This window comes from Pipra filicauda, unplaced genomic scaffold (genome assembly GCF_003945595.2).
Source record: "Pipra filicauda isolate LSUMZ 115617 unplaced genomic scaffold, ASM394559v2 scaffold53_size3534045_pilon, whole genome shotgun sequence".
Lineage (NCBI taxonomy): Eukaryota > Metazoa > Chordata > Aves > Passeriformes > Pipridae > Pipra > Pipra filicauda.
Genome location: NW_024104687.1, coordinates 3280980 through 3424513, shown reverse-complemented (window position 1 = coordinate 3424513; position 143534 = coordinate 3280980). Strand labels below are relative to the sequence as shown.

The 143534-nt window shown below is 47.4% G+C and overlaps 3 protein-coding genes across 4 annotated transcripts in view; 2 read left to right on the top strand and 1 right to left on the bottom strand.

Annotated features, from left to right (window-relative positions):
• The window catches only part of FAM53B (family with sequence similarity 53 member B), a 47183-nt gene extending 1276 nt beyond the window's left edge, over positions 1-45907 (top strand). The window contains exons 2-5 of the mRNA XM_027726432.2: positions 16539-16771; positions 19883-19934; positions 27800-28524; positions 42133-45907. Of these exons, the coding sequence (XP_027582233.1) occupies positions 16703-16771; positions 19883-19934; positions 27800-28524; positions 42133-42462 (1176 nt within the window). The 5' untranslated portion in view covers positions 16539-16702 and the 3' untranslated portion in view covers positions 42463-45907. The remainder of the gene's footprint in view (positions 1-16538; positions 16772-19882; positions 19935-27799; positions 28525-42132) is intronic.
• A 2373-nt stretch (positions 45908-48280) lies between these two features.
• On the bottom strand, positions 48281-128709 carry LOC113990738 (phospholysine phosphohistidine inorganic pyrophosphate phosphatase). 2 transcript variants are annotated; one of them, XM_027726428.2, is made up of 7 exons: positions 128505-128691; positions 116156-116343; positions 115764-115917; positions 113280-113343; positions 111999-112091; positions 104599-104690; positions 48281-49028 (listed from the first exon to the last, which is right to left on the bottom strand). In XM_027726428.2, exons 1-7 carry the CDS (start codon positions 128618-128620, stop codon positions 48938-48940), a joined length of 798 nt encoding a protein of 265 aa, XP_027582229.1. In that variant the 5' UTR covers positions 128621-128691; the 3' UTR covers positions 48281-48937. The 2 variants fall into 2 exon arrangements, with proteins under 2 accessions (XP_027582229.1, XP_039243133.1); XM_039387199.1 differs by lacking the exon at positions 104599-104690 and having other exon boundaries at positions 128505-128709.
• A 572-nt stretch (positions 128710-129281) lies between these two features.
• NKX1-2 (NK1 homeobox 2) lies at positions 129282-134139 on the top strand. Its single transcript, XM_039387198.1, is given in 7 exon segments — positions 129282-129321; positions 130295-130350; positions 130830-130895; positions 130898-130993; positions 130996-131115; positions 131117-131351; positions 132325-134139. Coding segments are annotated over 7 exon segments (1182 nt in total). The 3' UTR covers positions 132894-134139.
• Positions 134140-143534: the final 9395 nt, after the last annotated feature.

Genomic DNA, 143534 nt, shown 5'->3' with positions numbered 1-143534 from the left:
AAAAACACGGAGTGCTATGAGCATCTCTGTCCCGGGTCAGGTATCTCTGAGCACAGCAGATGCTGCTGAAATCACAAAGCCCAGATTCCCTTGGCCTGCCTCTGACGTGGGCAGAAATGTTTACCAGAGCTTGACTGAGGGCTAGAAAAAGAAATAAAGAAACCCCAAAACAACGTAGATAATGTTTCTAGGGAAAATATTTGGGGTGGGTCATGAAACAGATTAATTAGTGTGATAGTAAAAAACCTGAATTTCAGAGCAGCTTGTTCTGTCCTTACCTGTTGCAGCTCAATGCAGGTTTGAAGAGAGTTTCTGATTTATTTCTTCTTTTCTGAAAGTCCTCGTGAGCCTGAGAATGCTTGCGGTGGTGGGTGTGCTACACCCAGCTCTGGCACGGCCGGGTTCAGGGGTGCAGGATTAGGGCTGTTCACCCCGTGCTGGAGGCACTTTACTGGGAGAAGGATGCAGCCTCCTGGCTTTCACAAGCTGGGGGGGGGAACCCAACCAGAACAACCTGCCATGGAATTGCTTCCTTCCGTCCACTTCAGAGGAGAGGAGGATGCCCCGCCAAGCACGGACGCAGGGAGCACGGCCACGCGTGCTGGTGGTTTTGCAGCTGAATCCCTGTCTCCAGACTTTCTCACTTCCAACTTAAACTCAGAGCAGGGAGGGAAACTTTTGAGACTTCCAGCTCTCTGCAGGGCCAAGGTGTCCAGGAACCACATTGGTTATAGAAAGCAGATGGCCTTTTGCTGCAAATGCAAGACTTAGCATAGAAAATCTGGGCAAATCAGATAATTGATTTGTGTGAGTGAGATCCAGATTTTTGTATATGGAAATCAGGCAGACTGTGGGACAGAGCCAGCACCAATGTAGGCTAATTTTCAGGTATGGATACCTGCATAAATATATGCATATGCATAAATATGCACACATGCAAATAGGTAAGCATATACCAATATAAATCCCCAAATGTGCTTTGGTTAATTATATGCAATTAATATTTTTTCTAGTATCAAATGCTTGCTTTATTTTTACCAAAAGTACAGGTAGAACGAGACATACAGCTTTTTGCCAGAACACCTGTGTTTCTGTGCAGAACAGGCACCATGGGCTGTGTCCTGATGGGATGGGGAGGGGGATGAGTTTTATGCAATTTGTCAATTTATTATTTCTGGTTAAATTCTGATTTCTCAAATGGCAGCTGTGTGCTCTGAGACTGTGCTTCCTTCTTTCTTTCTTATGATATTGCATAGAGTTTTTCTTGATCATTGTTGGGATGGAGGCAGGTTGGTACTTGCCTTGTAAAATCTCAGATGGAAAAGGGGACACCCCAAGTTGAAAGGGTGATTTTGGTTTTGTTCCCTTCCCCCTCCTGTATCACATGTTTTGTCAACTGATGTTGCTGAGAAATATTCCTAATGAACATTAATCTGTGGCAGAGCAGACTTTGGACCAACTTTGGGCTGGGACAGAGCAAGGTGCCAGAGATGCTCGGAGCTTTTTGGAGAGCTCAGGCTGGAGAGGCTGAGTCTCCTTGCCATGTCCCAGGGGAGAGAGAGGGCAAGCAGAGCCTTGGTGTCAGGTCTGCACTCTTTCCTAGAGTGCAAATACCTTCAGAAAGCCAGGCTTTATTCCCGTGGCTATGGGGGACCAGGCTAGCAGAGGAGCTGGGATGTTGCTTCTCTGTAGCTCCTCAAGCAAGTTCTCTTCTTGGCTGACTTTTTCTGCTCCTTTCTCCCCCAAAACGGGGAGGAGGAGGAAGAGGAAGCAAGCCTGCTGACTCGGGGAAACAGAACTAAAAAAAAAAGAAGGTCTGACGAGTGGCAGAGGGCTGCGACTGCCACTCTGTGACTGCCGTCGGTCTCACGTGCCCGCCCGGAGCGGGCGGTGAGGGCTGTGCCCGGCAGCCGCGGCTCGCCTTGCAGGGGTCCCCGCGGGGCTCTGCAAAAACACCACCGAAACAGCAGCTCCTCCAGCACGTCTGCTCCCCGGAGAGCTAAATATAAACTCACCAGCGAAGAGGAGGGAATTTTCCACCGTGCTACTCATCTGTGCCCACTGGGTCATGAAGCCTGGGGAAGCCCCTCTCCCTCTCCTCTGCTCCTTGTTCCCTGCCAACCCAGCACGGCACGGGGTGAGTGCCACCACTCTCTATAGGGATGAGACCTTCCATAAATTCCTTGAAAGCAGTCGGGGCACTGGCAGACCTGAGCCCTGGAGCTCTGGTTCTGCGCACAAGCCTCCCTGCGAGAAGTGGCCGTGCTTTAACTCTGAAAAAGGACTTTTCCAAGGTCATACTCCACACCCACAGTTGCAGCCTGGCTGCCCACGACCCAGCTATTTCTGTAGAGCAGCAATGCAGAACGTGGCTCTGGTACAGTGAACCAGAGAGCAGATCTGTGGACTGTTTTGTTTTTCCAAACTTTTCTGAGTTGGCTCTCTGTAGAGAGACAAAAATTCCCTAACAAGAGCCTGTTTCTAAAACATCACCAGGCTGGTGTGTCTCTGCTAGTACAGGCTGTGGATGTGTGAGTCTTTAGTGATCAACAGGTGAAGTAGGGATTGAAAAGTAAGAAGCGTCATCACGCAGTTAATTTACAACCAGAATTTCTCCTGGCTTCAGGTGGTTGATCCATGAGTTTTGAGGCCTATGGGATTTGATTCGTTGGATGTGTGAGATACCACATGTTACGGATCTGACATATGCTATGTAAGATAAATCAGATTTGATATGTTAGAAGTTTCTTTGAAATGCACAAAGGAGCAAACTGCATTACCCTGAACTGGAGGAGCACCAAGCCCTGTGTGAAGCATGGATGATCCCAACACTGCAGGCTGTGGGTCCCTGCATGGATGGGTGGGAGGTACCAGGTAAATTTGGCTCAGTAATCACTTCATTTGAGTAATATTTCAAGAACTGGTTGAATGAGTGCAAAAACTCTGTTCTGGTGCATTGAGTTTCTATACCTCCCCCCTAAAAATGTACCCAAGGGAGACCTGGTCATGGTTTTTTGCTTTTAGAGGATTAAATATAGCAGCAGCATTGGTGTCACTCCTCTGTAGTCCATTTGAAGCATCCCTTGGGCTACATCATTCCCTATACTTGTGGCTCCTGGCCATAGGTTTTGCTTTCAGCAGCCAGAGCTCAGGGCTTGCACTGTGCGGTAGGTGTGGGACCGTAGTGAAAGAGGAGTTTTACTTTGTGGCTGTTTTGTGCTTATATATCGTTACGTCTCCCAGGGTTTGTAAAAAACGGGATCTGGCAAGCTTTGATCCGGCAGCTGGAAAACCTGCTCTCCCTCTCTCTGCTCAAAACCAGCCCTCGAAAGGAAGGACCAGAAATCCTCTGGATGGCAGAGGAGAAGCGGGGTTTGGGGAGGTGGTGGTACAGAGGATGTGGCTCTCAAGGTGCATCAGCAGCTTGCTTTGGTCTCAGAGGCTGGTCTAGACTGGGGGAGTTGAGAGACACCCCTCACTTTGCTCCTAAATCCAAGGGGATGAGTTAAAGCTTGTTATGCACTTACTTGCATTTAAGAATTTTCTTTTCTTGTGCTTTTTCCTTCCTGTTCCTCTGCCTCAGTTGCCCCAGTTGAACAAGTGCTGCCATCACTATTCTGCACCACTGGGAAATGTTAGGGAAGGAAAATGGCATTAAGGCAGACAATGGGTCTTGCCTGGTCAGGACAGCCTGGCAGCACAGTTAGGCCAGGTGATGGGGGCCATTTCTCATTTCAAGTGATGTGGGAAAGTCACAATAACAGTGAGTTTTGTGTTTCTGGGCTTGCCCTAATCTTACTGAAAACTTTCAGCCTCCTGGCGTGCTGGGAAATAGTTGTCAATGTTATAAAATTACTTCATGTATATATATTATTAACCCTGTTATCATGTGCTTTTTTTTTTTGTCCTGGCTGTTACAAATGGATGTTGTATAATATATTTGAAAGGACAAGTTTTAATACTGTGAACTAGATGGCAAAAAACTACAATTGTGTGCCAAAGCTGAAGAGCTGTTATAATTATGAAGATACAGAAAGCATTAAAAATATCCACATTTGGTTTTGTAGGCTCACTGTTAATTCAGAAAAACAGGTTGCCCAGAGAAGCTGTGGCTACCTCATCCCTGGAACTGTTCAAGGCCAGGCTTGATGGGGCTCTGAGCAACCTGATCTAGTGGAAGGTGTCCCTGCCCTTGGCAGAGGATTGGAACTAGATGATTTTCAAGGTCCCTTCCCACCCAGGCCACTCTATGATTTTATTTTTATTGGAATATCAGTTGTGCTATAAATGAAATGCAATGCAATGGGATGGTACTTCTCAAAGTCAAAGCATCACGACTAATGAAGATTTACAGTTACCTAAAGCTTCATTTAGAAACTCTCACCCACATTTTCAGTTGCACACGGTTTATGTTGTTGGCAGAAATTATTTTTCTCATGGAGGTTTCAGATGTAAGTATTTTAAGCTTAATTTAAAATAAAAAGTCCCAACTCTCCAGTGTGATGAATTGTGCTGTCGATGCCTCCCCCATACCTGTCTTTTGTGTACCCCACAATACATCATAAAGGTGGCAGGTTCAAAAGGATCAATGGGACAAGCTGGGACAAGAGCCAGGCCAGCCTGCAGAGGGGCTGCTCTGTCAGTCCACCCTCCTGATCCTGGCACATCCCACCCTGGTGACCCTGTTAGGACATGGGGCCGCTGGGGACAGGGGGCAGCAGCTCATTCAGGGTGTAGGGCAGTGGGCCAGGAGAGCCCCTCTCCTGGGGACTGCTCTATGTATCACCATTTTTAGTAACTTTCCAAATTAATTCTTGCTGGAACATGGACTCGATGATCTTAAAGTGTTTTCCAACCTGAGTGATTCTATGATTCAGTGTCTTTTAGGAAGTCCACTCAGGGCAGAGATGAAACTGTAGCACTGACTGGGAGCCCTCTGCAATCATCTGCTCTGCTGGTAGTTTATGATGATGATTATTGTCTGTGCTGGTTCAGGAAAAAATTGCACTTTGTCCTTGTTGTGGACCTGCTTAGTCCCAGCTTCTCACCGTGCTGGGAGGTGTCCCAGTGCTGTTCTGCTCCCTCCAAGGGACCTGCCTGGCTTCTCCTGCCCTCTCTGGAGGCAGCCAAGTCGTCCTCAGCAGTTACCACCCCACATTCCCCCACCCTTGTGCTGTACCAGTGTCTTCAAGTCCCTCAGTTACTCTCGGGGTCTGCTCCAGACCTTGGCCGGAGGTGACAGGAGGCTCCAGGTGCCCATAGCAGTTGTGGAGTGCAGAGCATGGAGACAATACTCTCTCTGCTTCTCCTGGAGAGCCCCAGTTTATCCAGCCTGTGGCCGTATCCCTGCATACCTTGGTATTCTACTGCACCATGCAGGAGCCTGGGGACATGCCCCTGCCTTTGAGGTGAGTGGCTTTTAAGCAATTTAGTTTTTTAAAGGTGTATCTTAATGTCTCTGTTACAAACAGCACTGGTTGCTTCTCTTCATTCTGTATTACCAAGTTGTTCTCTCTATTTAGTGTTTTGCTGGTCTTGAGTCACTTCTTACACAGCACTGATTTTCCCGTTTCCTTCCCAAATACTGCCAGAAATACTGCATGGCCTAAGGTGACAGTCTAGTTCCTGCTGCAGCCAGTGTTACCAGTTATTTGCAGGTCTGTTTGAGATCTGCCAGTGACAGAGTTGTCGATAGCTGTCATACACTTGTGTGTGCTTTAATGAGGTCTGTTATACCAGTTCTCCCTTTCACCTGCACAAAGACATCGACTGAGGTGAGAGCTCTTTCCCTGCTGCTGTAAGAGTGGTTCCTGACTCCCTGACCTCCCACTGAAACCGGAGCCTTGCCAGGCTCTAGGTTTCGGGGCCATCACTTTTATCACCCTGGCTTGTGCCAGTCCTCAGGGAACATGGGTGGTGATGGCTCAGAAAACTTTTTGGCACAATCTTATAACAGTTGAAGGTGTAAATTATTTGCTGCTGTTGTTTAAGAGAGATCTATATTTAGTTCTTGCTGTTTAATAACATGCCAGGTTACTCCTGACAAACATGACTGTGTCCTTTTCCTTTCTCCTTAGGACATTTATACTGACCATTTCTCACTTTTCTACATCGTGACTAAAGTTTCCACTGTTCTTTCTATTATTTTCAGTGGCAATTCTTGTTGTCCTTAGTATCTATAAAAAATTCTGTAGGTTGTTTTCTAACAGAACGTGATGTTTAGCTTGCACCCTCATGCATTTTAAGGTGGTGTCAGAATTTTAGGGACCTCACAATGGTTTACAAATTCTAGATTCATTAATTCCTTCACTCATTAGGGTTGCAAGCTGATACATATTTTTTCCATGTGATGAAGGTGGATGTTTTTGCTGCCCTATTTGTCCCAGGCAATCATTCATGTTTGTGCACTGACAAAATACCTGGCACAGTTCCCTTCCTGGTAGCCTGCTGGCAGCTTTGGAGCTGGGATGGGATGCAGCATTTAGGTCAGTTCTCCTCGGGATGCCATTTCAGGAGTGGGCTTTGTGTTTCACACCACGCTGGTGCAGGGGCCAACCTCCTTGTCCTTTGGGCTTCCCCTTTCCACGGCACAGAGAAATCTGTTTCTCCTCCTGATTTTCACCTGTGGGGTGAGAGAAAGAGAGATGTATGGAGACTATCCAGAGATGGAGACTCTTGGGGTGGAAAATGCAGATTTCAAATTTTTTTCCCCTTTACTACTACATGTTCACACTGTCATAAATGAGCTCGAGGAAGGCTGGGCGGGATGATGTTCCTGCCAGCCCAAATAAAACCCAGGGCTGTTTGCGTTTCCACTTACTTTTTTTTTTCTTTAATTTTCCTCGCCTCTGAGACGGGCTGCAAAAATCTGGGCTTTTATGGCTGCCAAGCTACAGTGGAGCTCATCCTGGTCTGCTCCATGCAACTTAGGCATCTCCAGGGGATGAAACATCCCAATGCTGGGAAAATTGTCCTCTGTGGGTGTTACTTCAGTGGCTGGGCAATCACCTGGTGGGGTACCTTGCTTTGAGGCAATGGTACCTTGGGCTCATTTCAGCTGCACTCCAGGCTTGCAGCAGCATGGGGGGAAGCATCTCACTGCCTGGCCCTCGGGGAGCCCCCGATGGAGCCAAACCCACAGAAGGTTTGGGCTCTACGTGCTACTGACACCTCGCAGGAGCTGGGAGTGTGTTACAGCAACAGATTCTGTATTATTCCAGCCTCACAAGCGTCTGCCTTGCGATATTAAAAACACCATCTCAAAGCCAAGTCCAAACTCTCAATGAATGACTCCGTGGAAATGCTGTCGGGCACGTTTCAGTGCTGCTTTGGCTTTGATTTGAACGGGTAAACACGGTGAGTGGGTGTTTGCTTTGACTTCTTCCTCATAGCGAAAGACTTCCTTTGAGGGAAGGCAAAGCCTCCAGTGCTATTCCCCGTCACAGCATTGGACCATTCTGCCTGTGGCATGATTTTGGCGATGCCTTTGCTGCCTGCCTGGGTCCTGTGCTGCCCAGCAGCAGCAGGAACTCCCCAGTTTCCCCAGTATAAGGGATGCCTCGTGCCCAGGGCTCTGCTTAAGAGTATGAAAAATCTTGGCAGAGCCTGGTTTCTCGATCTGGTTGCGGCACAGTCATCCCAGCTGGGATGATGCCCAAGGACCTCCTTGGCTTTTGTGGGCATCTCCCCTTGATTGACCCACACTCTGCTCTGTTTCCCTTGAAGCTTCCCAAAATCACCTCCAGCTTTGGCTGCGCCAGGATTACACATCACAGACAGCCTCTGCTGTGTGGTGGGTGGTCTCTGGAGGAGGCAGGGTGGGTGCAACCCATCCTCTCCTTATCCTGCTGCTTTAGGAAGAGCCCCCCTCTGCTCCTCACACGTTCCCCCATCTCCACCAGAGCCATCAAAACTGGCTCCTTGGCAGCCTGTGCACGTAGGAACCATCTTCTGGTAACAGATTGTTGTGTATTTAATGAACCCGAGGAAAACACGAAATTTGAAGGCTGCGGGGTGATACGAGTTTGCTGTTCAGTCTGCCAAATTCACACTAATTCAGACACCTCGCAGATGTTTGGATCCTCGTTCGTTAAAGAGATTTACGGAAGATGCAGCGCTCAGAAATTTACGGAGAGACGGAGGTGGCAGCGTGGGCAAAGGTTTCTTGGCCCCAGAGGGCTCCTTCCCGCCCTTCAATGTGCCTTCCCCTTGCCAGTGTTGATGGCAACGGGTGGACAAACAACAGGGAAAAGTGCCTTTCGGTCACTAGGAGGATTACTAAGGCTCTGGGTTCGTCTTTCAGGAGCCAAGGAGCTCTTTGAAAGCTATTTCTGAGCTGAGGAATGAACCCCCAGAGACTGGCCAAGGGGCAAAGTACTCTGGTGTAATGCAAACAGTGTAGGGTGTGCAGGTGACAGTGGGCACGTGTGTTACCCTATGTGGGCATGGAGACGGTCCGCTGAAAGCATCTGAAATTCTTAAAATATTGCCTGCCTGCTTTAGGGAGATACTTTCAATTTTTGGAAGGTTCTAAGTGGTCATTTCTCTGTACTGCACATGAGGGTTCTACAGTCTTAGGGTAATTTATCCATAAAGGGGAGCTGGTAGAAGACAATGTAGTCTGCAAATTGACCCATACATCCAGTATTTCCCTGCTTTAAATCCAGATATATCTGTAGGGGCTGTCAGCCTCTACCTATTCTCCAGCTCAGCCTTGAAAAAAGGAGAAATCTGACTTGCAAGCAGCATCCAAATCTGTTCTGACAGTGATGATGGTGTTGTGGTGCTTGGCAAGTGTTCCCCAGTTACACTGCGGGATGTCCCAGATCTGGCTCGTGCTTGATCTGGGTGGTTTTTTGGTGGTCACTGATGAGTAGCAGTGTTAGAGTCAGTACCTACCTCACTTTGCAGCTCAGGGACGTGCTTCTCACAGGGACTCTGAGAGCTCTGGAGCCAGCCAGGAAGCCCAGGCTGGCTGAGAAGCCCCCCCTAACTGAGGGTGGTGAGACCCTGGCACAGGTTGCCCAGAGAAGCTGTGGCTGCTCCATCCCTGGAGGTGCTCAAGGCCGGGCTGGAAGGGAGATTGGAGCAACCTGGACAGTTGGCAGGTGTCCCTGCCCATGGCAGGGGGTTGGAACGAGATGATCTTTAAGGTCCCTTCCAGCCCAAACCATTCAGTGATTCTGACCCTCAGAGCATTATGATCTGGCTGTAAGTAGATGGACATTGTTTCATGGAGGTGGGTGTTCAGATGGGTTTATGTGCTGTTTGAAATTGTTTGTGCTTGAGAAGTGAGTCAGTAAAAGTGTTGTGGTGGGGCTGCTTACCGTCTCTGGCTCAGGCATTTCAGGCTGTATATGGGAAAAGAATATAAGGAAGAAACAAGAATTGTTTTTTTGTGTCTGTTTACTAGAGCAGCGTGCTCTGAGCAGTAATTAAAAGTAAACCTGGACCCTGCTGGCTTGTTCAGCATCCCTAGTTGTTGAGATTAGGCAGCCAAAGCAATTCTCAATTCAGCAATTCCTCAGCTTTTGGGAGCATGGCCAACACTCACAGTGTCTCACAGACCACTGCAAATTCTTGTAATAAATCTCACAATTGAGGTGGGGGGGAGGAACCCACAGAAAGGTGAGATGGTTTGTTGGCCCAGCAGGCTGGATTGCTGCTGCTGCTTCAGCTGCTCTTCTCCAGAGACAACCCTTGGTCCAATATTTCCACTATTCCTTGGAAATATTACTCAAAGTTAGAAGCAGTCCCCTAATAAGCAAATTTGGCAATGATTATAGGTTTGATGAGAAAGTCTCATTTCTGTGGTTGTTGGGACTAAGAGCATCCTGTAGGATGGCCCACATATGCAGGGATATTGGTGGTGTGTGTCCCAAGGCAGCGTGGCTGCAGGACTCCCTGGAGCCAGTCCTGCTGGGTGAGGAGGATGCTGGGCTTCTGGGGCTGAGCTCTTCTGTGTGGTGTCAGTGGTTCTGGGGCATTGTTCCATGGCAGAGTGATGAGCTGGGAATGCACCCTCAAGCTGGAGCAGCTCACCAGCCTATGCTTGTGGCCAGCTAAGGAATGATCCCACTGAAGGTGTGACACTGGTCCTCAACAAAACTCGTGCAGACTGGATGTGCAGCCAAGAGATACTGAAGACCTCACATTAGTGCTTCAAATGTGTCTGGTCTTCTCTTTAACCCCCCCACGTGAGTTTTTGTGCAGTGAACTGGGTCCTGTGTAGTCACTTCATAGAATCATCATAGAATCACGGAATGGCCTGGGTTGAAAGGGACCTTAAAGATCATCTTGTTCCATCCCCTGCCATAGGCAGGGACACCTTCCACTAGCCCAGGTTGCTCCAAACCCCGTCCAACCTGACCTTGGACACTTCCAGGGATGGGGCAGCCACAGCTCCTCTGGGCAATCTGTACCAGGGCCTCACCACCCTCACAGGGAACAATTTTTTCCTCATGTCTAATCTAAACCTACTCTCTTTGAGTTTGAAGCTACTCTGCCTCGTCCTGTCGCTTCCCACCTCTCACTGGTTCCTCTCTGTTGGAGACTGGCTGTCTCCTCACTTGCACCTCTCGCTTGCTGGTTGCTGTTTTGCAATGACTAATTTTGCTTTCTTCTTCTCCTTTTCAGTTGCCAGGGAGGAAAAGGCAAAGTCACTGCCAGCACCATTTCCTTCAACCTAAAGATGCTGAGACAAAGCACCTCTGCCCCTGCCCCGTCCTTTCAGTGCTTCCACTGCTGGTGTGTACGGGAGTTGTTCCCCTGCCACTCCTATTCCCTAAGAGCATGGGGGCAATAAACCTGGTGTGTTTTACTCAACTAGATGGTGTGTAACTTTCCTTAATGGTTCTTATTTCTTTTTGATGAGAGCTTGCCTGCAGATCAGGTCCAACCCAAACTTGTAGGTCTGGCTGTGAGCTCAGACTTCAGGCTCTCCCAAGAGGAGACTGGGGTTGTTTGGATGTGTGGTTTGGGGCTCACCGTGCTGAGGTGTTACACAGGCACTTGGAGCAAGGGATTGGGTTGAAACAATAGATTTTTGTTTGCTCAGTGATTAAGCTATGGTTGCGGGCAGGACCCCGGAATGTGTGTTGTTCCTGGTGGTGAGGGTTAAGCCACGTTGCATGAGGTCCTCCTTGGTGGCTGCACACGGTATTTTTAGTTCCTAACCTGGCCCCTCAGGATGGGTGCTGTCATGGTAGACCTCAGACTCCTTCTGGCTGTGGGTTTTATTAGCATGGCTGTAGATGTTGGCTCTGTCCAGGCTGTCCTGCACTGGCAGGACATGGGAGTTCTGGGCTATGCTGGGGAGAACCTGTATTCCTGTGTGAAGCTGTTGGTCATAAGCAACGAGGTGATGTGGTGCTTGAAGCTGTGCAGACCTCCAGGATGATGCTCACCTCAAACACCACCTGTCACTGCTTTCCCCTTTGCTGTGCCAGACCTTAAAAATGCTACATGTAGGTAAGGCTTTTACTTAGTAATTAGTGCAGAAAGTGTGTCTTTATCTTGTTAGCCCTGGAAAAGTCTAGTCTAGATTTAAGCAGGAGGCAGAGGAAGACATTTCCTCATTCCTTTTCTTTGGCTGGTAATCTCTGATTCCTTTATCTGAGTACTTAGAGCATGTGGCAGCACAAGGCTTTGCCAGGTAGGAATCAGGCAGGAAGGGAGCGCCGTGTGGGACCCGGGGCCTTCTGCACTGGAGCCCTTCTCCTGCCTCTTGGAAGGGTGGTGCTTGCCCTTCCAGCAGCTGGGGAAGATCCTGTGGAGCAGGAGGAGCTGACTGCAGGCTCAGGGCAAGATGGGGCAGGGCTGCAGCCTTTCTGCTCTGAAGGCTGGGAAGCCTGGGGCAGCTTTTTCCTCTTGATGGAATCCCAGGGGGTGATCCTGATACGGCTGCATCCATGGAAGTTTTGTCCCTTGAAAGTCACGTACACTGACTCATGATCCTCCTGTTGACTCGGGACTAGTCCATGGTGCATTTTCGGAGTGTACAGACTTCTTCTTGGGTCCTGAATGGCATTTTTCACATTTATTGGAGGACTTTACCCCATAAATAAACTCATTATTCACTAATGATGTGGGAGATTGCTCAGGCAAGGGGAACAAACTGCCCAGAGCTGAGCCCCCTCAGCCCTGCTACAGAAGGCAAATTGTTGCCTGAGTGAGGATATGAGCCGAGACTTAGCTACATGTAAATGATAGGCTTTGAGGATTTTTCCAAATTCATAATGCAATAAAACAACAAATTGAAGATGTGCTTCTTGGCACTGTCCAAAGCCCTGATGGTGAGACAGACTGTGCAATGAGGAGAGTCAGTGTAGCCCCAAGCCCTTCTAAGAAAGGGAAGGATGGGGAGAGAAGTACGTTTTACAGTTTGGGTAAATATTGCAATGTGATGCTCTGCAGAAAGCCCACAGTTTTCAATTGCAGTCACCACTTCTGGCTATTCCCCCAAATTCTTTGCGGCCCCCTGTAGGGTTTGGAAGGGGATGGTCAGTGCCTGGTCCCCGCAGGGTTCTGTCTGATGGAGTAATCAAGATGTGCAACGGTGTGGGGGAATTTCTGTTTCATTGGTGAGAGTGGGAGGGTGGTTAAGCCTTAGAATTGTGATCAGTGTTGCCCAGAGGGATTAGGTTTGGTCCTTCAGACATGTGGGTCTAAACTGTGTTAAATAAATCACGGTGGCTCCTCACTCAGCCCGTTGTTTTTCTCAGGCACAGCACAGGGAATGGTGCTGGGGCAGGGGGTGGGAAGCAGGGTCCTGTGTGGGTTGTGGCTTCTTCACCGGAGACTTGGAGCAGCATTAAAAATCCATCTGGGGCAGGTGATTTATATTCTGACAGCGATCACACTGTTGTGCTCGCAAGGTGTATCAGTATGCAAAATACAGCTCCAGCTCCTCGTTCCTGTGTGCCCTTCCCACTGTAAACAGGTTTTGTGTCAGTGTGTGTGTCTGGAGATGGATTATGGAGCTCGGTGGGGGTTGAATGTTTTCTGTGTGCAGGGTGGTGATCCCACAGCAAGTGGAAATCTGTGGGATGCTGGACCTCAGTCATCTTCATGAAGAGTTACTGCTGGGGCTCAGATCGTGGAATCAGGGAATTGTTAAGCTTGGAAAAGACCTCCAAGATCATGAAGTCCAACAATTCTCCAGCACTGCCAAGCCAAGCACTAATCCATGTTCCCAAGTGCCACATTGACATGTCTTTTAAATCCCTCCAGGGATGGGGACTCCACCACTGCCCTGGACAGCCTTTTCCAGGGCTGGACAACCGTTTCTGTGAGGAAATTTTTCCTAGAATGTATGGGGATACGTTATTGGTCACTGTTCACGCTCCCTCTAACCATGGCAGTGCATCTGACAGACAGTTTGTTAAATCCTGAGGTCTTTTCCATACAGGTCAGTGTAGCAGGTGAACAGGGCATGGCTGTGACTGGTGCTTGGAATCTGCTGTGGTAACACCAGTTGTGGGATGGGAAGCGGGACCTCCCTGCAGGGAAGGGTTGTTTGTCCCCTGTGAGCAGCTCTAGGGCTGTGCTCCTTGCTTGTGCCTTGTAAGGAGCATGTTTGTTCTCCAGCCTTACCTTCCAAGCCCATGGATGAAAGTTGGATCATCTGAATTACTCTTTTTGCAGTGTAATTTTTTCCCAAGCCCAACACTCCATGACTGTGATACTGTCCAGGAAGCAGCTCTGGGAGAAACTTCTTCCCACCTCTGCAACTGCAAAGACCACACTGGCTTCTGTTTGGTCTGTATTTTGAATGAAAACCCAAGGAAAAAGCAAGGTTTGCTAAAATTTGGGGGCTTCCATGCACTAGTGCTTCTCAGGGGCACTTCATACAGCTTGGGAGATCATGTCAGCTACTGTGGCCGTGGCCCGAGTCTGAACTTAACCTTGACATCAGGATGAAGATAATTCCTTTATCTGATTGCAAGTGAGGAAATACATTTCTTAAAGTAATTAATGGTCCCTGAAGAGTATCTTTTTATTAGCATGTGTGTGTGTGAAAGCGTCCAGTCTATAAATACACAGCAATTTCCTCCTCAACACCAGCAGGACCCATCCCAGCTCTGCAGTTTCTGTCCCGTGGCACTTGTTTGCATCGGGAGGACATGACGGGGCAGGACCACGCTGGGTCAGGAGCCCGGCGAGGCAGGATGGGGAGCCAAAGATCACATTTCATGGAAAGTTTTCCTTTTTGTTGAAGTTCGTCCGTGGGGGTGATTTCAAAACCCAACCAAGCAGTAGTTAAAATTGCTCATACCTGCGAGCGCACCTGGACCCGGCGCTGGGGGTGTGTGTGTGGTGTTGGCTGCCAGCTCGCAGGCAGTTTGCTGTGCTGTGTGTCATTAGGGTTGTGTTAATTGCAGGAGATGCAGTGGGGCAGGGAGAGGGGAGGTGGGAGGTGGTGTGTGCTGCATCCTGGCCAGCTTGGGCAGGAGGCTCTGCCCGTACTTGCCGCTGCTCCTGCCTGCTGGCTGCCGCACGCCTGCGTGTGTGCCCCAGTCTGCTGCAGCAGCACTAACCATCACCTTAGGGAAAGGTAATTATTCCCGGAGAAATCATACCTGGTGAACGAGGAACTGTGCTTAACTGCTTTCACGCTGCTCTGAATGTTTGTTTGATCTTCACTCCCTTTGCTGGTATGGTGCTGGCAATGGCCCTGGTGTCCTCCCAAGCACAGGGGGTCTGGCACTGCAGCCAGCATTCCTAAATCCGTGTCAGGATCAGGGACAGCTAAGACTGTGATAGATAAAAATCACAGAATAGTTTGGGTTGGAAGGGACCTTGAAGACTGCAGGGACATTTTCCATGAGACCTGGTTGCTCCAAGCCCCGTCCAGCCTGGCCTTGGACACTTCCAGGGATGGAGCAGCCACAGCTTCTCTGGGCAACCTGTGCCACGGCCCCACCACCCTCACAGGGAAGAATTTTTTCCCAAAATCCCATCTAACCCTTCCCTCTGGCAGTGGGAAGTCATTCTCCCTCGTCCTGTTCCTCCAGGTCCTTGTCCAAAGTCCTTCTCCAGCTCCCTTTGAGCCACTTTAGGCCATGGAAGGGGCTCTCAGCTCTCCCTGGAGCCTCCTCTTCCTCCAGGATGGACAACTGCAACACTTGTACCCTCTTCACATGAACCCAGGCTATCCATAGTATAAATATGTGAACTGGGCTCACAAATTATGTGTCATTTTGACAGTCTGAAATGTTTTACTTTTTTATTTAACAGTTTTCCTCTGGTCATTGGGTTGCCCAGAGGTTTATGATGAAGTTACCAGTAAATTGTATGTTATTAGCCCACTGATGTTCATAAAAAGCTGGAGACTGCACCAGGTGCCCTTGGGAGCAGTAAATCTTTGGAAAATGTATTGATTCCCAATCTTGGCTTTGCACTCTGAATGAACTTTGTCCTCACAAAAGAATAGAGGGTGATTTTTCTTTACCAGCCAGCTGGCCTTTAAATGAGCTACTCTTGACACCACCACAAGCTCTAATCCGAGTAAACACGGACAGGATGATTTAGGAGCTGGGAAGAGGAGCCATATCAGTTTGGAATGAGGGTTAATACTTAGCAGCACGTTCTCGACTGTTGTCCTTAAATATCACAATTGGCTTTGACTGGATGGTACAGGATCAGTGTTTTATGCCCTTTGGATCAGTGGTGGGTTTGGTTGTTTGCATTAACAGCAAAGCAACAAGCAGCAAAACGGGATTAGAGGAGTGATTTGGGGAAAATGCTGATTTCGATAATCAGATTAGAATTGCAATCTGTCTGCTTTTACACAGCAGTCAGTCTGTCAGAGAGGATGCCAGGAGATGAGGCAGGGCTCTTGGTCAGGGCTGGGCAGTGCTGTATGTGCCTGGCTTTATACTCTGCTTTATAGACACACCCTGTTGTTCAGCCTTTAGCTTTTTCTACCTAGAACTACCTAAGAAACAGATTAAAGATCAAGAGGCATGGTGTGGCTCTTAGGATTTCAGGGCAGGGAGCTCTCTCCTTCCTTGCAGGTTACTCTTTGTCTTATTTTTTCCTTAAAGGGCTCTTCAGAGGTTGGGAATTGGGAAGTAACTGGCGTGGGATGGGGGCATCCAGGGGATTTAACAGCCTTAATGATGATGGAGAGGCTTTTTCTTCTGGATGTCTGCTCCCAGCTGGTGTGATGGCAAGGGCTTCTGTGAGATCAGCTCCAGGGCTTTAATGAGCCCTTCTTTCAAAGTCTTGATGTCTTCAATATAGGGGATATGAATTCCCTTTCTAAATGGAGAATTCAGAGGAAACTTCATTTATTTGGCTGAAATACGTGTGTCCCTTGTGTGCTTCCCACAGCTCCTGCAAGTGCCCATCCCATTAAATGCCTCTGTGCTGATGGGGTGCAGAGGGACACCAACAACGTTTTAAGAGCCTAAAATAAGCACTCCTCAGGACTGACTGCCACCAGTGTGTTTTTTGGGCAGTGCTTGCCCCTTGCCCAGTGCATCCACCCTCCAGGCAAGTCCCTCAAGGCTGTTGCTCTCTCTCTCTGTGTGCAGGGAGTTTTCCACGCTCCGAGGCTGTCCCTGTGCATCCCCCGAGGAGCCGGCGGGGCCCAGCCTTTCCCGGGGGAACATGGACTGAAAGAGGAGCTTTGGCAGACCCCAGCTGCCAGCACCCTTCACCTGGACCCTGATGGACTCTGAGGCAGGACTGCATTACCATGGTGATGATCTTAACCAAAACTCGGGAAAACAAAGGTGCTGACTCCATAACATGCAGGACTGAGCTGGTAAGATTTGTGAATTTTGTGTTCAAAACTATTATACTGCTGAGAACTTTGCTGTAGCTTTATAATAATTTTTTTCTGTGCTGCAGGGCTGGATCTTTAGGTGGTTTGTAGCACTGATTTCTACCGAGCTGCATTAATATCCAAGGAGCAGGTGATTAGTAAATGATTGGAGTGCTGTGACTTTTGCATATGTGGATTTCAATAAGCATGCAGTGGGATAAACAGTAGGAAAAAAACAAATCAATGCTGTGAATAACACAGGTGAGAAGATGCTTCCCCAACAGCGAACAGATGTTCATCATTAATAGGAGGACGAGCAAGTGAGGAGCAGGATTAAGTGGGAGATGGCAAAGGGCAGTGCTGTGGTACTTTTAATTTCACTGGGAGCCTGGAGAGATGCAAATTCAACCACACTGAAGGAGCAGGCAGCAACAGAAACCCAAATGAGGGGCAACAAACAGACTAAAGGATGGGTGAACAAGGCTGTAGGGCTCAACATACCTATGGTGGGGCAAATAGGGGGCAACACCTCTGGAGGCAGGATCAGAGCAAATGGGGGACAGGAGTGGGGCAGGAGGAAGAGGTGCAGGGTGATGGAGAGCCATCTGAGAGAACCCAGAGCAAGGCTGGTTGTGGACACTTGTTCCTCTGTCCTCCTGGAGAGATGGTCATGGTCTGAAAAGAAATTAGACCGAAGGGCAGGGTGCACTGAGAGTCTCAGATAAGGACATGCAGGAACACAGCAGGAAGCATCTGGCAGGATTAGCCATAAATGGGCATTTTGAACCTAAAAGAAATATAAATGCCTCAGTTTGCTGAGGATGACAAACTGTCCAGCTGGGCTCCCCGGGCAGCTAGCACAGTGTGCCGGGGAAGGCAGTCTGTCCTGGCAGTGAACAGCAGAGGAGAAGGTGAGCAAGCCAGGGGCAGTGTTTAATCTTGCCTTAAAAGGGTGAAATTTTGGAAGGCTTTTGATATATTAAAAGAGTATCCTTGTTCTAGTGTTAGCTCCTGCTGGGAAGGCAGCATCTCCTGTGGCTGCTGCTCAGGGTGGTGAGGGGGGAGCATGAGCATCTGATGCTGGTTGTATCCCAGGAGGTGTGTGGGGCAGGGGAACTGGCTGCAGAGAGGCAGATGAGAGTTCCTTCCCTACAAGAAAGGGTGAGTGCTTGTGCTGTCTGATGGCAGACAGCAGAGATGCAGAGCTGTGACACGAAACTCTGCCCTCCCGTGTTTGCCAAGTGCTTCCCGCAGCTCTGGGGCTGGGTCAGTAGTGATAGTCCTGGGTACACAACTGGAGTTGCTGGTTTGCCCAAGCTGTTAAATTGTGGCAGACTAATGCAGGAAGGCTGATCCACCAAAGAAAGCAAGAGTTTTTCTGTTGGCTCTGTGGGCAAGGCCAAAAAGCAAAACTGAAAGGAAATAAATGTCTGAGCAATGGGGCAATAACCCCTGCCAGCAGCCAATGGGCTCATTTGGCTCAGTGCCCAATTTGGTATAAGCACAAAATCCTTACAAAATGGTAATTATACTCAATATGGGACATATGTTGTATTCTTCTCCCTCCTGTATTTGCAGACAGTGGCTGGTCTCTGAGGCTGGCACACAAATGTGCTCTGGCACAGCCACTGCCTTCTCTGGGACTTGTCCCACTTCCATCTTTGCTCCACTTTGGCCACTCTTTGGAGACAGCTGCCTGTCCTCTCTAACCCCTGATTGATTCTACCTGCCACTTCCTAAAGTGGGGCTTGGCAGATAGAGAAATCCTTACTGCACCTAGAAAAGTGGCACATACTCCAAAGAAGGTGACTGACTGTTATTTACCTTCACCACATCTAACACCCCATAGTTGCTTTCTGCCTTCACATCCCTCTATATTCAATATTTACAGCATTCTGTATATGAAGTGGGATCCTTTATTGGATTGCTCTGTACAGACAGGTGCCACCATTTGGTACACTATTATGATGATGATGATGATGATCCTCATCATGCACTGGAGACACTGGCACAGGTTGCCCAGAGAAGCTGTGGCTGCCCCATCCCTGGAAGTGTCCAAGTCCAGGTCAGACGGGGCTTGGAGCAACCTGGGATAGTGGAAGGTGTCCCTGCCCATGGCAGGGGGTTGGAACTAAATGGTCTTTAAGCTCCCTTCCATTCTGTGATTCCATGGTTATGAGAGCAGGCAACGTGTAAAACATGGATCAGGAGAGGAGGTGTGAATGCAGTGGCCTGACGCCAGATAAAACACAATTATGGCAGCGCAGATGAACGTGGAGGCCGTGCTGGTGCTCCCCTCAGATGATGTAAAGCCTCGGTCAGATGGCATGGTGTTGCCAGGATAGACACTTCAGAAGCCAGAATATGGATATTTTTAGGGGTAATAAAAGAACAATTAGTGTGAAAGTGTGTTTTTGCAGGCATAGCTGAAATGGCATGCAGCTGCAGATGACATATTGATTTATTATATGTAAAACCATCCATGCTCATTTTTAGAAGTCTGATGGTGTCTCTTATGCTGTCAAGAGGAAAATTCTTGGGGAAAAAAAAAGAGCGTAAAAAGCAACTGGGATTATTTTGTACCCATATAGTGGCACTTTTCCCTATTTTTAGTGCAAATCAGCACAATCCAAGTGCAGACTCCCCAGAAATGCTGAGGTGAGAGCGCCTTGCCTTAGAAACACATTATATGTTTAAAAAAACTAAATGGCTGCTTTGTACCTAGACAGGGGGGCCTTAATGGGCTTGGATGTGGTTCAGATACCACTGCTGCTGCTTTCTTGCCTAATCCAGAATTACCACTAAGCTGCAGCTCCCACTTTCCGGTGTTTTGGGTCCCGGGAGTGGGGACCTCTCTGCAGCTATTCCCATGGGTAAGGACTAGCTGCAGGACTCATGATCTGCAAGCTCAGGCCTTGACAACGACTCTGCACAGCGTTTAATTAAGTTTGATTTTGTTGAGGGAAGGTGAGTGGGTCTGTCTCCTGGTCCTGTCAAAGCCAGACCGTGGCAGGCTCCCAAGGCTCTCCTCTCTGCTTTGCCGAGGCAGGGAGGTTTCTGGTGCCCAGGTCGAGTCTGCGAGAAGTGAATAGTTTTTCTGGTTGTTTGCAGCACACTCCAAAGATGAGTCAAGGACCTACCCTCTTCTCTTGTGGCGTGATGGGTAAGTAACAGAAACTTCTGTCTGTATTTACTCCACCTCTGCTCCCGCTTCCTCATAGAGATGGGCGGGAAGATGTCCTGACTAGCTGGATGTCTCCAGAAAGCACTGCCCTGCAGACTCTGGGGTGGGCACCCTGTCCCACATAGTGGGAACAGAGGGGCACCCACCCCACCACCCACTGGTGGTGGCCATCACGCCTGTGCCACTCTGCTCCCCAGAGCTGCCCTGTTGCCATTGCTGAGGGAGTTGCTTGCCTCCTTTCCCCTCCCCTTTGATATATTTCCTTATTTTTAGAGTAACTCATACAGAGAGATTATAAACATTTGGGGTCTGAGGTTGCGTTTGAGTACCCAGACCATGACCGTGGCTCTTGAATGTTTGCACGATGCAAGTAATAAATAACACTATTATCACCAAAATGTTCCACCACTTGGCACAAAGTGTTTGGACAGACCTCAAACAGTAAAGGAAAATGACTTACTTTTGCCGTTGGCAGTAACCACGATACAGGATGTTTGATGCCTTTTATGTTGAACTTGCTATCAATTTTTATGCTGAACAGCCACCAAAATTGATGGAGGATTTGTGCCTTGGTTGATGATCCTGAAAACTGATAGTGCCAGAGGATGTGCTGTTAGGTTTAGCTCTTTGGCGTTCGTAGCGGGGAGCCAGACACTGGGCGAAGTCTCAAAACCCAATTAAAATTGTAGGTCAGGTTTGAGCCAAGCTACTTGCTGTGAAAGCCAATGCTTTACAAAGAGGCTGCCCCTTCTCTTCATGGACACAACTCTCATTAGCGTTAATGAGAGCCGGGCACATGCATTGACAGGAGATGTCTCCCAAGCTCTCTGATAGCTCCGGTCAATTGGGGGTGCGGGGGAGATGGAGAGCATTTGGGGTTTTTTTTCAGATGAAAATCACAAGCATCAAAGTCAAGAAAGGGTAGAGACAGCCTGTTCCCTTTCTCCGGCCTGTCAAACATGAATGAGGAACAAAGGACCCAAATCAGATGGTTTTGTCTTGCGCTGTGGCACTGGCAGGCTCTTCAACAGATATGTTGAGTCTCTGCCTAATTGAAAAGCAGTTTGTCTTTAAGAGCTTCTACAAAGCCTTCTGCATCTTCCTGGCACTGTGATGGTCTTCTGTGTCTGCCAAATCATCCTCTTTCTGAGGGAACTGAATGTCACCTCCTTGACCTCAGCTTGCCCTGTAATGGTCTTCACCATGCCAGTCAAGAGGAGCCTGTTTCTCTCCAACATGAAAGGCCATTAGTCGGCTTGAGTTTAATTTCAGGCATCTTTCCTGAGTGTTCTTGATGCCTCCAAACATGAGCCACGATCACAGACTAATCCAGTATCAAAACTTGCTTGATTTCTTAAATAAGCCCCATGGTTATTACAGCACCAAATGCAAAACTGGGGCAATATTTCAGGCCAAAGGGCCAAGTCCCTGTTGGTGGAAAACACTGAGATAAATAAACATAGTGAAGTTTGGACTGGTAGCACAGCCAACGGGAGGCTGAGACCCATAGTCTCATGTAAGATGCTGGGGGTTTGGAGGGAGGTTGGCTGAATTTTCTGGGGTTTTAACCAGAAGAGGCTGAGGATCTTAGAACAGGGTCTTCCTGGTGCGTTTGGGGTGGGGACAGCTTTGGACAGAAAGGCAGCTCATATCTGGTCCTGGTGACCAGGGGGCAGCAGGGCAGAGGGAAGCATATGCTCTGCCAGGGAGGGCATCATCTGAACCCTGGAGTTCCCTTGTAAGGTACTAAACACCACAAGAATTTGAAAAAGGATTATTGGTTGTAATAGAACTCAATGTATTGAGTAAACATTATTAAAGACTTGATATTAGATGATGCAATGTTAGATCCACTTCTCAAGGTGACCTAAATAATCTTTTGATTTTTAAGATTTATGAGAAATAGCCCTGCTGGTGTGATGAAGTAATTACTAAAAAGATTGGGTTATCTTTATATAGTCCTTTGCCTGGAGAAACATTAAAGGTGAAATGCCTAAAGGTATAAATTCAATTATTTCTGTTTTCCCTTCTCCTTGATGGGTCCTTGAAACATCAGGGAGGGTAAGAATTGTCCTTTTTCCCCTTTCATTCCCCAGCTGTCTCCATCACATGTTCACAGTGAATATATTGATGACTCTGCTAGAGAAAGAAGGTGACATATTAGAAAGTTGGGGCATTAGGGTGGGGAGGCCCTGGCACAGGTTGCCCAGAGAAGCTGTGGCTTCCCCATCCCTGGAAGTGTCCAAGGCCAAGTTGGACGGGGCTTGGAGCAACCTGGGCTAGTGGAAGGTGTCCCTGTCTGTGGCAGGGGGTGGAACTGGTTGGTCTTGAAGGTCTCTTCCAACCCAAACCATTCTGCAATTCTACTATTTTTGACTTCCTATAGTGAAATTTTTCTGTCTTTGGGTGAATGACAGAAGAAAATTTACAATATCTTAACAAGGCATTGGCAGCATTGCCTGACTTTTACCTGGCAGATACGTAAGAAGTACTCAACATCCAAGTTGGTAGCACCAGAGGTTGCACTAGTCCAGTCATGTATCACAGAATCACTGACTGGTTTGGGTTGGAAGGGACCTTAAGACCATCTCATTCCATCCCCCCCTGCCACGGGCAGGGACACTTTCCACTAGACCAGGTGTCTCCAAGCCCTGTCCAACCTGGCCTTGTAAGGGAAGCTCAGTGGGCGTGTGCTGACAGCTGTGGCCTCCTGTTTTCTGTGTAAGCAAGAAACTATCTTTGAGGTGAGCTGCAGGCAGGGTTTTATTAAGGCTGTGACAAGGTGCTTGCTCATGCAGTCGTTGTGGCTGCAGGATCAGAGTCCTAGAGTGGCATCACGTGCACAGGCCTGGTTGTAAAAGGGAGGAGGAGGAGGATGGGTTTGAACCCATTGGGGACAGATCCTGAATACATCTGCTGTGAAGTGCTCTTCAAAGTAACCATCATTTCCTTTTTCCCTGGGAGAGCACACTCAGAATTTGTCCTTGCAGGGCACTGTGGCAGAGTGGGGTGGTGGATGAAGCACACAGGTCAGCTTGTCTGTCCTTTGGGACTCTTCTCCACCAGCACCATCTGGCAACACCATCGTTCCAAGTGTGCCAGGGGTTGCAGCCTTGGGTTCACTGTTGCACACCTCTCACCTGGAAGTGTTTTTTCACCCTGCGTGGGTGACAGAAGAAAGCCAAGAAAACAGAAGAAAAGCCAACTCATAGAATCATTAAGGCTGGAAAAGACCTCCAAGATCAAATCCAACCTTTGAACCCCTTCATGGAGATGATGCCCCTTAGTTGCATCCTGAAAGCACTTGCTGGGCTTGCATGTCTCCTATTGCTGAACCAGGCTTTCCTGGAATTTTGGGGTATTTTTTTGGAAAGGCCTTCAGTGCAGAGCAGCATCTTGATGCATGTTCAAGCACAGGCAACCCACAAAGAGAAAAAACCACACAAGGAATTCTGGTGAGGTGTAGCTGGAGCGGGGAGACCTCACCAGAGAATTACATTGAAGAACAGGGCACGTTTTGCCATCGAGGTGGGGAATTTCCCTCCCCCATGTAGGCTGTTGGCATGAGCAACCTGCAGCCCACAGGTGTGTTTATTCTCCAGAGCAGATTTTGGGGCCGTTGTTTTCATTTCCCATTGAAGCACAGTCTGTGCATCATATTTTCCTCTTATTTCTGCACTGGGAAGGCTCTATGGCACTGCCATCAGCTAATTACAGCCATTAAATGTGTTCCACATTTAGAAATTATCTCTTGAACGTAAACAGGGGGCAGTGGAAAATGCAGGCTGCCTTTCCACCGTGCATGGGGATTGTGAGACCAAAATCCAACCTGAACAACATGTGAAAAAAGGGAATTGGATGCACACCTGTGTGGAGAGAAATGTTTGGGTTAAGATCCAAACAGAATTTATCTGCCAAAAAGGATAAGAAAAATTGATTGAAACCCCTAATTGCTTTACAAGTTGCTGTAATAAATTATGTATTAATGTAAATTATTTCACGGGAAAAGAACGTAGAGGAGACTTGAGCAGAAGGATCATGCATTATGTATAAAAAAGAACTGTAAAAATATTATAGCAGCACATTTGTGTCGCTGTAGTTAAAGTTGTGTCAGCGTTTTGGTTTTACACCCTTCTCTGTGGTTATGAGAGTGGTCATTAAAATTTACTTGGTGTCACCAGAGGAGCATTTAAAAAGCCTGGGGCCGTCCTGGAGCTGCAAAGTGCCCGACGTGTCCATGAGCTGCTCCTGCAAAACCTGGAGCTCAGCATTTGGAAGCCTGGCTGCGATGCTCTGAGGATGGATCCTGCTCTCTGTGGGGGCTGTGCAAAGCTCTCGGGGCTGTGTGGAGGACAACACTCATCTCCTTGATTTTGGGATGTGACTCGAGCCCACGAGTGCCTCGTGCCCCGGACCCCTGGCTTCGTTTGTTGCGGTGCAGGTTGCACGAGAGAACAGGTGGATGTTGCTGAGGTGTTAGTGTTTGCTTTTGCAGTTTTAAGTCAAAATCCAGAAGTAAGGTGCTGTTTCATCCAAGGACACTAACAGCCAAGAAGGACCTGTTTAAGCACGGGGGGGGGGAGTCCCTCGAGTCACACTTACACTGTGCTCTGGTTGCCCCGTCATTTTCCAATAGGCAAAGGAGAGTTTCCCAGTGAAACATCTCACTTGCAAATCAAGGGATTCTTATGGTGGGTTTTATCCTGGAACAAATTACTGCCTCAGGGTAAACCAGGCTGAGGTTTGTAATTTAAGAAAATTAATACATGTTTAACTGCAGTAAAATTAATGGCTCCAGTGCAATTATTGTTATCAGTGTGCGCAGGATGGGAATCTTACTCTTAAAAATTTGAGCAGAAAACCAGCTGCTTTTCCTCAGTAAGGCTTTCCAGAGTTCTTTAATTACACCTTCAGCCCTCAGATTACCCAATTTTCAAACTCTTTCAGTGAAACCTGCTTTCTGTTTGCACTGAAACCCCATTTTCTGGAATGTTTGCCACTTTGGGACTGGTCAGTGATGTCCATGGGACTGGGGGGGCCAGGCTGTGCCAGCTCTCATGGTGCAAGGGGAAAAGCAAATTACCCCAAGCTGGTGGCTGGGGATAGTGGTGCTATTACCATTTTCTTTGCAAGGTTTGGAAGATTTATAGCTGTTTGTGCTGAAGCAGGGGTGAAAGAGGAAGGTGTCCCGTATCCTCCTCACCAAGGCCCTTTGTACAGTCTCCGGCCAGAGGATCGTGGCAGCTTGCCATGAAAAATCGGCTTCTATTTCTGTTTCTTTTGTCTGCTGACCTGACCTAAGAAACCTCTCAGCTGGCAGCATAATACAGAGGAAAAATAATAAAGATCTAAACATAGATGAAGTTGTTTAGCACACATTTCTCACTTTTCATTGTGTTTATTAAAATGAGGAGAGCAGCAGTTGAAATGCCATGCGGTTACAGCGGGCAGAGCCAGGCTGTTTGTGGCTGGAGCTGGAGGCAGGGAGAAATGGGAACATTGGCCAAGAGTGGTGTAAGGGGCCTCAAATCTGACCTCCTGACTTGAAACCTTTGTTGAAAGCACTCCCTACCGCTGCATCTTCCCTACCAGGCTGGTACCTGCAGCTGCGGGCTGGGTACGGCTTTGAATTCATCCTTCGGTTGCCCGAGTGGAAATACCCAAAAACCCCCCAAAAATATTGCATGGCTCAGATACGATCATGTGAAACTTGGCAGTGACGGTTGGCTGGCACGGTTGGCCTCTGTTTGCAGCAGCCGACGACAAAAACAGGCACCAGTGAAAGTCTGTTGGGTGATGACTTTTTTCCATTGCAGCAGCCGGCGGGGTTGTCCTACCATGGTTTTCCTGTTGAGCGTCAGTGGTGTATCTGCAGAGAGCCCCGTCCGCCTGAGCAGCTCGTGCAGGGCAGCCCAGCCTTGGCAGTGCTTTGCTTTCTTCTTTTGTTGTCAGCGGGATGTGTGTGGGAATGAGATCATCATCCTTGGATCCTCTCTTTGACATGGTCATTGGTGGGAAGCTGGGGAAGGGGCTGGAGCACCAGGAGCGGCTGAGGGAGCTGGGGGGGCTCAGCCTGGAGAAAAGGAGGCTCAAGGGGGACCTTCTCACTCTCAATAATTAACTGAAATGAAGGTGTAGCCAAGTGGAGGTCGGTCTCATCTCCCAGGTAACAACTGACAGAACAAGAGGAAACACCCTCATGTTGCACCAGGGAAGGTATAGATTGGATATTAGGGAAAACTTCTTCATGGAAAGGGTTGTCCAGGGCATTGGTGGAGTCCTCATCCCTGGAGGGATTTAAAAGCCATGTAGATGTGGCACTTGGGGCCATGGGTTAATGGTGGCCTTGGCAGTGATGGGGGAATGGTTGGGCTAAATGACCTTGGAGAGCTTTTCCAACTTAAACAATTCTGTGTTTCTATGATTCTATTCTATGATTCTATGATTTCTGAATACAGCTGTAACCATGTTTGCAGTCTTCCTCCATGAAGCTGCCTGCAGCCCTATACATCTCAGCCTGCAGACTTTGGAGGTCCAGGTTTCTTGGAGCTTTACCCAGGCACTGCAAAACCCACCTGATGAAAGGAATATCTTTATGCTGACCCTGAAACCATGCAACAGGTCACCACCATCTTTTGCTGTGCTGCATTGAAAGATATTAATAAAGCCAAATTTGCATGAGGAACAAATTCCCCTGTAAATAAGATGAATGAAATAGAGAGGAATAAATAAATAAGTCAATGTAAGAGAGGAATAAAATAAGTGGGTTTTTTTAAATGGTGACCCTATTAAGCAGTTTGTTCCTTTAAATAAATGCTCAGCCTTTTGTTTCTTAGAGAAATGCAAACAATTGGCTGTGCTAGGTACACCTGGGATCTTTAAGGCAACCCCAAAGGGATGCTAAACCCAGGTTGCAGCAGCAGAGTAGGAGAGTGTGGGTAGCCAGTGTCCATAGCACCTTCCTGCTCCATGGGGTAACTGGACAGGGGGCACCTGGGTCAGAGCACCCAGGTGACCAGAGATTTTGAGGAATGAAGGGAAGATGGATGATAAGCCTCAAAACAGGGACCTAAGAACAACATCTTGCATGGCTTCTGTTTGACACTATCTTGGGCTCAGTTTGGGAGAGATGCTCAGAGCCTTAGTGGGGATAAGTTGGTTTCGTTGGAGCAACGCTGTTTTAGCAGTGGATGAGAGCAGGACAGCTCGATGGGTCTTAGGGTGGCTTTTGGTTTCTCGTAGGCTCTGGTGACCTTGTTGGGGTTTCTGTGCTATGCCAGGCAGATAGGCAGATCAGTGCCCAGTGGGACACCCCCCTTTCTATTAGGACCACCCCAACACCTCTCTCGTCTCCTTTCTGGTGTTCTGTCCTCCAGGGTCTATCTTGCCCCAGATTTGTACTCTTCACTTCCAGTTTTTTGTGAGCCTTTCAGGCAGTTATTGGTTGTGGAACCCAGGACAAACCGCCCACATCTGAGACGTGATTTAGCACAGAGACAACCAATGGCCACACCATTTTATACTGCTGAATTCCCCTCAGCCAGTGAAATCTGGAATATCCAAAGCCATGTTTTCATCTTCTTCTAGCAGTTTTGCTCCTGCTGGGATTGTCACTTTGTCTCTCTCTCCACCTACACCGTACAACCTGCTCTGCTGGCAGTTCAGAAAACCATATTCCAAGAGTTAATTAATTTGTACTGGAAAACGTCCCATATGCTACTCTTTTGTTTATGGACATAGAAAAGCGAAACGCAGAATTAATTAACGCTAATGCCTGTGCGTGTGTGTTGTTTGTTTTTTTGTTTTTTTTTTTTTTTTTTTTTTTTTCCTCCTTTCTGAACCAGAAAATGACAGATGGAGAGATCTCAGCAGGAAGTGTCCACTTCAGCTCGAGCAGCCGGGCGCCAGCATCTGGGACTGCTTGTCGGACAAGGGCGAGGAGGGCCCTCGCTGGCCCAGGGAGGGGACCAGCACCTGCTCCGTCACCAACCTGATCAAGGACCTGAGCCTCAGCGACCCCCACGGCAACGCCTCGGCCCCCCCCAGCAAGCGCCAGTGCCGCTCGCTCTCCTTTTCCGACGAGATGTCGGGCTGCGGGACCTCGTGGAGACCCCTGGGCTCGAAGGTGTGGACGCCGGTGGAGAAGCGCCGGTGCTACAGCGGGGGCAGCGTGCAGCGCTACTCCAACGGCTTCGCCACCATGCAGAGGAGCTCCAGCTTCAGCCTGCCCTCGCGGTCCAACCCGCTCTGCGCCGAGCATCCCGCCCTCGGCGGCCGGATGGGGTGCCAGCCCAGGAAAACGGCTGCTGGCGGGCACGGAGGAGAGCGGGTGGACATCCAGAGGTCCCTGTCCTGCTCGCACGACCGCTTCTCCTGCTCGGAGTACGGCCCGCCCTCGGCCAGCAGCACGCCCGCCTCCACGCCGGAGCTGGGCCGCCGTGCCGGGGGGCTCTCCCGGAGCCGCTCCCAGCCCTGCGTCCTCAACGACAAAAAGGTGGGAGTCAAGCGGCGGAGACCAGAGGAGGTCCAGGAGCAACGGCCCTCGCTGGACCTCGCCAAGATGACCCAGGTAAGAGGCGGCGGGGCCGTCCCTGCGAGGGGGCTCGGCGGCGAGGGGACATAAAGAGCTGTTCTCTGCTTTGCTAAAGAGCTTTTAGCATCCTCCAAGGTGGGTCTGTGGCACGCGGAGTAACGCAGGGGTAACAGGGAAAGACATCCTTCTGTCCAAGCAGAATATCCATTCCCTTCCAAATGGACTTCTTTCCTGCATTTCTGTTCTACACTGATTTTTGCACACCGAGTCCACCATGTCGTTGTTTCCTGCTGGCACAGGTTTCAAGCAGGAATATGTTAAACCCCACACTTTTGAGTTCAGGTGAGAGGAGTCCTGGGCCTGCCATGGCGAGATGAAGGCAGCACCCCAAGGCACCGAGCCCTGGCTCCATCAGGAGCTTAATTCTTACTGCTACAGGCTTTACTCGCTCCTAGCCTCTGTAATTTTCCACTCTGGAGATGTTATCATGTTTCATTTTCAGTTCCAAACACAGAGCACAACCTCCCTCTTCAATCTGCCGTGCAGAGCCAGATAACAGATCTGAAGCACAAATCAGGGAGCGTTTTGCTCCTGAGCCTTCTCCCTGCAGGACCAAATGACTGGGCTCTAGTGAGAAACAGAGCAAGAGGCTGCATCAAAGGACAGCATGAGCAACGTTTCCATTTCACACTCATAAGGTTTCTTTTCCTGCAGTTTTATGACTTGACATTTCCCACATAGGTAATTTATAGTCATGAAGCCAGTGATACCACCAGGTCTGTGTGGGATGGAGATGACAGGGGTGTGAAAACCCCAGGGTTCCCACTGTGGGAGCAGGGGCACCCTGGCCACCTCCCGGGGTGAGCTGTCACCTTCTGCTGGCCAGAAAACTTCCCTCATGATTTCAGTTCGATGTGGTTGCCTTCTGTGCTTCATTCCAGAGTCAACTGTGACGGGAGCATCTGCCCTGATGCTTTTTTTTAGGGCCAGCAAAGCCTGTCTGGTGCAAGGCATCCCCTTGTTGTTTGCAGGAAAACTGCTGGGAGCAATTCAGCAGGTGGGATGGAAAAACAGCTGGGAAATACCCAGTGGTTGACATCCACTGCTGTGTGTGCATTTTCTCCTTACAAAAACATGATATTTTATGGTCTTTCAAGAACATGATATTTTACGGTCTTTCAAGAACATGATATTTTATGGTCTTTCGTGCCTGGCAGAGCAGAGGGTGTTTGAAGGAGTGCAGTGGTGTTGGAGCAAGAGATAAGCTTTTCCTACTCCAGAGGAGCTTAGAGGATAAAAAGGGCAAGGGAATCCTGCATTTGGGTCATAGCAGGGGGATAACACAAGGATTGCTCTTGTCTTTTGATAAATCACAGCAACAACATTTAATATGCTAAGCTTATTTTATTAGATAATAAGCTGGATGGGCAGTAAAAACCACTTACAAGTGTTACTGTATTTTACTAGCCACAGGGTGGAATAGCACAACTGTCCCCTCCTAATTCCCTCTGTACAAGAAGGCACATGTCGTTTCACCTCCTTCAAAGTGTTCAAGGCCAGGTTGGACAGGGCTTGGAGCAACCTGGTCTAGTGGAAGCTGTCCCTGCCCATGGCAGCAGGGTGGAATGAGATGATCTTTCATGCCTCTTCCAACCCAAACCATTCTGTGATTCTCTGGTATGGACAGGGGAGAAGGAGAGTGTCCAGACTCTGGCTGGGCACTGACCTTCCCTGCCCTCTGAAGATGATGTGGGGCAAAGCCAGCTTCTCCAGCCCATCAGTCCAGAGGGACAGTTTGCTGGCTAGGAAACAAAGGTCTTGGTCAGGGATATCTTGCAAGTCAGCAGGAGCTTCCCTTTCCCTGCAGTGGATTCTGGGCCCAGGCACACATTTATAATTTGGACAGCCTCTGACATGGGCAGGTGATCCAAGGATGACAAAAATCCAATCACTTGTACGTCCAAAAGCAGCTCAGTCCATGTTCCTGGAAAACCTTCATCTTGAGGAATAGCTGTGTTTTCTCTGGCTGCTGTCCTCCACACTTTGGATATATCAAAATATCCAAAGTGAGAAAGCAATGCCTGAGCACTCAGCGTTGCTCAGCATTGGGGTGGTTCATCCACTGCAAGAAACGACACAAGGAAAGGGTCTGGAAGCTCCACACTGCAAGAGATGAGTGCTGTAGGAACAGGGAAGGGATTGCCTGGAGCAGCATCTCCCCCAGTGTCAGTGGGCACCCCCCTTCCCACCCCCTCCTTTCCTGCTGATCCAGGCTGGGTGGCCGGTGCCGAATGCCCGGCGGTTGCTACAACCAACAACCAACAACAGTGTCACTAAGGAACTCCACCGCTGGGATCCAGTCCAAGCAGGTCCCACGGAGTATTCTCAGTTTCCAGACAGGAAACCCAGCCGGGCTCGGGTGCCCTGGCAGTGGGTGAATCCCCAAGGCATGGATGTGCTGCTGGGTTTGGGGCAGCAGGGCTGGAGCAGAGAGGAAAGAAAGCAAGGCCGGGAGCTGTGCAAGGGCCGGGGTTTTCAGAGCTGTTGGGTTGTGGAAAGCAGCGCTGGCAGGCTGCTCCCCGCGTGGGAGGACTGGCACAGAGGGACGAGCACGATGAGGCAAGTCATGGTGAGCATTCTTGCCTTTGGTGGGGCACGGTCAGAGCCCTCCCCGGCACGGGAATGCCGGGAAAACCAACTAATTCCTCATGCAGGAGACGGGGATAAGTGTGCTCAAGAAAACCCTGCAGTTTTGGGGACCTTCCCAGGCTGCTTTTAATGTGTCCACTCCAGGAGACTGGAAAGTTGGGTGATTTCAGAGAAAGAGCTGAAATAATGGCAAGGTGTCTGCATGGCTGCACATGTGCTCAAATCTGGCTTTGTACGGTGTAGAAATGCCTTGTGTGCAATGGTCTTCAGGATCCAAAGCAAAGGAAAACCAAAATGTCCAGATCATTCTCTTTACAGGTGGGAAACTGAGGCACAGGGCATGCCATGAATTCCCTGCATGCTAAAAGCAGAGCTGGGGATTGAGCCTTGGGGTGCCGGGTGCTGGATCAGCATCTGGCTCTGGCAGGGGATCGGTTAATTTTCTGCTTGTGCTGGTGACCACATGTGTTTATAGGCCTCAAACCCCGTACCATAATCAAAATAAAAATAATTTGACCTGAAAGAAATGTTTTCTTCATACCAGGAGGGATATTTAGGCCAGGCAGGAGGGAAGGGAGCCGCTCCTGGAAGCAATTACATGGCCACATAACTGGGCTAATTAAGAAAGAGACCTAAATGTTAAAGTTAAGCTGGGAGGGAAAATAGTTGGGAAAACATTGCCTTTAATTCCTCAGAATCCTGGTTGTGTCTTTTCTGTCTGCAATTCCCATAGCTCAGAGAGGGGAGGTGAGCCCACATCCCTCCCCTTATTACTTACTCATGTGGCACCAAACCAGGCAGGCTTCAACTTCAGGCAGAAACCAAACCATGGACATGGTTGTCATTGAAATAGCAACAATTTTTAAAAGCCACAGCACCACAGCAATCCTTCTGCTCTTTTTAAATGCATGCCAACACTCTGCTTTGTGCCTCTTTGCTTCTGAACTGGGTATGAACCTGGCAGGTCACACTCAGGTGTGTGTGTGATGGTGATGTGTCATTTAATTATCCCATGTCTGGAGGCAGGTGAGGTGTGAAGAAGCTGGTTTCTCTTTGTCACCCCAATCAAGGAGAGTTTGGGTGTCCGGCCTGCAATCTCTGACCTCCTTAACATGAGGACATCAGCCATCCTCCCATTTCAGTGTAGGGCTTGGGCTTCCTTTCCAATCTCAGCTTTTATTCCCTCTTTCCACATAAAGCACAAGCCCAAAGAGGACAACATCCCACCTCCAAGATCCTGGCAGTTGCCCTGACAGCGTGTTAATTAATCTCCTTACAGCAAGCTCTCCTTCCTAGACACAGTGCTCTCCGTCTCACAGCTCCAGGGACCATGTCTGTACCAGCAGGCTGTGATCAGAAATGTCTGGAATCAGGTTTTTCCACAAGTTGGGAGGTTTCTCAAAGACCTGGCTTTCTTTTCCTGATGTGGGTGCACCTAAAATATACAAGAGATGAGAAATATCGCAAAGGTGATGGGAGGTGGCTTAGACCCCACGTGTTCTTCAGGCTGAGCTGATTTTGACAGGAATGGGTGGTTTCAGCCTTTGCAAGGCACAAGGAAAAGCATCTCAGGGTACTAGGTGATAAAAACAGATTTTCTAAAATAAAAGCAAACTCTGCCTGGGATGCTGTGTGGCAGAGAGACCCCCTCGTGCTTTTCCTCTCCCATGATCCGGTGCAATTCCTCTCCAAAGGGACTTGATATCTCTCACCTCCACATCTGCTACTTTGTGACATCTCCGTGTCAACATTTCCCGGGATCCGGGGTGCCGTGTGCTGAAACGCCTCATGGCAGCGCAAACACTGCCTTTGGTGGCTTGTCTGAGTCATCTCCGGGAAGCCGAGCCATGGGCCGGCCCTGATGTTGGCGTGTGCTGGCTGAGCAGATTGTGTTCCTTCACACAGGCTCCCGGGAGCTGCACGGGAGACACAACATGTCTGTCACACCGGCGGCCTCCCGGAATGGGAGTTTGGAATCGTCCCCGGCTGCGGCGACGCAAGCCCGCGCTACCTCTTCCCCATTCTGCTTCCTGCCTTCTAAAATTTTGATGTGATCGTCACTGAGAGATTTTAATTTGTGTTAACACAGTTCTAAACACAACTATCCTTTATACAGGTGTGCTTTTCAAATGGACCATTTATATTTTTATATATAGAGAGAAATGTATGTATTTAGGGTTCAAGGCCAGGTTGGACAGGGCTTGGAGCAACATGGTCTGGTGGAAGGTGTCCCTGCCTGTGGCAGCAGGTTGGAACTTGATAGATTTGAGATCCCTTCCAAACAAACCATTCTATTTTTCTATGATATATCTATATCTATAAACATAGATATATAGATATAGATATTTGTTCAACCCCAGCCATGTTCCCTCCAACACTAACCCCAAACAGGAGTAGCCCTAGCTGGAAATGGAGGATGGTCTTGTAGTGTTTGAGACTACAACTTTCCATGAAAAGAAAGGCACAAAACATCTCTGTGGAATGTAAAGCATAGCACTGCTGGCAGTAATTGCCAGACGTGGGGAGATATATTGGCTCCTCCCAGCTGTAAGTGCCCTCCTTGGGATCTGTATGCTCGTAGTAAATGAAGATTTAGGGATGGCACTTGTGCCCCATTTCTGATGGCGCTACAAGGTTTTGGCTTCTCTGTGAGCCTTCGAAAGCAGTTGCAATTTGAAGAGCTACACCTTGTAACAAATACTGTACTACTGGTCTTTTCCTCCTGAGTTTTCTCTGTATCTATTTAATTTTCTACAGAGGTTGTACCCATGAACACCAAGAACTCCCAGGCAACTGGCAAAGTACTTCTCCTCTGTGAAGTTCTGTATTATATAATGTCTTATAGTATATAGAACAGAAAGTTGCTTTAGAATAAATAAGGCAATTAAAATACAATATTCCCCTGCATCTCCTTGGGTTATGGAGAGCATCCCATGATTATGAGTTCACCATAAATAGATTCGTCCCTGTGGTGAGCTGTGAGGGATGGATGGGTGGATGGATGGATGGATGGATGGATGGATGGATGGATGGATGGATGAGAGGGTGCTGGCAGCAGTGGACGCCAGCTGAGGACGTGGTGAGGATGAAGCACTGGGTGTGCCTGATAAGGATGAGTTGTAGGGAAGACTTTGTGCCTGACAGACGCCTGTTGTGCGAAGGGCACCGGGTACAATGGGACTATTCACGTTGCTCGCTGGCTGCCGTGGACAGACAGAGCCATTCACAGGGTGACCTCACTGTCCTGCAGGGAACATGTGCCTTCATAGGATGGAGTCGCCAGGAATCACAGGAGCATCCCCCTGAAATGAAGATGTGTGGTACTTGTGATTTTCGGGATTAAAATCAGCTCCAGTCTGGGCTGGAGGTCCAGAGGATCTCCACACACAGTGGAGCGTGTAATGCTCACAATGGTCGGGAGCCTGGCTGGCCACCCCCCTTGTTCTCCTTTCCAAACTAAGGAATAAGGACAGTTTCCATGAGGTTCTGTGCACGAAGGAGCTCATACACTCCCAAAGCTGAGGTCTTGACACTGAGTGGGAAGAAGTTTAAACTTCAGGATGGAAAAAGGGGGCTCTGAGCATCCAGCACTTTCCTTGAGGGGTAAAATTCTCTACATTTTCACCTAAGAAGACTTTTTGTTTAAATCTTGGCACCTTTCAGGCTTGCTGGCAGGGCAGGAGGGGTGACAGTGATCTTGGTCGGCGTCAGCACCCACTTGAGCCGGTGACAAATATTGCCAAATGTAGTGATAGGCGAAAAACTGGAGGTTTTAAATTCCAGACGTATCCCAGGAAATAGTTTGCTATTGATGTAACTTTTGAGACAGATTCCAGCTTCCAAGCCCCAGTGTTTTTTAAATAAACAGGAATGAGAGTCTGCAAAGGTCAGTTTGTGGCCTGGTGGGAAAAAGCCTTCGGTTCAGGATCAAAAGGATCTGACTTGGTTCAGAGGGCAGAGAGGACCTCGAAGGCTGGCTGGTTTTAACTCTGGCCAGACTGTTGCACATGCTACCATCTTTTCATTGCCCTGGTATTTTTTTACTTAAATACACAAGTAGCTGAAAAAACTTAACTCAGTATTGGAAGTTCATAATGATGTTTGCTCCTGGCACAAACTGTTCATGGGTTTGTCCCCTCTCTATTCCTTTGACAAACAGTTCTCCACAGTTACTGAAATATAGCAAATCTTGCCTCAGCTGGTGTCCATTGAGAGAGTGTAGATCAATCTGTACTTGCTGAGGTTGCTGCTGGTGCAAGCCCATGTTGCTGACATAGAACCATAGAACTACGTAATGGTTTGGGGGGGAAGGGACCTTAAAGATCCAGTTCCACGCCCTGCCATGGGCAGGGACACCTTCCACTATCCCAGGTTGCTCCAAGCCCCGTCCAACCTGGCCTTGGACACTTCCAGGGATGGGGCAGCCACAGCTTCTCTGGGCAACCTGTGCCGGGGCCTCCCCACCCTCACAATTTCCACCTAATATCCCATCTAACCCTGCTCTCTGACAGTCTGAAGCCATTCTCCCTTGTCCTGTAGCTCCATGCCCTTGTCAAAAGTCCCTTTCCTGCTCTCTTGTAGCCCATTTAGATACTGCAAGGTGCTCTATGGTCTCTCCCAGTTCCATCCCATTCCATCCCTTGTTCCTGGCTGCATCCCCTGCTCCCACTTCTATCCCACCATGAGTTCCAAGGATGTGGGCTTGGATGTTGCACCGTCTGTTGTTCGCACTCACATGGGAGGACAGGGCTGGGAACACAAACAAAGCTTGACAGTGTCTGTCCCAGTCACAGACAAAACCCAATTGTATCCCAAGGATGCACATCTGATTCACCACATGCTGTTTAACCCTCCAGCCCCCGGGCTCATACACTGCATGACCCCGAAGAACAGCTTTTAGAAATCACTGAGACTCATCCTTGAAGGAGTTGGTGTGCTCCAAAGTGGCATTTTGGCTCAAAAAAGCCAAAAGTAATTTTTCATGTTGGTTTAAAAAAAAAAACAAAACCAAAACCAAAACCCAGCACTCCAGGAGATTTCCAGGCTCGCTGCTCCCTCCCAAAGCTCAGGTGGATGCGGTGGTGGCAGGATTTGCAGATGGTGGTTGGGTTTTTCTCCCCTCAAAGATGCTTCATTGATCACATCTTCTGCCAGAGGATTTTGGAGGCATTCAAAGGCTGGAGCAGGGTGCAAATTTTGGATCCATGGCTAAGCCCAGTGCAGTTGTGGGAACAGCTCCTCTGGGCACAGGGAATTGTGGCTGTGACCTCCCAGGTAGCTGGTGAGTTTGCAGAAAATATATTTTCAAAGCAAAGTTTCAGTAGTGATGATCAGAGCAGTTATTTGGGAACCTCTTGCCTTGCAAAACTCTTATCAAGGTGTCTCAGGAACACAAAGCATTTCAGATTCTAAATAAATAATAATAATAATAATAATAGATAGAAAGAAAGAAAGAAAGAAAGAAAGAAAGAAAGAAAGAAAGATAGATAGATAGATAGATAGATAGATAGACAGATAGACAGATAGATAGATAGATAAATAAATAAGGGCACTTCATTTTTCCTTTCAAGAGAAAAGTGCTCAGAGTCAGCCCAAAGTGGAGACTGTGTCGGAAAAGTGAGGTGTATTTTGGGTCTGCACTGGATTTGCAGGATACCAGGTCCTGAATGAGACAGTGGGTGCAGGTGCCCTGGGAGCATGGACAGGTGCATGACTCCAGATTCCTCACTCCCCTTGCATTTTTAATCCAACCTGACATTGATTTAGTGCCTGGGGAAAAGCAGGCAGCCTCTATCACCTGAAATCAGTCGCTGCAGGCTAAGCCTGCCCTAGGTGTGTTGTGGGAGGCAATGCTGGCACAGGAATTATTTGGGATTAGGTACCCCCCTGCACCTTCTGCCTTGTGTTTGATGTCCCAGGTTTACATACCACAGTACCTCCTTTCCATAAACTCTGGGTTTATAGTCATCTACAACATTATTTCATCCCTTTACTTGCTGATAGTCCTTTTTTGGTGCTGCTGCAACAGTGACATGAAGTTTGGTTATGATTTTGCCATCTCCGGGGGTGAGCCAGGTTCAGGGTCACCGTTGCTCATGCCAGAACCACTCCACTTAAATCCATGGCAGTGCAACAGCATCATCAGCAGAGAATCCTGGGTCTGCTACCACCATCCCACTGGGCTCTCAGCAGCATCAAGTGTGTTGGCATGGGGGCCCTGCACTGCTCCAGGGATGCCCTGCCACAGCCTCTTGGGATGCAGAGGAGAAGGCAGGGAGGCTGTGAAAGGCTGGGAAGGGCAACTTGGAAATAAATGCACAGTGATCACTCATGGGGTTGGCTGAGCAAATGACAACCTGTCTGAGCAAATGGATTTCTCCAGCTCATAGCAAAGGGTTCGGTGTCTGTTAGGGAAAATATTTGTTCTAGGCAGGAAATGAGGATTTCCTCCAATTATTATTGTGAATAGGAATGGGCTGGGAGGCTGCACTGGGACTGAGTCCCCACGTGTGGGATGCTGAGAGATGTTGCACACGGGTGGGACAGTTGAGTCCTGGAGTGTTCCCTGCTCTCTGATTCCATGCGTTTCTGTGCCTGCTGTATTTCTCCAGATTTCTGGGATTCACCTCTCCAATATCTCCCTGGGGCTCTGTAGCACCAGAAGGATTCCTGTTGGTGGATCACATAACAGCTTTTTCTTTTGCACTTCTGGAATCTCCCTGAACATCCTCACTGTCACTGGGGCAGCTACAGATATCCAAAGACAAGATCAAATCCACGAGTAATACCAAATTATCTCCACAGGCTCCAAAGGCAATGTCAATACTAATGACAATACTAAAGCCTCTTTCTTGCTCTTTTTTTTGTTTATTTAATACTGTGGTGTGAAGTGACTTGGTAGGATAGTAGATATTTCAGAGCCTGCTCGTGAAAACTGTTTTTCACACCAAACAGAATAAAAGCAAAATTATCTGCTAAAGCTGCAGACTTTCAGTGCACCAAGTAAGCACTGGTGCCTGTTATTGCAAAATGAGGACTGGACCTGAGTAAATATTGTTCTTTAGTGGATGAGAAGGGAAGAGTTGGGAAGGCAGATATGGAAAACCAGGGCAGGATTGTGGTACCCACCGTGAGCAGGGCAGGGAGCCACCCCCTCTGTACTGGGGCTGCTGCTGCAGGCACATTCTGCAGCACCTCAGCCTGATGAAGGAAGGTGCCTATGAATTACTCAATGCCTCCATAGATAAAATTTAAAAATTAAATAAAATAGTGGATGAGTCTGAGCTCCCTGACGTGGCAACACCACGTATAACCCAGCTCTGCTCTGCACCAGGCACACGGGCTCCGTTTGCTTTTCACACACCCCATCACTGCCTCCTGTGTTTTCCTTCCTCAGGTATTTCAGTCATTTCTTTCCCAACACCTCATCGTTCTGAGGCTCCTTCTGTGGGAGGACAGGGTATGTGTAAGACCCCTGACCTCCTCCCGATGGCAATGTTGATCTTGGAAGCTGCATGTGGCAGCGGTCACTGGTGGTCCTGGGGGGAAGGCAGCTGTGTCTCCCTCTTTTTGGGGAGTCCAAACTGCAGCAAGTGAGGTCCTGGTGAGACCTCTCTGGGGCTTCACTGAGCTCATAATGTGCTTGGTCAGAGCACAGCCCCAGTGCCTGTGCTGCAGGCTGGGCCTGTTGGCAAAACTGCTGAGATGCTTTTTGGTTATAAACAGAGAGAGTTGGTTATTGGAGACTCAAGGGTGAGCCATTCCTGCTGCTACTCCCTCTCCATCTCCCTCCCCTTCCCACTCACTGGGAAACCAGCCTGGGGATGAAGTTAGAGAAGATTCTGGGTGCCTTAAGAGCAGTGGAAAGCACTGAACCTGAGTGATGTGTGTGTGTGTGCATGGCCCGAATCACACCAGCTCCTATTATGAAGTTCTACAGAGCTTCAAAACCAAAAGAAACCCGTTTTCCAGTCTCATTTTCCACTCTCCAGCACCTGATTCTCCTCCTTGGCAGCACAGATGAGCGTTTTCCCTGGCACAAATGCCAGGTAGGATTTACTGTGATGCAAACGACCAAAGCATTTATATATAATGATATAAAGATAACAACGCAGGCTGAAACTGTTTTACAGGAGAAGTTTGCCTCGGAGACTGATTTAAACCTGGGCCAGGCAGAGAATCCCCCAGTGGAGGTGACATTGTTGGCTCGGGAGGGCTGGCAGAGGCACATCATTCCCGCATGGAGCAGCACTGCTCGCCGCCCGCTTCCCCCCTTCCCTTCTGGCACCGGGTTATTTTCAGCTTTCTGAAGCAACTGTAGCCCAGTGAGCTAACAGGAGGTGATGACAGCTTGGGAGGTAGGGCTGGTGGTGCTGACAGCTTGGAGCGTTACACCTTTCCCGGGAAAATTGCGGCAATCACCTGGCAGGGTGGAAGAGAATAAAGGTGTTTTGAGCAATAGCCGTGATCGCCACAGGGATCACAGTCCTGCTGATACTTACTCTGGTAGATCCACCGTGTTTGCAGGGGTTGGTTTCAGGGAAAAGCTCACAGCTGGCTGTTTTACCAAGGGAAGAGTCATATGAAGGAATTTTGCTAGGGATTCCTTCACCTTGCTTGCTGTCAGGGCTGCGGCCACCAGCCCCTCTCCCTGATGGAGGCACGTGTTCAAAGGTAGGGAAAACCTGTGGAAAAGGATGGATATGGGGCGTGAGTCGGCTCCTGCGGCCCTCCCAGATTGTAGCCTTGGTCCCTGCACAGCGTGGAGCATCACGAGACCCTGTGGGATGGAGACATAGCCAGAGTTTGGCCACCAGCATGCGAGAAGGGCTTTGCTCTGGAACACCCTGCAGCTCATTCCAGAGGCCAAGCATTTGTTATTTGTATTTTTAAATGATTTTTCAGGTCCTTGCATTAGAAATATCTCATTTTTTTCCCCTCTCCCTGAGGGACTGCCCAGCATGCTGGATTGCAGCAGCTTTGGGGAGAGTTGGGGGAAGAAAAGCCAGCACCTCAAATGGTCAAAAATGGGTCATTGTGGTTGGCAAAGGGGGTTTGGGTGTGAGTTACATTACAGATGCTCTCTGGGTGAAGTCAGGATGGCCAGAAATCTCCCAAAAGCCACCTGTGTCAGATCCAGGAGGATATCTGGATTCCCATGGTTTCCCTGAGACCAACAGCATTTGAGGTGCCTGCTACCCCTTTCTGTCTGGCAGTGAAGGCCAAGGTTGTGGGGGGGCTCGGAGGGGGCCCAGGGCTGCCTGCCATGGGGAACAAGTGCTGCATTGTGCCACCAAACCTGCTCCTTGGCTGATGTCAGTACAGGGTTTGACTGCCCAGTTTTGCCAGCTCAGCACTTCAGCACGTGCTAAATTCACCCAATAAATAAAAAATGAGTACAGAACTCCCGATGGGCTGAGAACAGACGCCGCATTGACGGTGGTGGCTGATCCACCGCGGCTCCACAGCCAGCTCACGGAATGCTGGCTTGGTGATCGCCATCCTGGGGGGACTCTTCTGACCCAGCTGCTGGGAAGGTAAGGTGAGGGATTCTGTGGCAGCCGGTACCTATAAAAACTTGCTTTCCAAGCTGTCAGACCTGTGTCAGAGGGACCTGCACGTGGCCTTCCTCCACCAGCAGCTGCAGCAGCGCTGGGAGCACCAGGACCATCGGAAGGGGTTTTCCATCCTCTTGCAGGGAAGGCAGAAATAGTACCTGGAGTAACTCAAGGCTTGGGTTGCAGCATGTGCGGATGTGAGCAGGGAAAATGAGGCTGTTGGCTTGATTGTCTTGCCAAAGTCCCATAAAATGCAAAATTTCCCTGAAAGTTGGGTATCTTCATGGCTGTTCTCTGAGACTTGTCCAGGCTTGGAAATACTTTTCCTTTGGATGGGAAGAATGTGCCATGGACCTTTTTAGTTGCTCTCCAGGCTGCAGCCTCCATTATTCATCACTACAGGAATCACTCATCTCCCTCTCAGAAGCACTGTAGAGCATCTCCCATCCTCTCAGGATGCTCTATCCCACCTGGAGCAGCTCGGCATGTCCGCACATGAGTACCAAGCCCTGGGAAGCGACAGAACCAGGAGATGAACTCAGTCAAGAAGGAGAAAAATTAACATTCCTGAAAGTGCCAGAGTTTTGTTTGTCGAAAGGATTTGCACTTCTGAGAGGGCTGTTGACTTTCAGGAGACTTAGGCTTTCCAAGTGCCTAAATCACTGTTGGAAATATGCTTGCAAATTTTTTTAAGTACTTAGAAAATATTTCTCCTATGTCCTCAGGCCTCCTCCAGTGGTAATTACAGAGTTGTCCATTAACCACAACGTGCAAATCTCTGCTTGAAGCTGTTGCATGTTCAGCACCCAGAAGACAGACCTCATGGAGAGGCATGGCTGGGATTTAAAAAAATATGAGAAGGATGCATATTTAGAGGGCAAATGCCTATTTTTTCACACTGGCTTGGGGCTTTCAGGTATTTGAAGGTTTCATAGACTGAAGGCCATGTGAAATGTAGCTTCCCCCAGCTTGGGCACTGGCCAACTCCTCCTGGGGCAGTGGGAACTCAGCATAAGTACCTTGGATTTATTGAGCTGATGTTCATTTATTTTTGGCGAGTTCTGTACTGCCTTAAACGTGCAGCCAGGAGAAGTGTGGGGTGGAGATGGTCGTGTAACTGATCCAGAGCATGCTGGGGGTAGTTTTGATGCCATCACCCATTTCAGGGATAGAAGAGGTGCAGGACCTGCCAAGGATGGGGAGGTGGGGATTTGCAGTGTCTGCTCACCTCCTGGGGACCAGCTGGCTGCGAGTGTTTCTGCTGCCCTTCCTGCTTTCCGTTGGGCTGGGAGGGCTCAGATTTGGGATGGCGCTGGAATGGGGTCGGGAGTACTCTCAGCTCACCTGGTGTAACTTCTATCCCAGCCCAGCTTCACGACTGCACCCGTTCCCTGTCCCCACACCTGACTCAGCTGCCTGTCTCCCCTTGCCTTTGTAGAACCGCCAGACTTTCAACAGCCTTACCTGCCTTAGCGCCGCGGCCGAGGACGGCTCCCAGCGGCCCCCCGGCCCCCCGCCCTGGAGCGCAGCCCCCCGCTCCCCCGAGGTGATGCCGGGCAGGACCCCCGCCTGCACCCCGGTGCCGGAGCCGCCGCGCCCGCAGCCCGAGGACCCCCGGGCCAGCAGGGATGACCTCTCCTGCGAGGAGGAGGAGGAGGGCGGCGGGAAGGAGGAGGACAGGGTGACCTGGCGGAGCAGCGGGACAGGCGCCGAGAGCCTCTTCCAGCTGGACGGCGAGATCGACATCGAGCAGATCGAGAACAACTGAGGAGGGAGCGGGTCCTCTCGCCCCGGTGTCGGGGGGCTGCCAGCAGAGCCCTGGAGGGCTCCTCGCTGTGGTTTGCGGGGTCCTGTCACTGCTCCCCCTCCTGCCAGCTGGAGGGGACAAAGCAGCTTTGCCAAAATTTCATCAGGTATTTAGAGCAATTTGTGTGCATGCGTGTGTAAATCTTGAAATTCTTTGTAACTACTGTAGCCAGAGATCAGCCAAGTCGGAGGAAAGTGCCTGTCCGATAGGAAAACCAGGCACAGGGATTGCCAAAATCTCGCCATTAGCGAGTAAATGGCTTTTCCCAGGACAGGGTTGGAGCTGATGGAGCTGGCCATGCTCCCCTGGGTCCCACCTGTGCTAGTTGAGAAAAGGGATGCACAAGGAGAAACCACCACCCCTGGGGCTGGAAAAAGTGGGGGAAAACCAGAGTATTGAGATTTGCAATCCGAGCACTGGCTGGTGGCTACTGCCGGTGTGGCTGTGGCTCCTTTTCTCCCGCCACATCCCGTGCAGCCCCAGCACCCCCTCTCTCCCCGTGTCCCTGGCAGTGCCGTGAGAAGGAAATCACAAGTGAAGTCTTTTGCTTAAATTTAATAATGGCAAGAGCTGGATTTTTACTGGTTTTTTTTTTTTTTTTAATTTTTTTTTTTTTTAGTTTTCCTGATGAGGAATTAAAGGGACCCCATGCAGGGTGGTGTCCGCAGCAGCACTTGCCGGGTGCTGCCCGGGGATGCTCAAATGCCTTTCTTCCCTATTTTTTTAATTCTCAGCCCCCTCTCTCAACCCTGTTGGGAAACAGCCCCACTCAGGCTTGGTGCCACCCTCGCTTGGGTTCCCATCACCCTGTTGGGACTGGGCTGTTTACCCATTTATCAGCAGCCGTGCCCTCTTTGCTACCCAGGGCACGGCTGCCACCCTCTTTTTTTGGCTTTACTGTGAAGGGCTGTGTGCCCAAGGCATGTCACAGCGGGGTTACTTGACAAAGTCAGCTGGCAAAAGGCTGAAAATCCAGGTAGCAGCACTGAAAGCTTTTCCTCTTCCTGTGCCTTTTTTTAAGCACAGATAAAATGGTGACCATTCTGTTTTTTACAATATGAATTCTCTTTGCTAAAAATAAGCTGTCCACTTGCTAACAGGTTTAGAAGGACATATATTTTTTTTTCTCCCTTTGTTTTTTCTTTTGTTTGTTTGTTTAAAGCTCTAGGGAGTCTGTACGAGTGGCTTACAGCATCCTCTGCAGGTTCCTTCAAGCTCAGGGTTCACTTCCCGAGCTTTGCAAAAGCGAGAAAGGAAAATAATCATGGATACCAACAGCGATTGAAGACATGGCATTTTTAATGGGGTTCAGCACCCCCGTTGGTAGTGCTTTGAGGGTCCATAACTCAGAAAGACTGAGAGCTGCTGGTACAGGTTTCATTCACCATTTCTGGTTGTTAGTGCACTTTTTTCTGCAGTGGTTTGGGATACGTGTGGCATCTCTCACCACAGTGGAACCCATTAGCTGTTATCCCTGTCCTGGCACCCCAGAAGTTTTGCTCCCTCCAGGAAAGCAGGACCAGCCCCAGGTATTTGAGGAGGGGATGACAGGGATGCCTTTTCATTTTGGGGAACCCTCCTGCTCTTTTAAGTGTTGCTTGATGCATCACTTAGAAGAAAATACACCGTGGGTTAATTTTTAGCCCTCCTGTTGTGGAAGACGCTGCTGGTCTCAGACATTTTGGGAGGGTCCAGCCATGCCAGTGTTTTCCCAGGTTGCTGCCCCTCTGTCTGTGCCCCTGCAGGGTCACCCCCACAGCACAGTTCTTGGCTTTGAGTCTTCCTGATGCTCCATCCATCCTTCCCACCACTGACACGTCCCAGTCCTGGGGCACACAGCTCCTGCTGGCCACAGGCACCTCCTCAGCTGGCCAAAAAGGGGCAAAGTCACCCAAATCCGTGTCCGGCTGCTGTCGCAGAGCCCCGGGTGGGCTCTTGCATGTGCATCACTGGGGGAATTCCTAAGGGCTTCTGTTTTCTTTCCAAGGGCTGCTCCTGGTGCCATGCTAACCCTCCAGTGTGGGAAGGTGGCCAATGGACCACGATCCAGCTGTACTGGACGTAGCCGTAGCATTCAGTTTACATACAGCACAACCTGTTTGCCTTACTAAAAACGCTTCTCCAATGAGTCATGGCCTTATACTGGGCACGTTGGCGTAGGCACAGACTACAGTTAGCGACGGTTTTGAGGCCACGGTGGTGTTCTGTTGGGTATTTCTTGTTGGGTTTGTATGATTTCATGTACTTATTCTCAGTTTAAGAAAGCCTTACTTTTTAAATTTCTTTTCTCTCTCTCTCTCTCTCTCTGTAGAGGTAAAACGTTTGTGGATTTATATATATATAAATATATATATAAATAAAGTAATTAAAAAAATATTAAATATAATATAGTATGTGCCTCAGATTCAGGGGACATCCTGTTGATTGTAAAGTCAGAAGTGGCGTTGCTCCCTGGCGTCAGGAGATCCGTCCCCTACGCCTGCAGTGGGAGAGCAGGGCATCCCCCTGGGGGTCCTGCTCTTGGTTTGTAAAGGACTTCACCTATTACACAGATGCTTTGGTAACCCTCCAACTCCTCCCCCGACAAATCCCTGCCGGCTGCCAGAATGTGATGTTAAAGTAATATGCAGACAAAGGAAGTTATTCCTTGCTAGGTAGCTAAAACAGGCTTATTATTGTGAAGAGACCCAATGGCTTGTCCAAGGTGTGACCCGGTCTGGGCAGCCATGGTTTTAGGATGACAGCAAAGCTGTGTCAGCAGCAATCATCCTGAAAAAACAGAATTTTAACACAAAAAGTCTTAGCAGGCACACGGGAGTCTGCTGTGTGTTTGCAGATGTAGCTCTTTGAGCCGGTTCTACGAAAGAGTACATTTAAAAAAACAACAACAACAACAAAAAAAACCAACAAAAAGAAGTGTTTGTAAAATAGATTGTAATTTTTCTACGTTCTAGCATAGCCTGTTTGGCCAATAAAGTCGTGTTTCAAGTGCATTGTTTAAAGCTCCTGGCTGCCCAGGCGAATAGACTGACGTAGGATGTTCTAGGACTGTAGAAGTGCTTTCCGGCGTGTCTGAGTTTGGTGTTTTCAAGAAAGCGAAAAGAAGAGGATGGCCAAATTAAAAAAAAAATAAATAAAAAAAAATTAAAAAAGGATGAGAAGAAAAATAAAAACAAAGCCTTCTGAAGCTATGACCTGTAGTAGCCAAGTCTCGCTGGCAAAATTGCACAAGCGCCGCGGGACGCGCGTGTCCCCGGGGAGGGGCTGCCCGAGGTGCCCCCTGCGCGGGCCGGCGAGGAGGCTGCACATTCCCACCCCCTCCATGACTTGATTGCACTAGAGCAGCTCAATCTCAGGAAATTGCTTGTTACTTTTACTGTGTAAATAAAGCTTCCTGGTTCAATAACCCCCGGCCGGTGTCTCGCCTCTCTGTGATGTGGGGTCGAGGGGTTCGGGGACACCGCTGCCCCTCGGGGACGTGACAGCTGGGTTGTGGCACTGGTTGGAGTCTGATGGGGCAGGAGTCTCCTCCTCTCCTCTCCCAGAGGGGGTCTGGCTGCACCCCCTTGGCCATCTCCATGGGTGCTGGGAGGGGGTGTCCCAAAAATGTGTGTGTGTTGGCAAATCCCCCAGCTGGGACCCTCCATCGGGGTGTCTGTGTTAGAAACAGGAAGGAGTTCCCAGCTGTGGGTTGCACTGGAAAATGGACATTTTGTGATATTCACATGCAGGCAGACATGAAACATCCCACTGTGATGGGGGTTGTCTCCCACTGCTCCCCCAGCCTGACCCTGGCTGTCACTTAGTTGTAACACAGATGAAAATACAATAATGAAATGCTGAAAATATAACAACAAAATGCAAATTTAAGTGCCAAGTAGCACCTTATACTTTGTGTTTAAGGACAGAGATCATGTCCCACTCCTAAACTCAATGTCCCACCCCTAAACTCAGGCAAGGCCAGAGCTGACAGCAGGGCAAGGGCACACAGGAGTGTTAAATAAATACTTGAGGAAACAGGGCGATATCTCCCTTTATAACCAAAAAGGAAAACGGCTGTCCTTCCTCCAGCAAGCAAACAGTATAAAAAGTTTCATGACAGATGGCAGGATGTTTATCTGCCTAAACTTAATCAGATTGAAGTGATAGGCTTAGTATAATAGAACAAAAAAGGAAGAATTAGGGGATAAAAAAGAAATTCTCAGTGATCTGTCACAGCCCGAATGTTCAACCAGGGTTTATGGCATCCTTCCGTGTGTGTGGGTGCTGACAGTACCACATGCTCTGGCTGAACCACTACCCAGAGGATAAAAGATACAAAAACAGACCAAAAAATTGCACTAAGGTCATATTCCCAGATGTAGTTTATTTTATTAGAATTTAATTCCCAGCCCGCTTTCCCCTGCCGTCCCCAAGGGGTGCCCTGCAGCTCAGGGGCCAGCTGGTAGCTCTGAAAAACAAGTGTTCCAACACTCATAGGCTGCTCCGGAAACAAGGAGAATCACTTTGGTGTCCTTCAGCAAGCAGGGTCTTCTTCAGCTGTTGGGACTGCTGGAGCTGGCATTATCATTTACCTCCTGCTTGCAGATGCAGGAAGCAGTGGCTGAATGCAGGCACTGGCCAGCACATTACATATAAATATACATTACACAGAATTACACACCTGACCATGGTCCCATGGGAGGTCTGAAGCAGCTTAAAGCCCAAAAAGTCTTGCCCAGAGCCCAAGAGGGTGCAGAGCTGCTGACATGTTGATTAAAAGGGGACTTTTGCCTCTAAAAGGTGACCTTGCAAACGCTGCCAAGTGTCGGTGAGGGTGGGCAGAGGATGTGATGGAGCAACCCCTAATCTTTAATTCTTTCACCCATTTTGAGCCCCTGTCCCAGCCATGCTCTTGCCACGTGCAGAATGGACGGGTGTTACCACACAGGCTGCAAAACTGTACTGTAAAACTGATGGAGGAGAGAAACTAAAAACCCTGGGGATGTGCTGGAGAGCTGCAGTGCCTGGAAGCAGGAAGCAGCTCCTTTCAGAAACCCTTATTGTGGTTAGAAAAGAAAAGGCAAATCTCGTGGCTGCCCCTGCTCCATGGAGCACCACTTGGCAGCCCTGCACGTGCTGAGAGCTCCTGGCAGCAGGATGGGGCTGAGCTGGAGCTAAACTGATGTGGCAGATTCTTGGCAGGCACGTGGTGCTGGTACAGGATCAGTCCCAGGGGATGTTCAGTGAGTGCAGAGAATCACAGAATGGTTTGGGCTGGAAGAGACCTCAAAGACCATTTTGTTCCACCCCCTGCCATAGGCAGGGATGCCTTCCAGTATTCTAGGTTGCTCCAAGCTCCATCCAACCTGGCCTTGGACACCTCCAGGGATGGGGCAGCCACAGCTTCTCTGGGCAACCTGTGCCAGGGCCTCACCACTCACAGGGAAGAATCTCTTCCCAATATCCAACCTAAACCTACCCTTTTTAAAGCCATTCCCCTTTGTCCTGTTACTCCATGCCCTTGTGAAAAGTCCCTCTCAAGCTGGGCCTGTGTGGAACTCAACACCAACAGCTCCCTGGCACAGGGGAGCCCTTGTCTGCATGTTCAGGATTTTATTGGGAAGAGGTAGGAAACCCACCTTCCCTCCCACACAGCCATGTCTGCTTGCAGATGGAGGGAAGGCAAAGCCCATCAGTCCCATGGCCGCTTCCAGCTTATTCCAGCTAGGAAAAAGCATTTCAGATCCTGTAAACATCCCTGCCAGTGCTGATCCCACTGAACACAAGGACAAATAGGCCAGATCCAAAGGACAGGGTTTATTCCTGACAGGACAGCGCAGTTATTCCCTAATGAGCCACAGCATTACCACATTCCCATGCCTTAACCCATGGCTGTTCCAGACAGGCCAATCCTGGCAGAACCACGTTTACTGGTTTGGATCCAGGGATGTCCCCCCTCCCCAGGGCTTTTGTGCCACCCAAGGCACACACAGGACCCCGCAGAGCCCCCACCAGGGCTTGGTGGCCTCCATCACCCCTCAAGGACATCCTCCATCCCATCTCAGGCACCTCAAAAGGCACAGTACAGACGGGTCAAACAGGTAAGTCTCTTAGTGAGGGCATCCTGGGTCCCTGTTTCGCACCTCCAGGCTGGGTACCCGGTGTGAGTGAAGAGTTAAAGGGGGAACAGCCCCCCCCAAGAATCACCCAGAGGAGGCAGAGGTTCCTCACAGGCACCAAGAGGAGAACATTCAAGACAGCGGGTTTGGTGTTCCCTTGGCTGAGGTCAGTAGATCATTTTAGTACCATTACGTGGAATATTTAGGAAAGCGGGTGCTCACCACCCTGGGCAAGGCTGGGCCTGGGTTTAAGGTGAGGTGGAGGTGGGAGAGGATGAAGCAGTTCCATGGAGAGGCTGCACACAAGGACTCATCTCTGTTCCTGCTGGTTGGTTTTACATCTGCTGGAGGATGATGTCGACTGCTTCAGCCAGGTTGTTCACGTAGGCATCAGGCTTCACGTCGGGGTGGTTTTCGTCTGAAGGTCTGCAAAGGGTACAGAAGGGCACAGCTGAGCAAGGGCAGGCTCCCAAACAGCTCCCATGTCCCTGGCTCTCCTGCTGCTCACACAGCCTAGGGCAGCACCCAGCTGACCCCCGATGGAGCACCCTCAGGTGAGCCTGAGGTTCACATTCCTTCCTCTTCTGTTTTTTTCCCCTTTTCCCCTTCTCTCCCCCACAGCCAGATCTGCCCAGGTAGATCCTATATCCTTGTGCCACTGAGCTGGGCAAAGCTTTGCAAAGCCTCGATTGGAAGAGAATCTCCAATTAGTTAATGAACTAATCCAAATCAATGCACTGCATTTGACATGGCACTTCTTCACTCAGGCAATAGCAGCACCAGACAGGGATCAGTGTAAGGACACTTCACTGCAAGCCTAGGACCTTACAAGACTGCAAATAATTATTCCCCCATGGTTTATCTCTAGAAAGAGGTAAAGAAAAGAAGAACTCGCTTCCAACCTAGAGATATGAAAGATGAAAAGGAAGGTTCTGTCAGGGTTTCATTTTGCAGGACCACCATCTGCTTGTAAACGCAACAGTGGACTTTTGAGACACCACCAGCACAAGGCTGAGACTCACCCTCCACAGTGAGTCACCACCCCAAAGCAGAGAGGCTTGAAGCCATTTTTTGCCAGTGACTTAATTAGCAGTACTGCCCTAACGAGGCGCAGATGCACCACCCCATTTCGCTGATTCAGCAGCATTGCTGGTGGGGAGTGGGGCAGATGTGGGAGGCAGAAATTTTCCAAACCTCGTGGTCCTGTTATGGCTCTTGGGCTGAGAAACCCAACAGCTGCTGAAGAGAAAACTTATGTATTTTGTATGCTTAATGACTTTCCTTTGGGAAAGAGACGAGAGCCTGAATGTCCACCTCCCACCTCTCCCACTCCCCACGAAGGGCAAACCTTTATTTAGCACAGTGTCTCAGTGGGGAAGATGCATTTCCCATCGGATGCAGGGGAGACAGGGAGATGATTATTTACGACGTGCAGAGTTTGGTGAGCACTTGTCTGTACAAGTATCAAACCATTTCTTCAGTCCCAGCACTGAAGCTCCCCAGGGCTATTTCCTTTCTGCTCCTTTTTCAGCCGCGCTCCTCATGTCCAAGCACATGAGCTCCTCACAAAGGCACGGCCTCTTTCAAGAGCCCACGCTGCTCCAGGGTTTACTTGCTGCGAAGTTACAGTATGCAACTAGGAAAAATAATATATTTTTGTATTCTCAGCTGATAGTCAGCTTTCCTTGTGCCACTTGCAAAGCCATGTCCGGCACCAGGATGATGTCTCCATGCGCTGGGGCTGGCTGTCATAAAAGCATCTTATTTAAGGGGTAGGCGCATCTTTAAATATCCCAATTCTGTCTTGTTACAGGGCTAGGGTGCAATGAGAACTGAAATTATGATGGCTTTTAGGTTTTCCTCAACTGAAAAAGAGTTTAGATTGCTGAAGGTAAAGCAAGTTGTAATATACGATGGAAAAAAAACCCTTCAAACATAAAACAAGTAAAAATCCAGTGTGTACCTATCCCTTTGATGGTGATCACTGCTCACCCCTGATTTAACCAAGTGGCTTTTATGAATACAGAAATAACTTTGGGTGTATAGTAAAACATTCACTTCTTGTCACTTATCTTTAATTTGAGTGGAGATCTAAATAGAATAATGAATAAAACTTCTTTCCATTTTACCCCCTGAAAAATGTTTTTCCCTAGCTTATACATTAGGACAAACATTTAAGAACTGCTCAAAATGAATGCTTCTAAAAGAAATTTTCAATTCCACAGCACTCTTTGATCTATTAAAAGGATTTTTGTGATTATTATCTGTGCTGACTACACAGAAATCCATCTGTAACTCAGCTGCTAAATGCCAGCCATCAAGGAAAGGCCCTGTATACACTTGATGTGTCCTGTGAAAGGGGTGTGTGTGGGGTGTGTGTATGTATGTGTGTATATATATATATATAGAGAGAGAGAGAGATAAATATATATGAAATAAGGTATTTTTACCCATTTCCCAAATACCATGGGATCGCAACACACAGACTGGCCAGCCACTAACTCCTGGCTCCACTGAGGTTAATAATAAAACCCACCTTAGCTCAGGGGAGCTCCAAGTTCACCCTGGTGCATTGCCCAAATGCCCTCTGGGACCTCTGGGGTGGACACAGCCTCCATTTCTATCTGCTGCACCCCTGTTATTGATCCAAGCCCCATTCTCTCCCTTCTGCTTCACAGTCCAATACCCTACAGGGTTACAGCTGGGCACCCTACAATTCTCTACTACTGCCCACGCTGCAGACAGACGGCCTTGCTCACAACACAAGGGTTTCAGTCATTTTACTAACACTTTACTGGTGTTATCCAGAAGAAAATGAGAGGAATATGCAGCCCTTATCAAGTAGATGTCTTCCTTAAAGCAGTCAGGGTGCATAGCAGAGCCCGGAAGTGCAGGTGCTCCAGCCAGGACCCTGCTTTCCTCCTGTGACAGCCCTGTCCCCTCACCAGCAATCCCTACCCCTGGGCTAGGAAGTGAGCTTCATTTCAGCCCATTTGGGAGCTCTCCTTTTGAGCCACGTCATATGTCTTAGATTACCTATGTGCTCATCGCCGCTACGTGGGGGGAAACTCAATAAATAAAAACTGTCTGAACTCCGTAGGAAAGCAGAGAGCTGGGATAAACACACTTCCCTGCTCTCTTGCCTTTTCCTGGGGCTGTGAGTGGAGCTTTTCTCCCTGTCAGTGCCACCCCAAGCGCTGTTTCATGTGGTCCCTTCCTTTGTCTCACAGACGCTTTGTAGCTCACGCAAACAGCCCAGCCATGGTTTGTTCCCCCCTCTCGCTCTTTTAAGCATCCGTGGAAAGGAAACTGCAAGCAATAAGCCCCAAACACTAATGCCAAGAAGCAAAGCTCTAAATGTAGCAAAACAGTTCAGGAGCCCAAGTCTGGGTGCCAGAAGTGAGGCAGAAGAGAGAGCTGTGCCATGAAGCCTCCAGGCACACCCAAGATGCTGGAGGATGAGCCCTTCTTCTGCTGTCTAGAGGGAGCAGAGACCATGGCTCTACACCAGCCTCTTCCCTGGGGAATTCGGGCTTTTTCCCAGGAGAAACCCCCAGATGCTGAGAGTTTTAAGATCCCCTGAAGTGAAGCACTGCTCTGGAGGCTCGGCCCTGATGTCCTGGGCATTGCTTTGGTGCATCAGAGCCTCCCTGGACAGGGCCATCAAGTGCAGGTGGAAACTTCAGCCAAGAGCAGATCTTGGTCTCACAGTTCCAGCTTTGCTTCTCTCTCAGTGACAATGACCCTTCGCATTGCCTGGCAGACATCACAACTGCAGGTCACAGGACTGACAGCAGAGGTTATTTTTTAATACTTTTCTCTTTCATCTTCCATAAATAAATAAAAAACCCCATCTAAAAATATCTTTAATTTGCTAGGTCAGTTGAAGAAGTTAGCATTGAGCTAACTTTAGGATAGACTCCTTCCGATTTTTTTTCTCACGTGGGACTCTGGTTGCAGGGAAGAACATAAATCAAAATGACAGAAAATTATATACTGCAGCTGAACATTGAGCTGTCAGCAGTCTTGGCCAGTGCACAAGCTTGCTTGTGAAAAATCAACTACAGCCTTGGGAAACACTCTCTCCAGCAAAGCAGGACTCCTTGGAGCGGCTGAGCACCCCAGCCCGGGTGTGCACACACAAGGAACATTTTCCAGCCTACATTGGCCACGGCACTGTGGAATGTGGCACTGCACTGGTGCATTGCCCCTTGGTGGCCACTTTGCTGGGGTATGAAGGGCTCAGGGAAAGAAGTGGCATAGCACAGGATCCCTCCAAAATCCAGGGTGGTCCTCTTCAGTGCCTATGCAGACACATGATCTGCGCTCAGGGTGATGTTAAAAGAGTATGTCCTTCAAAAGAAAAGCCAAAACCATCCAAAACGACCGGTGCCTCACCACACATGAACGATGTGAAGCATCTTTAACATGATGCAACTCAGACAGGGGTCTTGAGGTTCGGTAGTTACTCATGTCTATCAAGTCCTCAGGAGATGACTAAACATCCTCCTCTCCCAGGGACCATTTATCACTGTCAGGGCTGCAGCAGCTGAGCAGCTCTGAGCCAGACCCCATGCTCATACTAAACTGGTTAGTTCAGATCAATGCTTTGCTCAGAGACATCAAGGAAGCAGCAGGGGGATGCAGGAAACTGGCTCTGCTATTTTAACTCTTTACTTGGTAAGAGAAGCTCCAGCCATCAGGGAAAGTCCAGTGTCAGAACTACTGACTGGCAAAAAGCGATGGATTACTGCTGGTGAAGCACGAAACCAAACCCCACATCACAATGCACTGTGAAAAATCAGCTGCTGCAACAATCAGAAGGTTCACTTACTGTCTGGGTCAGATTTCCACTTGGATAAGCCTGTTCTGACAAGCCAGATTCCCTACCCAGACTCAGCTATCAGGGATGGTCTTGAATTGCCCTAACTTCAGTGTCATTTTCTGCAGTGGTTCACTCAGATGCAGCTGAACATCTGTGAGGGATAAAGGCATCTACGCTGGCCCTCCTGGTCCTTTGCAGGAACTACTGGGGGTCTTGGAAGCAAATGGAGAAAATACAGGGAGAAGAGACAGCGTAAAAAGATGACCCAAAAACCACAGACTTTAATTCTTTTGTTTCCCACACCAGATGGGATTCCAGTTTTAGACTGTGGGTCAAGGCGAGGATTGGATGGTGCTGTCAGACAGTTCTAGTGGCACTTTAATGGGGAACAATTTCTGCAAAGGGGATTGGACCTGAGTGCTGAGGTATCCTGTGAGCTGGGAGCCAACCATCCCACCAGGAGCAAGGAAGGGTTGTCTGAGCTCCAGACCTTCATGTCATGCTGTCCTAGAAAACTTCATGTACCGGTTGGAATTACTTCCTCAGCGCCTCACTTGTGCTCATTTCCAACAAAACATATGGAGGACAAAAAGGAAACAGCTGGATTACTGCATGGACAAAATATTTAACAGATAAAAGTCTGAGTGGAGGTAGCTGACACGGATAGTCATGGCCACAGGGATGGAAACAGCCCCAGAATCCAGGTCAATCCGAGACCTGCTGAAACTTGACTTCAGAGAACGAGAGCAGATGGGGATTGATCGACACATGATCAGTGTCACAGGTTAAAATTAGCTTTGACATAATCCTTTAAAAATTGGGGTGGGTAGGAAAAACACCACACAGGGCCAAAGCAAGGCACCAAAGTTAATTATAAAAAGACAAATGATCTCGCATTCCAGTGCACAGTGCTGCAGTCATTTAGCTGATCCATAACTCTGTGTCCCACGATCACTGACCTTCCCAGCAGCTCCACTTTCTGTCAGCAAACTCCATCCCACAAACTCGCCCTCTGTTTGTACAAGGCACCTCTGTGTCACCATTCAGACTTCCCACTAACTCCCCGATTAACCAGCACACACTCCTGCTCCATACAATGAGATAAAAAAGCCTGAAACCATTTCTCCTGACAGCATATTCTTCAGGGGCTCTTACCATAGCTGTAAAATATGCAAGACAGAGTTTAACAAGGTTTTCTTTAAGAGGAATGCAAACAGACACTGTAACCTTTGCTTGTTGCTTTGGACAGATGCAATAATTAGACTCGGTGCCATGAGTGAAACCCTCTTTTTTTCTTGAAACATGCAATTTAATCAGTTTGGCATTGAAAAACCAGATAAATCACAGTGACTAACAGCTCACTGTTAGATGGGCAGCTGAGGGATGGCTGTGAAACACGTTTCCTGACAGGACAATGAGAGACAAACCTGCACCAAAGCCACCAACAGCACCCAGGGCTGGAGCAGGTCCCAGAACTCCATGGAAGACCATATCTGGATCCTTTTCATGTCACAGACAGATCTCCCTGGGATAGGAAGGGAGGCTTTTGTGGTTAAAAAACTGGATTTTGGAGAGCTACTGTGAGTCAGAGCAGAAGGTCTGGCCTCATAAAGCACCTTCCTTTGCTTTGCTGCTTTCTTTTGGGAAGATTTTTTTGCTTGGAAAGGTGTGCACCACCCACAGAAGCTTCCAACCACAAACCATCAGCCAAAGATGCCTTCTCTGTGGCTGGAGGAAGCACCTAGAGATGACCTTGCCATGCCATCTCCTCCTGCTCAACATGTCTCCAAGCAAAGCAAACCCATGTCAGAGCAAACCAGCATCCTCCACTGCTCCCCTCTTGACTCCCAGAATTGCACACACAGCTAATTGTGTTTAATTGTGCCTAATTCAAATTTAAGCATCCACAAACAGGTAGATATTAACAGTCAAATTGTTTGCTGACACCTGAAGGAAATCTGTGGGCTTGCGACTTAATCATTCCCATTTATGTTAAACTGCTGTAGTTTTAACTGAGCACAATAAACCAGCTGAAGTACAGCACTTCTCCAGGCAATGTATCTCAACATACCGGAAAATAGTGAGATTGAGGGCATATGCATAGATTTCTGCATAGATTACCCAAAGCCAAAATAAAACAAAAATGCTAGAAATCACAGAATCACAGAATGGTTTGGGTTGGAAAGGACCTTAAAGCTCATCTCATTCCACCCCCTGCCATGGACACCTCCCACTATCCCAGGTTGCTCCAAGCCCTGTCCAGCCTGTCCTTGGACAATTCCAGGGATGGAGCAGCCACAGCTTCTCTGGTAACCTGTGCCAGGGCCCCACCACCCTCACAGGGAAGAATTTCTTCCCAATATCCCATCTAACCCTGCCCTCTGGCACTTTGAAGACATTCCCCCTTGTCCTGTCACTCCATGCCTTTTTGAAAAGTCACCCTTCAGCTATCTTGGAGCCTCTTAGGGTACTGGAAGGTTGCCATTCGCCATATCCTTGTTTTTCTGAATTTCAAGGCATTTCCTGGGGTGAACACTTGCACTTTTCAAACATATATGTGTTCAAAATTTAATTTGAAGTGTTGTGGTAATTTGCTTGTTCCTAATCAGTTGGCTGCATGATGATGCTTTAACCAATGAGCTCAGACACACAATTCCTTAGAAGAGGATGCTGAGAGCACTGGTAGGGCTGAAATAGGTGCATGAGGAGTGCTTGGTGTGCCTGCTGCACTTTGCTCTACCAGGTTTTCCAGCAGGTCTTTTTAAATGGGCACTTGCCAAGATCTGGTGCAGGACATCACTCTGGGGAGCCAGGGAGGAGATTGGAAATGGGGATTGTAACCATATATATGAAGTGGTTCAGGGAGAGCAAGTGGGACTTTGACAAAAGTAAAGAAGTTAAAGGATCAGAATTGATCAGAACAGATCACAAGCTGGAGGCTGGCAGTAGCAAACTTCCATGGACATTACATGTAAAGCTTGGGAGAGGGTCAGCACAAGTGTTTTCTGTACTGCTCTTTACAGGCATGACATTTAGTCATGGTGATTGTAAGTTAACCCTTGGATAATCCCAGTTCCTGCCATTTCTGCAGGGTGCAGGGCACCAACCAGTCACGGAACACACAGCGCTGAGGAAGTGGATGACAGCAGCTGTTTTCCTCCACCCATTCCTATTTATTTTCTCTCTCAGGAAACACAGCACATGTGAACACACCAGATTAAGAGCTGTGGACATTAAAAGTCCTGAAATTCTGTGGACAGGATATATAGAGATCCATCCACATACTTGTAAGAAACAGGTATGAAGGAAGGCAGGACGGCAACGGGGAGACGTGATGCTGTCGGGACAGAGGGTACTGCTGGCTAAATGCTCTTATGTGAGTACACTAGAGCATGGGATTTTATTAGTACTGACTTCTTTCCCCTACCTCCAAAATCCCTCATGGAAAAACGCATTGGAAAGTCGAGCTGGTCTGAACAAATATTTAAACAAGCAGAGCACTGGTGTTCCGGCATCTGGGCAGCAATTTTCCTGTCAGAACTGCACAGCTCTCTCATCTTGTAAAGCCAGAGCAGTTCAGCAGGGGCCAGGCATTAAAAGTGTGCATACCAGCGTTACGGTGGAGAAGAGGGAGCAGCACACATGCCTACTCTGGCTTTGGACTGGTTCCCAGCCTGCTTGTCCCGAAACAGCTGCACATGTGTCCTGGGAGAGGATGGTACTCCAGGGAGAGCTGGAACCTGGTGGCCATCAGGATGATGGGATACTCAGCCAGCCCCTTCTGCCACATGGGGATCTGGTTCCTTCTTCTCTGCCTATAATCAAGGTATCGTGTGGCCTCTGAACTGCAACCTGCCATGGTCCCATCCAACCCCGAATCCAAAGGCCAAGCCTTCATCAGCCTCATGGAAACCATTTCCATTTACCTTTTGCAGCGAGGTTGTATGTTGATAACATTTGTGCAACATACTCTGTTAGGCCAACAGAAACAGCTAGAGATAAACATTTGTGAACACAAAATGCTTCTGCCACTGCAGAGGTGCACGCTCACCCCTCAGCTGCTTGAAGTTTTCCCATCATGCCAGCCCAGACCCACAGCATTTTCTGTCCAAAAGCAAAATGCTTTTCCCAGGCTGGTGACATGGACCTCTTTGGGAGCCTCCTCCTCAGGACAGACAAATCCCTCCAAGTGGAAAGGGAAGAGTATACACAGAATCACTTAGGTTGAAAAGGCCTCTAAGGTCATTAACCACTGATGAACCTCAAAGTCCAACTGTTAACCCAGCACTGCCAAGCCCATCACTAACCCATGTCCCCAGCTGCCACATCTACACGTCTTTTTCAATCCCTCCAGGGATGGTGATTCCAGCACTTCCCTGGGCAGGGGAGGCATCATAGATTGGATATTATGAAAAATTTCTTCACTGAAAGGGTTGTCAAGCCCTGTCACAGCTTGAGGCCATTTCCCCTTGTCCTGTCCCTTGTTCCCTGGGAGCAAAGCCTGATCCCCACGTGGCTCCCCCCTCCTGTCAGGGAGTTGCAGAGCCGGAAAGTCTCCCCTGAGCTTTCTTTTCTCCATGCTGAGCCCCCTCAGCTCCCTCAGCTGCTCCTTGTCAGACTCATGCTCCAGACCCTTCACCAGCTTTGCTCCCCTTACTCATCCCATGTTCATCCCATCTTCTTAGATAACAAACCCGGATAGGAAATACCCTCTGGAAGAGATGACTTTTTTTTCCCCAGTCGACTCTATTTAAACCAGATGAGAAACTCGTACCCCAGAGCCAACCCTTGGACAGGCAGAGCTGGGTGTAAAGCACCTAACTTTCAACAAAGTTTAGAAAAATTTAGGTGAGATGAATCCAAGCTCTGGTGTTAGTGCAGCCTGCAAACACATGGAAACGAGCCACAAATGCCAGGCCCTGGTGCACGGGCAGTGACCGCCAGGCTGGACGGGGGTGGACTGGGAGACCAGAAGCTCTGCCTGTACATATGGATGCTCCAAGTCCTGCAGTGCAAGCACAGCACAGCTGTTTCCAATAAAATCAAGCCTCCCTCTCCCCCTCAAAAAGCTAAACGCACATTTGCTTGTTTGCTGAGAAAATCTGAGAACTGCCCCTGCTCTGCCAAACCATCCAGTCTAACAGGGTGTTTGCAAGCACCGTGAGACTCAGCTCTGCCTGCTTGGATTAATTATTGATGACCTGCTCGGCTTTGCCAGATGACCTTACTCAATTCAGTAGAAAACAATTTTAAATGCCCCTGAGAAAGAATTGGGACATAAATATTTTCTTTGTGCATACACACAAACAGATGTGCATCTTAAATGCAACTGATGCATTAGCTATTAATCAGACTTAATATGACACAGGAGTGGGAAAGATTAATTTTAAGGTTTGAATGTGAAGCTCAGGGGTGCTCAGACATCTTACTCTGTTAGTTACATTTAAAGACCTTAACCTAAGAGATTATTTCATTGCTTTCCTTTAATACATTGCTTACAAAATCCCTATGAAATGTGTAAAATGAATGCTGGCTCCTGCGTTTGCAAAGCATCTCATGGAGATTTAAGTCACAAAACTCTGGAAGATGCAGATTCTAGCAAGAAAAAGAGCTTTGCAGATTATAAAAAAAAAAAAAAAGAAGTCTTAATTCAAGATTTCAAATGCTGTTTGGAGAAGTTTGATGTAAAAAGTATTAGGCCAGATTGGCACTGATAATGCAACTCTAGAGACAAGACACTCAAAGTTACAGCATTAAAAGACTGTTTCTCACCAAAGAAGAATTTGAGCTACCCTAAGGAGAATAATATTTGTCTCCAGATGCTGCTCACTAAATCAGCTTTAATTTTAAATGAGAATGAAACTATGAGCTATCTGTGCCACTCCCAGGAAACCCAAGCAGACAGACACACACATGCAGCCAGTTCTCCTTCCAAAGGGCAGGAACAGCCAATTCACGCACGTGTTGGGAACCAGCACCTCCCTGCTCCAAAAAGCCAAAAAAGCACCTACACTGGAAAATTAAGGCATGATTTATATTTTTGTCTGCAAAGTTGCTCAGCCTGGAGAAGGCAACAGCATGGGGTCTGTCTGACTTCCTAGACCAGATAGGAATCTTCTATCCAACCTCGCTACACTCAAGGATGTCAGGAACCCACCTGTTTCTAAACGTGCTCATGCTATAACTGATATCACAAAAGGGAATACATGTTTGGACTAATTCCCAAGAGTTCTGCCTAAGCTTTGAGTCAGTGCATTATTTATGCCCTCTGAAAGGGCTCAGAGACACCTGAGCATGCAGAGCCCACCCAAATAACTTGTGCCTGTTTCTCAGAAACTTCTGCCCATTCTAAAGCAGAAACTTTGCTACAGTTGTTCCAAATTATGGCTTATTTGTCTAAGCCACTCTGTAAATGAGATCTTCATAACCTTCTGTTTGGAAGTTTGCATGCCATGAGTGTCTCCCTACCTTTGCTTCCATGACCACAGTGTCAAGGAGATGAGACTTCAATTGCCTAGGAAATATGTTCACCAATATCTGGAAGTGCTCATGGCCAGGTTGGATAGGGCTTGGAGCAACCTGGTCTAGTGGAAGATGTCCCTGCCCATGGCAGGGGATTGTAATGAGATGAGCTTTAAGGTTTCCTTCCAACCCAAACCATTCTGGGATTCTATGAAGTGATGGAGGTGATGAGCTTTGCTTTTTGCTTTGTTTCAGAGATGAAAAAAACAGGTCTGCTAAGCAGCTGAGCAGGTAATGAAGGAAGCCTTGTGCCATGTGCTTGCAGCCTCTAGGATACTGTATGGGGCTGCTGGGGAGCGAGATCCTAAATCCAAGAGCAAACAATACAATCCCATATGGACCAGCAACAGGCAGCCCACACTGGATCCCTTCTTTTTTTAAAATTAGCCATTCAGGCCTTAGGCTGGGCTACCTCCCTCCAGAGGAATGCAGGATGTCCCTTGCTGATTACATTCACAAAGATGGGAAGCTGTTCAAAGAATGATGACATGCTGCATTTATGGATCGTGCTTCATCCAAGGATCTCAAGATCTTTGGAAGTGTATCAGGAAATGTGCAGCACCACTGCCCTGGAAACATGAGTACTGCAGGGAGGCAGCAGGGATGGCCATGGCGTCTTCCCTCTCCTCCTGGCTCTCTTCCACCTGGTCCTCACACCAGGCAGGATCCGGGAGGGCCGAGGAAAGCCAGCGAGCACATTTTTCAAGGTGTCAAACCACATCTACGCTCGTGCTTAAGAATGGATTACGGAAAGTATGCTAAGCTAACACCGTTAGTGCAAGGATTAAATCCCCAGCACTCCTGGCGCTCAGCCCTCTGCTCGGACATGCAGAGCAGGCCAAGGTTTATACCTACTTCCTTCCAGCTTCAAGCTCCAGCTCCTCAGATGAAGGCTGCTGGCGTGTCCGACGTGCTGTGCGCTCAGTGCAGACCCAGCCCCAACCCCTGGCCCTGCTGAAGCCTTCCATGGGTTTTGTCAAATACCTCGTCCCGGTAAGGCCAACAGAGATTTTGCTCTACATTGTTCAATAAATAATCCCAAATGTAAAACAACTGACTTGGCTTTGAGCAGTAAAGCACTTGGGATGCTTGGTTTCAGTTTGGGGTGTTGCACAGGTAAGGTCTGCGTCCTGTGCTGAACTTGCACATCCTCCAGCATCATTTCCTGCGTTGGTCCCCAGCTGCCACTTTCATAAATACAATGGTTAATAAATAGCATGGTCACCTCCAAACAGCTTTTTAAAATTAGGTTGTCTGGGACTGACTAGATATTTCCCATGGCAGTTTACTGCTGGCTGTTATCACACGTACAAACCACAGTCTGGAACCGCAAAATCATCAGGACACCAACACAACTAGTTTGTACCACACCTGGCATGGTCAGAACAGCACCGGCCACCACTGCTGCCAGCACTTTGCTTTCACACCCTGCCACATTCATCCTCGCAGGGCTAAGATGGTTTCTGAGCCAGTTCTTCATGAGCTCCAAGAATCAGGAGAGCTGGCAGTGCAACATGCCCAGGAGAGCTGGCAGTGAAAGGGGGGCCCAGGGGTACGGACACCTCCATCTCCAGCACAATGTACAATGCCAGGTTTTTTCCATTGCAGGTATTTGAACTCTCCCAAGGGAAAACCTAAAGAATCTCAAGTTCTGTGGCAGAGCACAGAACTGCATTTCTGTACTGGATGGTCCAGCCCTGGAAGTGTTCAAGGCCAGGTTGGACGGGGCTTGGAGCAACCTGGTCTGGTGGAAGGTGTCCCTGCCCATGGCAGGGGGTTGGAACAAGATGATCTTTAAGGTCCTTTCCAACACAAGCCATTCAGTCACTCTATGATTTCTAATGATGGACTCACAGCACCAGTAAGGCTATTTGAGCAGCTCAACTCCCACTGCTGCACCAACTGCTAAGGGATGGCGCTTAGTATTTCTTAGGACCAGACTGAACTTGCAACATTTCTTAACTATTAAATCAATATAAAAGACTCACAGTTTTAAAACAGAGGACGAAAAAACCCAAATAAACAAGAACAGTGGCATGGTAACTGCTTTACCTTCTTGGTATCTCTAGTATTTGCTTTCATCTGAGCATTGTGGTTCAGACCAGTTTCCTCCCTTTGCATCAGCTTCAAGTGAAGACTGATCCTTTGTAGAAAGAACAGCCCATAATACTGGTTCCAGCTGTGAACCAGCTGCTTCTGTAACCCAACCTGGCTTGAAATGAAGTTTATTTACATACCATGCTCAATACCTTTGAGAAAATACACTACTTAAAATACTTCAAAGGCTCACTTTGTACTGGAGGTGGGACAGCCAAGACTGTAGTCTCTGCACATATTGCTAAATTCTTGTAAGGTATTTCAGGGTGGAGATATTTGTCTACGAAGTTAAAAACAACCCAACAATAACCCAGTCTCCTTCAAATTGCATTGAAGGCAGCACAGAGCAACCTGTGGAGGGCTAATCAAACCTCCCTGCTGTTTTTTCTCAGTCTACAATGAGAAGCAGTAGCCTGGAATGCAGGCTTGGGGGGTGTGTGCTATGTAAGGATAATATATATAAACATAATAAAGTTTTAAAACAAACCACCCAAGCCCTTGTGTGGAAAGGACTTCAGCAGATCATAAAGAGAGAGACTTCATCTTCATTAAGTAAAACATTAAAGGAAATGTTCTGACTTACTGCACTATACATTAATGCTCAGCAATGTAAGGAGTTTAATTGCCTGTTGCTTTCCCACCATAAATTACTACCTGCAGCTAATGGCAAACCTTCCTCCAGACCTGTTTATGCACCTCACATCCATTCCATACACTCACATGGATGGAGACAGCAAGGCAGCCTGGAGTTGTCTGAAGTCCATACAAATGGGAATGTCTTGAGAAAGCAATGAACATTTAAGAATGCCACATGTGTTTGGTATAAGCTGTTTGAGCAGCTCATCACATATGCAGTGCTCAGCAGGTTTTATGACTGTATATATCTGAATTTGATAATTAGCCAGTATGGGTTAAAGATGTCCTGCAGTGATCTAATACAACAGTGAGACAGGGCATTTAAACTGACATTTTAAACTGACAGGGGGCAAGTTTAGATTAGATATTGGGAAGAAATCTTTCCCTGTGAGGTTGCTCAGAGTAGCTGTGGCTGCTGCATCCCTGGAAGTGCCCAAGGCCAGGTTGGACAGGGCTTGGAGCAACCTGGGCTAGTGGAAGGTGTCCCTGCCCATGGCAGGGGGTGGAATGAGATGGTCTTTAAGGTCTCTTCCAACCCGAACCATTCTAGGATTCTATGATCTATGACATATCCATTAACCCTCCTGGTTTGCAGCAGAACAAGATCCACGTCCAAATACACGCACAAAAACTTTTCAAGGCGTTTCCTCCAGTCTTCAAACCCCACCTGTGCCTCCCTTCTACAGCCTCTCCTTTCTTATAAAAATGCTTAAAAAAAAATGCCTGAGAAGATATTTGTATGCCCCTAAAATAGCTACTACCTGGTGCCTGCAGGGAGGCACTGGTGGGACCTTGCTTTCATTCACAGGAATCTGAAGTTAAAAACAGGCATGTGGCTGGGGAGAGCAACAGTCTCTGCAGTGCTCTGGTTTTAACTCTAGTTAAAAACAGCCTGGGACATTCTGCAAAATCAGAATTACAAAACATACCTATTGATATCTGCTAGAGGCAACCCACAGACTCTGACTTTGAATGGCACCTGCCTGAGTCCTGGCTCCAGGGAGATCAGTATATGTCTTGTCTCTGGAAGTCAGCCTTTATAAGTAAAATGATGTGTTAGTGATGCTCCAGCCAGGTCTGCTGGAAGACTTTTATCTTCTGCCTAGGACTAAGCACTTTGGAGAAGCTTTCCATCCAGCCTCTGAGCACTTCCAGTTTCTGAAGCTGTCTCTGCCTACATCACCGTAATCTGATTTTACCTCAGTAGCCTCTGCTAGTGGTACCTTGTATCCTATGGCAGTCTTTGACAACATGTCAGCATACTGATGCCAGACGAAGCCTTTTTTTTTTTTTTGCAGCTAACCCAGGAAATACCACTCAGGGAATACTGAAGCTCTGGAAATTTGAAGAAATCAGATAATAAGAAAAAGGGTCTGAAAAATATTTAATTAATATTTATGCAGAGATGCAGAGTAACCGGGGTCCTCAGGTAGTGATCAGCAGATCACAGTAAATCCTGTGGTGAAATCATTCTCTACTGAAAATTACTTGCTGATAAAGACAAGCTTTAAGTCAATGTTAAACCATGCTGCCATTCATACACACGATTTTCCTCATACACAGCTGTTTCCTCCCCAAGAAAGGGCATTTCCTTCCTTCTTTGAGGGGGAAAAACATCATAGCACCACAGAATTTTTTGGGTTGGAAGGAACCTTCAAGGCCACCTAGTTCCATCCCAGATGAAGGAGCAGGTCACTTCAAGGAGAAAGAAAAATTACCCATCAGAGAGAGGCAGACATACAAGGTGACATTTGGACCTCAGTTTAGCTATTCTGCATCTGGGAGATGCTACTTAGATACAAACCCAAAACAACAAGCCAGAATCCCAACCACTTTCCCAAAGGATTAATTAAGGAATCCTCCTCCCAGCCCCCATTCAGAAAGTCTGGCTGGAAACTAAGTAACAGCAACTGTTTACCCCATTAAAGCTCTGCAGTACGAAAGGACAGCCTCCTACAGCTTCCCACAAATTCAGGCAAGATAAACATCTTTGTTATAAACCCAAGAGCCTCTCCAGTTTTATTGAAGGGGCTAGAAAGTGTCAGAGAATGGGAGCTGCTGAATCCAGGCTCTGATTAGCAATTAAGCACTTGGAGAGGGTCAAGGCTCTGGGCAGCAATGCCCTCCCCATTGATGCATATAAAACCTTCTCACATAAATTAACCATCCTGTGATTTTAGTGCTTGGGTATGCCCGTGACAAAGGAGCCCTCGCAGGGCTCTGTGCAGCCACTGGATCCAGCCTCTCCTGCCTGGAAATCTGCAGGGGAAAGTCCAGAGGGCTGTAGACAGACCTGTGCCCCCCATGGGGACAAGCTCTCGGGGTCACCCACACTGCCCCACAGTGCAGGGAGCCTCCTGGATCGGGTATGATCCCTTTGACTTGAACTTCCACAAATTCCACAAATATACTGGTTTTCCAAGGATGGGAGACAGGCAGGGTCTGTGGAGCTCCCCGGCTTCCTGCTCCCCTGATCAACCTGGTCCAGTGGAAGGTGTCCCTGCTCATGGCAGGTGGTTGGAACTGGATTGTCTCCAAGGCCCCTTCCAAGCCAAACCATTCTGTGGCTCCTCGTGCACCACGGGCCGGGGTCCAGCCTCACACAGCCCCGGGGAGCGGCACCCGCCGTGATTTACGCTGGCAGACGGAGGCCAGATCACATCAGGTATTTTCTCCCTGAAAGGTATTACATAAAACCAAAGGCCATTCACGTCAGAGGCCCATCTCCCTAATTAAGGGCCGGGAGGCTCCGTGCTCGGGCTGAGCGTGCGATCAGTGCTCCCGACACAATGTGCCCGCAGAGAGCCTCGCAGAACACGTCTGACGCTGCCGAGGGCTTTGTTTCCCCCCCACACCTCCTTCCCCCAGCGCAAAAAGCTGCAATTGGAAAGCCCTGGTCCTCGGAGGGAGCGCTGGTTTTTATCAGATGGTAACGATGAGTACATCGTGAAATCATTTAATAGTTCTCATTAAATGCCTTGCTGGAGAGCAGCCCTGATTTATGAACACTGTGCTGTGGGTATAAATAAGCTGCACTTTGCTTGTAACACAGCTGGTCAAGAAAATTAATGTTTTGTTTTCCATAACCTTTGTACTCCCCCTTCCTCTGCTACTATGGCAAAGCTCAAGGCGTGTAACTGGATCGTCCTCGGGAAGAGGAGACGCATCCGAAGGGCTTGCAGGGGCTCAGCCCAGCAGTGGAGAGAGAGGCAGGATCCCAAGGGCAGCCCTCGCACTCCAGTTCTCCTGGAACCACTGCCCTTACACGTGGATGTACCTCCCTATTTCAAAGCAAAACCCCAAGTGCTTACAAGCAGACCTGCCTCTCCCGCATTCGTGCTGGAAGTGTTGCTGGAACAGCGTACCCTGGTAAGTTCAGGTCCAAGAAATACTGATATATTTAGCGCCCCTGCATAACCTTCCATACTTAAAAGCCCAGTACTCCTTTTTCTTTTGTGCCCAGGGAACGGGACAAAAGCCACTCAAACCAGATGTACATCCGTCTCCAGAGCAGGGGAAATATGAGACCACTGAGACACAGGACAGTGGCCAGAGACATTTTTTAATGCTTATATTAACCACAGCACCTAATCCTAAGCAAACACTTCATCACTTGCATAGTGTTTTTTGTCAAAAGACCTTTTAGTCCCAGCACAAGGTGTACACTGAGCATGTGACTGAGCACAGGGAAAAACTGCACTTCCAGGGCAGACAGATGTTGAGGAGGCTTAGGAGAGAGTCAGTTTAAACAAGGATAGAGAGAAGGGCTTTGCAATCATATGGTTTGCATCTGGAATTTACAGGCATGATAATTTTATAACCCTCTCCTTACAGTTTTGAAGCAATGCAATATTCTTTGCTGCTGCAGGGACAGGGCTGCAGGAAACATCCTCTTGTGTCTGACAACTTCACGTGACCCTGAGACTGCTCACCGTGTTGTAAAAAAAGGTTGTGGGAAGCTGGCAGAGCAAGTGAGGTGCATATGGGCTCATTTATTTCACGGGCATTAAAACATGGAGTCTTAAAATCAAAGAGTTTCTGCTCACAGCCAGTCTCGTTATATCTCATTCAGAGACACTTCTGGTTTCTTTTATGGTATATATGAGCTTTCCTTCACAGAAGTGACTTCCTAGTGACTTTATGTATTTCTTTTCTGGTTGAAACCAAGAAACCTCTTACTCAACCAACCATTTTTCAAAGGTACATAATGCATGAGGCTGTAAAATCACTGCAAGAAGACAGTCTTAGGCAGGAGGACTCAAAGCACTGAGACAGCCGAGAACAAAACTATGTGAAAATCACCTCAAACTATAGCAGGAAATGTGAGAAAGATTAATCTCTTTTAAGAGCAATATTTTTACATTTCCACAGACATAGCCCCAGCACAGTCACAGCTGTGTGCATTTTCCAGACACTAACTGTGCATGGACTCAGAATCTGCCCAAAACCAAACCTTAGCTATCATCAACCTTAGTTTAGCCACATATTTGGCATTTAAACAAGAAGAAATTAGGAGTTTTTTCCTTGGGAGGCAATACACAGATTTTGGCAACTGCTATTGAGTTTTAAACATTTGAAAGTAATTGCTAATACACAAAGAAGCTGGAATTGAGGGGAATTTTCCCCAGGTTGGAAATCAGTGCTGGCATCCACTCCAACAGCTCTTGAAGTCAGTCAGGCTCAGTCCAACATGTCCTGCCCAGCTGTCAGCACCATCCCCAAAACAAGGATACACACAGACACATTTGAATGTCTGTTTCTCTGAAGATGAAGAAAATTTATATTCCATCATCTTCCTTTAAAATGATGCATAAAGCAGGAAGACAACTTGTTTCACTAGAAAAAATTTATTAGACTAATTTCTAGGGTGCATTTATTCATAAGACAAATTTTTGCTAGGTGATGGATTCAGATGAATCTGACTTAGAGACTCTGGCTCTTCTCTCCCATTAGTTCCTGTCTCTATAATTAATAGGGATTTAATTATTTCTTGGAATATACTTATGCAAAAACATATCAGTTTTGCAGAGGTCATTAACTCCAGGGCTTCTGCTGAGCCACAGTGACTCCATGGTTGATCCTGAGTTGATGCAGGTCCCAATCCAACTTTTCCTGGTATGAACCTTTGTTTCATTTTATTGCTATTTGGGTTTATGAGAGAAGCTGGGAAGGAACAGAGGACGTGAAGAACACTCTTTTGCCTCTGACACTGGCCTGGTGTGTGACCTGAGGTCATCACTTGGCCTTTCTGTGAATTGGTTTCCCCAACTGAAAAGTGAGAATAACAACACTTTTCTCCTTTGTGTGAGCACCTTAAAACTTCATTAGGGAAAAAAAAGATACAAGAGAATGAGGTATTTCCAGTCCCTTCACGATTAGGTGGGGAGAAGATTCAGTGATGGAAGAATCTGTGGCCAAGCCCTAAAGAGGATGGATCAGTCACAAACTGTTTGGAATGATGCCCTGGCCAGCTGGGACCCATAAATGGGTTTTGGTGTTGACTTCAAGAACATCAGAGTTTGACCTATGTCACAGGGCCCAACCTGTAAACCAGAAACAGCAGGATTTCTGTCTTCCCATTCCCTCTCTCCAACACAGATTTGTGTTCTTCAAGGACAGACTGTGTCTTACCTAAACTGTTAAACTCAGTTTTGGTAGGAACCTGGAGGATTATTGAAAGGCAATGAAATAACCCTGCAAGCAACACGACTGGCAATAAGAGGAAGAAGAGTGAGAGAGCAGGAGGGAGAAGTTGTTTGTGAATCAGCACTGAGCCCTTTTGGGCTGGAGCAGCTGTCTGTGGGGCACCTGGTGTGGGCACATTTCAGTGATAAATTTGTTTATAAAGTATGGGATAAATCTTGGCCTCTACCATCTGTGAGCAGCTTCCTTTGACTTGAGTGGGAACTGGTTCCTCACAGGATTTGTCTCTGTGGAATGTCTTGCATGTTTAAAAAAGAGGGAGGAAGAGCCCTCTCAGATAATCATCAGAGAAATGATCTTGGCTTTTCTAACACCAATACCAAGAATACAACTGATAAAACCTCTTAGAGCTGGTCTCTGCCTCGTGATTGCCTTTCTGCCAGCAAAAATTTGAAAACTGGGGTTGGTTGCTTGCGTGCAAGGATGTTCCCTGCACAAAGTTTCTGCTAAATGTATACAAGAAAGCTATGGCCCTGCTTTCCTTCCACTGCACCAAGTCTTGGGCCTGCAAAGCCATACCCATGGAATCACAGCATGGTTAAGGTCAGAGAACACCTCTAAGGTCATCCAGTCCAACCACGAACTGGTTGGACTGGTAGTGCATCCTCCATGCACTAACTGCACAGCTCTCTGCAGCAGTCATGGAAGCCCCACACCAGACACTGGAATCAGAACCCACAGGTTCGTGTTTGACACCCATGTTTAATGATCTCTTTGTGGCCTTTCACAAACCAATTAGTCTGTACTGCAATTTTAAAACGTACAAAGCAGAGCAAAAATACCACCAGAGAGCTGGGCATGATAAGCAGAGCACTGACAAAAGCATGCTTTGAGGATCATCTAAACATGTTCCAAGTCCCCTTTTCCCACCTAGACATTATTTGCATGTGCTCCCAAGGCTCCAACATGCTTTAGAGATGGGTGAAGTATTAGGATTACGATCAGACAAACTGCTCTCCTTCCTTCTGGTTTACCCATTCTGTGCAAACCCCTGGACCAGCAACACATTGGTTACTTCCCCCTGGACAGGGGGATAGGAGCAGCTACTCCTCAGAGCAAGTACTTACAGTCACTGCCCCCAAGGAAGGGAGCTGCTGCCAGGAATTAAAGGTAGCCAGCCGTTCCTTGCTTACTGTAAATATTTTGCAGCCAATAATTACAGCCTGTTTCAATCCTCCGCCCTGGAAAAAGCTTGCTGTTCCCAAGGCAGAGGCAATCCAACTGTCAGTGACTGCTTCTTCCAACACCTCCAGCTTCCCTTTGGAGTCCTTCCGGGGTTCTCCAGCCTCCAAAGGCCCATGACCAACAGGCTGACTGTCCCTGAGGGAGGTGGTGGCTTTGGCTGGCAGAGATGTCCGCCCCATGCTTGAACAGGTCGAGCCACTTCTTGCCCAAACAAGTGAATGACAACAAGCAGCCGCCTCAGAAAGAGTTAAAACAAAGAGTTCTGCTAACACTTAAATGCTACAAATCTTTTCAGTTAAAATAAATTATTCAGGAGATGTCAGCCTCCCGTCAGCACCATCTGAGCTACATTTTTAATAGTTCTGTGCACTGAACACATTCTGTCATAATATCAGTGATACTGAGCTGCGAGACGATGAAGGGGGAAATGCAAAGCACGCTGTGAACATGAAAGACTGAGCTGCTTTCTCTTAATGGCCATGGGACACGTGTCGCCCAAGGCAGAGGAGGGATCAGTGGTGTTGGTTACACTGCAGAGGAGTAAAACAAACAGAAATAATGCACTGACTTCAGGAATTATTGCAGGAGCCTCTTTATTTTCTCTCCAAAGCACTATCCTACCCAATGGATAATTCACCCACCACCTTCCACTGTCTTAGGTCTCACTTACTGTGAATTAATCCACAGTGTGACTCTACCAGATTTTTCCAAACATAAGCTGGAATCAGGATCTAGCCTCAAGGTTGCACGGATATATAACTTAACAAGGAAGAGTCTTCTCCTCCATGTCTGTAGGAATAACAAAAAAAGAAGGGAGCATTTCTCTTTGCCCCAGATGCTAAAATAACCACCTCGCTGACCCCTGTATTCATTTACTTGTCCAGATCACAATCCACCTGGCTAAATGCTTCTACTTCCCATCCTGTTTCAGTCCCAGAAGATGGAAGAGAGGAAAAGGACCAGATTTCCCACAGGGAAGCTGTTTGGGGTAAATAACCCCGAGAGAAGAGCCTCAGGGGAAACTGGCTGTTGAGAAGTGACCTCAAATTTCCACACTTCTTACTTCTGAGTAAGAAAACAAACTTTGCCCCAAGTGCTTTCTGTCTGCAGCTTCACCTGCTTCAGATTTTACCTGAGAGAGAAGGAGACGAGTAACTGCAAGGCTGTTGCAAATCAAAGGATAGAAAAGGGATGGGAATATGGGAGATCCACAGCCTCCTCCAGCAGCATTGTGGGGCACACCAAATCCCAAATTCTGAGGAGCAAACACCACCTGTGTCTTCTCTCTTCCTACAAACAGGAACAGCTCCTGTCGCAAGGGCAGCAGCAGCTCAGTAGGTCTGGTTTGCTCTTAGGTATAACTCAGTAAGGTTAATTAAGGATGTTGTACTAACTGGTGGTTTTCCTGAGACAAACTAAGACCTAAGAGATGACTGGTCAGGCCAGCATATGGAGGATGGAGGAAGAAAGGGCCAAGGTTTGGCAGGGGTTATGGAAAAAAAACGCAGCCTCTTGTTCATCGCTCAGAGGTAACGACGAGCACGAGGCGTGAAAGCCTCTGGGTGCCCACACACACTCCCACTGTTCACCAGCCACCTCCTTGGGACTTGAAGGAATTCTACAAAGCACAAAAATGCTGTGGTCAGCTCTGAGTGGGCTCGATGGCTGAACAGGCTGCAGAGAGAACCCGTACATGCCCAGGCTGGAATGAAGAAAATCCAAACGCAAATATGCCGAAGGATCGCTTACAGAAAGGTCCCCTGGGGAGTGGCAGAAGGAACCTGTACCAACAGGGTGGTTTCTGGGAGTTAGGCATGTGCCCAAGGGAGAACTGAGTGATGCCATTGACCCCAGGGGGTGCAGGAAGGGCACTGAAGCCTGAAGGGAAAACTGAACTGCGAGCTCAGAGGCAACAACGCTCTCAACCACATGAAAAAGAGAATAACAGCCCCCTGCAATAAAGCCAGAACTCCATCAATTTTCCCATTTTGATTTGCACCTGCTCCCTCAGCTGTAAAACAGCTTAACCCTACTGGGTTTCATCTGCCACAGCTTTGTACCTCACAAACTTGGACTCAAGGAGGGTGAGTGGCCCTGTGGTCAGGAACAGTGTGCTTGGTAAAGGCTGATCAGCATCTTGGAGAGATCCAGAATCCAAGAGCAATCCATCATCCAGGCCAGAGCACAGAGGATACAAGTGTGGGCTGAGAGTCAGCTATTGTGTGGATGCACCTACAGAACATTTGGTGGAATAAGGATAACAAGGAAAACAGGAAGCCTGAGGCTGTTTGCCCAAGGACAGTGATTATAACAGTGCCTGTCTTTGCAGCATACAATGGATATTCCTGTTGTCACGTGCCACATGAGGAGGAACATCTGGAGAAATATCTTTCTTTGGATACCTGGGAGGGTGAGAAACCCTCATCCCATCAAGCACCAGGATGGAGAAGCAGAGCAAGGATGAGGATGGGAGGGGGTGGGGAGAGCCAGCTGCCTTTTTTGGGAGTGATGCTGCCTGAGGTATCAGGGAGATCACTTCCCTTCCATGTCTCCCACTCACCCCTTGGAAAAATAGTTATTTGACATTCACAAAATAAATACTGTTCTTTTCCAGAAGTACTGAGTGGTAGATCAGCACCAAGATCTACCACAAAGAATTAATTCTGGGCCTGACCTGGTACTGGTACCTCCAACAGCAGCTGTGCTCTTTTAAATGGAATTTTTGGCAAGGATAAAACTGAGCCCAGGCAATACTGATCTCCTTGGGGAAAGCACATTTCTGGCTGCTCTCTGGAAAGCTGTTCTTTGCCTTGTCATGTTACTGTCCATCCACTCCAGCAGTCCCACTCGTTCCCTGGGAGGCTGAAGACAGTTCTAGGTATCTCCAGAGCTGGTCTGTGTTAACATGGGCAGTGGAGGAAACAAGAAACTCACCCACAGTGCAGCAGCCAGAGGTGCAAAAATGCGGTGACCTTGTGAGTAGTGAAGGCAGGCCCAACCCAGAGCACTTTGTGCTGTTTGGAGCCAATCTGGCAGTGGCTGCATTAAGAATGCACAGACTTGAATGTGGAACATGCGTTTGGTGAGAGTAATAAAACACCTGAGCAGGAAAGCTGGGGCTGTTGAGCCTCCTTCTCTCTCTTGGAAGCCTCAAAATTGCCTCTGGATTATGACTTTGGGGGTGAGAGCATGATCAAACAGGTGGGCTGAGAGGTGCAGAGGTTTTATCCTGCCATCTGTCCCCAGAGAGCACGTGTCAGAAATAAAAAGGATGAGTGGGAAAATGACTGGCAGCAATGGAAGCAGCAGGATTTTGAAACGCCAGCAAAGCTGGGCCAGGTCCAAGCTGGTGCCCGCTCTGGCCGAGCCCTGTTCTTGATTTAAACCCCTAAAATTAGTTGCTGCAAACCCCCGAGGTCCTTTCTCTGAGAGGGTTTTTTGGATTCTATGAAACACTGATCCACTTCAAGCATCCCCTGTGACGGCTGCAGCCGTGGCTGGGAGTGGGGGCCACCGAGGGTCCCCAGCAGAGAGGGCTCCCCAGGGACACCCAGACCTGGGTGACTGCTCTGCAATCCCAGGAGATTTTAGGGTAAAGCCAGCCTGGTTGTGCCCCAGGGAGCTAATGCCATGCAAAGCCCCTCTGCTGGGGAGCAGGAGGATGCTCCGGTTCAGGTGCCTGCCCAGTGCGTGAGGCTGCCAACGTGGGAAGGGTTAAGGTAACCACAGTCCCAGGCTTGTTTACCCTGAGCATTAGAGAGGGATAGTTTGCTGAGAACACACTGATCAATATCTCCCAGCTGCCAGTTTAATCAGGATTAAGTGAGCAGCTATTAATTTTGCTCTTTTCCAACAACATTCAGCCGCCGTGTGAAAATGCTTCTTCTATCACAAACAAATTAACCTTGATACCATCTATCCAGACATTTTAAAAGGACTTAAAAAAAGAAAACCCCAAATCAAAACACTAACAAGAAGGGCCAAGACCAATAATCTGGCTTTAATTAGAAGCTTTCCAGTGAGTGGCTCACAGCAGGAGGATGAAGCAGGAGGAAGGCAGGGGTGCTTAAACAGAGCCAAGGTGTGCTTGGCTGGGAGCTGGGTGTTGAGACAAGGCTGGATGGACACCTGCAAAGCCACCTTTGAAGTGTTTAGAGTCATAAAGCACTGTGCAAGAGCAGGAAGCAGCAAAGAGGTTCCCAATGCCCCTTCCCAGGCCACTGTCAGAGCAGAGACACCTCCTTGGAGTGCAGGGACATGGCCAGACACAGGTGTCACCACAGCAGGAGAGGTTTGACTCCTCAGTCACGCTGTTTTACTGCCAACGAGGCAAATCCTGCAGGCCCGGAGCGTCCACCCCTCCCAGCAAATTTCAGGAAATATTTTAACGCGCCGACTGGCGCAGTTGGCGGCTCAGCCGCAGGCGCTGAATATTTTTGTACGTGCAGAGCTGCTTCTCTTCTGAAACACATCCACCTTTGGCGAGGGGTGGCAGGCAGCCACCCGGCCCAGCGTGCGGCTCCGCATACAAACACGCCGCAGCAATTCAGCCTGGGCTGCGCTGGAGCTCTTTGGGACTGAGCTCCCCAGGCTAAAGACGACAGACGCTTCCAGATCCACGAACAAACGGCCACGGCGCAACCGCCCCGAAGAGCCAGCTTCTGCTGTTTTGTCTGCTTTGTCCTACAAAGTCTCTTATTCTCATCCACGGGGTGACTCATGGAGGAAGAGGACGCATCCTAGGAAGACGGGAAGCGGGATGCACAGAAGCCCAGCCTCGAGCTTTGTAAAAGCCCTTTCTCTCAGCTATTCTGTACATTGCAAAGGCACCAGAAGTTCTCTGAAAAAAGGATGACAGACGTGGCTGGACTTTCTTTCCAAGCTTCCTCTGAAATCACACTTGGCACAGCAGCCCCGGCCTGTTGAAAGAACATGGGAACGTGCGTGGCAAGAGCTGCTCTCAGGTTGGAGCTCTCTGGGCTTTTCTAAGCCATCTGGGCTCTGATTTAGCTTGCAAGTCCGTAAGTCCCAAATGAAAACTCAGCTCCTAACCCAAGGGTTCAGCTCGGGGTCGATGGCAGAGGAGTGGCTGAAGAACTCATTCTTAATTCCTCCAGGTTAAGAGCAGTGGGGAAAGGTCTTTGCCACCACAAAGAAAAACTCACCTGATCCTTTCTCATTTCTCAACTCCACTGCCTCGACTAGCTGGAAAAATTCTGCTACTATTTCTCATCTGCTGGAAAAGGAGCGAGAGACCCAGTGCAGGCAGAGCTCAGGCAGCTGATGAGTTTCTCAGCACTGGGTTATACAACCCTCCTTCCAGCCAGCAGAGCAAGGCAGTGTTTGAAATGCTGGTGCTCTCCATCTAACCCTGAAGCTGAAGTCCCACCTGGATTAAGTTTTCTACCACCATGCCCAGGTGAAAACCAGGGTGCCCACCACCATGCCCAAGTGGCAATGGTGAGCAGCCCTAGACCAAACAATCCTGGTGCAAACACCACCTGCTGTAAATCCTCATCCTTTATGTAGCTCCAAAGCTTTGAGAGATGCAGGGACATCTGTCTCTCTCCTTTCTCCATGTGGACCCAGAGAAGTCCCTGAATTCTGCCCTCCTGGCTACACTACATAAGGCACAAAGACCAGGCCATGAGGTGGGGAAGCACGTCATGATCGGTGACAAGTCTTTTCAGAGCAAACCTCAAAAGTCTTTCACTGCAGAGCTCTGCTTCCTTCCGCTCTGGTCTGCACAAACCATTTCTGAATTGCAAAGTGACACCCAGCCCTGATTAATAGATGTGTGGCACCGGGCCTCCACCCTCCCCACTTGTGTCAAGAACTGTGTTGATATGAATTAAACTGAAGAGCTATTGTTCCAGTCGGGCCACGTTAAGCCATATTTTGCCCAGAAGAGCAGAGATTGGAGGGAGGCTGGCACATGGCAGAGCAGGTTCAGATAGCTCTGAAGGTCAAGCCAACTCCACCGTGGAGGGCTAAAAGCTTTCTGTGCCAGGTACGATCGTGGATAAAATTATGTTCTCCAAGGACTGGATATAATCCAGGTGACAGCCGTTACCCAGCGCTGCCTCTGGGAACATTAAAATGAGACTTTGCGCTGTTTCTTTAAAGATCTTGGAGAGTTTTACAAACATTAGGGATCTAAATCTCTCAGTGCTCCCAGGGCGCAATATAAACCGTCTGGGATACCCACCGAGGCAGGTTTGGAAGTGCCAATGACTCTTTCATTTGTTTTACTGAAAGGGAAACTGAGGCCCCAGGGGAGTCGAGCCAACAATTCCTGATTTGAATGCCTGATGTTAGGCAACTCATCTGCGTGAAGAAATCATTTACAATTTTTACCTTTCTTTTTTTTTTTTTTTAATCAGATTAAAGTATTACAAGGTTGATCCCCTTCCAGACAGCTTGGTTGGCTGCATTATGTTTCAACACTTGGATTTTTCCCACAAAAAACACCACCACGATATCTCAGAAATTCGACCATACGCCTGCATGTGCTTACACAGGGAGCCTTGAAAATGGCAACACCAAATAAGTATTCCCCACAAACACAAAAATTCCCTTTGAATATTACAACTGTTAGATAAAATATATACTTACTACTGCATAATTAAAAAAGTCTCTGCAACTTTAATGCATACTGCCCTTGATCATGTGGAAGCAAGGAAGAACAAAATCATTAGAAGCTAAATTATTCTAGTAGCCTATTATCATGGTGTAATCTTATTAAAGAAAATTCATGCTGGTGTAGCCTCTTACCTTCACCACTTACAGAAGAGCCATGTGGTGCAGTTCTGAGTGCACAGAGATAATAAAATTACAGTGAATTATGCAGCCTGTGTATGGAAAAAGGAGCATAATTCCATCCCTTCGAGGAGGGATGCTGATTTTTCTCAGTGAGGCGACACCAGTACTACTCAGTTGCTGTGCATAAAGGGACTATTCATTACTATCTGCAGACAAGCAATTTTGGAGAAGATCTAGGGGCTGCCAGTGCAAAAAGGCACAGCTTGCTGCCGCGGCTTGGCCATCAGCCAGTGCCAATCCCTGGCTCCAACAGCGGCCACGGCGTCGCTCGCTGTGGGTGCCTGTCTCTGCCCACCCAACAACCCGGGCACTGCCAGAGCATCCCCTGACACAGCCAGCCTGGGCTAGTGGAAGGTGCCCCTGCCCATGGCAGGGGGGTTGGAACTAGATGATCTTTAAGGCCCCTTCCAACCCAAACCATTCTGCGGTTCCAATTCCATGAGTTAGGGACACACAATATGGAGCTTGTGCTGATTTAAACATCATAAGGGAGAAAGGCCTCGCTCCCCTCATCACCTGCTGTGAAGGACAGGCACACAATTAAAAGTTTTTTGCAAATGTTAATTACAGTGGACTTAGCTAATGACCAATTGGTATTTTGATTGTATTAAGTTTCTAAGTGTAATGAACTTAACTGAAGTGTGGATTACAATCTTGCTCTAATTAAAACAAAAACGTGTAACACATATTTAGCTATCAGAAAGAGCTTTAACGGCTGTTTGGGGTCAAACTGTTGAAAATATTAATGTGTTGTCTAAAGCCTGCAGCACTTAATTAGATTCTTCATCCAAGTGGAATTCATGTTACTTCAAAGGATGCATCCAGATAAGATTTTATTGTGCACTCAGAAACAGATGGAATATGGATCTGGACTGTTACTTCCATGCTACCTCTCCTTTGCTCTTCAGTTCTGGACAGGAATCCTGACTTCTTCAGTCCCCTCCAGCCCCGTGGCTTGGGGAAGAGATGGGGACAGCTTGTATTTTTTAACCTTTTGCATATCTAATTTCTGAGCATTTTGCCTACCACTGCAGTAAGAGCTGTACCATTTGCTGCCTTGCTTTGGGCACAAAGGGTAGATCAGGGAGGTCACTGTTACCTTGCAATACATGGATAGAGATTAAACAACACACCTTGCTACCAGCAGCCACGGGGAAAAGGTGTTCAGTGTTCGTACATCAGTAGTGGCCAAGCAAAGCTGGGATCAGAAAAGTAAAGCAGAGCTCAAGAGACCACAGGGTTGAAATGCCAGGAATCCAGGAGGGCAGGATTAAGCAGGGAAGAGCTCACAGCTCTTGTCTGCACTGTGCTACAGCTCTGCCTCTTGGCTTTGCAACCCTAGGAAGAACTGACACACTTTAATCCAACTTCTTAATGCCAAATGAAGAATGGACTGGAAACAGGATGTTCTCCCTGGAAAGCACTGGACTTAATTTCTTCCACTCCTTTGGCAGTACCTGTTTCTGTACTTCTTTAAGACAAAACACAGAACCCTTTCTTTTTTACTGGATGCTGCCTGAGGCAGGAGAAAGCTGTTTGCTGTAGGTGATGTCTCCACCCAGCTCCTACCAGAAATGACATGTTTGCAAAGTCAAAAAGTCACCGCTCCTGAGGCCTACCCAGCCACCAAAAAAATGTATTTTCAAACATCTGTGATCCTTTTTCTCCCAGCCCTGACCTTCAGCTGTCTTCAGTAACCCTTCCTGTTTCTAAACCATCTGGAGATGCTTGGATGGGCACAAGGGAAATGCAAACTTACCTCTGAAGGGGAACAGGGTCCCAAAACCACCGTCCAGACTCAAGCAATTAAGGCACTGGCAAGCTGGTGCATCATTTATTTGAATTTGGTGTCAGGGCTTGATTTTTGAGGAACAGCCCAGGTGGTGTCAGTGTTCCAGGAGACCCCTGCATGGCCAGGCCAGACATGCTGCTGGACACACAGCTGCTCGCTCCAGCAGAGGCTGGCAGAAGGGATCCCTCTCCAACCTGGCTTCCCTTAGACAGACAGATGGATCTGTGGGGAGAACTGGACATGTGCAGCTCCCTTCTGGTCTCCTGACCACAAGAGCAGGGTAGAGGCTCCATAAGAGCAGCAGTTGCTCAAGGGCAGGGCTGGGGAGGAAAATGTGTGAGCTCAGGAAGAGCTTGTGGTTATGAGTCAGGGTGTCACCATGCAGCATGTGAAGTGACACTTAGACCAGTCTGAACCAAAGGCTTCCTGTCTTCAAAATATCTCATTTGGGTCACACTTGAAGCAAACCAAGCTCAGCACAGCCATGCAGCAACACCTCACTCCAACTCACGACAGAGGTGTGTGACTTCTTGCAACAAGTTTGACAGTGCAAACCCTTCTGGTCTTGTCACAGCACATACAACAACACATCTATAACTACAGCCATGCAGCTCCCTCACACTGTGACACTGCACCTTATCAGTACTTTTATGACAACTTTGGTCACCTCTCTCAACCCAAATCACAGCCTGAACAGAGAGCCTGGGATCCACCATTCCACCACTGCTGAGCCCTGCCATGGCAGTGCCACAGCATGTGTGAGGTTTTCAGTTCCAGGATAATCTCATTTTAGACAGCCCTAACTGCCCACGTTAACCCAGTCAGTACCTGCTGTTTACTCAGGATATCGAGTCCTCGACTGTGCACGCCTGGGTGTGCCCTGCATTGACAGAGGGAGGAGACTTTACACTGGAATTTGGAAGTTGATGTAAAAATCCTACTTGCCTTATGTACAAGTCCATGGTAGGAGTTTACAAGAAGGCAGAGAGGGTTTGAGTCCAGTGAGGGCTGCATTGCAACCATCACCTCTGAAAAGAGAAACATCCAACCAACCGAGTTGAGAGGAGAGAGCACCAAAGGAGTAAACCTAATTCTGTGCCTATCAGGTTGCCAGGAGCTGGAGGGACAGAAGATGCTATAAGGTGAACACATTAGCACAAGATAATGTCACTCATGCTGGCAGCCCCAGAAAAGGAGAGACTCTGCAGCCAGAAGTAGGCACATCCAAACAACTAACACACTGCAAATTCATTGTGAAATAAAGACAAGGTTAAGAAAAAGAACCTCTCCAAGGTTAGGGAGAAGAATAGGACAGGCTGCCCAGGGCAGTGGTGGAGTCCCCATGCCTAGAGGGATTTAAAAGACATGTAGATGTGGCACCTGGGGATATGGTTTAGTAGTGGCCTTGGCAGTGCTGAGGGAAAGACTGGACTCTCTGAGGTTCTTTCCAATCTAAGTGATTCCGTGTTTCTAAAATTATTCAGTCTAATTCAAGGATAAAGACAGGACTTCAGGACACCAAACCCAGTAAGGCAACCCCAAGCCAAAGGCTGTACTGAGGTGTGCACCCATCCAAGGCAGCCTGTGCTCACCAGAGCACCTGCAAACAACCACATGGAAGCAACAAGAAAGGAAACATCAGCTTAACAATGGAGTTGCCTTCACGCCTCCCTTTGCGGGGCTCGTTTGCTTCTGGGATGTAAAAGGAGAAGCCTCAAATGCACGTGACTCTGTATATATGTGTGTACACAAAAATGGCCAAATAACTCAGGTGAGAACTAGGCAAGTCAGGAGGCACCCGAGAGCAGGAGCACACTGCAGCTAAGCAACCTGAACAGAAGTGATAGGATTTACTGAGGAAACTCAGCTGTATGTTCCTCCAAAAGCCACAGATTCTGCTCCCGAGGTTTCTGTGCCATTAATCCCATTAGCGACAGGATTTACATGTTGAGACGAGGAGAGGTAAAGCAGGGGTAAAAAATAATAACACAGATGCTACTTCACCAGCCCCAGCTAATTTTCATGCAATTCTGGTTTCAGATAAAGAGCCTTCCCTGGGTTTTTGTACAAGAACAGCAATGCTGGCTATTCAAAGGGTGATAATACATCTCTCTCGTGGCTAAAGCCTCCAGCTTTCTGAACACACATCCTCAAGGAGCACAGCAGGGAGCAGGGATGTGCCTTCAACAACTCTGGTGCCAGACTCAATCTCTTCTCCTTGCTCGGCTCCAGCTTTGGGGCAGACAATGGGACAAAATTATTTCAAGTGAAGCCCTTACTTGCTAATTGCATTTTGTGCCCCCACTGGATTATGCTGAGAACTAAGCAGGAGAAGGCAAATTTATTTGGTATTACGGCTGTTTCAGGGAGTTATGGTGAACACTGAACCCTGCACAGATTCAGTAAGGGGCAAGATTAAGGCTTTGTTAAAGCTGAGCAAATGCACAAGAGCTTCACTGAAAACAGATGAGCTGAGTAATATCTTCAAGTTTAACAGAACAGCAATCACGTACGGCTGTTTTCACAGACCCATAAACGAGGTATTCAAAAAAGGAAAAGGAAAATAAAACAAAGGAAATCCACTTTAGCAGAGATAAACTGAACTTGGACATATGTACAGACCCAAAAAAAACCAACAAGAGGCATCTCACAGGCTAAAACAAACTCCTGTTTCCCAAGAGTGTCAAGTGTGATCCCTTGCGAAAGAGAAATGTGAGCTGATGTTTCTTTTACTGAAACGATGAAATTAAATGTTATTTTTGAAAAGTTTACATAAAGTTAAGAGAGCAGGGTAATCCCAGCCCTTTACAGCAAACCTTTAACACTTGATAATGCACACAAGAAGGGAGGTGTAACCACTCTGGGCAGAGCTCTGTCCTCACGTGTCCTGTGCTCTCGACGCCCCCCGTCACGAACCATCTGGCTCTGAATCATCACTTGCCCCTCACTGCACTCCCTGGCACAACTACAGAGGAAACCTCTGTGTAAATCTCTGCAAAATCTGAAATGTAAAGGAGATTGCTCAAAGTAGGTTGTAAAGCATCATCCTCTCCATGCCCAGTGTTCCAGGGAGGTAATGTGCTGCCTTCGCTGAAACAAGGAGGTGAATTTTCCAGACCTCCCCAAAACCAACGGCCAAACCCATGAAGCACAAGAAGTGAGTCCCTGTCTGTCATGGGAGAGCAGCCAAATCTTTTTGTGAGCCCAATAACAGACTCCTTTGCTGCCTTTACATGTCTTCAGCACAAACCCAAGCCCCTCTGGCTTCTCTGTTCATATATATATATGTGAACAACATGGAAACTAGGCAAGGCTAACTCCAAATGGAGCTGCTGTTGGATGGTTTCCCTGTGGTTTTTGCAGAGCACAGGCTCCTTTTAGCTTTTCCCATCAGACACACTTTGCCCCATGTGTAGGACAAGGCTTCCCCCAACAGGGATGGAGAGGTTCTCCCTCTCCCCACTCCCATCAGACCCCAGCTCTCTGAAAACCAGAATGCAGGACTTTGTTGCGTGACTATAAATGGTGAATTGCACAGACCAGGAGGGATTATTTATTTATTCCTTCATTCCTCAGCGCATGCAAAGCCAAATTCTGTCTCCTGGGACTGCATGTGAGAGCTGAGGGCTGTGGACTGGTCAGTGGGGTGAAGTCCCCAGGTATTTTTGAGTGGGGTGTTTTATTGTGTAAACTTTCCTGAAGCTACAAATGAGGACTATGTTTGGGATAGAGGGTTTGCCATTGCACAGCAGCATTCTGAGAGCATGCCCTCCTGTCCCTTCTCAGCAAAATTCCTAATATTGTATTTTTTGTGGACTTCAGGAGCCTGATAAATCTTCTTGTTATAAAGTGTCACCTGGAAAGGTCCCTCCTACCCCTGTTTCAAGCACTCCTCAGCTTTCCAGCTCTTGTAAGCAGGATAACACCTGAATGGCCCCAGGCATTCTGATCCCTTCTTGCAAAGCATCAGGTTTGTTTTCTTTCATCTTCATTCCTCTATTCCCCCTTCTTCTGATAATGCCTGCTCCTCAAGCTCTGCCCACCTCATTCCCAGGGAACAGGACAACCAGTAACATAGTGACTGGCACCTTTCATCATTTTTCCCTGGGAAGGAAACTTTTCCCTGGTACTGCAGCACTGGGCAGCACAGTTCTCCCACCTGGAGAACACAGTCCAGCTTCACCCCTGTGAAAGGGGTTTTTCACTGGTGTTGGCAGATTTTCCAGCATCCTAGGCTAACTTTGTGCCTTAGAAACTACGTGCTAAATTTATAATGATTCTCTCCCTCACCTCTCTGCAGCAGGGATTTTTTAAGAGGAGTTGGGCTGCTCACCCTGGGAGATGCTGGGTTTTTTCCACCTGAGACAGAGGCTGGGGCACATCTAGAGGCTCCCAGCTGGCCCAGACCCTGGTGTGCATCAGCTTGACAGCCCCTTGCAGCTTCAAAGATCCCCCAAGGCACCAGTACCCGCTGAAAGGTGCCACCAGTGCCAACACCATTTGTAGCAGAGCAATGTGACCATGCCCCAGGAGCATCCACTGGCCTGGCTGAGGTTCCTGTTTGCCATCTCAAAGCCCCCAGGAGGGCTTAATCCTGTTTTCAGATCTAATCCATTAAACAAATGCATTATCCCTATGCAGATTTGTGTTTTTCCTGGAGCTCCAGATCTGTGTCACATCTCTCAAAAGACAAAACTTTTGCAGTAGCCTTACAAACCAAGGAGACACCCCAGTCCCTTCTCTCCACTGGGCTTCCAGCTCAAGTTCAGCCCTGACTGCAAATGCCCAGTTTGGCCAGGGACAGGGAAGAGTTTGGCAACAGGCACCAACACCCTTCACTTAACACCCATTAATGCTGGAGCAGGTCATGTCATGGTGTGGGTGTGATGCTGATCCCACCAGGCTGAGTGGTACAGCCCACTCTGGGTGCAGGGCACTGGGGCTGTGCCTGGGGCATGGGAGGTGCAGGCAGAGGCAGAAAGCCCCCTGTCCACCTCCTTTTCTGGCTGCTGAACCCCTGTGCTACAACTCTCCCCATCTGCATCTTTCTTGGGAGAGTCTGCCCCCTTCCCTGCCTTTAGCCAAACCACTGTTCTCTCCCGGTAACACATTAAGTATTTCTCTGCCTTCACCTTGGTCCAGATTCAAATCTGTTGTCAAAACACTGAGGGTTCAGTTCCAGTTCAAGGACAGCAGCCCCAAAGCCCTGACATTGCTTTGCCAGCTGAGCTCTGGCCTGTTCTGCTGTTGGTCCAAGACAAGGTCCTGCACAAAGCTGTGCTTTCCCCCTCCAGCAACCTGCCAACACTTCTGCTCTCCAGGGCTTTTAAGAACCTCAGAAAACCAAAATAACACAGACATGGAGTGATTCTGCACTCAGCAGGATCTTCCTAAATAAAAGGTCCTCAAGGTAGAAAAGCATCCTGCAATTACACAGACTTTTCCAGCAAGACCTCCAGCCAGGGAGCATCACTGTGAACCCCAAGGGCTGTGTGCTCCTGCAGCCAGCACAGCCTGACACGCTGCTGCCTCCCTCAGCCTCTCCCAACAGCCCAAATCCTGCCAATCCTGGGTTTAAACCAAACTTACCTTGAGCAGGGGAGGACTGAAGAGTACAGCCCAAGGTATACGTGGTATCTATGGCCTAGCAAAGAGGGGAAGGTAATTCTTCTTTTTCCTTTGACTTTACAAATAGAGCAGAAGACAAACCCAGCAGGAAGAAATTCCAGTCCTTTCCTTTTAATTGAAAGTAGATCCATAAAATCCTGCTAAGTCTACTGGCTTATGCAGGCACTGGAAGGCAGCTGAAATACACTTCCCAAGGGCAGGGTATGTTACAATCATCACATTTAAAAGTCACAAGGGTGACTTTTTAAGTTTAAAAGTAAAAACTACACATATGTTCCCTCCTCCCATACCCACACTCTGCTCCTGACCTCCTTCTGCTAATGTAGGAAACCTGATTTTGAAATAATCCAAAACAGATCAGAAATAATGGTGAGTCAGTCATCAAATTTTAAAAATGTGATGTGTCAGTGACTGGATTTCCAAACATGATGTGTAACCTGCAGTCTCCTGATGAACTAAACCTGATGATCATGGGAAATCCTACAGGCTGGAATCAAGAAGAGGGATTTCTTCACGTCCAGTAGACCTCCAACAATTATTAGGTCTATTTACAGTTTATAAATGAAGAAAAAGATGAAATGCCTTTAACCTTCCTGCTATGCAGGGCACGGCATGTGCAAAAATTACATACACATACATAAAATAAACTAAAATCAGACATCAAAACCTGCACCTGAGGGTCTATAATGATTTTTTTCAATGCCTTTTTTCAGGTGAGATTATGGCTGAATGTTTGAAGGAAAGCAAAAGGCAGGAACAGCAGGCACCCAGTCCCTATTGCCAGGTGGAAAACTGGGCATCACACTGATATATGACATGGGATTTGTCACTTAATGCTGAAGCAAAAGAAATGTACAGCTTGGTTGTTTGGTTTTTGGTTGGTTTTGTTTTGGTTTTTTTTAAGGTTCAGCTGCTTTAAGGAGCTTGCTTTTTTTAAGGAATGTCTGCTCCAGAGTTGTTGGGAAATGGGACTGTGGGGAAGGATCCCTCAGAGCTGGGTCTGGCAGAGGAACACGCTGTCTTTGATGCCATCTACTGGAACGGTGGTTCCAGGACCTGGGACCTGCTGCTCTGCTGGACAACACAAAATTATGGCTTGTTACCACGGGGAGTTGGATGCTGCAAGTGGGATGCAGGCTCAGAAAGGCTGCCCAGCCAAAGGGATGCTTTGCAGGATCCACGGATGCACTGGGACTTCCAACAGCACATCCGAGGTTTTCAGAGGATTTCACACAGGGTGTGCTGCTCCTGGAAGCCCACAGATGGCCAAACAAACAGGCAAGGAGGCAGAGCCCAAGGAATGAGCACTGCCATGAGAAAGGAGAGCAAGGAAGAGGAAGTTCCTGGCTGTAAGATTCAATCTATGGGAGATTATGGCATTCCTAGGAGGGCAGAGGAGTGACACAGCAACCCTTTAAGGGAGGAAGGGCTTCCTTCACTTCCAGCTGCAGCCCAGAGTACCAATTTCTGCAATCAGACTAAGCTGGGCTGTTGCCTGTAAATGACAGGAGAAGCAAGATTTGGATGGTATGTCTGAAATCCCTGGGATTTTCCCGTGAGGATGCACAAATCCTCATCAAGTCATTCCACAGCACCAACTAAGTTTTCCTCCTCACCCATGTGCCCTTCAGTGCACCAGACCAGCTGATGACAGGAAAAGCAAAGCTCAGTTCTCTGCTTATTTCACTTGTTCTGGTGCTGATTGTTCCCCCTCTAGCACTCGAAATCACCGGAGGATGCTTCCTGCAAACACTCTGCCAGACAAAGAGAACACTTGGGGATTTTTTTGAGTCCTAGCTATTTTAGGAAGATGTTAAATATCATATTTCATTTCCTGGGGAGATTGATCAGGGGTTTTGTGCCTTTTCTTTAAGAATCCCAGCAGATAAGACCAAGACTGGTGTGCAGGGTTGGTTTTTTTCTGTCCCAGTAATTATGATTTGCAGATAGGGAATCACTGCCAAGTGTCCCAACTACAAGGCATGTGCTGGATGTGGAGCCAGCATTGACTTGGATGGCAGGCCCAGCAACCTCAGTATAAAGGACACTTCTCCCACACTATCTCCTCAAACGAGCTTGGCAACATAGCAACAGCCACGTGGCCTGATTTCCCCATAAGTCTGGCCCCTCCAGGGAGTATCATCCCAGTGCTGAGCCCTCCCATGGTTTTACAATAGCTCTGTGCCCTTGGGAAGGTCCTAATTCACCTTTTTGTACAAAAGATCCAGAAAACAGAGGGAGAAAAAGAATTAGCTGCCATAGGGAAGGAGTAAAAATGATGGCAAACAACGTGCAGCTGGTGAGCAAACTGCAAACTCTGAACAGATAAATCAAGAGAATAAACTTCTCTCCAATCTCCTGTAACTACATGAAACTTCTCTGTTATCTTTAAGGACAGACAGCTGAACCAGACAAAGGAGAAGCCTAAACTAACAGAAGATCTTCATATTTCTGTGTTGCCTGTATCTCCAGTCCAATAAATACACAGTCCAACCAGCTGGCCCCTGCACTCCTGTGCCAACAGCTTGTTCTTTTTCACTATTTGTTGCTTGTGCACAGCTTGGACATGCAGCAGAACCGGGAGTCTCCAAAAGGAATAACAAACATGCTTGAGAAAGTCACTTTTTGGAAATAAAACCCCCTTAAAACAACACAGATCATTAGGAACCCATTTGGGACTTGCGTGACTGGTGTGATTCCAAAGTCAGGATCCACCTCCACAGCCAATTGCTGGTGGGGGGCTCATTCTGCAGCCTGATATGTGCTCCCGAAGGGACATCACAGGGAACAGCATCCCCGGGAGTCCACCAGGACCCCCAGCAGGTTCACCCTGTGCCCAGTCCCAGGGACACAGAGGGAGCAGGGCTGCAGAACAGCCCTGTCACAAGCAACTGCCTCTTCTTGCCTCCCAGCACAGTGTGAAGGACAAGAAGGGATCGAGGAACACAATATAAATAAAGAAACAAAGCCCAGGAATCTAGGGTAAAGATATAGAGAAGGAAAATAAAGAGAAAAATGACAGGATGAGTGAAGACTGAACACACCTGAGATGTAATAAGAGGAGGGGTTGACTGAGTGAGAAAAAGGGAAATTCGGTATATTCTGTTCACAGGGCCACACATAGCTTTGTTGAACAGGTTTTGCTGCCTCCAGCATTTCCTGGGCATCTGCCACAGAGATCTGGGCTGACTCTCCATCCAAACAAATGGGATTGATTAAATTCTATCACACTCCCAAGGATTTCCATAGGCAGGCGTCCTATACATTTGCAACGCAGCGATCTGACCAAATTCCCCACAGAGCAATTGCTACAGAAAACTGTTGTTTTACTGCCTCGTCAATCCTCGAGGAGTTTCCTATAAAGACAGCAGCTCCTGGATTTACTTGGCAATCAGCCTGTTTCCAGATGATGGCCACCTGGGACGAGTGTGTTTGCTAACCAGGCAGTGCTGATACAGACACTGTTTGCAGTGCCCCTGCAGGGGGTTACGAGATGGGGTTTCTCTCCAGCCACTCTCACAGGACTTTGTTCAGAAAACACAGGTGCACATGAGCTGGAACAAGCACCACAGTTTTTCTCTCTGTTTTTCCTTGAGATCTCTTGGATAAAACCCACCTGGCCGTGTGTGTGGGTTTGGCTGGGAGTGCAGCAGGGCCCTGGAGCACAGGCTGTGCTGGTCCAGCACTCTGCTTCCAGCCCCAGATTCCTCTCCACCTACAGAGCCCAGGAATGGCTTGGTTTGCTTTTCCCCCAGACCTCTTCCTCCACCTTCCTTTCCCCCAAGCTTGCAACACAGCCTCAATCCCTCTGATACAGCCAGGAGTGTGAACACAGCCTATCCCCGAGGCACTAGGGGTTACAGCATCCTGCTGAGAAGAGCCTGGCTTTTCCTGGGTACAGATGCCTCCAAGATGTCCCGCCACCTGAGGGGGACTGAGCAGGAACAGCTCAGCCACCAGCAAGGAGGTCCCTGCTCAGCAACATCAACCCGTGCAGCAGGGGATCTGGGAAGGAGGGCAGAAGGACACATGTGGGAACAACACCAGGATCAGAGAGGGGATTGAGGGAAGTTTTGATTGCCCTGGTTTGCCCAGACCCACCCAGAGGCGATTTGTGCTTCCAGGACCAGGATATATATGTTGGGCACGGCTCAAGAGCAGGCAGCCAGCAGCACTCTTGTGTCAGGAGGCAGCTGGGGCTGCTGGCACCGGTGATGTGCCCATGTACATCCTTCCTGAACCTGGAGCTGGGACAGAGGATTCCATCTAGACCCCTCAACAACCAGGGCTTGGGCTGGTCGTGATTCCCTCTCCTGAGTGACCCACAGCCAGGCAGGGACTGGGACAACACCTGGGATCTGAGCTGCAGGAACTGGGAGCTGCAAAGCTGTTTATCCATTCCATCCAGTCGCTCCTTTCGATCCAGAAAGCATCTGTCTGGGTGAAACGATGCTCTGCATTATTATTCAGCCTGGGTAAGTTTTAAACATTTATATGGCAAATTCCACCACTTCCTCTTAATTGTCTTTGCCTTTCGGTAACCGGCTGTGCTTTGGCAGGGACAAAACCCCTGAGAATGGCCACACAAGGGTGTGGAAGGAGGGTGCCAGAAGCAGCAGCTTGGAGCTAAATAATGTTCACTGCAGCTGGAACAGAGGAAGGACCAAGGTGCTGGTGGAAGGTAAGGAGGTTACTCCATCCCTGCCTCTGCAACCATCCTTATTAACATCTCCTGTAACATGCTTCCCTAAACCTCCTATGAGAAACTTCTAAGACAACCTGCGTTTACATGGCATGAAAACACTCTCCCAAGACACAGCACAAATATTGCCACAGCATTTCTTTGTAGCTGAAAGCGATCCCAGGTCAGGATTCCAAGAACACCTCTGCCTCTTGTGACTGTAGTGTGTGATGTTTTAAAAGCAATAAGAAAAAAAAACAAATAGGAAGAAAACAATACATGTGGGAGGTGAAAGACCTTTTCCAGCTCTTGAGGAGTGATGAGAAAGGCTCCCACTGGCTTCAGCCAGAGAGGGACCAGACCTGCACATCGTTCTCCAGTCACGTACAGATGGCAACACTCCCTTGTCCACAGCTGCTGCACAGCTGGCAGCACGAGCCAGAGCCACTCCTAAACCTGCCTCCCACTGCCAGATACCTCACTGGTACAATTTTTGCCAAGGCTGCAGCAGGAAACCAGTGAGATACAAAGACCTCAGGAAGTCGCTTTGATTTCCTAACACCTGGAGTGGCTGTCGGCTCCCAGGTTCAACAACCTGCCTATAGAAGGGCTAAATGTGCAGCAGAGCTGGCACTGAGAGCACTAAACTCTCCTCTGGACGAAGGGGGTACAGTTTGTTTTGCTGTCCCACCATTTTCCCAAGCACATGCAAAGATTCCTTCCCTTGTTTTGTCAGGCAAACTGTTTTGTAGCTGCCGGGCTACAAAGCACTGCTGTTTCCTAATAAACCACCATTTCCACACCATCCAACACCTCAACCAAACTCTTCAGGACTTGGATGTATGCAGGAATATGAGCCAGACACCAAGGTGAGAGGCAGGCAGGGATGGCAGCACAGGAGCTGGGAGCATGGGACTGCCACAGGGCACTGAGGCTTCCTGATACACCCTCAAACACACATCCAAACCCCTTCTGCCTGTCTGATTACCTGACCCATCTGAGCTGGTGGCCTTCCTGGTGACAGCACAGCAGTGCTGGTGACAAGGCACCCCTCTGTGTGTTCCTATGGGAAGGTGTAGCAGGCCAGAGCCACCACACTAGTTCAGACAGGCAGCCTGAGCTAATTGTCTGTTCCACTTTCAACAGTGGCCAGTTTCTGACAGTGGTTTAGGAAAATGTAGGAGATTTTATATTAGAATTTTTGCCCTGAAGGAAAAATGCTTTTTGAATTTTATTAGGGTGAATTTGGCTTGTGTCTTGAAGCAGAAAGGCTTAAGAGTGCTACCAAACCCCTTGGACTAAAACCCTGACTCAGAAGGAGGTAAAGGAAATTTTCCTTCTGTCTTCTTTGGACCATTATTTTCATCTTTCAGGGTTTGTTGTTTGGGGTTTTGTGTGTGCTTGTAAAAACTCTAAAAAACCCCACAGTGCTTTAGAGCTGAACAGGAAATCAAGGCCGTGCATTTCAGCTCCTGCTGCACTGGAAAAGACGCTGACTTTTGTGGTAAGAAAAGAGTAAATATTCAGCCAAAAGGCAGCACAGCTCATAAAGCCACAAATGCAGACAGGCCTAGAAGTTATGAACTTATTACAAAAAAGTCCAGCAACAATTATTAAACCCCAGCCCAGGCATTTTCCTCTAATATTAAATGATGGCAGCAAAAGAGCTTCCAGGCTCTGCTCCTTTACCTGCCTTTTCACAGATTCTGGATAAGCCCTGTTCTAAAGCCTGAATTGTCCCAAAGGGATTTTCCTTCTCGTGCTGCTATTCCTGCTTCTAGCCAAGATTTTCAGTTTTGATAGGGCTCTAAGATGGACAGGTGATACCCACGGCTTGGCACAGGGAAGCTGCAGTCAGCTCTCCACATGCACTTGCTACTCTGACCTTCCCTGCACGGGGAATTTCTGAATACATATTGCCTTTCCTTACAGAGAATCATGGAATGGTTTGGGTTGGAAGGGATTTTAAAGCTCATCTTGTTCCAACCCCCTGCCCTGGGCAAGGACACCTTCCACTAGACCAGATGGCTCAGAACCCCATCCAACCTGGCCTTGAACACTTCCAGGGATGGGGAAATGTCGGAAAAAAACTCCACAGAAATGCTAGAAAGAGAAAAAACAGGCAGCTCCTGAAGAGGGAATCAGAGGAGCTTTGCTCCCTTCCCAACAGAGAACCTTCCCTTACCACCAACAGCTGCAGCTGCCTACAAAGGCCAGGTATTTCTCACCTGCAAAGCAAGGGGGAGGAGAGTGTTACAACTGACTCCCACCGATTTTTGGCCTGTGCCTCCCTGTGCTCCCATCTGCATTCCCAGTTCCCACGGCCTCCGAGTGGTGACAGTGAAAATAACCAGAGCAGCCCACAGATGAACTCCCAAGTATTTAGATTACTGAACTGCACCTCCATAAATCCATCCGATCCTCTGCCGTAGGAAAGGGCTCAGGGTGTTAAATAAATAGACGATAAATTTCAGAGGATTTGGTAAAATTAGGATTGTCGTTACTTTTCCATTCCTAGAAGATTAATCTTGGTTATAATTATCCCAGCTACATCCAGGCTTTTCAATAGCTCATACACTGATAAATGAAACGTTCACTCTCACAAATGCCTCTCCTTCCCCTGATGGATGCAATGTGTTCCAGATGGATGGAGAAACCTTTCCTTTTTTTATATTTTTTTACACTTGCTAAGCTATTTCCAGGCACCCAGAGCACCAGCAGGTGTAAATCAGCAAAGCTCTGCCCATTTACTCCACTCCTTAGAGCAGATGAGAATCCAAACCCTTATTTCTAACCTTACAGTCACAGATTGCACATAGGTGACCGTCCCATAAATGAGTGAGGGAAGAAAAAAACCCACCAGACAAACACAAAAGATGGTAATTGCACAAATCACTTTGGGCAGGCAGTGCAGTGCCTGCCAGCCCCTGGAAAAAGCCACTTTAATTAGGCTGATTTAAATGCAGACAGGTTCTCTTTTCCCTTTCAACTGAGGTCTTTGTACCCACTTTGTATGAACACGAGCTGGCCTCCATGTCCTCAGCCACAGCCTGGACTTTCACTCCACTACCAGGACCGAGGGAAGAGCCACCTCAGCAGAGCCTCTGTGAGCCCCCCAGAGGAGACCAGCACCTCCAAGGCCTGGTGAAGGGAGACAGAGATGCTTTTGAGATGAGAAAGATCAGTGCTGCTGGGCTGAGGAGCGGATTCTCCCTCTGCCCTGCCACACCACTCCTCTGTGATGCCCAGGCTTTCCTCAGGGCACTGGGATTTTCCAAGTGCCTGGCCAGGGCCAGCTGGGAGCCCATCTGCAGCAGGGCTCAGCCCACACAGTGCCCCTGTGGCGGTCACGAGTGGCATTTCCAACATATGTTTACTCCCAATGCTCAAGTCCTTTCAAACTGAGCACGTGAGCACCCTGTGGCCACTGTCAGCTTCAACCTCCTGCCCCTGTGCGCACAGGGGAGGCAGGATCTCAGAGCTCTGCTCCAGAAATAAATGCATGCCTGTTTGTATTTAACTGCCAGAAAGAAACGGTAGAAAAACCCACGTGGAAACCAGTGACTGGCGAGGGGAAAACGTTTCTCTGTGAGCTCCCCCACAGTGTCTGCTCGGTGCGATGGGGAGACGAGGATTCAGTACGGGGAAAGGGTTGTGAGTGTTTCATCAAGCACTGCTTCTCAGACCAAACGAAAATATGGCTTAATTCATGCTCTAACTGTCTTTTAACATGTAGTCTTTTTAACTGAATGCTATTTGACAGCTTGTGCTACGTGCAGCAGCGCTGGCCAGCGCCGTGTGTGCGCCAGCGCCTCTGGCCACCATCTCACAGCCCCCAAGCCCACTCCCTCCTCCCAAATAAGCCCCATCTCCAAATCTGTCTGTTAAAACCCCAGGACGGATATCTAGGGACATGTTTTTAAAGAAAGACAGCTCTAAAAGCTTTATGTGCATAAAAACACAGCTTTGTACAAAACTACTGTATCATGAAGCTCAGGGGCTGCTGAGAACAGAGTGATCAGTCATGCCAAAAACTGCAGGAAGGGACTTTTCAAAGCAAAAGTCCATTTGCTTTGGTAAAAGGCAACTCCCCACCTCTCTACATAGTTTAAAGATGACAAGAAAGTCGAGTGTTTGCTAGAACATCTCAACCAGAAAGGAAAAATAAAGTGCTCTGTCTGCAAGAATAAGAGCTGGCTCCTCTAGTGTGTGCTCACTCTCACGTCTGTCAGCTCCACTAATTCTCCGTGGAATGATGGGTCTGTGCTGGAGCAGCTGGCCCACAGCAGGACTGGCATTCACCACTGGAGTACACCAGATTTATTCCAGCTGCTCAGGTTTAGGTCCCTGCTGCTCACATTGCTATTCCAGTTAGGCTGTACCTAATAAAAACTATCAGGGATCAAAAACTAAGAAGATTCACAATCTAGACACAAATAGAGATTTGTCTCTCAGTCAGAGGGGCTTCAAGCTTTCACATGAAAAATAGGCAAACTATGGAAAAACTGTTCAAGCTCCTCTCTGGACCATATACTTAACCCCAACATGGGAAGTAAATTCCTGACCCTGCCTGGGCCATCTTCTGCTTTCATGCCATGTCATTTCCCAGCAGACAACCAGAAATATCCTCCTGCTTAGTCAGACAAATCCTACCCAAAGGCTGATGAAGTGAGAACCAGCTCGTCTGTGCCTGTTGCCTTGACAAATGTCTGTAAACCAGCTTGTCTGTAGGAAAAGTTTCACTGTTGTTATGATCTAAGGGTATTAAAACCCCCAGAAGGAAAGGCTGGCATGCCTGAACCCTATTCTTGCTATCAAACCAAATAAATTGGTCTCCTATCAGATGTCTGTATTGATATGGTAAAACTCTTTCCCTCTTTTCATTATCAGAGTTCGTTAAAAATGCCCAGCATTATGCATGAAATCAGCTCTTGACACAGTGTTTACACAGCAACAGCAGTTTCTTCAGCTTCACTGGGGACTCAGAGACCAAACACTGCCCACAGTTGTGCTTCAGGCACCTTTGCTATAACAGCATTATAAATAGGTAATGAGAATTTAAAAGGCAGAAGGAAAACAGATAATGGAGACATCCCACATCACATCGAGCTTTCATCATCTGAAAAGAGGTACAAATTTCAGCACGGGCTCATCAACACTGAGGGAAAGGTGTCCTCGTTAGAGGATGAGCACAGGAGTCTCCTGGCAGCATCCAAAGGGAAGAGACACCAAGTTTCAGAGGAAAACTGTGACCACGTCTTATACTCACTATCGCTTTTAAAGGAGACAAAGCAGCTTAGCCCAGAAGTATGAGGAACTGTGTTCAAGCAATTTGGAGTTAGAACAACAATGGCCATGGTCATCTATGCCACGTGAGCACAGACATGGAGCAAATCCCTGAAAGTTTGCCTGGAAAAAAGCTGCTTTCAAACCAGAGAGCTGAAACCAAGGGAGGTCATTCAGTACCTGGCCATCTCAGATGCTTCCATGGCCACTGTGAGCAGCATCCACACACTTGTAAGCCTAAACCAAGCAGACTCAAACTACAGCTGTGATGAATAACCCCAGATACCACTGGGGGGTCTGATGGTCAGAAACTTGAGTGCGGCTCAGTAACTTTTAGCACACTTAAAAGGAAAGAAGAGTGTCATCTTTATGGGACAGACTCTACCTGAACAGGACCTTTTTTGCACTTACCATCTCCCCTCGAGTTATACACAGACAACGCTCTCAAAACTCTTTTCCAACATGCGGTTCCAATCCTCTTCCTCCCTCTTCAGGTCTTTCCTTCCCCATTCCCTCTTTCCCCTGATTCACGGCCACAGCAAATGTGCCACTTGATTATCTGCTGACACATGCATTTAGCACTTCTCCACACAAAGCAACGAATTTGGAAGCCTTTCCAACTTCCCCTCTGGATGATGTCACCTTGGGCAGACGCCAGGCTGGGTTACAAGTGAAAATCCTTCACTTCGGGGTCAGACATTCTCCTATTTTTAGGCCTGGTTTCAGTGTCGTGCAGCAAGAGCTGAGCTGAAATGCCTGCCAGGTTTTGGCCAAAGCTGGGCTTTGGGGCTGGTGAAGGGGCTCTGCAGCAGCTGCTTTGCTTGCCACAGTGCTCCAGCAGCTCACGCTGAGATGAAAACCACTTCGAGATCCCACCCTCCAAAAACTGCACCTGTAAATCCAAACCCAGGGTTGGAATTTGTTCTGGCACTGAGGAGCACTGCTGGCTTCCTTCTGCCCCATGGAGCCTCTGGGGATTCTCACAGTGAGAAATATTTCCCCTCCAGGACACACCAGGAATGGGAAGGGGGATGGAGAAGAAGCCTAAGGGTGTTGTGCAGTCCATAGCTTGTGAGCTCACACAAACACACCCAGCTCTGACAGCTCCATCACCCAGCCATGCCTCCCCATATTCTCATTAGTGGCCAAGTCATAGTCATAGAATTGTTTAAGTTAGAAAAGACCTCTAAGACCGTCAAGTCCAACCATTCCCCCAGCACTGTCAAGCCCACCATTAAATCGTGTCCCCAAGTGCCACATCTACATTTACATGTCTCTTAAATCCTTCCAGGGATGGGGACTCCACCACTGCCCTGGGCAGCCTGTGGCAGGACTTGATAACCCTTTCTGTGAAGAAATTTTCCCTAATATCCAAGTGATGTGTTGCTGTGGGTAGAGCTGGTCCCTACCAAGCCCAGCCTGGGCAGCTTCCCCAGGGCACATCCAGATCCACCTGGCCTTCTTTAGGATGAGATGACTTATACCTACAGGTGCAAAGGTAACTTGGGGAGATTCCAACCTTTGGCTGCTGTTGGAAACAGGACAGGACAGGATGACTCCCAGCCCTTCTCTCTGCACGAACACAGACCACTGTCTGCAGCACCAGATCCACCTGCACAGCACGGCCAGGTTTCTACCCAGGGACAGACAGGCTGTGGAACTCTGCTTATGAGGACACTGACAGTGCTTACAATGGATTGGGAGTGAGTGGAAGCTGGAAAGACAAACCTGACACACCCTCCTCTCCTTGAAATTCAGGGGGCACTCAGGGAGCAACTAGGAATGGAAAAGCAGTGGGCACTGCAAAATAAAAGCACACACTGGCACAAGTAACATGGAAGAAATACGGGCAAGATCACCTTCCAAAACGACAGGAGTGGGTCCCTGAAAGCATCACAGAAACTATATTTAAGGGGAATGGGCCTACAAGAGCATTAGACCCAGGTGATCATGTGGGGCCATTTTAGACTCAGAGCACAGTTAAGTAGGAAAAGTATTTTGAGATGAGCTGCAGATCCACGCGGAAAGCAACAGCATATGCAGCAGCAATGGCTCTCTGGTGCTCCCCATGGCTCTGAGACCCATCCCTGTTTTTAGGGAGGCCGATGGCTTGAGTTTAAAGACTGTACAGGATGCAGACCCTGTGCAACAGCACCAGCCCCTCATGCTGAATAAGCTCACAGCCCCCCGTGAGCGGGCAGGGTGAGGTGTAACCATACACGCTGCTGACAGGGACTGAAAACCACAGACAACTAAGAATTGTAATTGTTGGGGGCAAAGTGTGAACATGAGTCACATCCCACACCAGCTGCAGGCTGTCTGCACCCCAACCAGGAGCATGGGCAGTGCTGGCAGTGGCAGGGGAGCCCTTCACCCAAACCCCTTCTCTCACATTACACTCGTACTCCTGCTGCAGTACATGAGCACTCACGTACAGACACACCAGAGTTCTGCAGTGTCTGCAGAAGACCTAAAGCTGGCACTGCTAGGTCCTTTATTTTTAACCCTGGGCAAGTCACATCATGCCTCTCAAAGGGGATGAAAACCAGCCCCCAGCCCAGCAGAAGCAGCTGGAGGGCAGAAATCCCCATGTCTTGCGGCTGCTCCCACAGGCTGGCAGCCCCACTCCCATACACCCCAACAAACACCTGTGTCCATCACCCCTGTGGCTGCTGGAATCACAGAACCACACAATGGCTTGGGTTGGAAGGGACGTTAAAGATCATCTAGTTCCTAACCCCTGCCATGGACAGGGACACCTTCCACTAGACCAGGTCACTCCAAGCCCAGTCCGAACTGGCTGCAAACGCTTCCAGGGATGAAAGGCAGCCACTCTGGGTTTGTTGGTTAAACCCACTTGTATAGAAAAAATAGATGTCACCAGCTAAGCTCCAGCATCCATGGGCCACACAGGACAGCATTAAAGCAGGAATACTCCATTGTTTTGTGCTTGCAAGGTGCCAGCACAAAGTACTGCTCCAGCATCGTGGCTCCTGAGCGTGTTTACAGCACAAGCAAGAGCCCAAGCCAGAAGATTAAATTTCAGATACTGGACCATTTGCTTCAAGGGAGTTACATCAGCAGCTGACTCGGCCTGTCTCTCTCTCATGTGCTTCCCTCTCCCTTTGAAAACAACGCTCCGAGTTTTATCCATCAGAGCAGTCTCCCCTCCTGCCACACTCCCTGAGCCGCTCACTGAGAGGGCTCCATGCACCAAGTGAGCCCGGAGGATACTTAGCTAAAGGAGAAAGATATGCAGAGAAGAGGAACCTGCTCTTTAAAAATAGGAAATCTCTAGTGAAACCACACTGTGCAGCTGTCCCAGCTGTGCCCTTTCTGCAGCACATTTCAGCACGCTCATTTGCATTTTTACGGAAATAAGGGTATGGTGTTCTTCAACGCTGTCAAATCTTGGACAAGCTGATATAGCTGAGCATTCTGCAAGGGACAAGTGTTGAGAAATGCTGCTTCACTGTGGAATTTTTCACCACAGCCCTATGCAGGCATGGAGAAAAGGCCTCTAAGGCTCCCTGTGCCATCTCCGAGACCGCACTGCTCAGGTCACGGATGTCTGTGGTGACAGTGAGTGTTCTGCAGATGAACACACACTGTGGAAACCCTGGAAAGCCCCTGAGCTGCCTCCTGCCACCACTACCTCAGCTCAGGAATTCTGTATCTGCAGGGAGGAGGGAAATGCACTTTGGCCAGGCAGCTGCCAAGGGCTCTGGTGTTCCTCAGGCCGATGCAGGAGCACACGTGGCCGTGTCGGGTGGAGGATGGCTGCCAGCCCGAGCTGAAGGAGCACGTACTACCAAGACATCGAGGCACCAGAGCAAAAGGGAAAGAAAGCAAAATAGCCATTAGCTTTGGATGCTGTCAGAGAGGGCCTGGTAGTGATTTAATCCCATACATTGAGGCCAGCAGAGCCACGTGCCCTCCCAGGTCCCACTGCCTCTGGCTTCAGGTAGCAGGTACCATCTCCTCCTCTCCTCTTCTTTCAGCTCTTTATCAGCTTCAGAGGAGGAGAAATGGAAACCTGAGCTGCCTCTGCTGTCGCATGAGCTAGGCTGATATGAAGCAAGAAGGGAAGGAAAACTGCAGCCCAGGCTGACATGGTCACTACCACCTTGATGTGCAAAATGCACGTTGCTCCCCTTCCTAAGTGTTGGAGATGAGACAGTTGATTAGAGTAGGATTGCTAAGGGAAAGTCAGTCATTAGACAGGTAGGGAGCAGAACTGTCAAGACTGCTGAGTGATATTGCTTTTCCTCAATGACCTGATCCATTCCTCCCTTATTAATCCTACTCTCATTGCAAACTGATCTCTTTTCTGATATTCAGATTAATTTTTTCAGAACAGCACCCAGCTGTGGCCTGAGAATGCTCTGCTTCCTTGAGGTTTATTATGGTACCAGTGAATAAATTTACCTGCTAATAAAAAAAACCCCTAAACTCACATTTCTCTTATAGACTGAAGATCATTACATTTATGCGTGAGCTAAAAGGTAGCAGAACTTCCTACTCCACCTTGCTCCTTTTAGGAGTGTTTTAGCTCAGGTATAACCTGGATTTAGACTAGACTAGAATAGAACAGAATAGCTGAAAGTGGCCTACAGCGATCATCTAGTCCAACTGGTATTTCTAATATCAAATAGTAACTTTACTAGAAGGTAAACACTTGGCTATGTTCAATTAAGGAAACAGAAACATTCAAGACACATAAACGATGATTCTTTAGAATGCTTCCTGAATTCAACACTTACAGTTCAAGAATAAGTGCAGTAAGTATTCCCAATGCAATGTGTTACGTTGAGCCCTACTCTGCAAAGTGGATGCTGGATTATCAAAGAATCCTGCAATGATTTGGGTTGGAAGGGATCTTAAAGACCACCCAGTTCCAACAGCCCTGCCATGGGCAGGGAAACCTTCCACTAGACCAGGTTGCTCCAAGCCCCGTCCAACCTTGAACACCTGCTTTGAACACTTCTAGGGATGGGGCAGCCCCAGCTCCTCTGGGCAACCATGCTACAACAGCAAGAACTTAAACCTTCTCAGAGGCCACTCACTCCTAAAGCACCAGATACTAAAACTATTTTCTGTGTCTGGACGCTGGAATGTACTGGGAAAATGTAAAGCCGTGGTCAGACGAGCATTTGTTTGCTAAGTGTTTGCAAGTTGGTTGCAGTGCTAACTCTGAACTTCCTCTACAAAGCTGATTCAAAGATTATGGTAACCAAACTGATAAACAAGTGTGAAGATCCACACATGGACAGAGCAAGACACGATTTGAATATGCAGTAAACAGTGATAAGGCTACGCCTTGGAACTGCCTGCAGTCAGCTCTCCTGCTCAAACGAACACCAACTTGCTGACACCAGGCTTCAATAAGCATTGCTTAAGACATTAACCAACATGAATTACAATACAACTTTTCACAGTGTAAATACGGGCTGGAAGTCTTTCCATTTAGTACTTGAAACTGGCTTAATTATCAGGATGTGAGGCCATAAGAATGCCTCTGGTTGTGTCTCGGCACACAGGGAGTGTCTCTGCCTGCTCGTTCTCATTACACACTGCTGGTATGATCCATGGAGACCCAGGAGATGGGAAACAACTAATAAAATTGTTCATCTTGGTGTGGTTAGTAATGCAGGAGCAAGAAAGGGAGGGTGGAGGGATGCTGCTTCTCTGCAGAGCAGTAAGAGGTCACTATTTCTTTGCAAAAAGTTTTCATGAGCTTTCATTTACTTACACAGTGGCAGCTGCAATTCATCTGTGGGTGCAAATCTGTTTTTTTAAGAATAATTTTATAACCTCACTTAAGAGGCTATGACAACAACACAACCTGGTTTTCTCAATCCTTAATTCGCTGATGATGGCAGCCCAGAAGACTTTTCCTCTGTCCCAACTTCTGTCTTGATATGTCTGGATTTCTCCACTGGCAAGCCAATTTCCTATAAATCTATACAAATTCCGAATATTTTCTTCAATCGCACAAGAGGAACAGATCACAAGCCACTTTATTAAGGAAGTTGGAATAATCATTCTCAGAAGATAATTAAAAAGCGGGGATACATGAAGTAACTTGACCCAGTTCTCCCAGAGAACAGTGGCAGAGCTGGAGGGAGATGACAACTCTCACAGGCCTTGATCATTTTATCCTTCATCCCTGGGGTATCTTTCATGTCTGTAAGGAGGAAGCTCTGGGATGTTGATACTGATGTCAGTATCAGCCACGGCCATGAGATAAATCCCTAATCAAAGGAAGAAAACCCCACGTGGGCACTGAGAGGGGGTGAACCCACAGCGCCAGATTCTGAACCATTTCAGAGCTCACAGGTGAGCAGGGGCAGGGGGCACCACTGCCATGAATACTCCTGGCTGCCACCACATGCCAGCAATGGAAAGTTCTTTACCTACAAATCAAGACCTGTAAATAACAAGGAGAAGGGTAATTCTTACCCCCTGCCAAGAACCACCTGCAACTCGATGCCCTGACGCGCCTGAGAGGTGTTCCCGATGTTACAGGGAGACAGCTGGAAAAGCCTCAAAGTCACTTTTCTCTGCTCCAACTTGCAGGCTACAAAGAGGATATTACCCAGCATTGCAGAATCAATAGCTATTGTGGGAATCATTGGTTTGATGTCAAGGCCAATTAGCTGCAAGTGGAATTAGCACATACTCTGTGCTGGAAGGCAAGTACATGTTCTTCCCTAGATGGGAAAGATGCTGGCTATGAAGGGCCTCCATGCAGGTGTGCACAGAAATTTGGGAATTAGCATCACATTTCCCAGTGCCGACAAACCTCACTGCAGCTTCTTCTCTCAGCACACAGGAGCCTGAAGCAATGGCCTGCTCTGTCCTGTACATGAGACAAACTGAGAGAGGACAAACCCACAGACCAGACTGACCCTTTCTTTGCATTTTTACACCTATGAAAGGCTATACTCGGCCAACCCAACTACTCACCCCATGTCAAAGAACCATGATGGCTGAGGTCACCTCAAAACATCACCTTATCCCTACATCTTCCCATTATTGCCCTGACTGATGCTACCATAAGTTTTACTCCATGGTGAAGCTGGGATTTATTGCATTTCTTGGACTGATCTATGCTGTGCCTGGTTTGGCTACTGAGAAAGAGCTCAACGCTTGAGATTAAGTCCTGTAGGAGGACTGAGAGCTCTAGAGGAGAAAAGTATGATGCAGGAGTGTGGAACAGGCAAAGTTTGTCACATTAAAGGAAATCAGCTGCACAGATTTTATTAAACTTCAAAGATGCAAAAGAAGCAAGAGAAAGGAGCCAACTTTCAGAACCTCCACGCAAGGTGGTGTAAAACTGAATGTTTTTGAAGCAGCTTAACCCATATTTTAACTCCCACCCTGGGAGCAGCCAACAGTGAAGAAGACTTTGCAGAGGCCAGGAGGGTGAGAGCCCAGGGAGGAGGCAGCCCTGGGGCTGCACCAGCTCTCCGTGCACATCCCTTCTGCTTCCCCTCTGGACCTCGACTCGCCTGCAGAGCCAACCACCCCCACCCTGCACTCACAGAACCAGATCCTCAGTTCAGCAGGGAGCTGGCACCCAGTGCCATGTCACGGAGCAGCAGGGCACAAACATGCCATGGAGGAAGGCTCCAGCCACTGTGGGCTGCAGTCAGCTTCCCATTCCTGGCTGGAGGCTGCCCACCCTGCGGCAAACCGAGCCACCCCATCTACTGCCACAACCTCTGCAGAAGCAGCTCAACCCGTTTTTTTTTTCCCATAAAATGATTTTCTGGCTCATTAAAACAAGTAAGATTCACCCAATTGTTCTTCAGCCTGAGATTGAACGTGGTTGCTGAAGCCCCTCTGAAATACCATAAACAGCACAGTAAATCCTGGCTGATGTGTTGTCTTTTGTGACACAGTGCATAACCTGTGGTGGCACTGGGTGAGCAGCAGACCTCAAAAATCACAGAACCACACAATCAGAGAATATCCTGAGTTGGAAGGGACCCACAAGGATCATCAAATTCAACTTCTGGCCCTGCACAGGACACTCCAACAATCCCACTCTGCCCCTGAGAGCGTTGTCCAAACGCTCCTTGAGCTCTGTCAGCCTTGGTGCTGTGCCCACTGCCCTGGGGAGCCTGGTCAGTGCCCAACCACCCTCTGGGGGAGGAACCTTTATCTAAAATGTTCATGTTAACTGCACTGACCACTGAAACAAGGAGAGCTGCCCCAAAGCACACTTGTGCACCAGAGGTGATGATGCCTGCCAGCCAGGGACAGCATTTGGGTGAGGATGGAGGGGGGGGGTCCATCCCTTGGACCTACAGGATGACTTGCAAAATGCTGCACTGGTTCCTCAGATAGCTCCTTTGTTATTTTTTATTTTATTCAGAAATCAGCTCTGCACTTGTTGTGCTGAAGTGAGACACCATTGTTGGGGCAGAAATGGAAAAAAACTACTCAAGGTTGTAGAAACAGAGAGACAACTCAGCTGGGGTGATCACCCATGTCCTGAGCTGCATGATGCTCACGGCAGGGGCCTGGAACAAGATGATCTTTAAGGTCCCTTCCAACCCAAACCATTCTATGGTTTCATGATTCTGTGACTGAAACCTGTGGCAATCCCACTGTAAAACCCTGCCACTGCTGAGCTTTACACCTTTGGAAAAGCAGCCTCAGGCTGTGGCTGACACTCATGTGCATGAACCAATGATGCCATCCAGAGGTGCTCGGGTGCAGCACACAGCTCTGTGTCAGCAAGGACTAAAGGGAAAGACAGGGCCTGTGCAAAATCTTATATATCATACTTTAAACTAAACCCACCACCAAACAACTACATTTTCTGTTATGTTTAATTTATCTTGCCCATCGCTTGTTTTTTTCTGTTTCTCTCACTATTCACTGTGTGTTTTGATTTTCTAAGTCATTCTTAAAAATACAGATACACCTCTGACCTCTCCTGGCAAACAAGAGTTACTTCATTTTATTCCCAATTACTAACAGCAGGCCTGGCACCACACGGGGAATTGAGACACTCATCTGTATTTCACTGCTGTGCAATAGTACATGAATTCAGATAACACCAAGCACAGGCTGAAACAGGAAACAAAACACTGGAAAACAATCTAGAACAGCTGGTGACTCCCTTTCAGCTGTGAAATCATGACTCAAACTTGATACAAGAAAATGGTTTTTTCAGCATATGATTATACATATTTATGTGTGTGTACACACAGCTTATGTCAGCTGCCTGAACGGTTTGGATACAGCATCACCTGTGGCACATTTTATGATGGGCAAAGTATGGCCCAGGAGAGGTTTGGTCAGTAGCAAAGGTTTGATTTACTTCTGTGTGCAGAGATATATCCTTCAGTGGCACCTGTATCTGTGTGATGTTATGATGTGGATTCACAAAGTGAAATAATATCAGAATAAAATCAACCACTGAATCCTTATTTTCTCCTTTAGGAAAGTAATAGGATTAGAATCACATAATCATAGAATGTCCTCAGATTGGAAGGGACCTACAAGGATCATTGAGTCAAACTCCTGGGACTGCACAGATTAGGGACAAATAATCCCAACAGCACAAACTATATACTTACTCCTTTAACCTTTGAGATTTTTCAAACTTCATTGAGATAAATAACTGATTTTGAGAGGTACTATCTTAAAATGATAGAAAATACAATACCCCTGTATCTGTCTTTTAAAAGACCATCACTTACTGGTCCATTAGAATCAAAGCACTGGGTATTATTTTATCTCCTTACAGAAACTAAATAGGAAAATTGAGAAACACATTGTCTTGAAAAACTAACCAAGTACCTTTTCGGATAGCTTGTGGCAAGCACCACTTTCATGTGCTTGTATCCCTCCCCAGAGGAGCATCCTTCTTTTACAGTATTTGAAAATTAAGAAAAACTGTAAAAATATAAATGACATCAGATGACAGATGGTGTGGCTGACTCACACTACAGGGAGGCACAATCATGGTTAAGAGGAGATGGTTAAGGGGAGATTTTGACTGTTATGGGATCAGAAGGTTAAATTTAGGGACTGATGTCTGCACAGCACTTGGACCTTGAGTGGATCTCAAACCTAACCTGGCCTGAGCACCTGATGGTTCCTTCACTTCCCATCAGTCAACCCTGGGCCATGGCCTGTTTATAGGGGCACTCAGGTCCCCCATCAGCAGCTGCAGGGAGGCAGGTCTTGTGAAAGCTCAGTGAAAGCACAGGATCATGGAGACACCTGCAGGGAGAAGGGTTTGAAGGGCCACTTGGAAGAGATGAGCAGGATCCTGCACCCTGGTAAGGCAAGAGGTGGAGAAACAGCTCTCATGTTTCAGACACCTCAGCGCTGAATGTGTCTGGAGGGAAGAGCAGACATGTGGAGCCCTTCATAAAGCTGTGGGAGATGACCCACAGAGATTGCTGAATCGACAATCTAATTTTATAATCCCAACCATGCTACAAGTTTCAGACACGTCTTACATCAAGTGCACAACACTTCCATGCAGCAGCAAGAAAAAAAATAAACAAACCCCAGGAAACACACCGGTTCTATGCACTGGGATGAAAAAGATACAGCTGTAGTTTAGCAGAAAATATTTCTCTAAAAGATCAAGGACACTGTGCCTTCCCCTTCCCACCACTTTCATACACACAGTATTTTCCCAAATGAAAATGTCACCATCCACCCAATGCTGCCCAAGGAAGTGCTTGTGCAGACAACAAATGCAAGTCTACATTGACACCAACAGGAAAAGAGCTGGAAAAGGCATGGAAAAAGTCTGGTCCTGTGAATGTGTGGGCTGTGCACTGACCTGTACTTCCCTGTCCTCACTTGCAGGGCTCTCATCCCGCACTGCTGGGCTCCCCCGACATCATTCACGATGTCATCCCCGATCATGATGGCCTGTCAGGGCGAGGAAATACAGGAAAACTGCCGTGAATTCCATTTCTGCCACACGTCTCACGCCCCTGACATAACAAACAGCCTGACTTGATGTTTAATACGGCCATCAGACAAATTAAACAAGATAATATTGTCATCAGATTATGATTAAAAGTCATCCTGCCTTGAATGTAATTCACGCTATGGCTCCTGCAGCAATGCACTGGGGCAGCACACGCCTGTACAGTTTGTAATCAATCACAAAAATCAAAGGGACTGGGCACACAGTTAAAAAAAAATGGTAAATTTTATGAAGTTAGGCCTCTTCTGTTCCTAACAATCCATTTCTGTTACACTCCAGGCAGCTTAAATTAAGCTTAACTTCTTAAAACTGGTATTCTACAAAGTAGTCAAAAGCTTAAGCTTGTGATCACTGGGAGCTTGCTTCCAACCCATTCTCAGGTTGATACAGAAATTTGGGAAATCACTGTAAAACGGAATTTATTCATTTTTGCACAATATGACACAATATGTACAGGCCTAGCATGCTCTCTGTTACCATCACCTTAAGTTTATGCAAATACTAATAAACAAACTACATTAAAAGAAGGTAACTGGGTGTGCTAAGATTTGTCTGTGTCTGATGAAAACTTACAGCATGCAGAGAGCACTTTCCTGCCTGTTAAAGATTCTTATTAAATCAAAGTGCATCAATTAATATCTTTTTGACAACCACATCTACAAAATTTCAAGTGCTTATTATCATCCTGCATTAAAAATTACTACGTTGATTTTATTCTTCAAATCGAAAATGGTTGGTTTTATAGTTTAAAAAAACCCAGTATATACACAAAACAGTAATCTACCATTAATAATCAAAAAATCAGCTTTACACCTTCCAAAGGTGTTCTGCATTACTCTGAAGAGAACAGAGGCAGCACTTAAAAGCAGGGAAACAAAGCAGCTCTGAAAATCTGTAATCTGGTTTATCAATCCAATTTTAAAGCGTGCTTTTGCACCTTTTGTATCAAAGTTGAATTTTATCTAAAACACATTAATTAATTGGAGAACTGATAAACAGGCCCTTGTCAGAGAGGTCGTGGGAATGTGGTGCACAGGCAGAAGCAGGGAATTCTATGGGAATGCCGAGCCTTTCCATTCAGCTGGCTGCAGCTTTAAGGTCAAAAACATATAGGAAGACTGCACTGCAGGTGCCATTCCAGTTACCAGTTCTGTTTAATACCAAATCCTCCTCTTCCTTTGCCTTCACATGGAAGCAGCTCTTTTCTCACAGAGCACACAAGAGCCAGTTCATCTGTGTCACTGACTCTGTGAGCTGTCTGCTGGGCAGGACTAAACCATACATACTGAGGAAGGCTAAAAATGGTAAAGCTCCAGAGCTATTTTTATTAATTACCTAATTGCAACGGGATCTTCTCCCACTTATTGCACAGCATGTAAAGGAAATCTCAGGATATATCTAAATTTTCTGAGAGTATTCATAAACCAAACTGGTCTAGGAACATGTAGATCTGTGACAGCTTCATGTTAAAAACTAAATGCTCCTTTGAGTAACATATGAGCTGGGGTGTGTAAGATTAGAAACAGTAGTGACCAGCCCAGTCTATCTGCCAGGTTGTTTTTGAATAGTATTGACATGAGAGATGGTGACCAACCCTCAGGGGAGGGGATGGAACAGGACACTCTTTCAACGTCTGGTACCACTGAAGTGGTTTATTTTGAAACAGTGTATATATGCCCACCTTTTCTTCCTTCTGCCTGGAAGAGCCACAACTGTGGAGGTGCTTTGAGAGGTTCCTTAGGGAGTAGAGAGATATAAGGACAAAGAGGTTGGAGCTGGGAAAAATATAGGAGAAGAGCAGGCTTTGGGAGAGGCAGCTCTGCCTTTTCAGCTCTGCTTTCAAACCCATTCAAAGCCACCAGACTATGCAGGGCTCAACCTTGCCCATCCTTCCATTTTTGGACCATTTTCCTTGTCCACTCTGCTCATGGAAACACATGTGTTCCTAAAAGGATGCCTTCTCCTGTAGATAGTTCACCTTTCCTTGTCACTCCTCCAAACAAGGAACCCAATATGAAATGAGGAGAAAATGATGGGTTAAATTTAAGGAATTAGTAAATAAAGCAGGAATGCATGGCTAAGGAAAAGACAATAATCCCACTCATGCAGAGCTGCACAGGACAGGGCAACACAGCTCCAACCAACCAGCATCACCAATTTCTCCCAAGCTGCTCCAAGATATTTAATCACTGTCTTTGATAGTTTATACTGCCTTCTTCTTACAAAATTCCTTCCAACACCTCCTCGAGGGAGAGAGGGAAGAGATCTGCCCTCCACCAACTGCATGCCTTTGCTCAGACTGAACCCCGACGTTCAGGATGAGATTTCTGAAACAAAGGCAATTTCAGCCCTGTGTTCTCATAACCCTAAAAATGAATTTCCTCTGACAAAGGGAACGGGCAGAGTAGGCCAGCCCAACAAACAGTCTCTTGCCCACCAGGGCTGTATTTTACCCCAGCCAGGGAAGTTTTCCTGCAAGACTGTGGCAGCTCTGTGAGTGCAGCTGCAGCTGAGCAGCGATGCCTGTCCAGGCCAGCTTGTGGCATACGCATACAAAAATGTACTCCAGCCCCCAGGGACTTCACAGATTTACTATCGGTGAAGGGCAATAATCACTAAAGGAGGAGCAATTATTCCCAAATCATTTAGGATTTAAAAAATCATTGGCAAGAAGATAGAGGTCAAAAGGTGCGCTGTCAAGGGAAATAAAAAAACTCTACCTGTCAAACCTGGGTTTAACTTCCTCTCTGACTGCAATATGGTAAGAAGAGAGAGAAAGATATAAAACTGAAAGGTCACATACCCACTGAAAGCAGGAATTAAAAGATCCCCGTCTGTGTTCACATTTTACACAGGGATCACACCATTAATTTGTTCAATCGTTCTGCAGGAGTTACTTTTTTTAGATCAGCTACAAATTTACTAAAAAGAAGGGAAAAAAACACAGTGAGTCTCTCCGGTTTCAAGACAAATCATCAAAGAATCAGGATGATGTGATTTATATTTCCCTAAGCCACGCAGCTGGTGAGGGATGGTGTGTTTGGTTTACACAGTGAACTAAGCACACATGGGCCATAGCTGAGGGAAGCCACTGCTCTTGAAGGGTCCCCATCAAACCCAACCCCCGTTGGGGGTGATCACGGAGGACAGGAACATGACCTCCAAGAATTTGGGAGTGGGAAGGCACAATATAATCCCCACAGGTCAGCAATCTTATTGGTGCTGTCTGTGCCACGGACCCAGAGCTGAATGGAGGTGGGAGCCAACCTTTTTTACCCACAGAAGCGGCCAAAGCTAGTAAAGTCTTCAGAGATGCTGCTGGGGTGGTGAATGGGAACCTCGGGTAATTTTTGTTTGCAAACAGAGCTCTAGCAGTCACTAAAATCACAGGAAAGTGTCTGATCAGAAAACAAAACATGCAGTAAGAAAATGAATGAGGCAGAAAGATAAGAATATCCTGATTTACTCAACCATGCTTGTGTTGCAGGGCAGGGTTTACTAGGATGAGCTCAGACACAGTACTTTGGAGGATGCAAACAGTGAGATGCACAGAAGGCAGTGTGCTAACTTCACCAGAATACTGAACACAGAGTCAAACATATTTATGCCTAAACAGATTTTTGCCATAGGTTTAATAGCATTAATCAACCTAAATGTGCCAGGGCCATAAGGAAATAAAGCTTACACACCAAATCTTGATTAACGTATTAAACCCCTTTACAGAAGAAATACGACACGTTTGCTTTTCTCCCTGTTCTCCTTGGTCCAAGTGGTAATCTCCCAGGCTTCAGGAGCCCATGTTATGTTAATTATGTTTCTGTCTTAGATTTCCAAAAGCTGCAGGGCCAGCCAGGTTTCAAAAAGCTTTCAGCAGGACTGAAGTTTGAATCTTCACTCAGCCAGTTCACGTTTCCTTCGGAGGTGGGAAATCTTCCCCTGTCGTGGCCAGTGAGCAACGAGGGGACATTGGCACGACAGCAGGTTGTCTGTGCCACTCTTGGGTGACCTCCCTCTGCTCTCATGCACCACTAACTCCCACCTGAGACTTGCAGGTGGCAGAAATGGGAATTGGTTAACTACCAGTAGTTTATGGACTCCGGTATGACCTGCCATAACTCCCATTAAAACAGGACAATTTGCTACAGAGAGAACTTTTTATGATTATATAAAACTACCAGAACCTTAACATTATTTAGGTTTTATTGTAAAGCTGTAAAAATCATCCACTGTGACAGCTGCCTTAAAACATATGAATTAGGCATTTCAGTAACCTTTAAGATGTGTTATTCTTTGTCATATTACTGAATTGTAAGATAGGTCTGGTTACCTCTAAGAGGTTTAAATTTCCAATCTATTAAAGTAATACCAGCAATCTGTTATTTCTAGGCCATTGAGGAAAGGTTAAAATGAAAATTGGACTTTGGGGAGTTCCTCCTATTCTAAGTGCAGGCTGAAAACATCTCAGCAGCAGAAGGCAAAGTCGGGGTCTCAGTAAGAAGCAGTTATCAAGGGAAACGACTGGTGATAACTTTATTGATTAAAGCAGCTTGAGGAATTTCAGAATTGCCATTGTCTAGAATTACTGTGGTGAGACAGCTTTATTAAAAAGGTATTTTTCATTAAAAGTCAGGTGAAAGAAAATTGTAATATGTTTCCAAAAGCACAGCTCATCTAAAACGGTTTAATGGTGGTTTGGATTAAATGCATTCTACAGGTGGAATAAATTACTGGCAAACATTTTGTAAAAGTAAAGGCAAGTCAAACCAGCCCTTGTCATGTCACTACAAATGCAGAGAAGTATAGTTCATCCAGGAGAAAGATTAAAATGTAATACACTGTATTACAGGAACTTACTGAAGTGAATATACTGAGGTTTTAAACTGAATATACTGAGGTTTTATTATTATGTTCCACGAACTAAACCAGCCTGCAAATCCTTCTCAAAAGAACACTAAAGTTGCAAGGTCAAGCACTGAGAAGTTAGAAAAAGAATAAATAATCTCTGCTTTTCTGTACCCAAACCAAATTCTCCTGAAGCCGACAGGGACCATTCTCTGGTGGGACCATTTTTACCAGGCTGGTGATGCATTAAATGAGATTTGTTTCCCAGGACAAAGTTTCTGAGACAGGAGTTCTGCTGCTGCATCCCTGCAATGATACCTTCCCTCACTGCCGTGGGCTGACGTGGTCCTGGCATTCCATGAGCCGGGAAAAACAGTGTCTGAGGAAAACTGCACCTCTCTGCCCAGGAAAAAGGACAAGTGATGCCACTACGCAGGGTTACCAGAATAGAAAACTCAGGAATAACACCTTCCCTCTTACTCCTGCAAACCAATCATTTCTGATATGAGCAGAAAGGAAACACAAACCTTTATGTATGTGATTTACACAAACAGCATCCAAGGTGGTTTGTGGTTGTTTTTTTTTTTTTTGTTTGGTTTGTTTGGTTGGTTGGTTTGTTTTGTTCTTTTTTCCAGTTATTTTTTTTTTTCCAAATGCCACTCTGTGGCTGAAAAGGATTTGGGTGTTTGTTGGTTGGGTGTATGGTTTGAATAATTTCCATGGCTGTAACTGGGATATTAAGTTCAGGCTGAGTTATCTTGTAACTGGAAAGATATGGACAAACTGAAGGGAGCACAGGAAAGAGCCAGAGGGACAAAACTGAGGGAAGCTGCTGAGAGCTAAACCACACAGTTTTAGTAAAAGACAACTACTGTAATGATACCAAGCCTAGAGATAACTGCAGAGAGAAAACAGCCAGGAAGGCAAGAAGTTATTTGTTGTTAATTAGAGTAAAAGTAGAAATAAGGAGATGCAGTTTAAAAGGGAAGTATTCCAATGAATCTCAGGAAAAGCTGCCTGCACATAAAACCTGAACACTGCCCCTGGGGTACTCACAGCAGCCTGGGTGTTTGGCTCACTGAAATCTACTCTGGACCAAACATTAATAAATGTGGAGCAGGGAACATTCCTGCACTGGGAAGGAGATGGATTAGATGGTCTACCAGGTCTTTTCCATCTCCCCACTCTATAATAAAGTACAATTCAAGCACATACTGAATTACAGGGCCATAATTTCATCTCCAGACTCGAGGGACCTACAAGGCACCCAAACTTTGCTCCTGTTGTTTATAATGTCACCCAAACCCCCCTGATGGAATTATTACGTTGTAATTCACTGCTGTTTGTGAGTCATCTCATACTCATCCTTATGCCCTGTGTGACATAACAACAAATCAATAAAGAGGAGACAACTGGGGACAACTACAGAGAGGGGGAAAATGGGCTGTATAAGGAAGCCCCACACATTCAGCACGTTTCTGGAAAGCCAGTAATACAGGAGGAGGTTTTGGGTCAGTCAGCAAAATTATAAAATATTTTACTTCTGCCTTTCCTTTTACTAAAAGAAAGGTAATCAGTGCAACACTAAAGGAAAAAAAAATAACATTTTGGTTTCAATTCCACTGTTCTGCAGCCTCCAGTCTCCAAGTTTCTCTCTCTCTCTCGTGAGGCAAAAAGTCTTCCATGATTCCCTGGGAAACCTAACTTCTGTTCTTTTGTATTGTTTTCTTTAGCTGCCAAATAAAGGAATTTCACAAAAGAAGTGCATGTTCTTTGGAACCACATGGTTTGGGAGGAAGGTGAATATGAGAGCACAACACAACAATGCTGTGGAAGGAGAAACTACAGCAGAGAATGGAGGGATGGAAGGCTCTAAATTGAGCAGAGGTGTGGAGGGCACAAGCCAGAAGAAAGACAGACTGACATTGGAAATAAAAAGGGAAACAGCAGGAAGCTAAAAAGAACCCTGAGAAAGGTAGAGAAAATTATGTCATACCTTCCAGGAGGGTGGTAAGTATGAACAGGGAAGGAGAAATTCAACCTGTTAGCATTTACCCTCTTGGTTGTCAATTCTCTTTTGTCTACTTCACATTTTTGACAGAATGAGCAAACATAGGTTTTTCCCCTCTGCAGTATTTTTTCAACAACTTTTCCTTTCTATTCATTTGGGTTTTTTAAGTAAGTTCATAGGAAGATCTTGAATATAAATATCTCTCTGCACCATATGCAACACACTGCATTTGGAAAAAATATTTGCATATCCACCCAAAGTTTACCATGTCCTCCTGGTCACATTCCCTTCAGGCTCTTCTGTAGCTTTCCAAAGTTATAGCAAAGCAGAAAAAAATGCATCAGTGGGCATTAATGTTTGGCACAGCCCGTGGTCAGAGCACCTGAAACCTTACCTGCTCTGCTAGAACTCCCATTTCTGCCAGGGCTGACTCAAAAAACCTTTTTGATGGTTTTCCCACTACCTCAGCTTGAACATCACAAGCATACTGGAAAAAAAGAAGAGAGAAACACAAAAAATGCTGATTGGAAAAGCATTTGTTCAAGTCCATAATTCCAGTTACAAAAACTATGTGATTATTGATTTTTGCCCTTAAATAACACAACGGATCAGCGGCTGAAGTTAAACATCAGGGGATTTGGATATCAGAAGTGGCTGAAGTTCTCTGGTAGGAAAGAAATTCTTCTTGAAACATCTAAAATTACAAATCTTTTACATCCTCCATCATGGAACAGTCTTCAAACTCAGCTCCAGTGTTGCACATTTTTTTAGGAGCATCACTCTTAGAGACATAACAAACATCCTTTATATGAAATTACCAAAAGTACTGGAGGGCCTTAAAAGGTGTAGAGGGTTTCTTCAACCACCTGGCTTAATTTTAACGGTTCAAGTGACCAGCCAGATTTGAAAAGTTACATTTTCCTGCAACTAAATATCAGTGCTATGCCAAAACACCTGCTTCTAGCTTGTTCCTAGACAAGAAGCCTGAACTTAATCTGGGAGGCAAAAACTCTCCCCCCAAACTCAAATAGACACAAATTAATGTGCTACAAGTATATGTTATATAAGTACACAAGTAGACATTATATATGTTCTGTGTTTATTTATTACCCTATTTTGTCTTATTCTCTGCATTCACTATGTACCTTTTTTAATCTCTCTTCAAGCTTATAAAAGGGAAAATAAAGATTCTCTCCTTCTCTCCTTGGCTTATCAGTCGGGTTCCGGTTCTGCACAGATTTAATCAGGCTTAAAAGCAGGATTGACCCTGAATAAGGGCCTTTTGCTGCAAACTGTCAAGGGCAAGGGCTTTGTCAAAAACAACACTGCACCAAACATAAAATGGACCTCTTCAGGTTCTCTTGGATATCTCGCAGACAACATTCCATGTTTTCCTTTTCTGGCTCCTCCTTTCAAGGGCCTCGCTTCCAAAAAAAAGGTGCCACAACGGTAAAAGTTCACATTTTAATAAAAAAAAAAAAAAAAATTAATAAAAAGAACAAAGGCAGAAAACAAATGAATCCACCCATCTTTAGAATGCAGCAAATGAGTCTCCCTATCTGGGGGAACTCCTTCCACCAAGGTGAGTAATTACAGAAGATGGCCCATATTTATACCAGTTACTCTTTTAACAAGGTGCACAGAGCGAGTAAGCATAATTCAAGCCATAAAATACCTCCAATGCCTTCATATATGCTCCAACATCAAGTTTCAGACCATCGGTTTCTTTATAGTAGCGTCTGGAAATGGAAGTGATAAAGTTCCCATGAAACGAAAACGTTGGCAGTTAAACACAAAGAAACCACATTTTATTATTTCTCTGCCTTTATGGGTGTCCATATGGCTGCAACAAAAAGTCAAGCAATCAGAAAATCCAGAGCCTTAATTTAGCACCGGGAATTAGGGAAAGGACAGGCTCAGCACCACGCAATGCTCGGGGAAAAGATCTCAGACCAGATGCCCATCTGGGACACAACTCCACTGGTTCAAAGGGATTTCAAGGAGCTCATATGAAGGATGAACTTGTCCAGTGTTTTACTGCACAGTGACAGAGACCCCCTGGCAGATAAAAGGCTGGCACCAACCAGCATCTGTGACCCCTTCAGTGATCTGGAAGGAGACCCCAAACAGTTGAGCACCATCACCTCCCACATGAGGAAAGCCAAGGCACTGTTTGTTGTGACTAAGAAAGCCCTCTAAGCTATATTTTGTTCCTTCTAAAAATGGCCCCATTGCCACGAAGCTTATGAAATTAGATATTATCTTTACAGTGTTTTTCTAGAACAGCAATTCACACCAATGTAGGTCTTCCAAGCTCTCCTGATCAGAGCAAAGACAGGTTTCTATATGAAAGGAAAAAAAGGTAGGATGAGCAGTCAGTTAAGATTTTATGCCTTATCCTTCTGCCATTTTCGATTATTCAGCATAGCCTTCCTTTAAAATGACCACTTGACCTTTGCTAGAACAGCCATTAACCTTCTATAGTCTGGTGTAAACAGCTTAATTTTCTGACAGTGGCATGACAGAAGAAATTACAAAGCCAATTCCCACTCTCAGCCCAAAACAGATGCTAAATGTAAATCACTCCATTTTCAGGAGGAGGGCATTCTGCTTCAGTGACTCTGACACTTTGGTTTTCAATGGAATGAACTAAAACTTCGACCAAAACCAACCTACTTGCCCACCTTGCAAAGATCCACCCAATTGTGCCAGTTCTGCACTTTAAAAACAAAGCTGACTGGTGGCTGGGTTTTCTGTATGGCCCTTTGCATCAACAAGGCTTCTGCAGTCAGGTGAACAATTCTTGCAATTTATAATCTCCCTTCTCCAAATCAGAGAACTCAGAGAACTCATAGTCACATTACCTAAATGATCAATCATTAAACAAAAAGGTCATGGTGAAAACTGAGCTCTGAATATCCAAAAAATCTATATTTTTACATGAAAAATAATATTTAAAATAAGTAACAACAAGTCTGGGTTTTAATTAATTTATATCAACAAATGATCAAACAAAAACTTTTATATGCACAGGGTACAAAGGCGTTTTTGCATTAAACACACTACAGTTCTTAAAGAAAGGTTGATCCTATATTCCTTTCTGAAAGATGATATTACATAACACAAAACCTGGTTATTTTATGCACATCAGCCATTCTGCTGTGGGCTCAACATTTTCTCCTTATCCTTCTGAGAAGCAGTAAGGATTTTTCACCCGTGCTGTAGGATTAGAGCATGAGTGTCAGGTGAGGCAACGCAATGAATTGAACTGCTCCTTCCCACTGATAAGTTCTACCCAGCTGGATCAATAACCTACAAACTATGGAGGGTTTTCATGCCCATTATGGTCTATTGAACCACTGAGAAAAGTTGTCACTACAGTTTCCCCAAGCTAAACGTGCCCAGTCTTTTTAAAGCCCATACATCACACAACAGATAAGAATAACTCCTGCAAGGCTGTTGGGATTTGGCATTATTCAGCACTGGCATTAATAACCTCCTGTTTAAAAACCTCAGAACACATATAAATTAACTGTTTTTAGGAAAACATTCAAACTTGCTGACTGGATTTTTCCTGTATGTGAAAGCAGGAGATCAAAATTTACCTTTAATGGACAGAGAATAATTAAAAATATTGCTTGATATTCAAACTATAAAAAATATGGATCTGTCTCTACAAAAGCACCAAAAGCATCAAACTGCATCACAAACCTACACCAATAGCCCTTTATCCAAGCATGGCCCGTTGGATTTTTGGGTTTCTTTCACTATTAAAAATCATTTATATTCAGTTCAGCCTACAGGCAGCAGTTAAACCAACGTTTCTCACCTCTGAGATCTTGCAGGAGCAAAGACAAAAAGACAAGCAATGCCTAAAATCCTACTGGCCTCTTGCAATACTCACTCTCTTGGGGGTTGCACACATCATAATCCAAACTCTCCATTATTTCTATGGGTTTTTAAGAGGCTCTCCTAAAGCAACAAAAGTCCTCTTCGTTGACAGGTATCTGAGCAGATCAGACTCTCAGCCCAGACAAACATATTAACTACTTAAAAGCTGATACTATGAATGCCCACACCAATTTCTGGCCTCCATTAAAGACACTGGTGAAAATTTAAAAATGCAAAGGTTTGAGGAAAAAAACAGAGCTTAACTCACCCTCTTCCAAGGGAGATCAGGACAGGCTTCTCCATCCCAATCAGAACCCGGAAAGCTTCATTAAGGTTTGCATAGGTGAAGTTTTCTGCTGCATCTCCAAGAACCACACAGTTCGGGTTTGTTTTATCGATCTCGGCAAATTCAGGCACAAGATCTACAGAAGGAGGAAAAAAAGAAAACGAATCACAAATCCCTCACCATTTCAGAGCCCACTGAATTGATGGTGTTTCCTCAGGTTTGTGTTTCCCTTTAAATCGAAGTCTGGATCAACCGCTCTTCAGACCTCCCTGTTCAAGACTGGCTCCTGTACCCTCATCTGCCCTGTGACAAAGAGCAAAATAAACCCTTTGCCACCCCTCCACGTGTCCCAGCATGTGCTGCAGTTGTCCCACCGTCGTGCACGAGCAGGTGTGGCCTCAGGCCTCGCTCCTTCAGGATGTGGCAGGCTGCTGGGGCTGGGGCCGTGACCTCGGACACGGACACGTCAAAGCCCATCCCCTGGAGCTTCTTCACGAAGTTCTCGCGGGTGGCCTGGGTCTCGTTGGTGCACAGCCGCAGCTTCAGCCCAGACGCCTTGATCCTGGGGAGGGAGAGCGGTGCAGGGGTGAACTGGGCATGGAAAACGAGCTCAGGGCATCAGTTTTGCTAAAAATTATATTAAGATGATACTCCAGAACGGGAGCAGATACACCTAAAATACTGATTCTGGGCACTGCAGCTGCAGTTTCCACGTGCAGAGCCGCTGCCAGAGGACGCAACTGCCCCTCTGGAGCACACAGTTGAGCTGGACAGGCAGCACAGGGGATGTCCACCATCCCCAGAATACCCCAGTGTGTCAGGCACACACTCCCTCTACACATAAAAACACTTAAATCTAGTTCCTTTCCTTTAAACTGGTCCATGGATGCCGTCACACCCGACCTGAAGGCACTGCACAGCAGCAGCTGGTGTGATACCACTGGCCCTTGACATCTTAAATTGGATTTTCACCTTTCCACTTACTGATCACCTGCTGCAGGCAACAGCAAGGCTTGGCACTTCTGCAGACTGCAGGTGAGAGGCCAGTTAGTTGCAGTGATGCTTGCAGCAACACTGGCATGGACTCAGTTACTTTTGTTGTTACATCTCTCATAAAACACCTGTGCTGTTACTTGGTGGGCAATCCTGAAAAATATGGTAGTTCAACTGATTCATTAATAAATGTTTCTCAGGGGAAGAAAACATGGCCACAAGTGTCCAGAGCCAAGGACTGGTATTCTGCAAAAGTTGTGTTGATGCCCCATCCCTGGAAGTGTTCAAGGACAGGCTGGATGGGGCTTGGAGCACCCTGGTCTAGTGGAAGGTGCCCCTGCCCGTGGCAGGGGGTGGAACAACAGCATCTTTAAGGTCCCTTCCAACCCAAACCATTTTAAGATTCTGTGAATCTCCTGCAAGTCCTCTCCCTCTGAGTGGCTTTTTTCCTGACCCAAGCTGTGATGACCTATTGGTCACCAAAAGGCCATTTCTGAAAGGATGAGTTTCGAGTTTTCAGCTATTTGAAGACCTGACGTATTTCAAAGTGGCCACGGAAAATCAGAAGCATTGAAAATGTACCACAATTTAAAAAAAAAAAAAAAAATTGCCTAAGGGACTGTCACTCAGCTCCTCAATATATAAAAATTCGTAATTTTTGTCAGATTTCGTGTGAAGGTGTGTATAATTATCTTTGAGGACCTGAGGTCATGCAGATTCAGATACCTAGGTAAATCTGGCACTAGGCTTATAAATTCTTATTAAAATATTATTACTTTTCTTTCTGTTAGGATGAAAAAGGTCTTTTCTATTAAGAAAGTCCCTGCACTGATTCTCAAGACAACAAAATAATGCTGGGTTTGTTTTCTAGGGAAGATGACCTCAATTGGTTGGTTCAAACACCAAACCCACCTCGAGGCAACGCATCCGATGACGAACTTTCTGTCAAAGGATTCTTGGAAATCTGGTCCTGACCCAGAGAGGCCCTTCTACTCATTAAAACTGCACGCCAGTGTCCTCTTTCATAACGCTGGTGATTCATTTCTTTCTTATTATTTGTCTTTCCTAATCATAGATACGCGAATTATCAATTACACTTAGTGGTTAATTGCCCTTCATAAAGATAGCTTTTCTATTTTAAATTAGGCAGTTAATATATTGTAACTAATAGCATCCACTTGTACATTATAAATATATCTTCATTGATTGGAGCACTGAATGTGAGATTCACTCACAAGTTAATGAAGCAATTGAGTGAAGAAGTGCAGGGTGTACCCAGGGAATAATTATTGTTAATGAATTATGATGTGACCTTCTCAGAACAATGAACAATTGGTGTGACAGTGGGATGACAGTATTCCACATCTGTTATTCGAGACACGGTTTCAGCTGGAGTTTAAAAGCAAAGCAGTGTAATTTGGATACATAACAAACTCTAACAGAGTGTGCCATGGTTAAAAAAAATATTCTAAATGCAAAACCTATCTGCACAGTCCTGGGGAAAAAAAAAATCCCATGAATCACAAGTGCCTGGAAGCAGAACTTTGTTGAATGAGAATCTATTCTTTCTCCTCTTAAAGGTCAACAACACGAATCCAAGAACAACGCTAAACACTGACTTGCACAGACAAACAAACACCCTCACAGGTCAGCTTGGGGAAAGCAAAGACTCACTTTTCCTGTACTACAAACTTAAGTTCTTTCTCAGCATTTTAGATGAAAAACACAGTTACACTTTCTGAAAGGCTTGACCAAAGCAGGAGCAGTCTGGAATCATCCCCGACTCCCACCATCACTTATCACCCCAGCAAACGAGCTCAGGAAATGCTTAGGTGAGGTCTACAGAGTGTTAGACCAAGCTGGACAGAAAATGGGAGTCCACGTGAAAAGGACTTTCGAAAATATCCCAGAACACTAAACAAAAGAAAAATCAACAAAAACTCCAGAGGAGACTTATTTCTACAAAAATATCTTTCCAATGTATTGCCACCTTTTCCTTCCCAATGAGCACCCTAAAAAGACCTCCTGCTACTCTCTGTCAATCCTTTTATGGAACAGTCACACTTGCTGGTGTGTGCATAATTACACACACACACACTGGGATGAATCCACCCCTGGATGCTCAGTATCAGCAAACACACATCAGCAAACAACTATTAACTCAGAGCTTAAATAATTAGGGAGAGCTTTTACCAACATGAGGGAAATCCTGGCTGCAGTCGTGTTTACAGCAAAACTCTCCTTCAGTTTTCCTGGTCAGGTAGGTTTTGCACCAGGAGGAACTAAAAGAGGTGGCTTGAAGGTCTCTGTCTGACAGGGGAGATGCTTTGCTCTGTGAGTCTATACTGCACTGGGGGCACGGCTGCTGAGCTGGCCAGTTTAATGGGAAACCTCCAGGCTCTGAACTGACCTGCTGTTCATACCTCTGGAAGCACGTGCAGATCAAGTTACTGCAATTTCCAGTGCTGGCAAGTGTGGGGACGTCGGGAGAAGAATAAAGAACAAGATTTGTAATGTGATGTCTTATAAGATAAAGAGCAAGGGATTAGATGAGTGCAGGTACAGAAGAATGAGGCACCAGCAGATGAAATACACGACACACGTTTTATCGAGATCTCCAGTGTATTACAGATTTCTCAGCAGTTTTATTACAGAGGAGCAAGCACACCCAGGAAACCCAGTCAATCAAGGCTTCAGCTGACTTCCATACATCGTGGCCGTGATAAAGATCCCACTCCAACTCCATAAGCACCAGGAATCAATCCTGATTCGAGCACAAGCCGAGCACATGGACAGGCAGCACTGTGCTTACGCCGCAGGGACTCAGCATGATCCAGGCAGCTGTGACATCCCAAGGCTGCCTCTCACTCCCTGTTTGGGGCCATCCACAGGCTCAGCATGGATCAAATCCACTCACACCACTCCTAATGCCCACCAGCAGAAACGGGCGAAACTGAACTTGAAGGGAGAGCAGCTTCTGACCTTTCGGGGTGTCACAAACGGCAAACTCAGCTAAAAGCATCTCTGTGGCAAAACAAACCTGTTGGATCCCTTCTCAGAGGGCACAGCAGAGCAGGCAGGGAAGCAGGGAGCAGATAGAAAATCCAGCTGTCCCCCTCCAGCTTTGTGCCAGCACCAGCTCTGCACCGGCTGCCAGGGAAGTGCCACAGCACACAGGCACTGAAGAGAAGCTACAGAGAACGTCCAAACCCAAAATTATAAGCAGACAGATGAACACCAAACTAACACACCAACAGGTAGTAAGGAGTCTTTTTCTAAGCCTTACCACAGGAGGGATTTAAGCCCCCTCCAGATCAAAACAACCCCTCAGACACCCAAACCCAAACCTTAAATACAGACCTGGGGCACCAACCCCGCTCCAGGCACATCGTGAGCACGAACACAGGGAAGAGAGGGATATGAGGGGTTTAATTTCAGCCCTGAGCTGCCCCTCACACTACAGCAGCTCTTTGAACTGACCTTTACCTCATCCTGCTGGAGCAGGACACGAGGCTGAGTGACAATGTCCCACAATGCAATTACCATGCGTCAGATGAGCCGGTCCCTTACAAATCACCTCGAACTTTACACATCTGCTGGCTGTCAGCATCTGCCAGGCTCACTCACCCGAAAATAATGAAAAAAACTCTCATTATTGCTCCATAACAGGTAAAGTGTTAGGACAATTATTAGACATCCTCACTGACCTTGTGCAGACTCAGCCAACTGCCCTTGCCAACCTTTATGGGCAGCCTTTGGGCACACAGAACACAAAAAACTGTTCTTTCAGATGATGTAAAGGTTGTGACACCAGTAGAAAAAGCAGTGGTCCTGGAATCTAGGCTGGAAGCCACCACTCCTCAAATTCACATTGTACTGTACACGGCTGAAGCAACTAAGGACACGGTAAAAGGCTAAACTTCAGATTTTGGATAGACGCTTTCGTGACAAAGATTTTTCCTAACACAGGAGCAGGAGGAGCAGCAGGTCCTGAGGAGATGGCCGGGGGGGCAGAAAGCAAAACCCTGGAAGAGGCAACAAGCCTGAGCTTGGCAACTGTCCAACAACAACTTCAAAGGGCTTTGGAAGAGCACTAGTTCTGAGATTTCCAGAATTGGCCTTTTATCCTGCTTTTGGTTTTTCAGAGTGTTTTAGGTTTTCTTAATTTAAAAGCAAGTATGCTAAGCACTTATCCTATTTGAGTCTTTTGCATCAGTGGACAAATACCAGTGTGCTCCAGCATAAACCTGCCAGCACTCTCATACTTTGTCTGAAACACAGGGAATCAACAGCACCAGAGAGTTATCTACCTGCAACCAAACAATAAACAAAACCAGGACTTCCTCCCACCTGGGCAGAACTGATGTTGTTGCCCTCTGCAAGGGCCAAGGTGCTGGTGCTCCAGGTAAAACATCTCCTGTCAGAAGGGCATGAAGCTGAGCTGAGACAAAACTAAGCATAATGGTCAAAAGTAGAAATGACTTGTCTAGTTACAAGGTCAATACAGAAGAAAGCTTGAAAAGAGCAGAAATTTATACTTCCTTAGCCTGGCTGGCTGATGGAAAACCACAGAACGTGATGCAGCTTTAGACATCGTGTAAAAAACACACTCAAAATGACGAATTAAAACAGGTTTTGCAACAAGAAGTCAGTACTAGTCCTCAACAGTCTGGGTAACAGTGTGTAAAATCTCATCCAGACCACAGAATGGTGAGTGATCAGGGCAAGGAGGGATCAAAATCTCCTCTGCCTTCCGACACAGCTGTCTAGCAGGCAATGGGATGTTTTTCTGGTGCCATGGAAGCCTCCCTTGCTGGCCCTGCCACTTCCAGGGAGTAATTCACCCAAAAAGTCAGCACTGCTCTACACAGAAGGTAAAACTCCCTCTTCCAGCCCACGCAACGCACAGGTTACCTCCAAGTATCAGATCATGTTATGTTTACAAATCAATGCTAATTCTGAGGCTGATCTTGCAAGTTTTTCCCAGGAGAACCTCCATGGGATCATCACACAGGCCTGAGGATGCAAAAGGGTTCTGGCTGACAGCGATAACCCAGCTGTGGAAATGCCTGTGGGGGGAGTACATTAAAAAGTGTATTTGTGGCAATAATCTATTATATTTTCTCTGCAAATCTGCTTTCCCGTCATTCCAGTGGCGATTTCAACAGCAGCAATTTTTCACCTTTAATTTCATCTTCTGAAACAACACTAATTATTTCAGAAGCCTGAAGGAGGCCAGCCACAAGTGCCTTCATCCATCCTTATATGGCACAACGCTCTCCTAATTCCACAGAAACACTGAACTTCCTTGTGTTTTTTTCACTTGGTGTGTGCAATGAGGACTGTGGATGAAACCTGGGTTGTTCCTTCTCTATCCCAGTGCCCAAACCTTTCCATTCCTCTGATTTCTGCCATCACAGCTCATCCAAACTGCTTAAATCTTGCTGTCACATCTCTGATGCTACTTTTGTCCCCTGATCTCCTGGTGTTTCCGTTCACTGATGTCCTGTCATTGGTCCCAAGTACAGCCAAGCTCATTAAAATTCCCATTCTCTGGTGATCCAGCTTTCTGCTCCACATAGCAAGGCTGGCCTGACAAATCCTTACACACAGCACTGTCTGGCCCCACTCCCTCTTGCATTCTTGTGTCTGAAACTCATCTCTACATCTGCTATCTCACGAGCACAATTTCCTCTCGAGATCCATATGGCTCACCTCTCTCTATATATAGAAGTGGATAATTTGGAGGCAATCCAAAGGAGGGATTGCAAAAGGGATTAAAAAATGGGAGGGCATTACCTCTGAACATGAATAAAAGCAGATTAATAGGTGCATATGAAGGAGCCACAAGAAGAGGCCAATGTTACTTAAGGGTGGGCAAGGGTGACATAAGGAAAGGTACAGTTATAAAACTATACACTTTAGAAACACCACTTTGAGACGCTGACAGCAAAAACTAAAAACAAAAAAATCACTAAATTGTAATTAAAAGAAAACTTTAAAAACCCACTAATGTCTTTATTTAGGTATTTTGGTCATATGGAATTTTTCAGGGGTAAAAAACTGGATGTTGCACATCAAAACAAACACAAAGTCCATCCAGTCCTGAAATCTCTAAAAAGGCCAACAAATACAGCTGGATACCAGCATTACTGCACAAATTATCTGACACCATAAATCACAGTACACCTCCCTGAACAGAAGGGTAGACAATAATACGGCACAACAGTGTAAACTAGAATTAAGTCTTCAATAAAAACAACACATACTTTTGAAAGGAATCTGCAGAAAGGAAACACAAAGCAGAATATAAGAAAAATATCTCTGGTCCATTACATTCAGTGACAAGATGCATTTAATTGCTGCAGATTACCAAATCAGCTTAATGTATTACACCTGAAAGACTTGAAACACACTGCAAGTGGGTAAATAAGTAAACTCTGGTAGAGCTTAAATAGTTGGTAAATCTCCACTTTGAAGCTGTCAGGGGAAAAAAAATCAGATCTTTGGGCATTCAGTTAGCATGAATATATTTATTTGCATTAAGCAAAATATTTGTATTGACAATACAGTGAATGATACTGCAGTAGCTTTCATTCTGTGCTAAAAGGGGGGTCCCAGGGCTGGGGGTGGAAACTACATGATCTTTAAAGTCGCTTCCAACCCAAACCATTCTATGATTCCATGAAAAGCTGAGATTTTTTTGCCTCTGAAGCTGCTATTTACTCCATTAAAAATTCAGTCAAAACAAAGTTATCCTTGTCAGGGTTGAATTCTTAGTTTGTATACAAACAGCACTTGTTTGTAAAGAATTAGTTCTATTTCTCAGACCCTAAAGCTTAATGATGTTTAAATTCCAAAAGTGCAAGCACTTACTCATGCAATTTGTGTAGACAGCACACGAGTACCCACAACTTCAGGGACATAGATCTTTTTTTTTTAAAAAAAGAACACTGCTGATTAGGAAAACAAGTATGGGTTAGGAACATCCACTGCTCTCAAAAACTGAGGGCATAGCTGATGTTAGAGACCAGAGTGGAGCTGTGACAACTCTGCATCCACTGAGGATCAATTCCTGGATCCCTTTCTGGCTCTGCCATGGAACAGCCATATGGCAACACAGAAGTGCTTCATCTTTTTGTGTCTCTACTCTTTCAGAAAGGGCAGTGACACCTACCCTTCTTCGGGATCCACGGGCAGAAAGTGCAGAGAGAGTCAAGTACAAAGACAAACAAAAAGATATTTACACAAGAGTTGGTGTAGTTTATTTGAAAATCTCTTTCTAAGAGAAACAACTCCTTTGCTATCGCAGGTCCCGAAGGCACGGCAAGCCTTGAAACTCTGCACGGCCTGTGCTAATCCATGCCTGGGTTATCTTCTGTGACAACAAAGATTTCCTGCTCCTTGTGGCACACACACTTCCAAAGGGCTCTTTGTGAGCTCCCCCAACTGTCCCACCCGAACCCCCACGCGCTGAATTGCTTTACAGTCCCAGTTCCGCTTGTTCTCCTCGCAATCCTCGCCTTGTTAGACTCTCCAGGTATTTTATTTTAACAGGACTGTCCAGCTGCTCCACAGCCTCCCCGCTCCCCAGATTTCCGCTGCTCTTCTAAAGGACTCAGTGGAAAGTTGTGCTGACAGATGCACCGTCCCGGCCCAACAACAGGATGTTGTAAATGTCCAACTACTGTGTGCTTTTCATATGGATATGCTAATGGACACACTATCAGCACACAGTTGTAAATGCAAATGCCAGAGCACAGGCTGAGCATCTTTTATGGATGTTTAACCACCTTCTGTCTTGTAAGAGACCAGCTCCCTGCTATTTGTAAGATAAAAAGGGACTAGCTCACCTCGTGTCAATGCTGTGTAAATCGATTAAGACAATAAGAGCACAAACACAGAGGCACTGTTAGGGCTGGCTCCAGGACAAGCCTTTAAGTCACCTTTCTGATCTTGTCCATGGGCTTTCTGATCTGCTCCACGGCATCTGCCAGTTAACCACACACACTGAAAAGAGTTGTGTTTAACTTTGTTATAAGGATTTTTAAAAACAACAACAAACAAATTAAACAATCAAGAAATGTTATGGGTTAAAAGTTTTAAAGGGACAAATAATCTCATCAAGCTGCTTTTGGATTTTTTATTCATCCACTGCTCTAATATCTCCATCTAAAGTCAACAGCAAGAGTCTCTGGAGAATTTAAAGACATTCCTGGCACGGTGGCTCCTGGGTTAAACCAGGGGTGCCAACACCCTTTGGCACACGGGTAAGGTCTGGCTCCCATGGGATGGCTGAGTAATAGGAAGGATCTACATTCACCTTACCACTTGAGTGCAGCAGAAGGTCTGCTCTGTACAACAAATACTTCTGTGGTTCATCCTTTCAGCCTCTGATTCACCAACTCCCTCTCAGTGCACACTGAATCCTAGGATAAATTTATCAGAGACGTGGGTATATCAGCAATTAATAAAGCATTCCCAGTGGTTACACTTAGTGTTTCACCACAGGTTATACCAACTTGGATAGTGACTATTGATGCCTTCCTCAGGAGGGTCTCTACAGCACTGGGAAGTGTGTTACTGAATGTCATCTTGCTCGGGATGTTTCAGTGTCCATCAGCTTCTTGGGGTCATTTTTCTGCTCCATCTGACTGTACTGTCAGCTAAAAACAAACAAACAAGAGAGAAGCACCCCCCCCTGCAGCCACCATAAATATGAACCAGGCCAAATTCTGCTGGCAGAAATTCCATTGCTACTCCCTCAAACACTAACTCAAATAATTGCAGAGCAGAATTTGGCTGAAAACAAAAGAAATAATGCAGTTTTAAGAGGTTAAAATGGCTTCAGTCACATGAAACCAATGACAAATTAATATGTTTGCTTATCATTTTTATTGGAGTGTACTATATGTTGTTACACTAAGTTAATTGCTGTAATAGTGTGGGAGATGATGTAGCAAGACAGTCTGAAAAGAAGAGGTCAGCAGTCATTTTGTCAGAGTCCCTATCTGTACTGTGAGTTATCAAAATGGTATTTAAGGCTCCTATTGGACATATATATGCACTGAAAGATTTTAGACAGCTCTTCTAGCAAAAGACCATGTCAATTTGAATAAGTTATTAAGTTCCTAGCTATCTGCAATTATGACTTTTTAATTGATACAGAAAAAAAAGAAATTAATTTAAAAAGAGCTCCTTTTAGCTTTAGTCCATCTGCTTGAAACCACTGAGCTGTACTGTGACGCAGACACAAATATTAATGACCAACTGGCAATAGGATAATGAGTCAATAAAGATTTTAAATGGTGTGAGCTAGAACAATTACCAACCTAATAGGCAGATAAATAAGGCTACTTGACTTTACCCAAGGAAAATGATTATTCTTAACCAGTTACATTGAATGACCTGAACAAAGTGGTTTGGGTTTGTTTTTTTTTTTCCTTCCTGTCACTTTTCCATTCTGCTGTCCCCAATTCCACTCTGCTGTCCCCAATTCCCACAGCTATGACTGCTGCTTCTGCATTGCTTACCAAATCCTGACCAAATGAGATCAACTTTCCCAGTGCAGCTCTCCAGAGCCTGCTGCTGGATTGCATCTCCCAGCCTGCCTCAAAGACCCCCCCAAACCCTTCCAGACAGGCAGACAGGTCAGATTAGCTGCTGAGGGGTTTCTGCAAATAATGAGGAACAAGGGCTTAGACATTTCCAGTATTGTCAGAGAAATCCCATAATTTCTTTAGCCCAAGGCCAGAGTTTTACTGTTGTTTCATCAGCATATTTCTGATACTGCTGTAAGTTAAACTGCAGTTTACATTGCCTCCATGCAAGAGGGTTCAGCAAAGGCAGTGACAAAGGTTATTAAATGACAGCCTGCAACCCGACAGAAAATGATATTTAAAAACCTAGGAGGAAAAAACAGTATGTCAAAAGCATCCAGTGAACCACAACACAGGTATTATTGACTATGTCCTGAATTTTAAAGGAATGATCTGATCTCTGGCAGTAATTATGCAGTTGTTGCTATTTATGCTTGATTTGGCCATGCCTGGAGGCCTTGGCTATGATCTGGGCTGTTCCATGCTAAGCACTTCACACATGCAACTCCTTGAAAGACCCAGGTGCCACAGCACTCCCATACAATGTCTTTATAGAAGCAACTTTTCCCTCTGCCTAATATCACTGAATTCCCTTGAAGTGCTGCTCTCCCACTGGCTGTCCCGGCACCTGCAGCTTCCACCAGCCAGCTGAGCATGACAAACAGGCCACGAGCCTCCATAAGCCTTAATCTTGCTTCAAACGCTGCTCTCTGACAGCACTGGTAACCCTGATCCTGGAGATGCTTCATCAGCTTCATCCGATGACACTTTCTGTGCCTGCTACATGTGTTTCAAGAAGTATGAACAAAGACATTATTATTAAAAAAAAAGCAGCAAAGACTTCTGTTATTGCTAGTACATTTGAACCTTCTCCAGTTCTCTAGTTGGTTCCACAAACATTTAGGCACATATTTAACTAACCTCATATGATTAATTTTACTGCTTTCAATATTTCTTCTTGCATATTTTCCTGCTCAATAAAGCACTCACCACAACTGTGTGTGTGCTGAGTGGCTCCAGATGACAGAAACTGCACAGGTGCTAACCAAGCTGCCAACCTTTCAGGGTTCAGAATTTAGACTTTTAAAACATTTCAAACGGGGTACACACAGCAGCACACAATCACAGAATGGTGTGGGTTGGAAGGGACCTTAAAGTCCATCAAGTTCCCCCTCCTGCCATGGGCAGGGACACCTTCCACTAGACCAGGTTGCTCCAAGCCCTTTCCAGCACTTGCCACTTGAAATGGACCTGGATTTTCTGTAATGGGTTAGGGAAACATCAATGTAGAGCCAAAAGCCTCTTATACAAACCCACAACCTCATCCAGCAGGGCAGACACACCAATCAATACTTGTCTTTAAATGAAGTTGTAGTCACTGGCCCCATCCTGTTCCTCCCCATCCTGTCCAGCAGGGCCAGTATAGACACACTTGGCAAGTCAACCTAATTAATTTAAGTTACTTAAATCAAATTTACTTGGCTTGTGTGACATGAATTGCATCACCCAGCTAAAAGGGAAAGAAGTCCTGTGCCCTGTGGGCACAGGGATTAACTCATCCCAACCACACTTTGCTTTGGAGTCACTTCCAAGCTGGACAATCATTAACCCCAGCACGGAAATTCTCCATGTCTGCTGGGTTGCAAGTTTTCCGCGAGAAGTCTCAGCTAATTTGAGAGCAAAGTTAATCAATCTGCAGAAGCACCATGCCAGTGCGTGCAGTATTTTAAAAACGACTGCCGGGGACAGCGTCAGACCTCTCGTGTATCACCTGCCCCTGCTGCGTGTGCGCTGACGACAGCAAACACAGCCCCGAGCACGATGTGATCTGCCGCGCCGCTCCACGCTCCTTTCCCCAACAGCCCAGGGTCTGCGGGCTCCCCGACCTTCAGTAACCCTAAAAAACACCAAGGCGACCCCGAAAGGTCCCGTTTGCTGTCCTGCCCGGGACTTCACACACGGCACTGCGAGGTTACGCTCCCCGCGGTGGAGTTAAATGCCCTTTCGAAGGTGACCACCGCCCACCCCGGGTACCAAACCCAGGCGCGGGGGTGTCCCCACCCCACCGCGGGCGGACCCCCCGCCCCAGCCCCAGCCCCGGCTGGAGGGGGATCCCGGGCCGCGCACCTACCTGCGCACGGCCTCGGCCGAGCCGGCGATGGGGACGCCGCCGTCGGCCCCGCTGTCGTAGAGGACCCCGCTGACATCCAGCAGCAGCCCCCGCACGGCCCGAGCCCAGCCCGCCATCGCCGCCCGCACGGCCCCGCGCCGGGCGCTGCCGGGAAATGCAGTCCCGGGCTCCGCTCCGCCCCGCGGCTGCTCACCCCGAGCTTCCAACAGAGACACTGCGGCTGCCTCGGCCCCGCGAGCGCTAAAGCCCAGGCTGGATGAGGCTTGGAGCAACCTGGTCTAGCATCCCTAGGAACCCTAGCATCTCGGGTTCCTTCCAACCCGAGCCATTCTATGATTCATATGACAACCAAGAAAAAAAAACAACAAACCAAAAACACTGACTCATCATATAAAGAATTTTGCATCACGGATAAGATTTTATCAGATGTGTTCCAACTTTACAGATAACACTGCTTTCTCTCAAATACCTTCTCATTGCTAATACCATCAATAGCACGCCACAACTCCCAGAATATATAGGGAGCTGCGGTGGAATTATAGTCCATTTTGTTTTAAGGAAAGCAGAGGAGCCTTGGCAGCATTGATTTGCATCATCGCTTCTGGAATAGCCTCTGGCTTCTCCTTAAAGATTATATCTAAACTGTGAAATTCATTAAACAGACCCAGAAACGGATCAGGTTATTTAAAACAACATTTCTAATGGCGCAATATCTCAGCTGTCTGCACCGATAGTGAACATTGTCTTGGATAGTGTTATCAGTCCAGGACACCCGCTATGAATATTGATCCACAGCTTGTTACAGCCATCACTTGCCGTCAGGACAGGTCAGGGTTGAAACCCACCTAGCATCAAAGCAATTTGAAGACAGCACTCGGGTTGAATTTTAATGCTTGAGCTGGGAAACGGACCAACTTCAGAGTGCTAAAACTAATCCCTGAGTGTGCTTTTTCACATGTGCCTTTCCACACGTGTGTGTGTGTGTTTGCAGGTTGCTGTGCATACAGGTGTTAAATGGATGATATTTGAAGATGTGTGCTAGATCACAAAATAATCTCAGTGCTACAGTTTACCTTCTCAGGTCCTGCAGACCCAACAGCTCTTACAGAAGTATTTGTGGTCTGAAATATATCAGATGAATTTGTTTTTTCCAGTTCTTCACCACCTGCATTCCCAAAACCAAGCTTTACCCACCTGTAGCTTCTGAGTGTGAACTCCTCAGGCCAGAGCTCCCTTTGCTTCTACATACCTGTGGTATCCCATCCCAGAGGCCAAACGGGCTGTTGGATGCTGCCACCACATAATTAACAACGACAGCTACTTGTAATCACATCACCCTGCACATCATCATCTCATCTTCTTGCTCTCCTGTTATCTTAAGGCCTATCTTAAGGCCTTTGCAATAGCACTGAGATTAATGTGTAAGCCCAGTTCTGATGAGGCACCTCTGAAGAGGAAGAGGGCCGTGCTCTGCATCTTTCCCTAAGTATAAAAGCAGGTAGAGTAGCAGATTCCTACTGAGGGTTGTTTTCCCTGGCTGAAGGGTGCCTTTTCCTTCATCTATCTGGTGATTTGTGGTACCAACCAATGCTGGAATGCTAAGGAGAGGGAAAAGCGTCCCCCTGGACAGATAGAGATGTATAGAAAAATGCTACTAGCATGTTTTTAATAAGCAGGGCTGGCTAGTAGTGATCATGGGGCTGGTGCAAGGCGGTGCAGAGAGGCTTGGCCTGCTGTCACCTACCCTAAGTTATAGGTGTGAACAGACAACAAAGTGCTTCCCCCCACAGCAAAGAGGGTTAGTCTGGGGGGGCTGCTCAGTGGGGCAGGAACTCCTCCAACACAGGTAAGCCTCAGTTTCCCTGCCTACTCACTGAGAATAGTTCGAGCACCACAGGTGAATTGCAGGAGTTTGGCCCAAAGTCTGAACCAGACTGATCCTAAGCTGCCCCGAAACGAAAAGCTGCTCATTTCTCCCTGTGGACCACGCAGTAGTTTCACATCTCAGAGTGGCCGCTGGCAGAGGGAGCACTTAGAGCCCGGAGCCCACCTGGTGCAGCAGAGGGATGCAGGAGCCATCCCTCTTCTCTGGGTCCCTCTGAACACGAGGGTCACCCTGCTGGGCCGGCACTGACGGGGACCTGCAGGTGTGTCAGCGTAGGGTGGGGAGACAGGAGCAGCCGAGGGGCTCTCGGGACCCGGGGGTCGGCAGCTGCCGGCGGGCTGCGAGTGCAGCCGCATCCCTGCGCTGGCGGAGGACCCAGCGGGCTCCTGGCCACCCCCGGCCCACCGCGCTGAGCGTTCCCCCCTCCCATCCCGGGGCAGGTGAGGGGAAAGCCCCGTCGCCGGGAGGTTGGGATGGAGGGAGGCGCCCGCTGCGCCCCCGCGGAGCCAGCGCGGCGGGGAGGGGGCGCGGGGGCGGCGTGCCAATGGCTGCGCTGCCCCCTCCTCTGCCCCCACCCCGCCGCCGGCCCCTCCGCCTCCCCGCCCGACCCTCCTCCCGCCGCTCACTCCGCGCCGCCAGCGCCGAGGCTGCGGCTCGGGAGCGGCCCCGCTCCGCGCCCGGCAGCGCTGGGAGCCAGCAGGTCTCCGGGAGGCGCGGAGGGTGGGGTGGGATGCCGGAATGCCCGGACCGCGGGGCCAAGGCGGCCCCCATCCATCATAAAATCTCCTTCTCCATCTTAGACATCCTGGATCCCCAGAAATTCAGCAGGAGACGCGAACCGGCCGCGGGGAGCTGGGGCAGCGCCCCCCGCTCGGGCGAGCGGGAGAAAAGTTTGGGAAGAGTTGAAGTAGGAAAGGACGCTGCTGCTCCCGGCAGCGGGAGGAATAAACTAGAGGCACATGGTAGGAACGCGCTCGAGTTTCTCCGTCCGGCGCTGGCGGGGCGCGCAGGTGGAGGCGCCGGCAGAGGGGACACCCCCGGCCCCGCGCCCGGCGGGGCTCCCGCAGGAGCGAGGGAAGGGGGGGCTGGAACTGGATTTTAAGTCTCGATGATGCAAAGGGAAAAGTTCTCGATATCCGTGTGTCCTCCACGGCTCCTGGCGTGCGGGGCATCCTCTACCGCCCGACAAGGATGGCGCATCCCAGGGCGCGCCGCCGCCCCATGCCGGCTCCTGACGGACCGCGGCACTTACTGGGGCACCGCACGTTTTTGTTTTGTTTTGGTTTGGTTTTTTTATTTATTTTTTTTTTTTTTGTCCACGAGGAAGGGCGGCCCCCGGGCGCACCCCTTCCCCGGGGCGGGAGCGGTCGGCTGCCCCGGCCCGCGGGACGGCCGGCTGGGTAATTGCTCAGCCCGTCCCCACCGGAGGATGCCTTAGCTCCTGGTGATCGATATCCTATTACCGACTCCCGCCTATCTCCTGCCCGCAGCTTGCAGGTGCCCACTTCAAACCTCCTTCCCCCGGCCTGATCCTAATATTGTTCGATTAAAACTTACCTTTAATAGATGACATCTATCGATCTGGCCCTCGCAAATCTGAAACTCCATTAGCACGGGGATGGGGAGGGGGGAGGGGATTTATTTCGCTTCAGAAGGGGACTTTAATAACTTCTTTTTTAATTGGTAAGAAATCCATATCGACGCCTCCCCCCTCCCCGCCGCGGATGCGGTGGCACAGCGGTGGGGGCGGGCGCGGGGGGCTCCTCTCGCACGGCAGGCGGGGTTTTTCTCCCTTTTATTTTATTTTTAATGATTGCCCTTATATTTCCACGCTGGGGCGGTGGGGGTGGGAAATGTCGGAGAAGAAGCCCGGAGCGGGGAGGGGTGACGGGAGGAGGGTGCGCTCCATCTGACGAGCGCTGCCATCTCGCCTAGATCCGCACGGCCCGGCGGAGAGCGGCGCCGAGGACGCGGGGCAGGACCGCGATGAGGAGGACCCGAGCGGGGACGGGACCGGGAGCGGGCCCTCTCCCGGGCCGGAGGAGCCGGGCTCGCCGCGGGGCGCCCGTCGACGGCGGGCGGAGCCGGGCTGCGGGAAACCGCGGCGGGCGCGCACCGCCTTCACCTACGAGCAGCTGGTGGCCCTGGAGAACAAGTTCCGAGCCACGCGGTACCTGTCGGTCTGCGAGCGCCTCAGCCTGGCGCTGTCCCTCAGCCTCACCGAGACGCAGGTGAAGATCTGGTTCCAGAACCGCCGCACCAAGTGGAAGAAGCAGCACCCGGGCGCCGACGGCGCGGCCCCCGCAGCATCCCCCGCGGCGGCGGCGGGCGGCGGCAGCCCCAGCCCGCCGGGCCCCGCCGCTCTGCCCTTCCAGACTTTCCCTTCCTACGCCGCCGCCAACGTCCTGCTGCCGCCGGCCGCCCCCTTCCCGCTGGGCGCCGGCCCCTTCGCCCCTTTCCTCGGCCCCGCGTACCTCGGCCCCTTCTACGCCCCGCACCTCTGAGCGGAGCAGGGCGGGGGGCGGCGGGCCGCTCCCGAGCCCAGCCCCCGGGAGCCAGGAGCGCACCTCGGCCCTTCTGACCCAGCCGTCATCGCTTCTGGTGATTGCATGGCGATTGGAAGTGTAAGAAAGTTGATTTTTTTTCTTAGGCGTCACGGCAGCATGCTTAACTTTGACACAGAGAAAAAAACCCCACTGTAACCACTGGATTTTATTAGCACGTTTGAGATGTAATTATAGGTGTCGGAGATGGGAAAAGCAACCCTCTTTGCACATGCCTGACACTAATTCCCTCCAGATTCTTCTCCAAGTTCATTGTTAAAGCCGTTTGGCTTGCCAGCACATGTCTCAACCCTCGAGGGCTCGGGAGCTGTGGCACTCGTTACCACTGCTGTGATCCTGATCCTGACGATGGGGCACGTGGCCGTTTCAAATCCCAGGGACGCTCATCAGTGAAGATGTTCCCAGGCTCTGAATTTGCTCGTGGGACTTGTTTGCACCCTGTTTGACCCACGTTTTATTACTGTTTCTGAAAACTGCAAGCCTCTACCTGGAGGAGAGTTTTTGTCTGAGAAGGGGTAGGAAACTGCAGCTCTGTGTCATCAGGCAACAAGAAGAAAATCTGCCTGGTCAGTGGGAAAGGATTCAAGTGCTGCTCATGTCCACGGCCTCCCTGCCTTTCTTTGCAGTTCATTCCCAGTGACTTCAAAGGTCTTGGATGAGAAGCCTAAAGATCATTCTTTTTGCAGTGAACAGTTGTTCTTGTAATAACACAGCATTAGTGCCAAATGAGGCAGAAAAGAAAACATAAATCTGAGAAAATGATTACAGTATTCATTTCTTTAATGAGGGGGCATTTGTGGTAGAAAGTAAGTAAAACGCAGAATTTGCAGCATGCCGAGACCTATTTTCCATAACAGAGAAACATGTGCTTTTTCTGGTTTTGCTTTTTGGAGCACTTGTTAGAAGGAAAATCATATTTCATCTTCATCTTTACAAGCACTGGAATGAAAAGGAATTTTAGCTGGGGGCTTATCTGTCTCTGAATGGACGGGAAGTAATTGGTTTAAAAAAATCTGTCTCATGCAGTTTTACAAATTATTACAACATGGTGTTCAAGACTGTATCTTCTTGGTCTCTGATGATGCTTTAAAGTACACATTGGCTTTCCAACCAAAAAACTTAGCTCATAAATCCTATCTAGCTCTTCTTGTGTTGGTCTAAATAAAAAGAGGTTTTTTTTAAATTATTCCCTGTTTAGTTGTTTTTAATTGTACTTGGGTGAAGCAGTGTCTGCTTTGTGGACTGGTTGCCCACCTGTGTGGATATTGACAGTGCCCTGTGTTGCGGTTCAGTGGCTGAGGGTGGTATCTCATCTCCTCCGGGCTGGCTGCAAGGAGGGGGTTCATGGGACACCCATCTCTTGCAAAAACCACCTTCCCCACTCCCAGATTTGCAGGGAATGGAGGTGTGAGACCCACAAGAGCAGGCTTCAGCCAGCTGAAACAACCTGAGTTGTCTTTCCACGCAGAAGAGGAGGTGCTCAGTGTCTTCTCCATGATTTGCAGAGCTATTAACAGAACATGAGGTTCACCTCAGTTCATGGGTTTGGAAGTCATAACTGATGTATGAATGTGTTTACTTGCAGGCTAATTAAAGTAACTTTTTATTTCTAATTTAAGTTAGAGTTACAAAAGATGGGGTCGTTTTAGCCCCTCAGTGTACATCCACAGCTGCCTTCCTTTCTGGCCAGTGGATCAGCAGTCCCAGGTGTCCAAGCCACCAGGATCCACCACTGCTAACAAACCATCTGTCCGTTCTGCCTGCCTGGGGGCAATTAAGAGCTCGAGCCCTGCAGGAAGGGAAAGGTGTTCCAGCAAGCTTGTCCAGTCCATTTTCTCTGCCTCAAGTTAGGACTAACCAGACCTAAACTCTCCTGACTATTCGTGACCTCCTACTTGTGATTGCCATCACTGTGCATGCAAAAAACCAGGTCTTGATATCATTTGGCTGTCACTCTAAGAGGTTCCCAGAGCATGAAATGGCTGGTGACCCACAGTGTACTCAAATCTCTGGTGTAAAAAAGACTTGTGCCCTCTTATGGTCATATGATTAGTTCTCTTCCTTAAGAAGTGTAAAGCATAGCAAAAAAAAACCCCAGGGAATGTTACAAATCAAAATAAACAAATAGTATAAATTGCCTCCTCCTTTGAGATGTGTTTTTTGCTGTTCATAAACCTTTCAAGGCTCTGCTTTGCCAGTAATTTTGCCTTTTCCAAAGCCACATTAACTTTATAGGAAATCTGGATTCCTATGCAAGAAACTCCAGCCTTTTTATTCTACCACTCTGTTTAGTCACTTCTAGCCCAGATTCCCTGACATTTTTTACAGTTAATTACAGTTAATATCCGCCATGGTCCCCACTTTACATGACCTGTACCTCTGCACAGTATTGGAAGGGAAATGCATGTCAATGGTAATGCAGATTTTCCAGCTCTGATCCCAGGCCACCAGAGCTTTTCTGGCTAAATGCTTCCAAGCCCTTTGGACAGACCCTTCCCTCCCTGCTTTGTCGAGGTGGAGTTGCTCGGGAGGGTGATCTCTGGCTTCTCATTAGGGATGTGGTGACTGGGCACTTATTACAGCTGTGATTCCAAGCAGCCCTGGAAGCAGCAGCCACTGTCAAACACCACTTTGCCCAGATTAGGCCATTCTCACTGGTAACACCTCTGGAAATGCCCCACTGAGTATCCATTATCTCTAACAATTCTGAATACGGATTTGTGCAATATTTTCAGGCGTAGACAAAAATTGACTTTACTCACAGCTGAATATAGATGTTAAGGGGAATCACAAGTAAGTCCTATGTGTGAAAAGTAAGGAATGCCTCTATATTAAATTAAAAGAGCTTTGAATTGAAATGCTCCAGAGAGAATAGGGATGTTAGTAGCCTCCTTTGTTCCTGGGCAACCTCATCTAGTGGGTGGCATCTCTGCCCACGGCAGAGGGTTGGAACTAAGTGGTCTTCAAGGTCCCTTCCAACCAAACCATTCCACGATTCCATTATTCCCATCACATCATCTGTATTCACAGTGTCTGCAGTGAGCAGGCAGTAGGAGCAGCTGGTGTCAAACTGCCCAAACTACTAGTAACTTCTGGGTCCAAGAACCACGAAATCACTTTGGAAAACAACTGCCTTTAACCTCATAATGAAAGAGGTACACAGGGGAATTCTGTAGCATCAGTTATGGAAGTGTTAGAAATGTCAATTTAACCAGACTTTCAGACCTGTATTTAAGAAAACCCCCCAAAACAATTAATGCAGTTGGTTTTGCAAAGTTGGGAGAACACACTGAAAAATTAAATATATTGAGGAACTAATTTATTGTAATGCCAGTGACCAAGCATTTTTCTTGAAGAAAATCAGTACATTTTGTTGTGTGATACATGACTGGAAAATTTCCTTCCAGAAATCTCTCCTTGTGGTCTCCTAGAAACCTCTCCTTCCTAGAAATCTCTCTCTTACTCTCCCTCTCATTATTATTAGAACATCTGTAATAAGCTATGTACTACCTACACACACTACCTACATCCTGAGCTAAGCACAGAATTCCCTGTTTTCCACCTGGGGATTGTTCAAGTAGGACCATGGAGAGAGGGGCAAGGATGACCCAAGACAAGGAGCAGGCAGAGAGGGAACTCAGAGGCCTTCTACTGTCCCTGCTTCTGGCAGAAGAGTTCCTTTGGAAGAGACATGACCACGAATTTTTGTGTTCACTGTGGAACATGTGAGTGTCACCTCCTGGTGGCAGCAGAGGCTGAGAGGTACTTGGCAGTGTCTTCTGGCATTGTCTCTTCTTGGCCAGCCAGTTCCACGCCACGTTCAGAAAAGCAGTGAAAGTCAAGGTACCCACGTGTTTATCAAAATATAACAAACAGGTGATCTATTAAATGCCTCATCAGCCCACTACGTGGTCAGGTGAGCCAGGAATGATTGAGAAGAATTGCTTTGGTCCCACTGGCCTCTTAGGAATGAGATCGAAGTCTGATTTTCAGCAGCTTTACAACTCACAGGCAGACTAGACGTCAGGCAAAATATTTAGTGGGTCAGGTACTCCTGGAGAAAAATTGATAATGGGGTTCAAGCATCACTAGGTCTCAACATGGTTTTTGTTTTTCAGTGTATCAGCTGAAGTCATCTTGATCAAATCTTTACTGCACTTTCTTGACATGGAAAACTCATGTTCTGGGCCTTGTTTCTGGCAGTGTAGTCAGTAAAAGTTTCTGGGAAGATAATGATGTGTGCAACTAATTTATGAGCTGCTTGTGACAGGTTTGCTTTAGCCTCTAATTGGCATCTTTACCATTTTATTCACAGGAGCTGTTCTGTGGTTGCTGTGATTCATGTAGCCTGTAGCAACACTGCTGTTGCTTTCCACTGCAGCACAAATACTAAACTCTGTTTCTCCTGGATTTCCCCCTTCAAACACTAAAGAGTTCCCAATCTGTCTTCTTTTTCAAGTTGATCATCTCATTTTCTGTGTTCTGTGTAATGCCACAGGGAAAATTGTAATGGAAAACGTGGCATTCCATGGGGCTTAGGCATGCTGGAACACTGCAGAGGGATTTCAGCAGTATTCAAGATTTGTGCTTTTCTACTGAGTAGCCTCTGACAGACTGAAAACACTTTCAATAAAACCAGATCTATTCACAAGATCAATACAAATACAAGATTTTACTGCTTTCTACACATGGTGATTTGTTATAGTAGCTTTGATCATTGAAGTTATTTTACTGCTACTGTTTAAAGGAAGAAGCCTTAAACATTTTTTTTTTTTTAAACAAGGAGACAGTATACAGAGTTACATAAACTTTGCAAAATGGGAGCCTTAAAAGATGTCAGGCTTGGTATCTGTGGATCTTTAAGAATCTGACATAACAGAGAGTCCGGTGAGTTGAAACCTTGTCCTCTCAGGTGAGGTCAGTTCTGTGATGATGTCCCAACATCCAACACCTGTGCAAACATCTCTTGTGTGGTGTTTGTGCCATTAGTTTGACAGCTTTCCTTATCCTCCAGTCCCTTCCATGGAACTACCCCAAAAGTCACAGGAATCAGTGAATGGTATAAATGCTGCATTTCACTGAAATTGCCCCAGAAGAGCCTTGGTTTGAAGAATCATAGAATCAATCCTAGAATAGTTTGGGTGGAAAGGGACCTTAAAGACCATTCCTGCCACGGGCAGGGAACTCTGATAGAAAAGATGCAGAGGGCAAAGAATGGATTACATTGTTTTATAGTTTATTTGTCCCTTCTAAGGAAGAGCCACATGACAGTTTAAGTGTAGGTGCTTTCTGTCAAGATCTTTCTGCTTACTGAAGATTCCTTCCTTCTGGCAATACGCTCTCCATATTTCCATACCTCAAGCTGTGTGGTTTTTGAAAACAATTATTCTGAAAGAAACTGTTTTGAAACAATGGACTTGAAAAAAAAAAAAGTCGTTTGTCCTAACATGTATCAAGAAAGCCTTTAATTTTCTGAATTATCAGGTATTCTAAAAAAAAAATCTAAGGATAGTTTTTAAAGTCATAAATGGGGAAGTCCAGGAAGTGACAGCAGGTCACCCTGAGGTAATGACGAGTGGCAGGTGATGCAATAGGTTACATTGCTAATCTTTCACCACAGTGATGCCAAGTTAAAGCCTGACTTGGTGGGAATATTATGTAAGATCTTCAGCTTCAGACCACAGCAGCCCTGAGCAGCTGAGTGCTCACCATTTAGCAAGGTGAGCACTTGAACAGCAGAGCTGGTGGGGATGTGTTGTGGTAGAATTTCAAGAAGAGTTTCCCAGCTCCTGAGATAAAGTGTATCCAGATGTTCAGAGCTCAATCCTGAGATTAGCCAAATTGACAAAGTATTTATTCTTATTGCCCAGTTGGATGTATTTATGTTCATTTTCCTGTGGGCTCTCACGGCAGTTATAGCTGCCATCTGGGTCAGATTTTGAAACTCTGGAGAGTACATAAAGTAGTTGTCTTTTCCAGAAATCATTGTCCTGATAAAATCTAAGAAGGAAGATTGGAAGTTAGGAAGCACAGTGTCTGCAGGATCCAAATCAAAATACATTTGTACAAGGAAGTAGCAAGGTCACATACGAGGCACTTGAAAGCCTGAAATTTAAACTGAGTCTCACTCCAATTTTCTTTGGACTTTATTTTACCACTTCTGAGTTTCATGCTAGAAAATGCCACTCATAAAGCTCTTTTAAACAGTCTTGGGACATCTGAAAACTGTTTATCCCAAATTCTCTCCAATTTGTGTCCTCTTGGCAGCACGACACCCAAAGAATGTGACGCTCACCAGAAATTTATGTAGAAAGGTTCTTTCATTTAATTAACTACAAGTTCAAGAAATAAAAGGGCTTATAATTTACTGTTAGGTTTCACACAGAAATAAAATGTCTCATGTGGAAGGCTCTGGATGTAGGTACTGATGAGCTGCAAAGGAAAATAACAGAATGTAAGTTCAAACATGGGGAACAATGCCTATCAGAAGACAGTAATTTAAACTATTTTCAGTCTATGATTCAGTTATCCATGCTGTCAACTAACAGAGTGTCATGGAAATCTTTGTAGAATAAGCCAACATACAAACTGGAGTGGATAAATATTAAATATAGCTCAAGGTTTATACTGCAATAGAAATATCAGCTGTAAGGGTTGTTCGTGGTGCTTTAAGCTGGGTTAACTAACACCCATCATATAAAGCAGCATTATTTTGAGGGGGTTGTGCTATGCTTTGCCAAACTATCTTGAAGGATATGAGCTAAAAAAGAAATCTCTAACTGAACTGGAGGCAGATCTGCTTTGCGTACATTAAGATTTTTTGCTCCACTGCTCTGACACACTGCACTGTGAAATATTCCAGCTGTGACGCAGGAAAGGCTAAAGTTACTCATTCTGCAAGAAATGTCTTATTGTAGAATTGTGCTGTCAGTGAATAACCAGAACAACACAACCATGGGCCATGGAAAGCCATTTTTCAACGTAAGGCACTATGAAAAATCAGCATGAATTCAACTCCCATTTATGAAAATGAAAGCGCACAAGTAGAAAATTCTTGAAGTCACCAATCTACCCATTGTAGTGCTATCACCTTCATCTTCTTCTTGGGTCTTTTCCAGACATATATTTTCAAAGAGGAAAACCTGCCACAGAAAAGCCTTCCCCCTGTGTAGGATTGGTAAAACACCAGACATTTTCTAACAGTGGGCAAACCAAGGACTGTCACGTGGCTCATGTCCCCACGTTCACATGTGTTGTGAGGGTCCCCTCAATGTGTGCTGGTATCCCATCAGTCCTTGATCAGGTGACACAAACACCTGCAAGGTTGGCCTGTGGAGTATGTGACAACATCACACTCTTCTCAGAAGGCTGTTCAGTATGAAGGACCAGCTGTCACAGGATTACAGAATCATAGAATATCCTGAGTTGGAAGGGACCCACAAGGATCACTGAAGTCCAGCTGCTGGCCTAGCACAGGACAGCCTCAGGAATCCCACCATTCCTCTGAGAGAGTTGTCCAAACACTCCTTGAGCTCTGTCAGCCTTGGGGCCATGACCACTGCCCTGAGGAGCCTGTTCACTGCCCAGCCACCCTCTGGGGGAAGAACCTTTTCCTAATGTCCAACCTAAACCTCCCCTGACACAGCTCCAGCCATTCCCTGAGATCCTGTCACTGGTCTTCACAGAGAAGAGATCAGTGTCTGCCACTCCTCTTCCCTTCATGAGGAAGCTGTAGGGTGCTATGAGCTCTCCCCTCAGTCTCCTCTTCTCCAGGCTGAATAATCCAAGTGACCTCAGACATTCCTCAGATGGTTTCTCCTCCAGACCCTTCACCATCTTTGTAGAATCCTTTGGACACTTCCCAGTAGCTTTATATCCTTCATCATCAGACTAGGACTGAAGGTTGAGTTCCCCAATAAAATATACTGACTGTGAGGTTTGCCTTCAAATCTGCCTTTAGCTCAGAAAAGCATTTTTAAAATTTTCTGCTGAGTGGCAGCACAGTTTCACCAACAGGATAAAGGGTGAAGTCTACTACCCTTGTGGCTTTGCTACGGATGGGAAGAGGGGTGTGACTGTCCTCCTGCCAGCACTGTCGATGTGTATTGGTTTTAGCTAATTATGAACCTGCACCTCGAGCTTCCTGACTTGGCAAAACTCCATCTCCAGCCTGCTGACTGGTCTGGGTCTCGCTCTGAGGTGAAGGACTCTCCCATGCTATTGAAGAACTGAACACTGGTGCCCCGGGGCTGAACATCACCTGTCGAGGCACTCTGGACACTTCCTGCAGCATTCCTAAGGCAGCGTTACACTTGAGTGAGGGTTCTGCAACCCTGCCATGGCACTGGGGCTTCAGCAGCATCCAGGGCAGCACGTGAATCCCTGGCACCCACTGAACTTGTGCAGCCGAACAGAAATACGAGGCCAAGGCTGTAATTCCCTTGTATAGGCCCTGCCTCTAAATAACCACAGTAACTGGGATGCAATTCCTCAGTCTCTTCACATGCCTAATTCCCGACAACTTCAATGAGCGTTTCTGCCAGAGACAGAGCTGCAGAATTACTCCTAACAACTGGCATGACTTAACTTGTTTCTTCTTATAACTTTATGGTTTACTCACATGTCAAATTGTATTTTCTGGATAAGCAGAATGGATATAATAACCCTCTTTCCTCAAGTAGGTCAGAGTTTTCATCAGTTCTGCAGGGCAAATTACTGTAATATGTGAACATTTCATGTATTCTCTTTTCCATATTTTGGGTACTGTCAAGTGGAGTCTTTTAGGTATTTACCCTATCCAAACAAACCCCCAGGTGCTGCTTTGATGTTCCTCTCGCCTTTGCCTCCTGTGACCATCCTGGTGTTGCAGCTCAGTAAAGTCCATTTCAGTGTTTATTGGTTTTGATTATTGTGTGTAATAAAAGTATTCCTCAGTTTCTCTAATCTCTTCTCCTCCTTTAATGGCTGCATCGCTGGTCCAAAATTTGTGTTCACAGACATTCCTTTTCTAACAGAAGTCACCATTTTCCTTTTGCCTTTTCCGTGTTGTTTGCAGGTCCTGCCCAGAATGAGCATCCATGCACTCAGACAGTGATTCCCCAGGAGGAAGGGCAGCCTTGGCCTCACCTGCCCAGCCTCAGGTGGATGGGACAGAATTGGGGTGGCCAGAAAAGGCATGAACACATTTCTGAGTTCTGAGTTAGGAAGAGAAAATAACAAGACTATGGAAATCTCCTGCACTTGGAAGCTCGTGGTGCTCTGGATTAAATCTTGCATTTATAATGTTAATATTGTGGGCGAGGGGCGGTGGTGGAGCAGTGCCAGCGGCGGTGCCGGACGGGGCCGGCCTGGGGGTCGCACAGGGACACTGCCCGGGGGTCCGGCAGTCCCACAAAGTGTGGTACAAACACTTCTCTGGAGGTGTGAGCTGAGTTCTGGACAGGGCAGGGCGGCTCGGGTGGGCAAAGGCAACCTCCTGCTGCTGCTGGACCGGTTTTCAACCGAAAAAGAGAAGGGGATTTTGCCCACTGCTTACGGAGCGCGATTTTGGGGCTGAATGGTTGCCGGGGAGGTGCATCACAGCAACGTTCAGAGGGTGCCAAATGCTGGAACCTGGGTCTTTGCAATGACTGCTCGGTGAAAACTTTGGGCAGAGGGGAGTCACGGCAGGTGTGCTGTCCCACACTCGGAGGGCAGGCTGGTCCCTTCCAGGTGTGCTCCCGGAGAGCAGCCACCTGTCACCGACCGGGAGGGTGGGAGCGGCGGGTTGGATTTCTTGGCCGCGCCATCCTTCGGGAGCTGCAGCCCAGGAATGTGTTTTCCAGCGGTGCGGGCTCCTGGCATTGATGGGTACAGGACAGGGAACACGGGCGTGCAAAAGGGGTGGCACGTGAGAAGGGGAAGTGTTTCTCTGAGCGTGTTGTTACACGTGACCCGGCCCTTTATGAGGACTGTTTTATTGTGGGTGTTGTGGTAAACGGTTCTTTATGAGGGCTATTTTAGTTCCGTTTCCGAAAGGCTTTGAGGGGAGGAGAGAGCTGACGGGCAGTCTGTTTCTTGAATGAACCAGAGGTTTCGTCACCAACACTGTGAACTTCCCAGAAATTCCTCAAAACTGCTTGGAAGTTTACTAATACACAGTAGCAGACATTATTGCTTCAGTAAAACCCAAGAAATACGCTGTGTATTTATAAAGACTCTTTTCTGGGATTTCAGCTGTATAATAAATTATTTACAGGTAAAATCGATCACTTTAAAGCTACTTCTTCCAGACAAGTAGATGTTGGCCTTTAAATACTCAAGGCATTAAGTGGGAAGAAAGGAATCAGCTCCCATTTCCCGTTTCCCTAGAAACTTTAAAGATCCTTGGCTATTCAGGCTGCCCAATTTGTGGGAGTGACCGTATGAGTGGTGAAAATGATAAAATCAGGGAATTACTTTATCAGTCTGGTTGAAGAAATGCAGAGGGTCTATAGTGTAGCGTAACACATCCAGTGTCTCAAAACTGAAAGTATTATGCTTTCTGATATAATTTTAGTAAAAAAAACCCAAAGGAAATACACACCTCCTGCAGCTGACAAT

Excerpts from the sequence above, each read along its gene's own strand:
- LOC113990738 (XM_027726428.2), bottom strand. The coding sequence starts at position 128,620 with ATGGCGGGCTGGGCTCGGGCCGTGCGGGGGCTGCTGCTGGATGTCAGC. Across the intron at positions 115,918-116,155 it reads ACACCTGCTCGTGCACGACG|ATCTTGTGCCTGAATTTGCC; the intron begins GTGGGACAACTG and ends CTCCTTCTGTAG. Across the intron at positions 104,691-111,998 it reads TGGGAGTTCTAGCAGAGCAG|GCCATCATGATCGGGGATGA; the intron begins GTAAGGTTTCAG and ends TCGCCCTGACAG.